This window comes from Bubalus kerabau, chromosome 1, assembly GCF_029407905.1.
Source record: "Bubalus kerabau isolate K-KA32 ecotype Philippines breed swamp buffalo chromosome 1, PCC_UOA_SB_1v2, whole genome shotgun sequence".
Lineage (NCBI taxonomy): Eukaryota > Metazoa > Chordata > Mammalia > Artiodactyla > Bovidae > Bubalus > Bubalus kerabau.
This window is the reverse complement of record NC_073624.1, coordinates 176,881,662-177,024,998: the sequence shown is the minus strand read 5'-3', so window position 1 is coordinate 177,024,998 and position 143,337 is coordinate 176,881,662. Positions and strand designations below refer to the sequence as shown.

The 143,337-nt window shown below is 45.7% G+C and overlaps 3 protein-coding genes, 1 non-coding gene and 1 pseudogene across 5 annotated transcripts; 3 read left to right on the top strand and 2 right to left on the bottom strand.

Annotated features, from left to right (window-relative positions):
• Nucleotides 1–21,295: 21,295 nt before the first annotated feature.
• On the top strand, nt 21,296–43,884 carry LOC129641947 (ultra-long-chain fatty acid omega-hydroxylase). The gene is made up of 12 exons (XM_055566521.1): nt 21,296–21,517; nt 24,771–24,915; nt 30,888–30,941; nt 31,044–31,171; nt 31,749–31,870; nt 35,930–36,197; nt 38,538–38,604; nt 38,716–38,845; nt 40,382–40,515; nt 41,421–41,485; nt 42,856–42,938; nt 43,516–43,884. Exons 1-12 carry the CDS (start codon nt 21,296–21,298, stop codon nt 43,691–43,693), a joined length of 1,596 nt encoding a protein of 531 aa, XP_055422496.1. The 3' UTR covers nt 43,694–43,884.
• Nucleotides 43,885–57,029: 13,145 nt separating this feature from the next.
• Nucleotides 57,030–91,318, top strand: LOC129641946 (cytochrome P450 4F6-like). The gene is made up of 12 exons (XM_055566520.1): nt 57,030–57,251; nt 65,267–65,411; nt 66,031–66,084; nt 66,168–66,295; nt 70,630–70,751; nt 71,721–71,991; nt 72,580–72,646; nt 72,841–72,970; nt 89,483–89,616; nt 89,699–89,763; nt 89,876–89,958; nt 90,170–91,318. Exons 1-12 carry the CDS (start codon nt 57,054–57,056, stop codon nt 90,342–90,344), a joined length of 1,572 nt encoding a protein of 523 aa, XP_055422495.1. The 5' UTR covers nt 57,030–57,053; the 3' UTR covers nt 90,345–91,318.
• A 2,418-nt stretch (nt 91,319–93,736) lies between these two features.
• LOC129641944 (cytochrome P450 4F2-like) lies at nt 93,737–103,958 on the bottom strand (annotated as a pseudogene).
• Nucleotides 103,959–109,734: 5,776 nt separating this feature from the next.
• LOC129641943 (cytochrome P450 4F3-like) lies at nt 109,735–125,214 on the bottom strand. 2 transcript variants are annotated; one of them, XM_055566518.1, is made up of 12 exons: nt 125,017–125,214; nt 122,967–123,111; nt 120,137–120,190; nt 119,917–120,044; nt 116,927–117,048; nt 115,800–116,070; nt 114,271–114,337; nt 113,976–114,105; nt 110,757–110,890; nt 110,597–110,661; nt 110,358–110,440; nt 109,735–109,957 (listed from the first exon to the last, which is right to left on the bottom strand). In XM_055566518.1, exons 1-12 carry the CDS (start codon nt 125,212–125,214, stop codon nt 109,780–109,782), a joined length of 1,575 nt encoding a protein of 524 aa, XP_055422493.1. In that variant the 3' UTR covers nt 109,735–109,779. The 2 variants fall into 2 exon arrangements, with proteins under 2 accessions (XP_055422493.1, XP_055422494.1); XM_055566519.1 differs by lacking the exon at nt 122,967–123,111 and adding an exon at nt 121,249–121,393.
• A 16,910-nt stretch (nt 125,215–142,124) lies between these two features.
• TRNAM-CAU (transfer RNA methionine (anticodon CAU)) lies at nt 142,125–142,196 on the top strand. The gene has a single exon. It is a non-coding gene; the product is annotated as a tRNA-Met (tRNA).
• The last annotated feature ends 1,141 nt before the right edge of the window (nt 142,197–143,337 follow it).

Sequence of the window (143,337 nt, the reverse complement as noted above, 5' to 3'; positions counted from 1 at the left end):
AATGATGGAATTCCAGTTGAGCTATTTAACATCCTAAATGATGATGCTGTTAAAGTGCTGCACTCAATATGTCAGCAAATTTGGAAAACTCAGCAGTGGCCGCAGGACTGGAAAAAGTCAGTTTTCATTCCAATCCCAAAGAAGGGAAATGCCAAAGAATGTTCATACCACCCACAGTCAGTCAGTCAGTACAGTTCAGTCGCTCAGTCGTGTCCGACTCTTTGCGACCCCATGAATCGCAGCACACCAGGCCTCCCTGCCCATCACCAACTTTCAGAGTTCACTCAGACTCACGTCCATCGAGTCAGTGATGCCATCCAGCCATCTCATCCTCTGTCGTCCCCTTCTCCTCCTGCCCCCAATCCCTCCCAGCATTAGAATCTTTTCCAATGAGTCAACTCTTCACATGAGGTGGCCAAAGTACTGGAGTTTCAGCTTTACCATCATTCCTTCCAAAGAAATCCCAGGGCTGATCTCCTTCAGAATGGACTGGTTGGATCTCCTTGCAGTCCTAGGGACTCTCGAGAGTCTTCTCCAACACCACAGTTCAAAAGCATCAATTCTTCTGTGCTCAGCTTTCTTCACAGTCCAACTCTCACATCCATACATGACCACTGGGAAAACCATAGCCTTGACTAGACGGACCTTTGTTGGCAAAGTAATACCACCCACAATTACACTCATTTCACATGCTAGTAAGGTTATGCTCAAAATCCTTCAAGTCAAGCTTCAGCAGTACATAAACTAAGAACTTCCAGAGGTACAAGCTAGGTTTAGAAAAGGCAGAGGAAACACAGATCAAATTGCTAACATTCATTAGATCATAGAGAAAGCAAGGGAATTCCAGAAAAACATCTACTTCTGCTTCATTGATTACACTAAAGCGTTTGACTCTTAAAGAGATGGCAATATCAGACCATCTTACCTGTGTCCTGAGAAACCTGTATGCAGGTCAAGAAGCAACTTACAACTGGACATGGAACTGGCCTGGTTCAAAATTGGGAAAGGAGTATGACAAAGCTATATATTGTCACCCTGGTTATTTAACTTATATGCATCATGGGAAATGCCAAGATCAATGACTCATAAGCTGGAATCAACATTGCCAGGAGAAATACCAACAACCTCAGATATGTGGATGATACCACTCTAATGGCAGAAAGTGAAGAGGAACTAAAGAGCCTCTTAATGAGGGTGAAAGATGAGGGTGAAAAAGCTGGCTTAAAACTCAACATTCAAAAAACTAAGATCATGGCATCCAGTCCCATCACTTCATGGCAAATAGAAGGGGAAAAAGTGGAAACAGTGACAGATTTTATTTTCTTGGGCTCCAAAACCACTGCAAACTGTTACTGCAGCCATGAAAGTAAAAGACACTTGCTCCTTGGAAGAAAAGCTCTGACAAAGCTAGACAGTATATTAAAAAGAAGAGATATCACTTTGCCAACAAAGGTCTGTCTAGTCAAAGCAATGGTTTTCCCAATAGTCATGTACAGATGTGAGAGTTGGACCATAAACAAAGCTGAGTGTCAAAGAATAGATGCTTTCAAATTGTGTTGCAGGAGAAGGCTCTTGAGAGTCTCTTGGACTGCAAGATCAAACCAGACAATCCTAAAGGAAATCAACCCTGAATATTCATTGGAAGGACTGATGCTGAAGCTGCAGCTCCAATACTTTGGCCACCTGATGCCAAGAGCTGACTCACTGGAAAAGACCCTGATGCTGGGAAAGATTGAGGGCAGGAGGAGAAGAGGGAAGAGGAGGAGGAGATGGTTGGATGGCATCACTGACTCAATGAACATGAATTTGAGCAAACTCCAGGACATAATGCAGGACAGGAAAGCCTGGCATGCGGCAGCCTATGGATTCACAAGGAGCTGGACATGATTTAGCTAGTGAACAATAACAATAAAAATTAATCATTTAAAAACTTACAATTCAGTGGCCATAGTATATTCACAAATATTGTGTCACCATCTCTTCACTCTAGTTCCAAAATTTTTCATCACCCCAAAAAGGAGATCTTATATCCATCCCCTGCTTGGTATTGGCTCCTTATTGCCCCTCCATCAAGCCCCCGGTAACCACTAATCAGCTTTCTGTCTCTATGTATTTACCTATTCTTGGACATTTCATATAAGTGGAATCATACAGTGTATGGCCTTTCCTGTCTGACTCCTTTCATTTGGCATAATTGTTTCAAGGTTCATCACACTGTCAATGAATCAATGCTTCTTTATTCTTTTTTAAAAAATTTATTTATTTTTAATTGAAGGATAATCATAATATTGTGTTGGTTTCTGCCATACATCAACATAGGTCTACATATGTCCCCTCCCTCTGGAGCCTCCTTCCTTCTTCCCACCCCATCCCACCCATCTTGGTTGTCACAGAGCCCTTGTTTGTGTTCCCTGAGTCATACAGCAAGTTCCCAGTGGCTATCTATTTCACATATGTTAGTGTATATGTTCCATGCTACTCTCTCCATTTGTCCCACACTCTCCTTCCTAGCTGAGTGATGCTCCATCGTACAGATACTGCATAATTGTTTATCCATTCATCCACTGATGGACACGTGGATTGTTGCCACCTCCCGACTACTGTAAATAATGGTGCTATAAACGTATATATTCATATGTCTGTGTGAGTCCCTGTTTTCAGTTCTTTTGGGCATATATTTTGGAGTGGAATTTGGTTCATATGGTAATTTTATTCCTCTAAAAAGGAATGACCAAACTTTTCCCATGGTGGTTGCACCATCTTCAGTCCATGAGGAAAGCTCTCTTCTTTTAATCTCTGCCCCTTAAAGCCTGCTGTGGGCTTCTGGAGCCCTTCCCCATACTGAGCCACGCTCCACCTTTACTCACTTCCAGGTGTCTTTCTGGTACCATCTCCCTAGTCCGATCATGGCCTCCACTTCCTCCCCTCCTACTCTGACCTCAGTCTGTTGAGCCTGGCTGAGGACTCTGGTGACTTGGTAATCACACAGTCCTGACTCTTGTTAGTGTCTGGGCCTCTTGACCTCTGGCACAGGTGATGCTGCTTCTTACCTGGCTTCCTCCACCTTCCCGACGTGACCTATCTCCACCTCCAGCTCCATGCCTCTGCCTGTCCTCTTTCTAAATGCAGCTGTGATCAACACTTCTTATTCCCATCCTCTTCTCAGTCCAACTGCTGGAATAATATCACTGACACATTATGCTGGCATCTACTGTCTTCCCAGTGCAGGTGAGTCACAGACACACTGCTCATGATAGTTCTAGCTGCCTCCTGGGTGCCTGCATGCATGGCCAAGAGGTCTTTTTCAGATTCAAGGTAAGTCAGGGTGTCTCAGCCTTGGCACTGCTAACATTTGGGGCCAGATCATTCTCTGCTGTGGGGGACATCCTTTGCATCATAGGATGCTGAACAGCGTCCCTGGTCTCCACCCACTAGATTGATCCATGTAGCACCTCCCACTCTGCAGTCTGACAACCCAAAGTGTCTTCAGACGTTGCCAAATGTTCTCTGGGTGAACAATCTGTCCCAGTTGAGAACTGCTAGGATAGCCCAAATCAAACCTGAAACTTGTGCTGACACTTGTCCAGCCCATGCTCTGTACCAAGCATGGGGCACTGCAAACGCAGTCTCATCTCCTGGTCATCGCCTGCATTTTATCTGTCCAGGGATGGAGTCTCACAGGGATCATGTGACTTACCTGAGGTCGCACAGCCAGGAAGCCTACTCTCAGTGATTCCGCATCCCCAGGCCTCTCAGCTTGCTCCTCCTTCCTTGTCTCCATCTCTCAGGGCAGAAAAGCTGGGCTGAAACCCTCTCCTCTCCTCCTCAGTGCCCTAGAAACCCACATCCCGCGAGGCACCAATGAGGACACCCACCAGTGACAGCCTGGAGGGGTGGGATGGGATGGGAATTGGGAGGGAGGCTCAGGAGGGAGGGACATACATGTACCTATGGTTGATTCATGCTGATTTATGGTGGAAACCAACACAATACTGTAAAGTGATTATCCTCCAATTAAAAGTAAAATTAAATTAAAAAAAATTAAGCTCCAATGTGCTTTAAAACAAACCAACTGGGAATTTCCTAGTGGTCCAATGGTTAGGACTCCACACTGTCATTGCCAAGGGCTGAGGTTCAATCCCTGGTCAGGGAGCTAATATCTCACAAGCCACACAGCACAGCCAAAAAAAAAAAAAAAAAAAAAAAAAAAATTAAGATTAAAAACAACCCCACCAATAACCAGGGCTTCCCTGGTGGCTCCCTGGCAAAGAATCTGCCTGCCAGTGCAGTAGACAGAGGAGGAGGTGTTTGATTCCTGATTCGGGAACATCCCACACACCACGGAGCAACTAAGCCTGTGCCACATGACTACTGGGCCATGCTCTGGAGCCCGGGAGCCAGAACTGCTGAAGCCGGAGCGCCTACAGCCTGTGCTCCACAATGGAGAAGACACTGCAATGAGAAGCCTGTATCAAACAGTTAGAGAGGAGCCCCCGGACTGCAACTAGAGAAACACCTGTGGACCCAGCACAGCCAAAATAAATAAATAAACATTAAACAAAACAGAACAACCAATGGGGGGCTTCTTCCCTGTTCCAGTACCATCTACGGCTCCCCACTGCTCACCAGGTCAACCCTCAGGCACTCGGACTGGATGCCTCCAGCCTGCCTGTCTCTCACACCCCAAGGCCAGGGAAACCCACCTGCCCAGCCACCTCCTCGGCTGTCTCTGTGCTGGAGCCCCACCCGCTCCCCCGCACCTGTTGAAATCCAACCTCTCCCTGAAGTCCTGGCTCAGATGTCACATCCCTCAGTTGCCTCCTCTGGCCTCCCTTCTGCCTTCTCCTAGCAGCAAAGCTTCAATTATTTGTATATCCTTTCCTTCACCTCTAAACACTACTCCCTCCCACTCTCGCCACCTACTGAGAACTTCATGAAAATGACAGAGAAAGTAATCACCCACATTTACCACCCATTGGGGCAAGTGGGGCATCTTACATTTGTTCTAGAATTCTCTCCTTCAAGTTTTGAGCCCTCTGCCTCTGTCTGGAATTTGGGAAAGACCAGTGCCCTAATTCTTCCAAAACTCAAATTCAGGGATTTTCAGCCTCCTCCTCTGTCTTTATCTTAATCCAGATGGTTTTGGATTCTGAAATTTCAGCCATTCACAATCACCTGTCACCATTTTTGCCCTGACTAGGTCTTACCTTTCTATTACTTAATAGTTTTCTCTTGGTGCTTTTCCTTTCAAGCCTTATTTATTTCAAGCAAAATTCATATTGCAGTTATTACACCCATGAGACTGGGGATTTAATGTTCAGGCCAAGTGTATTTTTTCTTCTACATATGAAGACAAATCTCTCACATAATATAAATATATAAAATAGAAAATGAATAGAAAATGTTCCTCTGTGTGACATATAAAATTACCAGGCTTGAGTTCAGGTTCTTTTTCAGCATGAGCCACCTGTTCTCCTTGCTTGGCCCTGCAACAAACCTTTCTCTGCCTAAAATAAAATAAAATAAAAATAAGACTAGTAGACTGAATAGCTAAGGATATTTGTATTATGCTTTGGAAACCAGTCAGAGTATTTTCTGTAAGGTTCAGACTTGTAAAAATTCATTCATTCCTGAAAGTGTATTCTTTTCCTAGTTTGATTTAAGTATATTGACAAATAAAACTTGTGTATATTCAGGATGTTCAATGTGATTTGACATTTATTTTCATTATTCAGATTTTAGCTAGAAAACTGATACCTAACTTCATATAGTAGAACCTTTTCTACCTCATGGCAAAACCCTGTGTTATATCCCTTTACTGGTGGAAATATCTGTATCTATTTTCCCCACTTGAATCTCAGTTCCATGAGGACAGGTATTTGGTCTGTTTTTATTCTCTGCCATATTCCCAGCTCTAAAACAATGCTTAGAACACAGTGGGTACTTCACTGTTGTATGGACTAATTCTGAGCCAATGGCTGCTCAGCTCAGCACTGGCTAGTCTTGAGGGGGGAGGTGCACTCTTAGGAAGACCCCATTCTCAAGGGAAGACAGAGCCAAGCTAAAGCGGGACTTGCACGTGGACTGGGTAGGGAAGTCTTGGCTATCTCTGAAACAGGACATGGAATTAGCAATCAGTATTTGCTGGTGAGGGAGAAGGCTGGAAGCTTCCTGGTGGTTAATAATAGCAGTCAGCCCTTACATAGTACTTCAGTTCAGTTCAGTTCAGTCACTCAGTCGTGTCCAACTCTTTGTGACCCCATGAACTGCAGCATGCTAGGCCTCCCTGTCCATCACCAACTCCCGGAGTTCACTCAAACTCATGTCCATCGAGTTGGTGATGTCATCCAGCCATCTCATCTTCTGTCGTCCCCTTCTCCTCCTGCCCCCAATCCCTCCCAGCACCAGAGTCTTTTCCAATGAGTCAACTCTTCACATGAGGTGGCCAAAGTATTGGAGTTTCAGCTTTAGCATCAGTCCTTCCAAAGAACACCCAGGACTGATCTTCTTTAGAATGGACTGGTTGGATCTCCTTGCAGTCCAAGGGAAAAACAAAAGTGCTCCTTACACCTTGAAACAGGGTTTCTCAACCTGGGCCTTGTTGACTTTCTCTGCTGTGAGAGGCTCTCCGGTGTGGGCATCGTAGGGTGTTTAGCAGCATCCCTGGCCTCTACCCACAAGACGCCAGTAGTACCCCAGCTCCCAGATGTGATGATCAAACGTATCTCCAGACATTGCCAAAGGTGTCTAGGGAGCAGGGATGGGGGGTGGGGGTGGGCAGCAGAATTGCCTTAGGTGAGAACAGCTTCCCTAAAGCATTCTGACAACCTTCTGAGGTGGACATATAGTAAGTGAAGAAGCCATTTGAACTCTTCAGAGTTCACAGTCTACCACTGTGCTATACAGCTTTGCATTTGACCTTGATCCCTGGCTCTGTCTTCTGAGAGTCCAGTGCTGCTCTGGGCCTGCTCCATCTCTTGGCCCTTCCATCAGGCTAACCAGACCTCCTGCCTCATCAGCCCCCTGAGCCAGGACTGGTTCACCTGCCCCTCACTAAGTCTGTAGCTGCATCCAGAACTTATTTTTTTTTTTTGATAAATCAAAAGGCTTCGGAATGGTGGTCCTCCGGGGGAGGAAATCTGAACATCTTTGCCCTTTCTTCAATTTCTTTATGGTTTACTATAGTTTTAACTCTGGAGCTCATTAAGAGGGGACCATTATTTTCTCATAGCTTCAGGCTTCTCTGTTTGACCTGGCCCTTGCCTGAATCTGGACAGTCTTGAGGGGAGATGTCTCCCCTCAAGCCTGCAGCCTGTACTTCAGGTTCCCTAGATGGCCTTGAAATAAGAGCTTGGGCCTTTGCTCTCCAGGGTTTTTTCTCCCCCCTTTGACAGATAGTTTTGGGGATCCAGTATGTGCAAGGTCATTTGCTTTGCTCTGGGAAGACCATGGGGAGCTGGAGGCCAGCTGTGAGTCCTCCTACCTGCCTGCCCTCTTTCCCAGGTCAGACCAGGCAATGGTATGTGCCTCATGTCTGGAGGCTGCCTGACTGTATCCGGGCACTTCTGGAGCAGGTGAGCTGGCCAAGGACAACTTCCTAGCTGGAGGAGTCAAGGTGGCTAGCAGGAGATGGGTGGAGTGGGAGGAGCAGAAAAAGAGTCTGTGGTGCCTGTTGAATCTGGAAATCTTCCTGGTTGCAGAGCCCCAGGGGGGTGGGTTGGACCTGAGATCCAGAGGGAGCAGGAGAGCTGGCTCCCAAGGGCTGTTGGAGTTTGAGGATTTCTGGGGATCCCAGAGGAGGCTCCTGGGGCCCTGCTGGTGCTGGCTTACGGACCCCTGTTCCAGCTTGGGAGCAGGCCCTGGACTGGGGGCCATGAGGGGTGCTGGTATGGGAGGTGGGTCCTAGACAGTGGTCCAGAGGGGGATAAAGGCGCCAAAGGCAGTCAGGGCGGCAGGAAGCCTAATGGTCTGGGACCTCTGGGTATCTTAAGTCTGTCTCTTCACCTGTCTCTATCTCAGCATCTTGTTCTCCATCTTTCCACCTGTCACTCTCTCTCACTGAGGCCTCCGGTGTCTTTCTCTTTCTGCTCCTGTCCACACCTCCAAGTCTCCAAGTCTCTCATTTTCTCCCGTCTCTGGGGGCCGCGCCTCAGTCACCGCCCAGAGGCTGTTGAGATCGGGGGCGTGCCCGGGGCGGGCCTCCCGTCCCGGCCGGCCGGCTGGGCGGCTTAAAGGGCTGGGTTGCCTGACTGTGCGGTCAGAGCCGAGGTTGCGGTTCAGGCAGATCTGGATCGAGGGCGGGAGGCCGAGACCCGCAGGGTGAGTGCGTGTGGGGAAGGGCGGGCTGTAACCTAGAAGGGGCGGCAGCCCAGCGCGGTAACCCGAGGTGCACCAGCTCTCGGGCTGGTACCACGGGTGCGAGCGGCTGAGCGCGGCGGCTGCCGGGGGCACCGTGGGCCCCAGGGATCCCCAGGACCCAAGAGGGGACTGCCTGTAAGGGACTCTGGTGTGTGTGTGTGTGTGTGTGTGTGTGTGTGTGTGTGTGTGTATTCCCGACCGTATCTCCGACCGTCTGTGCATCTGTGCGAAGTTTCTCCTGTTGTAAGCCTAGGAGTCCTGGATACATGCTTCTCTCCGGGTTTCCATGCAGACCCAGATCTTAAGAAGGCACAGGCTCCTCATCAGGTCATTGTAGACGCATCCAAGCCCAGCCCTATGACGCCTCCTTAAGACTGATCGGGGTCACTGGGATTTCACTTCACCTTGTCTGAAAGGGAAGCCTGCATGCCGCTGGTGAACTTTAGGCTTGTGGTCCCGCCTGGGTCACACACCTCGCAGGCATAGAGCCTCCAAGAGCCCCTTTATGAAAAGAGGATGCCTGCCTAGGTCCCCACAGTTGGCTGGGAGGATTGTGTGAGGTCCTGCTGTTGTTCCCAGCTGATGTCTGTCGTATAATAAAGAAATTATGTTCCGTTGTGTCCCAGGGGTCAGAACTGGCCCGCTTGGACCATGGGGTGGCTAGCCAGCTGGGAGCACCACAAGGCAACTGAGGCCCATCAGCTGATAAGTCTCAGGCTGGAGGTAGGAGGGAAACAGTTAGGGAGCTGGGATTTGAACAAACCAGCCCTGGCTGACCCCAAAATCCTGGGTACTTTCCGATGGCTGCTGCCTCTTGGTATAGCCCAGCTTGGGTTTCGGAGCAGTAACATTAGATCCAGACTAGTGTCCTGCCGTGACCTGAGTTTGTATCTGCAGAGGTGCTTGGATGACTCTGGGGACATTCAGAGACTGGGACCTCATTTCTCCTCCCTGGTAAGACGTGGGCATGATTCTTTAAATCCTCGAATGGCAGGGCAACAATAATGAATGTGATGGCAGTACCAACCGCCATGAGAGATACTTTGGATCAAGGACTTCTTGTCCTTGATCAAGCACTGAGCTGAGCCGATTAAAAATCGTGGAAATGTCATCTCAGCCCCAGGAAGTGGGTAATACGGTTCCTGTCTTTTGGATGAGGAAACAGGCTCCAAGAGGTGTATGGACACTGCCCTGAGGTCACACAGCTAAGAGGCAGAGCTTCATGGAGTCCTTTTTGAGGTGCACATCCAAGTGTGGTTACTCTGGATGGACAGAGACAACTGCAGCCCTGGAATGAGCTAGATTACTGGTGTCTTTTAAGCTTCTTTTTCTGTCAGGATTTCCTTTGGGCCAAAGTAACTGCAAGCCAATGCCTACAATATGCCCAAAGCTGTGTTGAGACTCCCCGACTTCACACCCTGAACTGCCAATTTGGCCCTACCCTTGAAACTGCCCCCCTGAATCTCTTTCTCAGAAGCCCAGAAATTTGGGGGTAGGCCCCCTTCTGGCTCATACCATCTGGGGCTTGGCACTTTAGAAAAATAAGAGTTGTGCCTGGGACAGCCCTTTGGCATAGATGGGGGTCACAGGGGCAGACTGTCTTGAAAACAGGCTGTGAGACGGGATGGAGAGCAGGGCTGGGATGTGAGGTATTGGGGCCAGTCAGTGTTGGGTACTTGTTTGTCAGGCCACTTTGTGGGTGGGGGCAGAGGTAGGATGCGTAGTACGTGTGGCTCAAGGAGAGGTAGACATATGGTTTCTGGTGGGTCAGGGTCCACATTGCTGCATTCCTTCTCAGGAGGCCGCACGCCTTGAATGACAAGTCTCCGTTTGCAGGCTGGGCTAACCTGACAAACCAGCGCTCCATGGGCGTGGGCTGGCTTTGGAGCCAGTCGCTGGCATCTCCATCTTCAGATAATGACCGCCCAAGTAGGGTGGGTGGGGTCACCTCTGCCACGGCAGGTCTGCTGAAGGCCTTTCTTGGCTTCTGGAATGAGATTAGGGGCTGGTGCAGAGAGGAACCGGCGTGCCAGCTTCCCACATGGTCTTGAGAGTGCCAGCTTTGAATTTCTCTCACTTCCATAAAATGCTAATAGAAATAGGAATAATGGCTGAAATTTTGCATGCTATGTGCCAAGCCTTATCTCACTGAAGTGTTCCAAACATCCTTAAGGGGGAGGTCCTGTTATTATTAACCCATTTTACAGATTGGAAAATGGAAGCCGAGGATGGGGACTGGGCCCACTCCAGGCTGCTTACTTGGGGAGGGGCAGATCTGTGATTTGAATCCAAAATGCATTTTGAAGGATAATGCAACCCCCTAACACCTCTTCATTTTATTTTTAATTTTTTTTAGTTGAAGTACAATATATATACCAGAAAGTGCACATTCTAGAACTGGTGTTTCCTCACAGTGATCCCCCACATGTCACCAGCACCCATATTAAGAAAAGGAATAGCTGCCTGAATCCCCAAATATGCTTCTCTGCTCTTTTTTTATATTCTTTTTGATTATGGTTTATCATAGTATATTGAATATAGTTCACTGTGCTATCAATTAATTAATTTTTCTTAAAAAATAGAGAATTATATTTTTATTTGTTTAAAAAAATTCAACTTTATTTCTTTTTAAATGGAGGATAATTGCTTTACAATGTTGTGTTGGTTTCTGTGATACAGCATCATGAATCAGCCAAAGGTATACATATATCCCTTCCATCTTGAACATCCCTCCCACCTCACACCTCATCCCTACCATCTAGGTTGTCACAGAGCACCAGGTTGAACACCCTGTTATACAGCAATTTCCCATTAGCTCTCTGTTTTACATTTGGTAATATATGTATTTCAATGCTCCCCACCCAATTCTAGACTTTACCTTTTAGAGCAGTGTTAGGTTTAAAGAAAAATTACCCAGAAAGTACAGAGCTCCAACACCTGCCCCCCACAACTCCCTTGTTATTAACATCTCCCATCAGCATGGTGCATTTGTTATAATTGGTGAACCAATATAGAACATTATTACTAATCAAAGTCCACAGTTTAAAGTAGAGTTCATTCTTTGGGTTGCACAATTCACTAATTTTCACAGTTAAAACAATTTTGAGTGGTCAATATGTGCTTAGTTCAGTTCAGTTGCTCAGTCATGTCTTACTCTTTGCAACACCATGTACTGCAGCACGCCAGGCCTCCCTGTCCATCACCAACTCCTGGAGTTTACCCAAATTCATGTCCATTGAGTCGGTGATGCCACCCAACCATCTCATCCTTTGTCGTCCCCTTTTCCTTCCACCTTCAATCTTTCTCAGCATCAGGGTCTTTTCAAATGAGTCAGCTTTTTGCATCAGGTGACCAAAGTATTGGAGTTTCAGCTTCAGCATCAGTCCTTCCAATAAATATTCAGGACTGATCTCCTTTAGGATGGACTGGTTGGATCTCCTTGAAGTCCAAGGGACTCTCAAGAGTCTTCTCCAACACCACAGTTTAAAAGTGTCAATTCTTAATGCTCAGCTTTCTTTATAGTCCAACTCTCACATCTGTACATGACTACTGGAAAAATCATAGCTTTGACTAGAAGGATGTTTTTTGGTAAATTTATTTCTCTGCTTTTTAATATGCTGTCTAGGTTGGTCATAACTTTTATTTCAAGGAACGAGCATCTTTTAATTTCATGGCTGCAGTCACCATCTGCAGTGATTTTGAAGCCCCCCAAAAGCTCTGTCATTGTTTCTCCATCTATTTGCCATGAAGTGATGGGACCGGATACCATGATCTTAGTTTTCTGAAAGCTGAGTTTTAAGCCAACTTTTTCACTCTCCTCTTTCACTTTCATCAAGAGGTTCTTAAGTTCTTCTTCGCTTTCGGCCATAAGGGTGGCGTCATCTGCATATCTGAGGTTATTGATATTTCTCACGGCAATCTTGATTGTGCCTCCTCCAGCCCTCCTCCAGCTTGTGCTTCCTCCAGCCCAGTGTTTCTCATGATGTACTCTGCATATAAGTTAAATAAGCAGGGTGACAATATACAGCCTTGATGTACCCCTTTCACAATTTGGAACCAGTCTGTTGTTCCGTGTCTAGTTCCAACTGTTGCTTCCTGACCTGCATACAGGTTTCTCAAGAGGCAGGTCAGGTGGTCTGGTGTTCCCATCTCTTTCAGAATTTTCCACAGTTTGTTGTGATCCACACAGTCAAAGGCTTTGGCATAAAGCCTCTCAATAAATCAGAAGTAGATGTTTGCTTCTACTACTGCTACTTCGGAGAAGGCAATGGCAACCGACTCCGGTACTCTTGCCTGGCAAATCCCATGGACGGAGGGGCCTGGTGAGCTGCAGTCCATGGGGTCGCTATGAGTCGGACACAACTGAGCGACTTCACTTTCACTTTTCACTTTCATGCATTGGGGAAGGAAATGGCAACCCACTCCAGTGTTCTTGCCTGGAGAATCCCAGGGATGGGGGACCCTGGTGGGCTGTCGTCTCTGGGGTTGCACAGAGTCGGACATGACTGAAGTGACTTAGCAACTGCTACTTCAATATGTGCTCAAGGTATAGAAAGTCAGAAAGTCCCCCAAGGTTGGAGAGGGAAAGGTGGGTCTCTCTTTCAGTCCTGCTCCCAGTTCTGCCAGTTTCCTTCCAGAGGCAGCCACCAGGATGAATTTCCCATGGGTCCTCAAACTTTGTATTGCACTTAAAAAATTGAGGCAAAATTCATCTAATATAAAATAACTAAAAATACTTTTGTGTTTAGTTATTCATTTATTTGGCTGTGCTGGGTCTTAGTTGCTGGACGCAGGATCTTCGATCTTCATTGCAACATGCAGGATGTTTTAGCTGCAGCATATGGAATCTAGTTCCCCAACTGGGGATCGAACCTGGGGCCCCTAGCACTGGGAGCTGGGCGTCTTAGCCACTGGACCACCAGGAAAGTCCCTAAAATAACTATTTTAAAGGGAACAATCCAGTGGCATTTAGTATCAATACATTCACAATGTGTGCAATCATTGCATGTATCTATTTCCAAAACATTTTCATCAGCCTGAAAGGAGACCCCATACCTATTAGCAGTCTTTTCCCCTTCCCCACCCCCAGCCCCTGGCAACCACGAATCTGCTTTCTGTCTCTATGGATTTACCTACTCTGGATATCTCATATAAATCGGATTATACAATACATGGGCTTTTGTGTCTTGCTTCTTTCACTCAGCATGATATTTCTGAGGTTCATCCATGTTGTAGCATGTGTCAATGCTTCATTCCTTTATGTGGCTGAATAATATTCCACTGTATAGATACACTATGTGATATTTATCCACCATCAATTGATGGACATTTGGGTTGCTCCCATCTTTTGGTGGTTGTGAACAGTGTTGCTATGAATATTTGTACACAAGTATCTAAGTCACTGTTTTCAATTCTTTTGGCTATACACCTCAGGCTTCCCTGATAGCTCAGTTGGTAAAGAATCTGCCTGCAATGCCGGAGACCCTGGTTCGATTCCTGGGTTGTGAAGCTCTGCTGGAGAAGGAATTGGCTACCCACTCCAGTATTCTTGGGCTTCCCCTGTGGCTCAGCTGGTAAAGAATCCACCTGCAGTGCAGGAGACCTGGGTTCAAATCCTGGGTTGGGAAGATCCCCTGAAGAAGGGAAAGGCTACCCACTTCAGTATTCTGGCCTGGAGAATTCCATGGATTCTATAGTCCATGGGGTCACAAAGAGTCAGACACAACTGAATGACTTTCACCTCACTAGGAGTGGAATTGCTGGGTCATCGGGTGATTCTGTATTTAACTTTTTGTGAGACCACCGAACTGTTTCCTACAGCAGTTGCAGCACCTCAAAACTTTTTGTAGCACCTTCTTTTGGGGGAGGGGCATTGGACAGAAGTGCTCTTGTTTGAGGAACCCAGATGAAAAAAGTAAAGGAACTCCTCAATGCACCCATTTGTTGAACTCTTCCCATTAGCATCAGATGGACCTCTTTCTTTTATTCCCATTATGTGGATGAGAAAATTGAGGCTCCCAGGGTGAGAACCAGTTGGGGATCCACAGCATGTGTGTTTTCTTCTGCAAGGAGTAGAGCTGATATCTGCCCTGGGAAAGACTGCAGCCTGTACCTGGCCTGGGGGATGATGAGGTGGGAACAGGGTTTCTCTGGTCCTCCCTTTCCAGCAACCCACCTGGAGCAGGGACCACTTTTCCAGAGATCATGCTTTATCTTGTTCCAATTTCTTCCCATTTCAATTCAGGAAGACATTTCGTTGGTTGGGATATCAGCTGGGATTTTCCTGGGTGGAGGAGGGGGCTTTTGCTGCAACTCCACTAAAGAACCCCTCAATTTCCTCTGAGGGTTACTAGAAAAATGAAAGACATGCCTGACTGTGAAAGCCACTGCATACAGCAGGTACTCAACAATTCTGTCAAGAACAAAGGAGGGGAGGTGGATGATTGCAGTAAAATGAACCGTTAGGGGCAGAGCTGGGCCTGGAGGATGAGGGGAAGTCAGCATGGGCAGAGCTGGGGGAAAGACATGCCAGGTGGAGGCAACAGCATGTGCAAAGGCTCAGAGGTAGGAATGAACTTGGCCTGTGGCTGCAGTGGCCAGAGTTGAGTGAGTCACAGGGGAAGTGGTGGGAGACACAATTGGAGCGGGTCAGTAGGGACAGGCTATACAGGGCATTGGGATCCATGGAATTAGCCTGAATTGTTTTCAGAGTAAAATAGGGGGAGCATAGGAGGAAGGGGAAAGTCATGTCTGATTTAATTTTAGAAAGAGCCTTCTGGCTGCTGTGTGGAGAATAGACTGCTGGCAGACAAGGATGGAGCTCAGGGGACCAATGGGAGGAGGCTACCACAGTGGTGACATAGGTTGGAAAGATGGAGATGGAGAAAAATGAATGGAAGTGAAGGATGTTTAGGATGGAGCTGACAACAGATTGGATGGAGGAAGAAGGAGGGAGGTAGGAGGTGAGGTGAATCTGAGGGTCTGGGGGGTACCTTTGGGGGAATATCCAGGAGTTGGCTGGACCTACTGCGGGGCACTGAGACACGGGAGGGACCTCAGAGATGGGTCTTGGCGGCCAGGGGAGGGGTTGAGAGTCTCAGGAGGCATGCAGAGAAGGTGAGGAGAGGACCACCCAGGCCCAAACTCTAAGGAGCACCAGCATTTACAAACCAAGTGACGAAAGCAGGGGCCAGGTCCAAAACAGACTGACAAAGGGGATCTTTGTGGCTGAGGTGGAGAATGGGCAGGGTTCACCTCCCAAAGGGCTTTGGACGCCAGGGTTGGGGAGTGGGGAGCCATGGATAGAGTGAGACCAAGGGCATGACAAGCCTTTAGAAAGGTTGTGTGTATGGTGGCTGGGATGGGAGGCAGACTGCAACCAGGTGTTAGATGTGGCCCAGGTGGCCTGTTTATATATATATATATATAAACATTTTATTGAAATATAGTTACTTTAAGGCTTCCCAGGTGGCACAGCAGTAAAGAATCTGCATGCCAAGCAGAAGATGCAAGAGATGAGGGTTTGATCCCTGGGTGGGGAAGATTCCCCTGGAGAAGGAACTGGCAACCCACCCCAGTATTCTTGCCTGGAAAATCTATGGACAGAGGAGTCTGGTGGGCTACAGTCCATGGTGTTGCAGAGAGTCGGACACGACTTAGTGACTAAACCACCACCATAGTTACTTTACAATGTTGCATTTGCTTCTGCTGTACAGCAAAGTGAATCAGCTATATTGATACATATATGTAAATCCACTCTTTTAAAAATTCTTTTCCCATATAGGTCATTATAGAGCACTGAGTAGAGTTCCCTGTGATATACAGTAGGTCCTTCTAAGTTATTTATTTTATATGTAATAGAGTGCATGCTGCTGCTGCTAAGTTGCTTCAGTCATGTCCGACTCTATGCGACCCCATAGACTGGCAGACCAACAGGCTCCTCCGTCCCTGGGATTCTCCAGGCAAGAATACTGGACTGGGTTGCCATTTCCTTCTCCAATGCATGAAAGGGAAAAGTGAAAGTGAAGTCGCTCAGTTGTGTCCGACTCTTAGCGACCCCATGGACTGCAGCCTACCAGGCTCCTCCATCCATGGGATTTTCCAGGCAAGAGTACTGGAGTGGGGTGCCATCGCCTTCTCCAAATAGTGTGTATATGTCAATTCTAATCTTTCAATTTATCCCATCCCCCTTCCCTCTGGTGTCCATCATTGTTCTTGTTCAATCATGATGTCGTATCTGACTCTTTGCGACCTCATAGACAGTAGCATGCTAGGCTTCCTTGTCTTTCACTATCTCCTGGAATTTGCTCAGACTCATGTCCGTTGAGTCGGTGATGCCATCCAACCATCTCATCCTCTGTTGCTCCCTCCTCTTCCTGCCCTCAATCTTTCTCAGCATCAGAGTTTTTTCCCAATGAGTTGGCTCTTCACACCAAGTTGCCAAAGTATTGGAGTATAGTACTGGAGCTTCAGCTGATGTCCATAGGTGAATATATTGAATCCACACCCCACCCCCAGGAGTCTTGGACCTGCCAGGATGGTGACCTTGACCCCAGCATTCCACTCAAGACTACACACAGGAGTGGTCAAACCTAATGGACTCAGAGATCATCTCTTACAGCCACCTCCATTTCCAGATGGGGGAACTTGGGGTGACAGTTAAAGCCAGGCAGTGGAAAAGTCAGGACTAGAACCCAGCTGCTTACAGTGTGTGTGTGTGTGAGTGTGTGTGTGAGTGTGTGTGTGAGTGTGTGTGTGTGAGTGTGTGTGCGTGCACGCACATGTTTAGTAAGAAAGCCCCCTTTGTCCCCCTAGGTTCCACTTTTCAATCTGGTCTTTGTGAAAGCCTCTCAGATATTCCTCCTCTAAAAGGCCTTCCTGGACCACTGCTAGACATGACTGAAGCAACTTAGCATGCATGTACTCAACCACTAGCTGGCTTCCTGGTATCACTGGGAAAAATCATTAGCCAGTGAAATCAGTAAAGAAATAAATACCCATGGCTACTTCCTGCAGAGCAAGTCATGGGAGTCGTCCATGGGAGAGGTGGCCCACAGTAGTGGCCCTAATTTAGAGCTTGTGCCTGGGACTTGTGATTTGGAGCTCTCTGTGTTTCATTAGGGAGTGTTGCTTACTCCCCACCCTTTCCTCTTTCCCTTCTTCTCTACCTCCTCAGCCTTCCAGAGGACATATTGCCTACATCAGTCTGTCTGTATTTTTAAAACAAAAAATTTTTGATGCTGACCATTTTTAAAGTCTTTATTGAATTTGTTACAAAATTGCATGCGTGTGTGCATGCTCAATTGTGTCTGACTCTTTGCAACCCTTTGGACTGTAGCCCACCAGGCTCCTCTGTCCATGGGATTTTCCAGACAAAAATATTGGAGCGGGTTGCCATGCCCTCCTCCAGGGGATCTTCCCAACACAGGGATCAAGCCCACATCTCCTGTGTCTCCTGCATTACAGGTGGATTCTTTACCTACCGAGCCATTGGGGAAGCCCCTGTTACAACATTGCTTCTGTTTCATGTTTTGGCTTTTTGACTATGAGGCATGTGAGATCTTAGGCCCCTGACCAGGGATTGAACCTACACCCCCTGTGTTGGAAGACAAAGTCTTAACCACTGGACTTCCAGGGAAGTCCTTGTCTGTATTTTTGAAAGGAATTTTAATTGTGGTAAAATACACAAAACATTTACCATCTTAATCATTTTAAGTGTATAGTTCAGTGGCATTAAGTACATTCACATCGTAGTACATTCAATATTAAGTACAATCAATTAAGTACATTCAATCGTCATCACCAACCATCTCCTGAACTTTTACATCTTCCCTAGTTAAAACCCTGGATCTGTTAAACACTAACTTCCTGTTCCCTCCCCAAGGCTCTGGCAACTATCATCCTACTTTCTGTGTCTATGAATTTGACCCCTACAGGGACCTCATTTGAGGATATCATACATTATTTGCCCTCCTGTGTCTTGCTTATTTCCTTTAGCATAATGTCATCAAGGCTCATTGATGTTATAGCATGTGTGACAATTTCCTTCCTTTTAAAGGCTGCATAATATTCTACTGTGAGGTTTCCAGGTGGTGCTAGAGGTAAAGAACCTGTCTGCCAATGCAGGAGACGTAAATGATTAAGGTTTGATCCCTGGGTTGGGAAGATCCTCTGGAGAAGGGCATGGCAACCCACTTCAGTATTCTTGCCTGGAGAATTCCATGGACAGAGGAGCCTGGCGGGCTACGGTCCGTGGAGTCACAAAGAGTGGGACATGACTAAAGAGACAGCACACACACATGTATTGGGATCCATGGAATTAGCCTGAATTGTTTTCAGAGTAAAATAGGGGGAGCATAGGAGGAAGGGGAAAGTCATGTCTGATTTAATTTTAGAAAGAGCCTTCTGGCTGCTGTGTGGAGAACAGACTGCTGGCAGACAAGGATGGAGCTCAGGGGACCAATGGGAGGAGGCTACCACAGTGGTGACATAGGTTGGAAAGATGGTGATGGAGAAAAATGAATGGAAGTATTTATATTCCATTTATATATAAGTATTCATTTATAATGAAGAACAGTATTCTGCGGTATGAATGGACAACATTAAAAAAAAACCAGTTTATTTTGTGTTTGGGTGTAGCCAATTAACAATGTTGTGACAGTTTCAGGTGAACAGGGAAGGGATTCAGTCATACATACCATGTAGCCTTCTCTCCCAACTCCCCTCCCATCCAGGGTGCCACATAACATTATGAGCAGAGTTCCATGTACTACCCAGTAGGTCCCTGTTGGTTGTCCATTTTAAATACAGCAGAGTGTACATGTGAATGGACCACATTTTATTTATCCATTCTTTCATCGACAGATGCTTGGGTTGCTTCCACTTTTTGCCTATTGTGAGTAGTTCCTTCATGAACATGAGTGTACATATATCTATCTGAGTCTCTGCTTTCACTTCTTTTGAGGATCTACCCAGAAGTGGGATTGCTAGAACATATGGTAATTCTATGTTTAATTTTTTTTTGAGGAACAACCATAATGTTCTCCATTTTCCATTCCCTCCGGCAATGCATAGGTTTCCAATTTCTTCACATCCTTGCAAACACTCTGGCTGGTGGAAGAGCCAGTCAGTCAGAGCCCCTAGTGGGGGGCACCCCTGGCAGAGGTGGGGGAGGTGGAGGGAACAGGTGAGAACTTGCACTGCAAGGTTCCTTTAGCTGTGCTGTCCAAGGAGGTAGGGGCACAGAGGGAACCCTTGGCTCATAGGACAGAGTGGAAGAGACCGATGAGAGCAGGACTTGAGCATTTTCAGCAATCGCCTTGATGTTGTCTGACATCCATGGGCCCTCAAACGTGAGTGAAGCTGGCCTTGGTGGGGGATTCAGGGGGCCTCTGCCTGCTCCCTGTCTCCCTTGAATTAGAGGCACTGAGCTTGAATTGTCTTGACAATGGAAAGAATGGCAGGGCCTGCCTCCAAGGATTGCGTTAAGGTTCCAAGAAATGAGGCGCCACCCAGATGGCATGTAGTACGTGCTCCATACCGGCTCACTGTGTTACTAATATTACTGCTACCCACCCCACGCTGCTTTGGTTTCTTCAGGGCAAGGATTTGAGTGCAAGTAGTTTATTTGAGAAGTGATCACAGAAAAGACCAGTAAGCGGGGAGGAAGTGAACCCCAAAGAATTGCAAACAGGGACTCAAACAAATACATATACATCCATGGTCATAGCAGCACATATCACAGTAGCCAAAAAGGTGGAAACAGGGACTTCCCTGATGGTCCAGTGGTTAAGAGTCTGCTTCCAATATAGGGGGCAAGTGTTCGATCCCTGGTGGGGGAACTAAGATTCTACATGTGTGGCCAAAATAAAATAAAACAAAAACCATCCTAAATCTCCAACAGTTGAATGGATAAACAGAATGTGCTACATTCTTACAAAGAACTATTACTAGCAGTACAAGAAATGAACCACCGATACATGTTACAAGCTAATGAACTTTGAAAACGTGCTGAGTGAAGGAAGCTACAAAAGATGTAAACGGTTGCAGTGTTTAATTCCATTTATATGAAATGTCCAGAACAGACAAAAAGATTAGTGATTGCCAGGGGTGGGTGGAGGGGAGAGTGGACTGCTGATGGGGACGGGGTCTCCTTTTGGGCTGATGTGAGTCTGAGTGAACTCCGGGAGTTGGTGATGGACAGGGAGGCCTGGCGTGCTGCGACTCATGGGGTCGAAAAGAGTCGGACACGACTGAGCGACTGAACTGAACTGAACTGAAGTGTTTCGGAACTAGGTTAGAAGTGGTGGTTGCACAGCGCTGTGAATGCCAGTGACTTGCTCACTAAAAAAAAAAAAAAAAAGGTTCATTTTATATCATGTGGATTTCACCTCAATTAAAAGTTGAAGAGGGAAGTAAGACAGGGGAAAGAAGGCAACTTATAAAGAAAGTCTCTCTCGTGGGCAGCTGGAGTCCTGCTGGAGAACCTTAGTAACACATGTAGAACCACATATCGGTCATTGCACCAGAAAGAAAGAGCGGAGCTCATCAGTCATTGGTTAAAACTCATCAGCAAAGCTCATCAGTCATTGGTTGAGACTCATCAGCACTGCTCATCAGTCATTGGTTGAGAGCTCCTTTCAGAAGGGAGGAGGGGAGGGAGTTTGTTTTAATTTTCTAACACTCTGGCCAGCTGTGCATTGGCAGAGAAGTCAGGAAGGATGCTCTGCAAAGTCAAGGCTGAGGGCATATGGAGGGGCCAGCTGGGTGGAGCTCCTCCTCCTTGGGGGAGGAAGCGTCCTTGGCGCCTGGGACTTACATGTATTAATATGCCAGGCATATCATGCTTGGCTCCACAGGTCATCGTGTGTATGGCACACCCATGGCTGGAGGGTGGTTCCCACCGTCACTGACCCCCATCCCATGTGTCCCCCCCAGGATGCTGCCCATCACAGAGCAACTGCTGCACCTCCTGGGGTTGGAGAAGACGGCGTTCCGTTTGTATGCTGTGTCCGGGCTCCTTCTCACCCTGCTCTTCTTCCTCTTCCGTCTGCTGCTGCAGTTCCTGAGGCTCTGCTGGGGTTTCTATATCACCTGCCGCCGACTACGCTGCTTTCCCCAGCCACCCCGGCGCAACTGGCTGCTGGGTCACCTGGGCATGGTGGGTGTGGCTGGGCAGGTATGCCGGGCGGGCCAGGGCAGGTACAGGTATTCAGTAAGGATGATGGCCCTGCTGGCTTCCCTTATCCCCTCAAGAATCTGGTTGGAGCCATAAACAGACCCATTTTACAGGATCTGAGTGAGACTGAGGTTCAGAGAGGGCAAACAGTTTACCTAAGGTCACACAGCTTCGACGAGGCAGAGCTGCCTCTCAAGTTCTCTCTATAATTCCGGGCTATTGCTATAGCAGCAGGCATCAGTGCTTATGAAATCCCAGGGAAGGACAGTGGGAGGTATCCTTGTAGACTTCGTTGCTTCACCTGAACCCAGTGTGGTTTCACAAACTTGCTCATTCTCTTTAATGCTGTGGTCCCAGGTGAGGATTTCAGCCCTTTTCTTTCATTTCTTTTCTTATTTCACATATATATTCCAAGTATTAGTTCAGGCACTTTATAAATATTAACTCATTTAGTCCTCTTGACAGTCCTAGAAGGTAGGTCCAGCAACTATCTCCTTCTTTTTTTTTCTTCTGGAGAATACAGTGGCACAGAGAGGTTAGGTTAAGTAGCTGGCCCTCGGCCACACAGCTTGTAAGTGGCAGAGTCTGGGTTCAAACCCGTGCTGTCTAGTCCCCGTACGCCTGATCTTAGCTCTCTACCCTTGCCCGTCTGGCTTCTGGATGAGAAAGGCTGGACTTTTCTAAATGCGCTTCAGAGGTTGTAAGAGAGAAATTCAGACTCCCGAGGGTGCCAAGACTGTGGGGGGCCTCAGAGTCCAGCCCCTATTTCCCTGCTGGACTCACCTGGTTCCCCTTCCAGCCCTAAATGAAGCTGAGGGACAGCTTCATTGTGGAGACCTTCCGAGTTAAAGCCTTATGCTGAACTTGGAGGACTTTGGGGAGGCAGTTTGGGGCGGTGGTCATCAGCATGGACTTGCCTCTCTTGACCATGAGCTGCCTGTGTGACCTTGAGAAGCTTCTTCACCTCCCTGTACTTCATCTGCATTGTGGAAATAGGATAATGCCTGAAAACCCCATGAGAGTGTTCCAACGATTCTTGAAGTCATTTCTGTGGCATGCTTGGTTCTGGGCCTGCTACACAGAGGTGGATGTCTGCTCTTCACTCCAGGGTCCTGCAGAGACTGAAAGGAGCAAGTGATTCTAGATGTCTTTTAGATACTGCTTGGAGTGAGTGTCTCAGGAGAAGGAAGGAGGAAACACATGTCCATTCAATAGTGCAAAATACATTCATTTTACTTAGTTTTGGGAATTACCTTCCTGGAGCCAGCACTCACCAAGTTTTGCCTCTTTGTACCTGAATCATCTCCCTCTCTTCTGTTCTCTGAGCCTTGCTCAGGCCTCCTTTCTCCTCTTCTGCCGTTCCATGGTCCAGACTCCTTCCTGGGCTCCTGCCTTCCTTCTCACCCCTCTGGTTCATCCCTCATCCAGGCTCCAGAAAGATTCCTGAATCCCACCGTGTTCCTCCCCTGCTCACACACCCTCCAAGGCTCCCCACTGCTGTCCTGAGAAACTCCTAACTCCTCAGCTGGAGTTCAAGTCCCTTTAGACTCTCACCCTCACCCTCCTCACCTGTTCCATGGTCTCCCTCTAGTCTAATAGAATGACTTCCTGTTCCATGAACAAGCTCTGCCTTTCCATCTCCACGACTTTTGCCAAAACTGCCCTCTGCCCAGAATATCTTTTCCTGTCAGATGAACTTCTGCTCATTTGCCATGCCCCATATCCAGCCTTACTCCAGGAAGCCCTCTGGCATGATGGTGGTCCTGAAAGTGGTGGCCAGGCCCTGCTGCCACGGGTGGTAGGCCAGGGCCAGCTCTGAAGTTCAACCTCGATCCCATGGGCCCATCCTGGAGCCAAGAGATCTGGATGATGCCGTAGTCTCCCTTGGGTGTGGACAGGCTCAGGGCTGAACTTGACCCAGAAGGAGAGGCAGAAACCAGAGAAGAGTCATTCATTCATTCATTCTACAATAGCTGGGCCCTGCCATTCACCAGGCACTGGGTTAGGTCTTTTGTATTTGAGCTCTCCCAGTTCTCATAGCTTATGAAATAGGGATAGACCTGCCCTACATTTTGGATTTGATCTTTGGGGCTCAAAGAGGTTGAGTGACTTGCCCAAGGTCACGCAGCTGCTGAGGATGGGTTTGAGCTCAGATCCACCTGATACTGAGCCTGAAGAGCTCTGCCTCATAGAGCATGTTGGTTAAGAGCAGGTGTTTTGGAGCTTGGGGTGCCTGGGTTCAAATCCTGCCTTCACCACTGTGGCAGGTGATGCCACTGTCTGTTCACATCCTCTTTGCCCATTTCTGGCTGCAAGGAGCTGACTTGCCTGTGTTCTAGGGCTTTCTCTAGCTGTAACCCACTTTGTCTGGGTGGATTGTTAGCTTGTGAATTAATGCCCCAGGATAGCCCTCAGTCAGTGACTATGGGACTAAAGGAGCTGGTATAAAACATCCCTGCCCCCTCACCCTCAAATGGCTGGTGGGTTGACCCTGAGATGGATGTCCCCCAAGAGGTCCCCAGTGGGAATGAGCCCCAGTTGCCCATGGGGATAATTCCCTTGCTGATTCTTTACTGGCTGCCTTTTCTGTCTATCTCACTCCCCCTCTCCTTACCCATGTTTTGGGGGATTACCCTCCCAAGTAAACTGCTTGCCCTAGAACCCTTGTCTTTCTGCTTCTAGGGGAGCCCAAATGAAGACAGTCCCTTACTCACCTGTAACTTAACACAAGTCATTTGACCCTACTGACTAAAGTAAAATGGGGAAAATAGTAGCAACCACGTCGTAAGGTTTTTGTGTGGGTTGAACATACGAATATATGAAAAATGCCCATGGCAGTGCCCAACACTGCAAGCGTGTGTATGTGTTAGAACAATACCAGTGATATTTTATTACAAACAAAAATACTCAATAAATGCTAATCATTATCATTATTGTGTTTGCTGTTACTGGTTTTATTTCTTGAGCACCAGCTGTGTGTAAAGCCCTGTGCTAGGACTCTTTCATGTTGCTGTTTCATAAATTGTCTCAACTGTCCTCAGAAGGGGAGTTGATTCCCCCCCCCCCCCCCCGTTTTAAGCTGAGGGAATGGAGGCTCATCGAGGTGCAGCAGACTGTCTACAGTCACACAGCCCTTCCTGGTTTCTTTTGAGGGCAGAGGAAGTGGTAGGAGGAAGGGCCAAGGGAAACCAGGGCTGGGTACCATCTCACTACCTTTCTCTACCACCACCTGCAGTATCTCCCAAATGAGAGAGGCCTCCAAGATGAGAAGAAGGTGCTGGACGACATGCACCATGTGATCCTCGTGTGGCTAGGGCCCGTCCTGCCACTGGTGGTTCTGGTGCACCCTGACTACATCAAGCCCCTGGTGGGCGCCTCAGGTAGGTGGGCTGGGCCTCTGATTGATGAGTAAACCCTCAACTCCCACAGCCTACCGGGGTTTCTAAGCAGGTGGGCTATCCAGAGGAAAGGCTGTTTGAGTAGGGCTTTGAAGTATGAATAGGAGTTTACCAGAGCTGACTCACAGATAATGAGAACAGCAAGGGAAAAGAGGTGACAATATCTAAAAGTCCCAGGAACTTTGACAGGATGTTCACTCCTCAAAGTCAGAGCAAACATGTTCAGATAGGCAGTTGTTTTGCCTAAGCTTTTGTTAAATGTTTGTTGCTTAATTTTAAGCCACGGCACTCCCATCACTTGGGTTCTGACACACCCACTGTGGCTATCCAAATCTGCAGCCTGTTCTGTTAACCTAGGCTGACTGGTGGAGAGGGAAAAGTAGAAAGATTGCCTCTCCCCTCTGCATTCCACATCTATCCCAGGGTTAGGATTCCCAAGTGCTCCTGGAGAGCTCTTGCTCAGCCTTCATCATGCAGCTCGAATAACCCCCTCCTCCTGGAAACCTCCTTTGATTCCCCACACAGACCATAGCTCTTTCCTCTGAACTCTTCCATTCTCACTCCTAACCATTTAGGGCTGAGTTATCTGTGTCCAGCATTGTATCTTCCTCATAAGTGAGTCTCTAGGCACCCAGGGTGGCCTCAGATGTACCTGGGCATCTCCAGAGGCATCAGGGGATGTTTGAGAGAAGAGGGATGGGAGATAAAGAGCTCCAGGAATTTTAGGACCTCTGGCTTCAGCCTTGGCCTCTGCAAACACACTTCTGGAGACCACCTTCAGGGTGGCCCCTGGAGCCATGAAGGCGAAAGGGGCTGCCATTCTTCTCAGTTCTGCCCTTCTCCTGCTTCCGTGTCCCCCACTGTTGCATGTGTAAGGGAATGTGCTCAGTCGCTCAGTCGTGTCTGACTCTTTGCAACTCCGTGGACTGTAGCCCGCCAGGGTCCTCTGTCCATGGGGTTTCCCAGGCAAGGATACTGGAGTGGGCTGCCATTTCCTCTTCCAGGGGATTGAACCCACATCTCCTGCATTGGCAGGTGGATTATTTACCACTGTGCCACCTGAGAAGCCTCTTGTAGGGGAATAACCATCCCCATAGAACAAAGAGGGAAAACCAGACTCTGGGGGGAGGGGAGCAGTGACACTTCCAAGGGATGGACACCAAATTGTGGAAAAGAGGCCTGGACCAGGACTTGGGTGGGTTGGGTTTGAATCCAGGCTGGAGCACGTATGCTGTGTGACCCAGTGATTTATTTAGCTTCTCAGGGCTTCAGCTTCTGATCTATTAAATGGGGCAGCTGTGAAGACTCAGTAAGATAGTGTTGGGTAGGTGCTAAATAAGGCTTTCTTCTCTTCTGCCTTAAAAATTTTTTATTTTAATTGGAGGATAATTGCTGTCCAATATTGTGTTGGTTTCTGCCATAAATCAACAAGACTCTGCCTTTTAAATCTTTTTTTTCCTTTCTTTCCCACTCCCCCTCCCTATCACCTCAGAGCATCTGTTTTCTGAATGTCATCCTGCATGATTGTGAGACCCCCTCTGCAAGTAGACCAGGCAGGAGAGCCCCCACCATAAGCTTAGCACTTGATGGGACTTTCCCAGAGGTCCAGCGGTTAAGACTCCACCCCCCGATGCAGAGGGCGTGGTTTCAATCCCTAGTCTGGGAACTAAGGTTCCGCATGCAGTGGAGGGCAGCCAAAAATAAACAAAGGAAAACTTAAGCTTAGCACTTTAGTCCGATGCTCAGGTCTCTTCCCGTCCTCTCCCTTCTGCCCTCTCAGGACTGGCAGGAAATCCTTTGCCTCCCCCACAGGAGGAACCAGATGGGAGACTGCAGCTCAGGGAGGGTGGGGCTGTGAGTCAGGAGAAGCAGCCTGGAGTCGGGTCTCCTGGCCCCAGGAAGTCCAGGCCCCTCTGTGCCTGCCTATCTCATATTAGACAGGCTTGGCCCCAAGTTTCAGATTCCAATGTCTAGGGACCACATCTGGGGGTGGGGGTGGAGAGGGACTTGCTCTTCTGGGCTTAAACCCACACAGCTGATGGACTCTGGGAAAGGCATGGCTCCTCCTTGAACCTCTGTTTCTTTATCTTCCAAGAGACGTTTGTGATAGAGAGAGAAGGTAGGTAAAAATGCTTTCTAGAATGACAAAGCAGGATATATAGCCATATAATTGTAGCTTTGTTTTTATATACTCATTTCTAAAATTGAGCTGTAATCACATACTGTATAATTACTTATTTTAAAGTGGAAGGTATTTAGTGTGTCATAGTTGTGCAATCATCCACCCTCCCTAGTTTCAAAACCTTTTTAATCACCCTATAAAACACCCCATAGCCATGAAGTTGTCATCTCTCATTCCTTTCTCTTTTTGACCAGTGGTACATACTTCCTGTCCCCATGGGCTTTCTTTTCTGGACATATCATAATAAAGGAGTTATACAACATGTGGTCTTTTGCAACTGACTTCTTTTATGCTGAATAATGTTTTTGAGGTTCAGCCACACTGTAGCAATGACCAGGACTTCATTCCTTTTTTAAGGCTGAGTAATATTTCATTTATGGATATATGGATATACCACATTTGTTTATCCATTCATCTGCTGATAAACATCTGGGTTGTTTCTGCCTTTCGACTGTTATGAATAAGAGTGCTAGGAACATGTGTGTACAAGTTTTGGACATATGTTTTCATATGTCTCTTGGGCAGATACCTAGTTGTAGAATTGTGCGGTCATATGGGGCTTTCCAGGTGGCTCAGTGGAGAATCCACCTGCCAATGCAGGAGACACAGAAGACACGAGTTTAATCCCTGAGTCAATAAGGTCCCCTGGAGAAGGAAGTGGCAACCCACTCCAGTATTCTTGGCTGGAAATCCCATGCACAGAGGAGCCTGGGGGGTTACAGACCATGAGGTCACAAAGAGTCAGACACAAGGAAGCAAACATGTATGCTGATGGGAATTCCATGTTTAACTTTTCAGGGAGCCGCCAAACTGTTTTCCATGGTTCCTATGCATTCATATTTCCCTATTAGGGTCCTCCTGTGAGCTGGGGACTGAAATTTTTCATCTCACAAATCCTTGATACCACTGAGCAATAATTATAATCACAGTAGTATCCCAGGTGGCTCAGTGGTAAAGAATCCACCTGCCAATGTAGGAGACACAGGAGACACAGGTTCAAACCCTAGATCAGGAAGATACCCCGAGGGAGGAAATGGCAATCCAAATAGAGAAAATAGAGCAGTCCCGCCTGCCTCATGGCAACCCTACAAAAACTCAATGAATTAGTTCTCCTGGCACTCAGTAGGTGCTTATTAAATATTTCTGCATATAAATGAATTAACCAACTGTCGGCTACTTTTCATGGAGAAGGAAATGGCAACCCACTCCAGTATTCTTGCCTGGGAAATCTCAGGGACAGAGGAGCCTGGCGGGCTATGTCCATGGAGTTGCAAAGAGTCGGACATGACTGAGCAACTGAGCACGCACACACAGCAAAAACAGCCATGCATGCTAAGTTGCTTCAGTCGTGTCTGACTCTTTAAGACCCCATAGACTGTAGCCCACCAGGCTCCTCTGTCCGTGGGATTTCCCAGGCAAGAATACTGGAGTGGGTTGCCATTTCCTTCTCCATGAAAAGTAGCCGACAGTTGGTTAATTCATTTATATGCAGAAATATTTAATGAGCACCTACTGAGTGCCGGGAGCACTAATTCATTGAGTTTTTGTAGGGTTGCCATGAGGCAGGCAGGACTGCTCTATTTTCTTGCCTAAGTTTACACAGCCAGTCAGTGGTAGGCCTGGGATTTGAACCTGGCCATCCCAGAGGCTGAAGTCTCAACCACAGTAATATGCAGCTTCCCACTGGGCAGCTTGGGGGAGCTTTTCTTATATGACCTCCTCCAGGGTAGATGTTACCATCTCCTTGTTACTGGAGGGAAAAGTGATGGGAGAGGCAGACTGGACACAGCCCCTCTGGCCTCAAGTGGTCAGGGTTGGATTTGAGGAAGGGTCTGAGGATGGCAGAGCAAGGGTTCAGGGGGGAGAAGGTCTGGAGAAGGCTTCCTGGAGGAGGCATCAGTGAAAGTGGGCTTTGAAGGGTGCCGAGGAGTTTGCCTGATGAGAGGTCCCAGGTAGAGGGTCCCAAGTGCAAAAGTGCAGATGTGTGAAAGTGTCAGGGAAACTCAGGTGACTTGGGGTGTCTGGAGTGAAGATGATGTGTGGGGAGAAGTAGGAAATGAGACAGGAGCTGGACTCAGAGCACCAGTGTACAAATTGAAGGAGCTTGTGTTTTATCCTGGGGGTGTTAGGAAGCCATGGGAGGTGTTTGAGCAGGACAGCCATTATACAGGTTCATGTGTCAGAAAGAGCCCTAAAGGGCCTAGCCTGGAGTCCAGAGCCCAGAGAGGAGAGATGAGACTTCCACCTCCCCCTCCAAAGTTGCCTCCTCCCAGAAGTCTGCCTTGACTTCTAGCAGCCCTTTCTTTGTGACTCCCTCTGCTCCTGGCATACATTCTACCTGCTTTCTAATTACATGGTGTGCCTCTGCTTCCCTTTTCTACCATACCCAGAGCTCCAGCAGGCAGGGCGTGGAGCTGAGCCATCTCTGGGTCCTCAGCATCACTCATCATGGGTTGGGCACAAAAGGGTGGTGGAAGAGGTGTGTTGAACGGGAGAAAGAGTGGACAGGTGGTTGTGCATACAATTGGCCAATTCCTAGGGAGCATGTGTGTAGGTGGCTGAGTAATATCTCAGGTAAAAGTGACATCACTTGAGTTTCAGGTACTTCCTTCCTGCACCCTGCCCATTCTGTCCCAATTCTATTTAGCACATAGAAAGGGAATTCACTCATTCCATCCACCCATCCATCCACCCATCCATCCACCCACCCATCCATCCACCCATCCATCCAATGATCCATCCATCCATCCATCCACCCACCCATCCATCCACCCATCCATCCAATGATCCATCCATTCATCCATCCAACCATTGATAGTTTTCATTCATTCATCCTTTGATTGGCTAATTCATTCATACAATAAAAATTTATTTAGCACCAATATATTAGTGATCAACTAGGTCTCTCCCCTCAAGGAACTTGTAACTGATAGATACAATCCAGAGTGACTGATGGGAGAGGGAATGGCACCCAAGTGGAGACTGGAAGAATGAGAAAAGAGTTTTTGAGACAGAGAGGGTGCCTGGTGGAAAGACTCAGAACCGAGAGAGAACATAGCTTTTCAAGAAGCTGAGAAAAGTTCTGTGACATTAGCAAGTTGAATGTATGTGGGGCAAGGGATAGTTGAGGTGGAGGGCAGAGGTATTTTGAGAGTGGTGTGGACTGGGATAGGTCACTCAGAGTGTTGAAAATGGGCTGAGCAGCTGTGTTTGAGACTGATGAGTGTGTGGGCAGGAAGGGACATGGTCAGATCTAGAGTCAGATAAGATCTCCCTGGATCTAGGTTGCAGGGCAGACTGGAAAGGGAGAGGCTGGAGACTGTGAGCACAGGAGGTATAATTCAGATGGCCTGAGTTGGCAGAAAAGAAGGGGTGGATTAGGGGAAGAATCAGGTGAAGAAAGCCATTCTGGAGAGAGTGCACAGTCTGGGCAAAAGTTTGGAAGTGAGGGTCAGCATGTGGGGTTATTTGGCATTTGCTGAAGGATGAAAGGGAGAGGAATATGGCAGCCAGATGGGGCTGGGCTTTCAGTGCTAGCCTGAGCTTGAAATGTTTTACAAGGGCAATAGGGAGCCATGGGAGGTGTTTGAGCAGGGGAGGCTCATGTTCAGATCAGGTGTTATAAGAATCTCCCTGGGGCAGGTGTGGAGGATTGCACTGGAGGGGTGAGTTGGGAGGTGAGAGCCCAGAGTGGAGGCCCAAGGAGGTCATAAGCAGAGGTCAAGTGTCAGAACCTTGCTTTGAGGCATCGTCACCTCTTCTCTCCCCACAGCTGCCATTGCCCCCAAGGATGACCTTTTCTATGGCTTCCTGAAACCTTGGCTGGGTGAGCTCGGGACTGGGTAGGCTGGAGCTGGGGCTTCGGGGAAGAGGGGGTGGGGCATGAAGTTTCCTGGAGAGGTCCTTAACCTCGATTTCCTGGGCATAGGAGATGGGCTGCTGCTCAGCAGAGGTGACAAGTGGAGCCGGCACCGCCGCCTGCTGACGCCTGCCTTCCACTTCGACATCCTGAAGCCCTACATGAAGATCTTCAACCAGTGCACTGATACCATGCATGTGAGTCCCAAGGTTTCTTGGGGAGAGGATATCTGGAAGTGGGGCTGGTCCAGACTCCAGCTCGTGGGCAAGTCATGTGACATCAGGAAGCCTACGTCAGGAAGCCTTACTTCCTTTTTTTTTTTTAAACAAACTATTTACTAATTTTTGGCTGTACTGGGTCTTCATTGCTGCGTGGGCTTTTCTCTGTTTGTGGAGAGCAGGGCCTGTTCTCTAGTTGCAGTGCATGGGCTCCTCATCACGGGGGCTTCTCTTGTTTCTGAGGACAGGCTCTGTGGGCTTTGGTAATCGTGGCTCGTGGGTTCAGAAGTTGCATGTCCGACCTTTAGAGCACAGGCTCAATAGTTGTGGTGCACAGGCTTACTTTCTCTGAGGCATGTGGGATCTTCCTGGGCCAGAGATTGAACCCGTATCTCTTGCGTCAGCAGGCGGATTCTTTACCACTGAACCACCAGGGAAGCCCTCACTTCCTTTACTTATGAAGTGGGCTTGTAGTGAGCTTGCAATGGGGTTATTATCAGCCTGGCTGAAAGTCTGTGGTCTCCATGCCCATTTGTCATGTGTCTTTGTCTTCCAGGCTAAATGGCGGGGCCTGGCAGAGGGCTCAGAGGTCTCCCTTGACATGTTTGAGCATGTCAGCCTCATGACCCTGGACTGTCTTCAGAAATGTGTCTTCAGCTACAACAGCAACTGCCAGGAGTGAGTATGGCCTCCCTAGGGAACACAGAGCCAGCTGCTGCAGGGGCAGGGTGATGAGAGGAGAAAGAAATCTCTTAGCTGTTAGGCACTCCTGGGCTGTTGGTGCTCTGCCACTGACAGGCTGTGTGGTTCTGGGAAACTGACATCACCTCTCTGAGCCTGCTTCCTTATCCCCAAAATGCACATCTCCATCTGGTCCTCATAGTCATCGTAGGGGAATTAAATGAGATAATATGAGTCAATGGCTTGGCACACAGTAGATGCTCAGTGAGTGCTAAGTGTAATTCATTCTTCCATGAAAAGTATGTGGTCTTTGGAAAGAGTCCCTCCCCACACTTTCTGAGCCTCAGTTTTTTGTTTGTAAAATGAGTGCCAGTCCCTGACCTGAGAGATGCTTGAAGGTTAAAATGATGTAGCACTGCCCTGGCACACAATAGATGATGAGTGGATGTTTGTTGAGTGAATAAATAAAATATCTATTGCCCTGGTTCATTGATTCATTCATCAAATCTCTGTTGTACAACCACTGCATGCCTGGCACTATGCTAGCTATGGGGGATATGGTGGTGAGCACTCAGTCCCAGTTCCTTGGAGCTTCTAGTCTAAGTGGGGATATAAAGAATAAGGGACATAATGACTGTCAAGTTTATAGCACATAGTAGGTCCTCAGCAACAAGCTGCTGACTCTGTTACTCTGGGCCTTGTGGTGGTATTGTTTCAGTTAGGTAAGGTGGAGATGGCCTTCATAATTAATTCATTAGTTGATCCAAAAAATATATTTTGAGTGCCTGCTATGTCCCAGCTCTAGAGTAGAAAACGGTGGTCAACAACACAGACAAGGAACTTACATTTTAGTGGGAAGAGGGGCAGTAACCACGAACAAATAAGCAAGAAAACAGCAGCTGGTGAGAAAGGCATGAGACAACAAGCACACTTAAGAACTAAGGACAGCTCTTGGCAGCTCTGCCCCTTGCGATTTCATTTTTCTTTTTTTCAAAATAACAACTTTACCAAGATGTAGTCGATATACCATACAATTCACCGGTTTAAATTATACAACCAATGGCTTTTAGTCTGTTCATAGAATTGTGCACCCACCACCATAAATTGATTTTAGAATATTTTCACTGAGAAGAAACCCTGTGTCATTGTATTATTCTTTCATCCCCCACTTCCCACTTGCCCTCCAGATCTAGGCAATTACTGATCTTCCTTATGTCTCTGTAGATTTGTCTTTTATAGAAATTTCATGTAGATTTCCATAAAATTCACATAGACACAGAATTTCATGTCTGGTTTCTTTCAGTCAGTACATTGTTCCCAGATTCACCCATGTTGTAGATGAATTATCAATAATTAATTTTAAAAATTGTTGAATAACATTCCACTTACCATATAATGTGGCTCACCGGTAAAGAATCCATCTTCAGTGCAGGAAATACAGGAGATTGGGTTCAATTTCTGGGTCAGGAAGATCCTCTGGAGAAGGAAATGTCAACCCACTCTAACATTCTTGCCTGGGAAATCCATGGACAGAGAAGCCTGGCGGGGTGCAGTCCATGGGGTCGCAAAGAGTCAGACACGACTGAGAAGTTAAATGGCAGTACCATATAATATCACGTTTCGCTTATCCAAGCATCTGTTGAAAGACATTAGGGTTATTTCCATTTTGGGGCTATTATGAACAATGCTCCTATAAATATTTTTGTACAAGTTTCTGTGTGAACATTTTAAATTCTGTTGGGTACATACCTAATCATAGAATTACTGGTCTTTATGATAATTCTTTGTTTAATCTTTTTTGGAACTGCCTAACTTTTTCCAAAAATTGGTTGCAGCATTGTACATTCCTACCAGCAGTATGTGAGACTCCAATCTCTCTACACCCTCAGCAACACTTGTTATTATCTATCTTTTTGATTATTGCCATCCTAGTTGAGGTTAAGTGGTATTTCATTGTAGTTTTTGTTTGCATTTCCCTAATAGATAATGGTTAATTTCCCTAATGGTTAGATAGCATCACCAACTCAATGGACATGAATTTGAGCAGACTCCAGGAGACAGGGAAGCCTGGCGTGCTGCAGTCCATAGGGTCACAAAGAGTCAGACACAACTTATCAACTGAAAGCAACAATAATGGCTAATACTGTGAAGCATCTTTTCATGTGCTTATGGCCCAGGTGTATGTCTTCTTTGGAGAAATGTCTTTTCATATTCCTTGCCCATTTTAAAGTTGGGTTATTTGTCTTTTTTATTACTGAGTTTTTATCTATCTGTTTGGCTGTGGCAGGTCTTGATTGCAGCACACAGGGCCTTTGGTCTTCATTGTGGCATGCAGAACCTTTTAGTCGTCACATGTGAGCTCTTAGTCATGGCATGTGGGGTCTAGGTCCCCAACCAGAAATCAAACCTGAGCCTCCTGCAGTGGGAGGGCAGAGTCTTAGCCATGAGACCCCAGGGAAGTCCTTATTATTGGCTTTTAAGAGTGCTTTGCATATTTTAGATACAAGCTCCTCATCAGATACACGATTTGCAAATATTTTCTCCCACACTGTGGATTGTAGTCATTTAATTTTAGTGATGCTTCATTGATATGGAAGTCCTCATTTCTCTTTGGGCCTGTTTTAAAATGTACCTAGAATTTAGTTTTATTCAGGTTATGGTGAGGACTACAGATGAGGAAGCAATTACGATAGTTTGTTACTTACCATTTCCAAGATGAGGCGAGGGCGGCGGGGGGCGATATGCCACAAGACACAAGGCTGCCTGGAGAAGCACCAGGAGGGGGCATGGCAGGAACATTTTCAGGGGGTCTTCTATGGGAAGGAATGGGAAAGGCAGGGTATGCAGCCTTAGGACTGGGTAGTTTTTTTTTTAAAGTTTTTTAAGAAGTTTGTTTATAGGTGAGATGAGTCTTTGATGTGGGCTCTTGGTTACTGAGTGTGGGCTTTCTCTAGTTGCCGTGAGCAGAAGCCACTCTCTAGCTGCTGCGGTGTGTGGGCTTCTCATTGAGGCGGGTTTTCTTGTGACAGTGTGTTTTCTCGTTGCAGCTCACAGGCTCTAGACAGCAGGCTCCAGTAGTTGTGGCACATGCCCTTAGTTTCCCTGAGGCATGTAGGATCTTAGTTCCTGGACCGGGGATCCAACCTGTGTCCCCTGCATCGGCAGGCAAATTCTTAACCACTGAACCACCAGGGAACTCCTAGGGTTGGCTACTTTGAATGATTTCAGCTGGCTCTGGGGCAGAGAGGTGCCCCAAGTTATCCAGTGCTTGGCCCTGGGATAATTAAGGTAGGGGTATAGCGGCTCAGCCCAATAATGTTTGGAGTATGGACTCTGGATTGGTTAGTTTGCAAAAGAAAGGCATGCTCCTGGGTGAGTCATTTGCTGCCTCTAAGAAACAGCTATTCCTGGGAGGGGTGGTATCTGTCCAGTGAGGCTCCAGATGGAAGAACATCCAGAATACAAGGAAATGGACCTTCCTGGTGGTCCAGAGGTTAAGAGTCCACCTGCCAATGCAGGGGTTCAATCTCTGGTCTGGAAATTAAGACCCCACAGGCCTTGGAGCAACAAGGCCTCTGTGCTACAACTACTGAGCCGGTGGGCCTAGAGCCTGTTCTCTGCAACAAGAGAAGCCACCACAGTGAGAAGCCTGTGCACTTCAATGAAGAGTAGCTCCCTGCTTGTCACAATTAAAGTCTGCATGCAGCACTTAACACCTAATGCAGCCAAAACAAACAAACAAGGAAATAAGAAAGTAGAGTTAATTCAGGGCTGCTCTTTGTCACCTGGGGGCTTCCCAGATGACTCAGTGGTAAAGAACCCGCCTGCCCATGCAGGAGACATGGGTTCAATCCCTGAGTTGGGAAGATCCCCCAGAGAAGGAAATGGCAACCCACTCCAGTATTCTTGCATGGAGAATCCCATGGACAGATGAGCCCATGGGGTCACAAAAAGTTGGACACAACTTAGCAATTAAACAACAACTCTGTCACGTGCCCATTGAGAGAGGAAGCTTGTCTTAGGGCCTATGCTCATGTCCTTTTTTCTCCCTGGCAGGAAGATGAGCGATTACATCTCGGCCATCATTGAACTCAGTGCCCTGGTGGTCCGGCGCCAGTATCGCCTGCATCACTACCTCGATTTCATCTACTACCGCACAGCTGATGGACGGCGCTTCCGGCAGGCCTGCGACACCGTGCATGGTTTCACCACAGAGGTCATCCAGGAGCGGCGGCGGGCGCTACGCCAACAGGGGGCTGAGGCCTGGTTTAAGGCCAAGCAGGGCAAGACCTTGGACTTCATTGATGTGCTGCTCCTGGCCAAGGTGAGACGGGACCCTAGAGGGTGGAGTCCTGCCTGGGACAGCTTCCTCATGAGTTGCCACAACTGTGGAAAATCCAAACTAAGGTGGATCTCAGGTGGCATTAGTGGTAAAGCATCTGCCTGCAGTGCAGGAAATGCAAGTGACACGGGATCGATTTGAGTAAGGAAGATCCCCTGGAGAAGGAAATGGCAGCTCACTCCAGTAGTCTTGCCTGGGACATCCCATGGACAGAGGAGCCTGGCAGGCTATAGTCCATGGGGTCGCAAAGAGTTGGGCGTGACTGAGTGCACGCACATAGAATGTGGATCTAGAAGGCAAGCAGATGTAGAACACGTGAGACTATTCATTTGCTAGATCTGCAGTGGGGTTTCCCAGGTGGTGCGGACGTAAAGAATCCACCTGCCAGTGCAGGAGATGCAAGAGACGCGGGTTTGATCCCTGGGTTGGGAAGATCCCTTGGAGAAGGGAATAGCTCCCCTCTCCAGTATTCTTGCCTGGAAAATTCCATGGGCAGAGGAGGCCGGTGGGCTACAGTCCATAGGGCTGCAAAGAGTTGGACATGACTGAGCAACTAAGCACAGATTTGCCATAAAAAAAGCCCCATGACACTGGGTGGTTTATTTATTTACTTATAGTGTTTATATTTTTATTTTATTTTTTTTGCCGATCTTTGTTGCTGTGTGTGGGCTTTCTCTAGTTGTGGCGAGTAGGGGCTACTCTTCATTGCCATGCACAGGCTTCTCCTTGCAGTGGCTTCTCTTGCTGCAGAGCACGGGCTCTAAGGGGAGGGCTTCAGTAGTTGCAGCACGTGGGCTCAGTAGTTTTGGCGCACGGGCTTAGTTGATCCACAGCATGTGGGGTCTTCCAGGAACAGGGATTGAATTGCCCCCTGAACTGGCAAGTAGATTCATATCCAATGGACCCCCAGGGAAGTCCCAGCACTGGGAGGATCAAGGGCAGAAATCAGTCTTCTCAGTCTGGAGGTTAGAACCCTGAGATCACAGTGATGGCAGCCCTGGTTTCTCCCGAGGCCTCTCTCCTCAGCTTGCAGCTGGCTGTCCTCACCTGTGTCTTCACGTGGCCTCTCCTCTGTCCGTGTCTGTCCTCATCTCCTCGTCTCATAAGGACACCGGTCACACTGCATTAAGGCCCACACTAATGACCTCACTGTAACTTAATTACCTCTGCAAAAGCCTTATCTCCAGATAAGGTCACATTTTGGGGTTAGGATTTTAACTCATGGGTTCTGGAATGGGGGAGGGGAGGGACACAATTCAGCCCACGACACTAACAAAGATGAAACACAAGATCTGGAAGAAATATGACATTTGCAGAGATAGGTGGTCACCTGTTTGTAATGCGTCTGTGGAGTTTCTGAGCAGCACCTGGGTTTTGGATTCAGACGGTCCTGGATGCTAGTTCTAGCTCTACTATTTCATGCATATTTGACCTTAGTCTTCCCTCTGACCCTCAGTTTCCTCATTTACAACAGGACGATCATAAGATCTGATCATGAGATTTTGTCAGGCGTCCGGCAAGATGCTTGGTGATACGAACTGCCGAAGAAATGCAAACTCCCTTCTCCCTCTCACCTTTGGCTCTCTTTCCCTCTTTCTTTGACAAGTTGCTTACCTCTGTCTGCTTGGGCTTCCCTGGTAGTCAGATGGTAAAGAATCTGCCTGCAATGCAGAAGACGTGGGTTTGATCCCTGGGTCAGGAAGATACCCTGGAGAAGGGAATGGCAACCCACTCCAGTATTTTTGCTTGGAGAATTCCATGGACAGAGGACCCTGGCAGACTACAGTCCATGGGGTGGCAAAGAGTCAAGACATGACTGAGTGACTAACACACACACACACCTGCCTGGAATCCTTTCCCCTGCAGCTTGGCTTAAGAGAAAGAGGTAGGTGTCTTTAAAAAATATATATTCATTTATTTGGCTGTGCTGGGTCTTAGTTGCAGCATGTGAGATCTTTTTAAAAATTTTATTTATTTGTTTTTGGCTGTGCTAGGTCTTTGTTGCTGCTCAGCCTTTCTTGAGTTGCAGCAACTGGGGGTTACTCTTCGTTTGGTGTGTAGGCTTCTCATTGCGGTGGCATCTCTTGTTGCAGAGCATGGGCTCTAGGTGTGTGGGCTCAGTAGTTGTTGTACATGGACTGAGTTGCTCCCCGGCATGTGGGATCTTCCAGGACCAGGGATTGAACCCGTGACACCTGCATTGGCAGGCATATTGTTAATCTCTGGGCCACAGGGATGTCTCCAAAGGGGGTGTCCTAGGAAGAACTCCTAGGTTGTGGTGGGTGAGACAAAATGAGCTGAGCAGTCTATTGCCCATTCTAGGATGAAGATGGAAAGGAACTCTCAGACGAGGACATCCGAGCTGAGGCAGACACCTTCATGTTTGAGGGTGAGGATGTGGGGTGAGGCTAAGGAAGGATGGGAAAGGGCCCCATTGTCTGAGGACAGCGTCTCTGCTACCTTCAGGCAGCCTCTATCTGGGCTCCTCATCTGCCTGCAGGTCATGACACAACTTCCAGTGGGCTGTCATGGGTACTGTTCAACTTGGCCAAGTATCCAGAGTACCAGGAGAAGTGCCGAGAAGAGATCCAGGAAGTCATGAAAGGCCGGGAGCTGGAGGAACTGGAGTGGTCAGTCTTGGGTCCTGGGGATATTGGGGGCAGGTTGAGTTTAGAGCCTTGAGTATTAATCTCTCTACCACTTACTGTCTAACTAACCTTAGACAAGTCACTTAAACTCCTTGAATTTAAGTTTCTTCAACTGTAAAATGGGGATGACAGTAATGCATAGGCATTCTTCATAGTGCAGGAATTCTTAGTTGGGAATGTCTTAGTCAGCAAAGGTTGCAATAATGCTGTGTAACAAACAGTTCCTAAGCTCAGTGGTTTGCAGCAAGCATTTATTTATTGCTCTTGTCTGCACATACTTTTTGCTCTCCTCTGCTTATTTCTCTTATTGCTGCTGGGCTTCACTGAGTTGAATAGGTTTGTTTCCAAGCTGAGGTTTGAATTCAGATCTGTCCTACATGTCTCCTCATTCTCCTTGGACCAGCAGCTGTACTGGACATGGTCCCCTCAAGGCAGACTCCAGAAGCACAAAGAATCACACAATTAAAAACCTCTGCTTGCACTGTAACATTCTATTAGCTAATGCATTTCACCGGGCTGATCCCAACATGAGTGGAGTGGGACATAGACTCCATCCATCCGAGCTGAAGGTACTCAGAATCACATGGCAAAGGGCATGGTGCCTAATTCCAATGTAGTGGGGAAGTGTAAGAATCAGGAATAATAATCTAGTTTACTTCAGATGTGTGCTGTGTAGAGCTGATTCTGGGTGATGCAAAGAAAACACAGCATTATGCAGCATCAAACAACTAGAAAGTCCCTTTTGGTTCATTATCAGTCATTTGGATTATGAACTCAGGGAGACACTTTCAGCTGATGCCATCTTACGTTGATGCCATCTTACGTTGATGCCATTTTACACCTTGCTAATCTGCCTTGTTAAGGAAGGGAGAAGATGCCTCAGACTCTGAGAATTGGCAGGAGGTGGTGTCTAGCCAGAATTCAACACCTCTCTTCTCTTTTCCCAGTGGTGTTTATATTTATGGATCTCTTTATACCAGGCATGCCATTTGCCCTTTGTGGTAGCAGCATAAAATTTCTTTGAAAGACAGCCTGTTAGTGTAAAGAAAACAATCTAGATCATGAACAATTATAATTAATCTAATGTTGGGCACTGAAGTCCAAAGGAAAAAAAATTAATACAGTATAAGGAGATAATCTGTGGGTTTATAAATACTGAAGTTGAACCATTCAGGCTGGTAAATCGCTGCTACTCCAGGTTGCTCTGTTTGTCCTGGCACATCCCCAGGGGTGCCCCCTGACCTCCACACAATTCATCAGTTAGAGAATTAATGCTGGGCTCAAAGACATCCAGCTAGCGCTGCTCGGATTGGTCAGGGGGCAGATATTTTTTCTGTTGAGGATTAGAGGTGTGTGCAGGGCATAACTGCAAATGCCTGAAGTTGGGGGACGTCTGAAATCCTGGACTGGTTTCCTGCGGTTGCTCCTAATAGCCTATGCACGTGTGTGTGTGTGTCTCTAGGGGAGGGGTGGCATCACGGCCTGGCCTCTAGTCACCCACTGTTCCACATTCCCCAGGGACGACCTGACCCAACTGCCCTTCACCACCATGTGCATCAAGGAGAGCCTCCGCCAGTTTCCACCTGTGACCCTGGTCTCCCGCCGCTGCACGGAGGACATCAAGCTCCCAGACGGACGCATCATCCCCAAAGGTGCCCCCTTTGTGCTCCCTGTTGCCTGCTTGCTCTGTTGTCCATGGGGGTCTGGCCATGCCTGCCCCAGGTGCGTTATCCTTGTAGGCAATTTATAGTCTGTTGCTTCTGGGGGTGGTGAGGAGATCCTGTTGTGTGTGTGTGTATCGGGGAGATAGAGGTGGGTGGATCCAAGCAGAAAGAAAAGAGTAGGTATGATAGGGTGGGCTCTGTGAGAGTGCAGGTAGAGAAGGATTGGCTTCATTCTGTTGCCAGATATCCCCTGGAGGCCAGGTCCTGTCCTGGGTGAGGCTGGGCATCTAGTGAAGCCTCATACCCAGGTCCAAGCCTTGAGTACCAGCCAGTCTGGGGAAGATTCAGCAGGGCATGGATGTTCCCAGTCACATGGGGTGAGGGATGGGCTACAGGGAGGGACAGGGACTGGAGCAGCCCCAGATAAGGAGTGATGACTGTATCTGGCATGGAATGCAGGGAGGGCTGCCTGGAAGAGGGAACATGAGAGGTGAGCCTTGGGAAATGAAAGAGAGAACATGTTTATGGAGCAGAGCCTCAGGGTACAGATAGTGAAAGAAGTGGAATGTATGGTTGAGGCACTTGAACTTAATCCTTGGGGTGGTAGCGAGCCATGGGAGGTATTTGAGCTGTGGAGGAGCAATGTCAGATGTGTAAGATCCCTGTGTGGCCAGGATGACAGCTTGGAAGAAGGCTATGGGGACCTCTAATGGAGAAGCAAGGCAGTGGATGGTGAAGCAGAAGTTTTTAAGGAAGGATGGGCAGGAAACGGTGGCAGATGGCTTGTGGGAATTGTGTGGCTCTGGAGAGAGCTGGGGGAGGAGTAGGTCTCCAGAGGAGGTCCTGGTTTCCCTCATTTCCACTGACCCCACTGACCCTCCCCCTCCCCACAGGAATCATCTGCCTGGTTAGCATCTATGGGACCCACTATAACCCTGCAGTGTGGCCTGACTCCAAGGTGAGCTCCTGCCCCAACACTCCCTTCTCTTGGCTTCTTCCTCCTAAGACCTTGGTCAGCAAGGCCGCCCCTCTCCTCCTCCCCAGGGAGCCAGATGGTAGGGCTGAATGCAGGGCTTGAGTACTTCTTCTCACCGTCCCCCCATTCATTCACCCATTCACTGTTAATTCACTATATCTACAAATCTTTTTTTTTTTTTTTTTTAACTGTTTGACTGCACTTTGTGGCATGTGGGCTCTTAGTTTCCTGATCAGGGATTGAACCCATGCTCCCTGTGGAATTGTGGGGTCCTAACCACTGGACCGCCAGGGTTCAGTTCAGTTCAGTCACTCAGTTGCGTCTGACTCTTTGTGACCCCATGGGCTGCAGCATACCAGGCTTCCCTGTCCATCACCAACTCCTGGAGCTTACTCAAACTCATGTCTATCCAGTCAGTGATGCCATCCAACCGTCTCATCTTCTGTCGTCCCCTTCTCCTCCTGCCTTCAATCTATCTCAGCATCGGAGTCTTTTCTAATGAGTCAGCTCTTTGCATCAGGTGGCCAAAGTATTGGAGCTTCAGCATCAGTCCTTCCAATGAATATTCAGGATTGATTTCCTTTAGGATTGATTGGTTGGATCTCCTTGCAGTCCAAGGGACTCAAGAGTTTTCTCCAACACCACAGTTCAAAAGCATCAATTCTTCAGTGCTTAGCTCTCTTTATGGTCCAAGTCTCACTCATCCATACATGACTACTGGAAAAACCATAGCTTTGACTAGATGGACCTTTGTTGGTGAAGTAATATCTCTGCTTTTTAATAGTCTAGTTTGGTCATAGCTTTTCTTCCAAGCAGCAAGCACCTTTTAATCTCAAGGCTGCAGTCACCATCTGCAGTAATTTTGGAGTCCAAGACTGCCAGGGAAACCCCAACAAATCTTTATTGAGCATCTACTGTGTATGGGACACTGAGGGCCCTCTGGGGCACTCTGTCTTTGCTCTCACAGAGCAGACAGTGAAGTGAGGAGGAAGAAAATAAGCAAATAAATAAGATCATTTTGAACTGTGATACGTACACAAAGGAAACAAAAACTGACTGGGTTGGGGGACAGCAGTTTAGCTCACACAGTGGGGAAGGTCCTTACTAAAGAAGAGATGGGTGAGCTAAAACTGAAAATGTTCACACTTTAAAGTGTGAGGAGCAGGGAAAACTGTGTCCCATGTGGAGGCAACTGCCAGTGCAAAGGTCCTGTGGTAGAAATGGAAAGGAGGCAGGTGTGGCTGGACCTCTTGGCCCAGCTGGTCTGGCCCCCAGAGGCTGAGGGAGGGAACCATGCTGGGACGGCCAGAACCAGGCCCCCTTAAACTCACCCACAATCTACTTCTGCCTAGGTGTACAACCCCTATCGGTTTGATCCGGACAACCCACAGCAGCGCTCCCCATTGGCTTACGTGCCCTTTTCTGCAGGACCCAGGTAACTTTTATTTCCCCCAATCCAAGTGAAGTGTAGGAGGAACATCAAGGCCAGTGGAAGGTCAGGAATGTGCCTGATAGGAGCAGAAACCACTAGGGGTGTCCTGTCCACCAACCTGGTACCCTTTTCGTGCCCTCAATATATCAGGAAGCCCCTAAATCAGACCCTACGATATCATCCAGGTTATCAGATATCTACTCTATGCCAAGCCCTGAGTTCTGGGCTCATGTGCTCTTAATGGCTCTATGATGCCTTTGTCCGGGAGTTGAGGCTCCCAGTGTGTGTTAGTTGTTCAGTCATGTCCAACTCTCTGTGACCCCATGCACTGTAGCGCGCCAGGCTCCTCTGTTCATGGGATTCTCCAGGCAAGAGTACTGGAGTGGGTTGCTATACCCTTCTCCAGGGGAACTTCCTAACCCAGGGATCGAACCCAGGTCTCCCGCATTGCAGGCAGATTCTTGACCGTCTGAGCTACCCGGGAAACCCTGAGGCTCCGAGGGGGAGGTCATTTCACCCCATCCCAGGGACCCCTTTCACACAGCGGCTGAGCCTGAGCCCCCTGTCCTCCGTCCACCAGGAACTGCATCGGACAGAGCTTCGCCATGGCTGAGATGCGCGTGGCTGTGGCGCTGACGCTACTGCGCTTCCGCCTGAGCGTGGACCGAACGCGCAAGGTGCGGCGGAAGCCCGAGCTCATTCTGCGCACGGAGAACGGCATCTGGCTCAAGGTGGAGCCGCTGCCTCCGCGGGCCTGAAGGTCGGCGCGCCCCTGAAGGTCGGCGCTCCTGCGGATCCCGGGAGCCCAAGCCCCGCCCTGAGAGGCCTAGGTTCCGCCCCCGAGGGCCCAGGCCCCGCCCCCAAGAGCCTGAGGGCATAGACCACGCCCCCTGGAAGGCTCAGCTCCTGGAGGACCGGACTCCCCCATTAAGTAGCCTGATGCTGCAGGTCACACCCACTCAAGGCAAGGCTCCGCATCTGGACGGTCTGATCCCGCCCCTCGAGGTCGCGAACCCGCCCCGCTAAGTGCCAGTTTCCGCCCTCTTATTTGAGGGACCAGGATTGGCCACGTTCCCTTGGGCTCAGGCCCCGCCCCAGCATCTCTCGGAGGACCAAGGATTGATACCTTAGGCCTCTAGGCTACAAGCCCAGTCTATCTCAGATCTCGGCTGGGTTTTAAATTGAAGACTTGAAAACTGGAGCCTGAGATCAGAACCCTGAACATCACCTTCCTGAAGCCCCCAGCTCACATGGATGAACTCCCGAGGCTGCATCCCAGGGCCCAGGATGTTTGCTGTTGACTTGTAAGCCCAGACTCTCCCTCTCAAGCCCCTTCCTTCTTCCCTTGCTCATAACCCCTTTGGCGAGTGTCATGAATTTTGTAGAATATAAGCAAAGCATGCAGACAGCTCCTATCACCCACTCCCTAGCCAGATCAGATCCTCACACCTGGATTCCAGCAAGGAAATGAGGGGTCCTGGACAGCTGGGAAGTTGTGGGCTAGGAGGCTGGGAAGCCGTTTGTCTTTGGACATAAACTTGGGCTTTTTGGGACAGTTTGTGCATTCGTTTATTTCAACATGTGCATGCTAAGTCTCTTCAGTGGTGTCCGACTCTTTGCAACCCTATGGACTGTAGCCCTCCAGGCTCCTCTGTCTATGGGATTCTCTGCACAAGAATAACTGGAGTGGATTGCCATGCCCTCCTCTAGGGGATCTTCCCAACCCAGGGTTCAAATCCCTTTTGTCCCCTGCATTGGCAGGTGGGTTCTTTACCGTTAGTGCCACCTGGGAAGCCCCTTAATTCAAAATACTGCTTAGTAAGTGTCCAATGGCACTGGGCTGGGAGCACAACAGCAGGTAAATCCCTGCCCTCGGGAGGATGGGGGACATGTCTTGGACAAATAATTCCATGGGTAAATGTATTTAAAACCTGTGACAAGTGCTGCAAAAGAGAAGCTTTGGTGCTGGGCAAGCATAGCAGGGGATGAAGGGTGGCTCAAGGAGAGCTACTCTGATGCTGAACCTGGAGTAGAAGTTGAGGGTTGAGAAGGGAGTGAAGTGCATTCCAGGAAGCAGGAACAGCATCTGTAAATGTCCCGGGGTGAGAGAGTGTGGTGTGCTCATGGAACTCACAAAGGGACTAGAGTGGCTGGATCTGGGGAGTGGGGCTGGAATGGAGGACGGGTGGGAGGAAGGGTGGGTCATGTCACAGTACAGGTTTTATGCAGAGGGTGTGTGTGTGTGTGTGTGCTAAGTTGCTTCAGTTGTGTCTGACTCTTTGGAACCCCATGGACTGGAGCTGACCAGACTCCTCTGTCCATGGGATTCTCCAGGCAAGAATACTGGAGCAGGTTGCCATTTTCTATTCCAGGGGATCTTCCTGGCCCAGGGTTTGAACCCAAGGCTCTTGTACCTCCTGCACTGGCAGGCAGATTCTTTACTACTGCACCACCTCCTATAGAGGTGGGATGACGACAGTGACTACAATAATCATGTTAATTCATCACAGATTTTTCTGAGCATCTGCTGTGAGCCAGGGAGTGTTTGAGTCCTTGCATCACTGACATTCTGGCGCTGGTGGTAGTGGGGGAAACAGATGACAGATGATAAACAAGCAAATAAATAAGTAAATTCACACAGCCTTGGAGGTCACTGGATGGATTTTGAATTTCATTGTGACAGAAATCGAGAGCCATGCAGGGTTCTGAGCAAAAGAGGGACAAGATTTGTCTTACAGGGACTTCCATGGTGGTCTAGTGGCTAAGACTACTCCATGCTCCTAATGCAGGGACATGGGTTTGATGTCTGGTCAGGGAACTAGATAGCATGTGGCACACTAAGAGTTCACAGGTTGCAACTGGCGATTCCGCATGCCACAAAACAGAAATTTGAAGATTCCACGTGCTGCAACTAAGACCCGGAGCAGCCAAATAAATAAACAAATATTAAAAGAATGTTATCTGACAGCTGTGGGTTGCTATGTTGAATAGAGACTGTGGCGAGGATGGGATGAAGGAAATCAGATTGGCTGGGGGTGGGGTGGGGTGGTGAGATGATGGTGGTTCTGCCCAAGCTGGGGGCTGTAGAAGCGACTAGCGGCGGTTGGATTATGATAAGAAATGATTGTCTCATGATTGTTATACTGGCAGGTCTGCAGATAAATGGAATGGGGGGTTTGGGAGAACAGGCCAACACCAGGTTTGGTGGTGGTTTAGTCACTAAGTTGCGTCCAACTCTTTGTGACCCCATGCACTGTAGCCTGCCAGGCTCCTCTGTCCATGGAATTTTTCCAGGCAAGAATACTGGAGTGGGTTGCCATTTCCTTCTCCAGGGGATCTTCCAGACCCAGGAATCGAACCCGGGTCTCCCGCATTGAAGCTGTATTCCTGCATTGCAGGTGGATTCTTTACCAACTGAGCTATGAGGGAAGACCAGGTATGGGTCTGAGCACCTGGAAAGATGGAAATGCTATCAATTGAGATGGAGAATCCCAAATGGAGTGTTTTTTTTTTTTTTTTTTTTGGGAGGGGGGGAAGGGGGAAGTGGTTTGAGATCAGCATGTTTGTTTGGGCCAGGGTAGTTGGAGAAGTCAACCTGGCAGCTGGGTAGATGGGTTCTAAATTTGGCCGAGTCCAGGGCTGGTGACGTACATCTGGGGAGGCTCAGTGTTTAGATGTCTAAAAAGCCTCAGGGCTAGGAGTGATCCCTTGGTGTGTGTGTGCCTGTGTGTGCACGTCTACACACTGGGGAGCTTATGAGTACACGAAGGAGGGGCTCAAGGACCAAGCCCCTGGTGTCTCCAAATTAATAATAAGGTATAAATCGATTGAATACTTCTTGTGTACCCTTCCCAGATATTTTCATTTAATTCTCTAAGGTGCTGTTATTATCTCTTTTGGGGCTTCTAGGTGGCTCAGTGGTAAAGAATCTGCCTGCCAAGCAGGAGACACGGGTTGGATCCCTGGGTTGGGAAAGATTCCCCTAGAGGAGGAAATGGCAACCCACTCCAGTATTCTTGGCTGGGAAATTCCATGGACAGAGGAACCTGGCGGACTATAATCCATGGGGTCACAAAAGAGTCACAGGCGATTTAGCAGCTGAGCACACACGCACTGCCTCATTTCACGGAGGTGGAAACTTGAGTTCCCCAGAATGAAACGACTCACCCCGATCATACAACGATGTCCTTGGGACCTTAGAGGGGGCCTGGAGTCGTTTTCTACCCCATGCTTTGGGCTCCTTGTCCTGGCGGGGTCTCTAGCCCCTTTCTGCCAGGAAAGGAGTGTGCTAGGGAATGGGGTGGGGTTGGGGCCATGGAGAAGCGGAGGCAAACCTGGGAAGCCGATCCTGCGGCGCCCTCAGGTGGCGTAAAGTGGGGGTCATCGCTCGGAATCCCGTGTCAGAGGCTGCTGCTGCTGCTAAGTCACTTCAGTCGTGTCCGACTCTGTGCGACCCCAGAGACGGCAGCCCACCAGGCTCCCCCATCCCTGGGACTCTGCAGGCAAGAACACTGGAGTGGGTTGCCATTTCCTTCTCCAGTGCATGAAAGTGGAAAGTGAAAAGTGAAAGTGAAGTCTCTCAGTCGTGTCCGACTCCTAGCGACCCCATGGACTGCAGCCCACCAGGCTCCTCCATCCATGGGATCTCCCAGGCAAGAGTACTGGAGTGGGGTGCCATTGCCTACTGGCGGTCTAAGTGGGGAACTTGCGATTCCGGGCCCTACAGGCACCACTCGGCTTTGATGATGCTCCGTTTTCCACATCCTTGTTCAGGCTGAGGGTCTCCAGGCGCACACCATTCCCTAAATATCGCAACGACATCTTTCGCCCCACCCTTTCCCTTGCAACCTTGTCCTCCACCGGCAAAAATAACTTGTCCTTGGGAGGCAAGAGGTGTGGGTTCAAACCCCGGCTCTGCCCGCTCCTAGCGGTGGGCTTGGGCGCATGACTGCCCCTCTCTGCTGCTCCGTTCTCCCTTATCGTGTGGATTTTACAGGATCACCATCCTTTTAATTAATGCAGATTGACTTTCCGCTAAGGGCTGTGGGTGGTGAATGAAGGAGACAAGGAGGAGGGGAAAGAGACAAGGTCCCCGAGACGCAGGTGCACCCGTGTGTGTGATTCTTAAGGCCTGGGGCTGTCATTAATTGCTTTTAAATCTTTCCTCTCCTGAGTGTGTCGGAGGCTCCATCTGCTGGACGGTTTGGGAACAACAGGCTCTAAAGCGTCTGGTCTCCACTAGTTTAATGTGTGAGCGTGAGTGCACACGAGGTCGTGTGTAACTTGGTATGTTAGGGTGCATTTGAGTGAATATGCGAGCATCCATGTGACTGTGTGCAAGTATGTGAGTGTGTGTATGTGTGTAAGAGTCAAAATGTGTGCACAGTGTGTGATTGTGTGCTGTGTGAGATGGTGAGTGCATGCATCCGTGTGTGCATGTGTGTGAATGGGTGTGTTGGGAAGAGCGAAGAGGAGAATTGCACTCACTGAATGACTGCAAGTGTTCACATCAGGCTGGGCTTATCGCAGGAGCTGCTGTTCAAACTTCCCTCAGGCAGGACATTCTGGAGATATAATGCCTTTGGAAGCAGCCCTAAGTAAGGACTGGAGAGGGGGACGGGTACATGTTCTCTGCTGTCTCCCAGAGGGACTGAGCCCCAGGTACTCGTAGTGTAAATTTCCTTGATAAAGCATCCTTTACCTGCTGCCTTCTCTTTTCTGTCTCACTTTCCCATTGTCTTACTGGCATTTTCTACAATCACCTCCCAAAGAAACAGCTTACAGTTGAATTTTTGTCTCAAGGTCACTTCCAAATAAGATATTTTCACTTGAATCTTTACATTAGTGTTAAATTCTGGAGAACCCAAACTAAGACACATATATGGGTTTACTTCTCTAATTCCCATGTGAGTGTTAGTTGCTCAGTTGTGTCCGACTCTTTGAGACCCCATGGACTGTAGCCCACCAGCTTCCTCAGTCCTTGGGATTCTCCAGGCAAGAATACTGGAGTGGGTTGCCATTCCCTTCAACAGAGGATCTTCCTGATCCAGGAATGGAACCCGGATCTCCCTCACTGCAGGTGGAGTCTTTACCATCTGTAGACCTAATCTTATGCCTCTTCTTACCAAGAAGGAAGTGAGGCTCAGAGAAGGCAGCTGTTCAAGGTCACACAGCTGGAGATCAGGCAAAGGTGGGCATTGACCATGGGCTGTCTGACCCCAGGCCCAGGGCTTTCTCCCCTCTGGGAGTCTCCTCCTTGCTAAGGTCTCAGGGAATAAATGGGGTGAGGGGTGTAAACAGCTGGTGGGTCACTGATATGTATACCGGATGGACCCAAAGCTCTTGCCTTGTGCTCATGTCCTCATTCTGTCATAAAATAAGAGGAATAACGGCAAACACCATGCTTGGTGCTGACTGTGTGTCAAGGAACATTGTTGTAAGCACTTTATTATTTATCTCCTCTCTCCTCTCTCTCTTCCCCTTCTTTCTCTCCACGTATTACATGGGAAACATTTTCACTCTGTTCCTGCTCCCCAACCACTAGCCCCGCAGTGTGGTGTGATTTTTTTTTCATTTTACAAAACTGCATATAAGAACATTTTCAATGTACACATTTGTGCACACATAACTATTTTTTGAAGACTCTAAACATGTTGGGAAATATATCTGTTTGTTAACTTTTATTGTATAATAAACCTCCAGGAAGTTTAGTAATTTAAAATGATAAACTTTAGCTCCCTGGCAAACTTAAAAAAACATTTTCTCAGCAACACCTTGGGAGAAGGCAATGGCACCCCACTCCAGTACTGTTGCCCAGAAAATCCCATGGATGGAGGAGCCTGGTAGGCTGCAGTCTGTGGGGTCGCTAAGAGTCAGACACTACTGAATGACTTCACTTTCACTTTCCACTTTCATGCATTGGAGAAGGAAATGGCAACCCATTCCAGTGTTCTTGCCTGGAGAATCCCATGGATAGAGGAGCCTGGTAGGCTGCAGTCCATGGGGTTGCACAGAGTTGGACACGACTGAAGCGACTTGGCGGCAGCAGCAGCACCACCTTGATAATGAGTGTTTAATAACTGGGTCCTATACTTTGGCCGGAGAAGGCAATGGCACCCCACTCCAGTACTCTTGCCTGGAAAATCCCATGGACGGAGGAGCCTGATAGGCTGCAGTCCATGTGGTTGCTAAGAGTCCGACACGACTGAGTGACTTCACTTTCACTTTTCACTTTTATGCATTGGAGAAGGCAATGGCAACCCACTCCAGTGTTCTTGCCTGGAGAATCCCAGGGACGGGGGAGCCTGGTGGGCTGCCGTATATGGGGTCACACAGAGTCGGACACGACTGAAGCGACTTAGCAGCAGCAGCAGCAGCAGCATACTTTGGCCACCTGATGCAAAGAGCTGACTCATTGGAAAAGACCCTACTGCTGGGAAAGACTGATGGCAGGAGGAGATGAGGGTGGCAGAGGATGAGATGGTTGGATGGCATCACCGACTGAATGGACTTGAATCTGAGCAAGCCCTGGGAGATGCTGAGGGACAGGGAATTACTGTGCTGTAGTCCCCAGGGTCACAAAGAGTCAGAAACAACTTAGTGACTGAATAACAATGACAACTGGCCTAGTCTAGCTGACGCACAAAATAAAATCATCATAATCTCTTAAGGGGAAGGATGGCAAAGAGTTTACGGCTAACTTTAATTTACTACTAGGGGAGTTAGAAGGGGACAAATGATCTCTTTTTATAGCATTACACTTCCCAAGGGGCATTTCTCCAAGCTTCCCTTCTGTGGCTTGGGGTGGTCCTTGGTGGTCAGGCTAGTTTTTGTGAACAATCATTACCCAGTAAGCAGACAGGGCAGATGATGGTGATGAAGAAGGAGGAGGAGGAAGGGGAGGAGGAAGGATGTGGGGAGGAAGGAGACTATTCATGACTATATTGACAAAAATAATACTCCCTAGGAGTTTTTCCTCACTGTGTGTGTTCTCTGTATTTTTCCAAAGTTTTCCTCCAGGCTTTCTGGCTCCCAAGCCAGTTTATTGGATCTTCTGCCACCTGGGCCAGAAAGCTGGCAGCTCTGCCATCTGGTTCTCCCTTCAGTGTGGCCTCAGGGACCTGTTGGTTTTTGATCTCAAACCTGCTTCAGGGCTGGGGGTGTTGAGTCAGATTGCATCAGCTCCACTGTGGGTCTCCAGCATGGCTGGTTCTGGATGCTCCCACCAGCCTTGATTATCTTAGCCCATTTGAAGACAGAAGCAAGAATGAACATGTGTGTCCCACCCTGTGCCAGATCTTTATAGTCCTGGTATGGCTTCAGGGGGTGGTTCTTATTCATGGCCCACTTTTCCATGTCATTCAGGTTTCTGCTCGAAAGCCACCTCAGGGAGGCCCTCCCTGACTGCCCCGTCCAGAGCAGTGCTCTTGGTCACTTTCTAGTGCATCTCACTCTGTTAATTTCCCTAATTCCTGCCACCATCCGACTTGGTCTTATTTCCTGTGGACTTCCTCCACTAGATGTGAGCTCAATGATCCAGAGAACTTGTTCATCCCGTGTGCTGGGTCCCAGCCCTGTGCCTGCTATAGAGTGGATGGGCAAGTATAGCTGGTTGTTGAGGAATGAGCCACGTGGGAGACATAAATCCTCTCTTCATCTGCAGAGGAGGACATGAAGGTTAGAGAGGGCAATTGACTTGCCCAAGGTCACACAGCCCGCGAGTAGCAGAGCTGAGACTTGAACTCTGTCAGTGCTTCTGAGTCCAGAATTTGTTCCTTCCTAATAGCTGATGGAGAAGAGGTGAAATGCCAGCCAGCAGGCAGCCGGCAGGCTTGTTCTAGAGAGACTCCAGGCTGGTTCTTGAGAGGTGTGTCTTTATTATGACAACAAATAAAAACTCCTCATCTGTTTTGTGTGGCCAGCTATGTGCCGTTCATTGTGCTAAATCCTTATTTCTTTTTAAAATTGTGTTTTGTTGATAAACGTTCTAGCAGCTCAATCATTCACAGGCTTTGTTTATAATCTCACCTTTGTGCTGTGCCCAGTCACTCAGTTGTGTCTGACTCTTAGCAGCCCCATGGACCATAGTCTGCCAGGCTCCTCTGTCCACCGAATTCTCCAGGCGAGAATCCCAGAGTGGGTAGCTATTTTCTTCTCCAGGAGATCTTCCCGACCAAGGGATTGAACACATGCCTCCTGCATTTCCTGCATTGGCACCTGCAAACTGTTTTGAAACATACTTTTTCCTGTTCTTTCTGCCTGTGTCTAATGGGATGCTTGCAACTCTCTGTGAGGTTCTATCAACATATTTAACAGATGTGAAAAGTGAGGTTCAGAGGGGTGATGGACTGTGCCAGTGGCTGGTGATTCCAAGCAACCACCACAGCTGGTCTGGCACAGGCTTCCCACTGCCTGACTCTGGGTAGGGGTGGAAGGACCCCTGGCAAAGGGACAGAGGGAGAGTGGCTCCTTTCTTCAACACTGGCTGGGGACATTCCGTAAGCCAGGCTTGTGTGATTTGGCAGCTGAGATGTTCTTTGATGAGAAACCACTGGAGACGCTCCAGTCTCCTCAGGCACAGAACAGAAGGTCCCCATCTGAGGCTTCCTGTCCTCCTGTGCTGGGTCCCTTTATTCTCCTACCATCTGATCCAGGAAGCTGGGTGGTGGATCCTGCCCCTCCTGTAGACCCTAGGCCAGCTGGATTTTGAGTTCTTGGCCACACAGTGAAGCAGTCTTTAATCCTGGCTTCTGGAGAGAATGCTGGACCAAAATTTTCACCTTAACTGGTTCCCCCAAGGACTTGGCAACTGCCATCACAGTGCGGGTGCTGAAATGACAAGGACAGGCTTGCTTGTGCCTACTCTGTGATTGTGGGGCCCTTTTAACCACGCAGTCCACTCCCCCTCTTCATTTGGGTCCCGCTCCAAGGTCACCTCCTCCTGGAAGCCCTCGTGTCCCTGTCACTGTCTGGTAATTCTTGATCATTTATCTGATCATCGCCCTTCTCCCCGTTAGAGGAGTCCTTTGACAGAAGAGACAATGTCTGCTGTGCTTATAGCTACGTCCTACCCTCTAGAATTGTTTCTAGAACATAGTAGACACTCAGTAAATACACAGCCACCCAGGCCTGGCAAGGACAGATTTTTCTCCTGATTTTACAGATTAAAAAAAGTGAAAGACAAACCGGGTATGGTTCCCTGACATATATTGCAGAGCCTGACTCAGGTCTCTTAAAACAGTGACTCTCAAACTTTAACAAGCACAAAAATCCCTGGAATCTGGTTAAAACATAAATTCTGATTAGGTAAGTACAATCCGACAGTAATGATCTGTACTGTGTAATGAACACCCCCAAAATCTTTTTTCTAATTATTTTAAATTAATAACTTTTAAATGTTGTTTTGGGGTGTAGCTGATTAACAATGTGGTGATAGTTTCAGACAGACAGCTAAGGGATTCAGTCAGGCATCTACATGTATCCATTCTCCCCCAAACTCCCATCCAGGCTTCCACATAACACTAAGCAGTTGCCTGTAGGTCCATTTGGTTATCTGTGGCTCAGCTGGTAAAGAATCCAGCTATCTTGTGACTCAGCTGGTAAAGGATCCACTTGCAATGCAAGACCTGGGTTCGATCCCTGGGTTGGGAAGATCCCCTGGAGAAGGGAAAGACTACCCACTCCAGCATTCTGGCTTGGAGAATTCCATGGACTGTATAGTTCATGGGGTCACAAAGAGTCGGACACGACTGAGTGGCTTTCACTTTCACTTCACTTTTAAATATAGCAGTGTGTACGTGTCCACCCCAAACTCCCTTACTATCCCTCCCCCTCATCCTCACTGATCCCTCCCACCAGCAACCATAAATTTATTCTCTAAGTCTGTGAGTCTCTTTCAGCTTTGTAAGTAGGTTCATTTGTATCATCTCTTTTTAGATTCCACATGTAAGGGATGTCATACGACATTTGTCCTTCTCTGTCTGATTTACTTCACTCGATATGACAGTCTCTAGGTCCATCCATGTTGCTGAAAATGACATTATGTCGTTCTTTTTAATCAGCCCCCAAACCTTTGTGGCTTAAAACAATGGCTACTTTATTTTCTCTTATGATTCTGCAAGGCAACTGGGAACCCTGCGCTGTCACCCAAGGCTGTGATCATCTGGAGGCTCAGCTGGTTGGACCATGCAGATGGCTCCCTCTTGTGGCCCGCAGGTGACACTGTCGGCTGGGAGGTAATCCAAGGCTGCTGATCAGAGCTTCTCCAACTGGCTTGGGCTTCTCCATCGTATGGTGACTGAGTTCCAAGGGATTGTGTTTCTAGAACAGCACGTAGGGCTTCCCTGGTGGCTCAGTGGTAAAGAATCTGCCTGCCAATGTAGTAGACACAGGTTTGATCCCTGGTCTGGGAAGATCCCACATGCTGCAGAGCATAAGCCCCTGCATCACAACTACTGAGCCTTTGCTCTAGAGCCTGGGAGCCACAAGAGAAAAGCCCATGCAGCAACGAAGACCAAGCACAGCCAAAAATAATAAATAAATAAAATTATAGACATAAAAAAACTTATAAATTTAAGCTGCCAAACCAGTCTAAGGCTCATAAGGCATGGTACTACCTGACCACACAATGTTAGTTAAACACTGTCAGGCCTGATTCAAGGAGAAGACAAAATAATTCCTCCTCTCACTGGGGACAATGCCAGAAATTTTGCAGCCATTACCATCACCTTGGTGTGTTAGAGTCCAAAGTTCTGCATTTCCTAGATGTTGCTGCTATTGCTGGTGCTGCTGGTCTGAGGACCCCATTTTGGGTGGCCAGGTTTTACAGCTTGTAGCTATAAAGGTCCCTTTCTTCCCTAAACAGTTAATGAGTTCTGAATATATGCTAAGATTCGCTTTCACTAGTCCTGTCTTATTGAATTACTTCTCTGTGTGGCTGGAGAGAGTTATTGCACCTCTCTGGACCCCTGTTTCCTCTTCTTTCTTCTTGCTTCTCCCCACCCCTCTCTGGCTAGCCCTGCTGCTTCTCACCTGCTCCCTCCTTGCTCCTGGCTCTTTTCTGGATGGAACTGTCAGTGGCTGGATCCACCCCAGCAGAGAAGAAGAGTCTAGGATGGTGCACCCAAACTTGCTGGGGGCTCCAGGCTTCCCAGGTGGCTCAGTGGTAAAGAATCTGCCTGCCAATGTAGGAGATGCATGTTCGATCCCTGCATTGGGAAGATCCCCTGGAGGAGGGCATGGCAACCCATTCCAGTATCCTTGCCTGGAGAATCCCATGGACAGAAGGGCCTGGCTGGCTACATAGTCCATGGGGTCACAAAGAGTTGACTTAGTGACTAAACAACAACAAGGACCAGGCACCTGAAGCCGGATGAAACCTCCTGAAGCCACCCGAAGCCGGATCAGGTAGACCTGGAAGAAGTAGGGGGTAGCAGAGGTGGGAGAAGAAATCTGGGCATCTCTCCAGCTTTCTGAGATGCAGGAAGAATGTCTGAGCTTCTTTCATTCAGCAGCTGCATCCTTCAAACCCACCCTCATCTTTTAGCCTGACCATGAGGAGAGCTCATGGGGGGCTGAGACCACTTTACAGGGAAATTTGGGAATGGGATCTGGAAGAATTTGTGTCCCCTTTAACGCTTACATCCCATGTTCCAGAAGGGAAGGCTGAGCCCAGAGAAAGTGAAAGTGTTAGTCACTCAGTCGTGTCTGACTCTGTAACCCCAGGACTGTAGCCGGCCAAGCTCCTCTCTCCATGGGATTTTCCAGGCAAGAATACTGGAGTGGGTTGCCATGTCCACCTCCAGGGGATCTTCCTGACCCAGGCATCGAACCTGGGTCTCCTGCATTGCAGGCAGATTCTTTACCGTCTGAGCCACCAGGGAAGCCCAGAGAAAGTGGGCACAAACCACAGTGAGAGTGAGGCTCCCCACTCGGGATCTCCCTGCTCTGCCCTCCCCTGTGTGAACCCTGCTCTCTACGAGTGCCTCACAAGCCTTGCACCTCATGCTTCCAGATGCTCTCTTCGACTGAGACATTTTTCCTCTGAATCTAACGTGGGTAATTCCCAGTCAGGCTGGATTCTCTGTTCCTGCTTGCTACAGTCATGGCTCAACACACACCCTGGGCTGTTGGGAGGAAGGACTTGAACTCCTGCCAGGCTGTGTGCCCTAAAGGGCAGAGGCTTCAGATCTCTGAGCTTCCTGATTGTGTGCTGAAAAATGATGCATGATGCCTTCCTGGCACACGCATGGAGAGGAGCCGCAGAGATGTTTTGGAACAAGGCTGGGCCAGGCCCTGCTCACCTGGCACCTGAATGTTCATGCTTTGAGTGCCACACCCTAGCCTTGGAAGGGCAAGGGGGTTGTAAACTTGGGGTTGTAAACTTGGGGTGCAGAGTCACCTTTGCTTGCACCCCAACAAACCCATGCGGGAGGTGCTGAGTCCTGAGAGTTCAGGGTTTGTGCCATGTGACCCTGAGCTGGTCTCTCTGGCCAGATACCTCCAGTTTGAAGTCTTGGGCTGGACGCCAGCTTGGGGAGGAGGCACGCAGGGATTGGCTGTCAGGCAAGCCCAGCCTCCCTGCCGTTCAGAGGTTGGGCCAGAGGGAAAGAGACCTCCCAGAAGGAGGACGGAGGAAGTTGTGTGGGACAAGCCGCTCCTGACCGAAGGTGCTGGGCTGATGTTGCTGGGGCCGAGGGTCTGGTCTGGGGCAGGAAGTGGGTGCTGCCCTAGACAGGGTAGCTCCAGAGAGAGAGACGCACACCCCCGCCTTCCCCCTCCCCGGGGATGGTGGTTTCCTTGCAACTGGAGCTCCTGGCAACCTTCCACTAATTCGTTTCTTCATCTGTCTTTTTCTTTCTCTCTTCTCTCTCTTCCTTTCATTTCCCTTCCCTTTCTCTTTCTTTATTTTCCTCTGTCTCTCTTTCTCTCTCCCTCTTCCTCTGAATTTCTGTTTCTCCCTCCCCTTTCCCAGTCCCTGTCTGTCTCTGAGCCCTTCTTGCCCATCCCTGCCCCTCACTCACTTGCTCCTCTCCCTCTTTCCATCTCTGCCTCACAGCTGACCATCACTGTCTCTTCCTTCATCCTCAGGACTCACCCTCCACCCCATCTGACCACAGGATGCTGGAGCTGAGCCTGTCCTGGCTGGGACTCGGGCCGGTGGCAGCCTCCCCGTGGCTGCTGCTGCTGCTGGTCGGGGCCTCCTGGGTCCTGGCCCGCGTCCTGGCCTGGATCTACGCCTTCTATGACAACTGCTGTCGCCTCCGGTGTTTCCCGCAGCCCCCCAAACGGAGCTGGTTTTGGGGTCACCTCGGCCTGGTGAGTGGGGGCAGCAGGATAGGTCTGGGGGATCAGGGCAGATAGACTTCCTGAGGGTCAGGAATGGGGCTCAGAGAGCTGGGAGTCTGGGATTAGGCTGGGGTCTGTGGTAGCAAGGGAAACCTCTTGCCTCACCTCCCACCCACTGGGTCCAGTCCTCTCTTCTCTGTCCATCCTATGCTCCAATGCCTTCCTTCTTCTTCTTTTTTAAATTTACTTATTTCACTCACCAGATCTTAGTTGCGGCACGCAGGATCTTCAACCTTTGCTGTATGTGGGAGCTTTAATTGCAGAATGCAGGATCTAGTTCCCTGACCAAGGATTGAACCTGGGCCTTCTGCACGGGGAGCATGGAGTCTTAGCTACTGGGCCACCAGGGAAGTCCCCCCTGTGCCTTTCTTGTTCCCCAATGCCGTCCTCACCCCAAGCCTGTTTTGGGTCATGTTCCTGCTTGTCTTCCCCACATTTGTGCACATTTGAGGGGCTCTCAGGGTGGGCTGCAGAGAGCTGGGCCCCGTGGTGTCCCCACAGACTGTAAGGCTGGTCTTGAGGCCTCCTCAGAGCCACTGTCCAGGATCTGTTCCAGTTGGGCCTTGGGCCAGCATCTACTCCTCTGTGGGCTTCTGGTTCCCAATAGGAATTAACTATGAGCCCCACCCCATCTTCCGCCATGGGGTCAGAGGAATGTGTGGACAGTCTCTCCTTCTCCCTTTCCTCAGGCACCTTCATTTACCTATCTTGCCTTCCACCCCCAAGACGTATCAGTGAGCCCTGTTGCCCAACTTGGATAAAAGTGGACCACTCTCTTTTTCAGAATCACTCTGCTCTAATGGTCAAACTTCCTGCAAGGAGGCTTCTGGCCCACCTTCCTAGCCTTATCCTCAGAGGCCTTTCCTCTGTGTTCAGTCGGCCCCTTTTTGCCACAATCACACTTAGGATTTTGTCATCACCCGTAAGGGCGCCACCTCCAAAACCATTGATCTGAGGATTGCATTCTCTGATCACAACCCGTCTTCCTTTGAGCTTCTGTTTTCTTCATCTCCCATCCTAGATCCTGCCAGGATATCCAGTCCCTTCTACACCGCAGTCCAATGGCTTCCTTTCCATTCTACTGCCTTGGACACCTTTAGCTTAGATTCCCATCCTTTGTACTTGGGCTGTGGTGTCTGGCCAATTGGGCTTTCCTTCATAACTCTTTGAATAAGAGCTAAACCCTCCAAGCGCTCTGATCTTTTCTCCACGATGATGCTAGAGGTCACAAAACAGGACAAAGAGGTGACATGAACATCCCCACCTGCCCATTCCCAGTGGGCTTTCTTCTGAATAAAACCTCTGATCTGCTGTCTCAGAGCTGTTTTCACTCACTGCCTCCATTTCTCTGTTTGCTTTCTCCTGCTCCAGTCTGGTCCCTACCTCCATCTGGCATCTGCTTCTGCCAGATGGCTGTGATCTCTAGGTCTCTACATCCCATGGACTCCATCCAGCCCCATCTCATCCAACTCCCAGCAGCTCTCTGAGCTTGTGGACCACCCTGTCCTCCTGAAACCTGCTTTTCCTCTTGGTTCCAGCACACACCCTCCTCTGGTCTCTCCCCTAATCCCCATAGCTCCTCTGTCTCCTCTTGGCTCCTCCTTTGCTCCATCTTTCCATGTGAGGAACCCCCACCCCCAGCATTCTAACCCTTTCTCCTTCTTCTGTTTCTTCTGAGGATATTTCCTTACCTAGGACTCCAACTCGTAAGGCGACCATCAGTTTCCTCCATAAGTGAATTTCAAGTTCACATCTCTCCTGATCCCAAGGTCATCCAGCTCCTTCCTCCTCTTCTCACGTGAAGGGGGAGGGTCTCATAAACACCCCATTCTTTGGTCAGAATCTGAACTCATGGCTCCCTCCCCAATCCTGCCCCTGCCCTCAGTCTAGTTCATCCTTATAGCTGTCCACATCCCATTCTCTGGGGCCCCTGAGCCTGCCCATTTCCCTCACCCATGTACCCAGTCCTAATGTGCTGCCTCCACAATCTGTCCCCCGTCTGTCCCCTCTCTGCATCTCCTATCACCCATGGCCCCATCCACCATCATGTTTCTCCAGGAATCCTTGCCAGGCCTACTCTCTGGTCTCCTTATTGCCACTGGCATCCCCTCCATCCTCTTTCTCTTTTTAGCCCTGGATAGACTTTTCTGAAATTCCATTTAGGTCATGCCGTTTCTTGGCTGAAAACTGTTCAATGACTGCCTATCACTCTGAAGATAAAGACTAAATGTTTCCAGGCCGGCACCTGCAGTTCTCCTTAGCCTTGTGCATGTCATGGTCACTCTGAGCTTCTGCTTTATCTCTTCAGTGAACCAAGCTCTTCCCACTGCAGGGTTTTTGCTTGTGATGCAGGAAGCACTCCCCTTCCTGTGTTTACCCCCTGGATTCCTCCTTATCCTTCCATTTTTGGCTCAAGTATAACTATCTTCTCTAAGCTTCCTTTGACTCCCCCAGACTCTGCTCTCTGACTTTGCTCATTTATTGTTGTTCAGTCTCTAAGTCACGTCTGATTCTTTGCAACCCCACGGACTGCAGCACAGCAGGCTGCCCTGCCCTTCGTTATCTCCTGGGGTTTGCTCAAACTCAGGTCCATTTAGTCGATGATGCCATCTCGTCCTCTGTCGTCCCCTTCTCCTGCCTTCAATCTTTCCCAGCATCAGGGTCTTTTCCAATGAGCCAGTTCTTCATATCAGGTGGCCAAAGTATTGGAGCTTCAAAATTTCAGCATCAGTCCTTCCAACGAACATTCAGGGTTGATTTCCTTCAGGATTGACTGGTTTGATCTTCTTGCAGCCCAGAGGACTCTCAAAAGTCTTCAACATGACAGTTCAAAAGTGTCAGTTCTTTGGCACTCAACCTTCATGGTCCACCTCTCACATCTGTGCGTGACTACTGGAAAAACCATATCTTTGACTATATGGATCTTTGTTGGCAAAGTAATGTCTTTGCTTTTTAATATGCTTTCTAGGTCTGTCATAGCTTTTCTTCCAAGTAGCAAGTATCTTTCAATTTTATGGCTGCAGTCATCATCTGCAGTGATTTTGGAGCCCAAGAAAACAGAGTTTGTCACTGTTTCCATTTTTCCCACATCTCTTTGTGATGAAGAGATGGGACCAGAATTCACGATCTTAATTTTTTGAGTGTTGAGTTTTAAGCCATTTTTTTTTCAGTCTTCTCTTTCCCCCTCATCAAGAGGCTCTTTAGTTCCTCTTTGCTTTCTGCCATTAGGATAGTATCCTCTGCACATCTGGGGTTATTGCTATTTCTCGGGGCAGTCTTGATTCCAACTTGTGATTCATTCAGCCTGGCATTTCTCATGATGTACTCTGCATGAAAGTTAAAAAGCAGGGTGATAATATATAGCCTTGTGGTACTCCTTTCCGAATTTTGAACCAGTCTTCTGTTCATGTCCGGTTCTAACTGTTGCTTCTTGACCTGCACACAGGTTTCTCAGGAAACAGGTAAAGTGGTCTGGTATTTCCATATCTTTAAGAATTTTATACAGTTAGCTGAGAGCCACACAGTCAAAGGCTTTAGTGTAGAAGCAGCAGTAGATGTTTTTCTGGAATCCTGTTGCTTTTTCTATGATCCAGCTGATGTTGGCAATTTCATCTCTGGTTTATCTGCCTTTTCTAAATCCAGCTTGTACATTTGGAAGTTCTTGGTTCATGTATTGTTGAAGCCTAACTTAAAGGATTTTGAGTATTATCTTGCTAGAATGTGAAATGAACACAGTTTTATGGACTTGGCCCTGCTCATGATTAAATAGTTAACTGTCCAGTTACTTATTTATTATCCATCTCTGGATAACCCTAGATGTTTGCTCTGGGGACAAACATGATATATACATGGCCCAGCCTGTTTAATAAATGTTTGGAAATACTGTGGTGGAGGCCTGGGTAACTTGCCATCACTTCACATTCTCATCCAAGGCCAAAGGCACAAGTGTCCAGCTCCTCTCTCCCCCTCCCCCAGACCAGCATCTCACAGAACAGTATGTCCCAAGCACATTGTAAAGCTTGCCTGAGATTACAGGGCTTGTGAAAGGTTGTTGCTGAACCATGAAAAGACACTAGGATTCTTGGCCTCCAGAGAAGAAGAATTCAATCCGGGGCCAGAGACAAGGCTTGATCGCTCAAAGCTTTTGTGTAATAAAGTTTTATTAAAGTATAAAGGAGATAGAGAGAGCTTCTGACATAGACATCAGAAGGGGGCAGAAAGAATATCCCCATGCTAGTTTTTAGCTGGATGTTATATATAGTTACTGCTGCTGCTGCTGCTAAGTCACTTCAGTCGTGTCCGACTCTGTGTGACCCCACAGACGGCAGCCCACCAGGCTCCCCCATCCCTGGGATTCTCCAGGCAAGAACACTGGAGTGGGTTGCCATTTCCTTCTCCACTGCATGAAAGTGAAGAGTGAAAGTGAAGTCGCTCAGACGTGTTTTACTAGCAGTCTGTTAATGAAAGGAAGGGTTGTCTTAAAACTCAGAATGGCACCAGGCCCCTCATCCATAAGATGTATTTTGGAATAATCTCGGCACCAGATGAGTAGACTGACTTGAATTTCTTGTAGAAGGGCAGATTACCATACAAATAGTTTTGTTTACATAGATCAGGGGAACAATGTCTGGGTATAACATATGGTTTGTCAAGTAGGTTCTGAGCCATTAGGTGGAACCGACTTTAAGACAGAATCTGGGATAAATGCATAGTACATTAACATAGCTTAAGACAAACATTTCCATAAGAAAAGTGCATTGGTTAACTCAAGGTTTGAGAATAGTTACCTTCAGGTGAAACCAGGTGTCATTATGGCAACACAGTATTTTAAGAGAAACCTTTTAAATTTCTATAGAGAAGGAAAAAAAATATCACTAGTTTGTTTCCTCCTGCTGCTTAAGAGAGATAAAAATGTCTGACACTTGCAGCCTATTTCCTCCATTTGGAGACCCCTGGCCTTCCTGCCTGTTACCCTCTCACTTGGAATGTTCTCAGAGAGCCCTAAAGTTACCCTTCTGACTCCCCATCCAAGGGCTTGGCTGTGGAGGCTGGTCTTAATCATGCTTTTCTCCTCCAGTATCTCCTGCTGTGTGACTTTGGCTAAGTTTCTCTCCCTCTCTGAGCTGAACTTATCAGATGCCTCAGGGTCCTTAGGAAGCAGAGCGTGTGTGTTCTCGGTCATTCAGTCATGCCCAACTCTGCAACCCCATGGACTATAGTCCACCAAGCTTCTTTGTCCATGGGATTCTCCAGGAAAGCATACTTGAGTGGGATTTTCCAGACCTAGGGGTTGGACCTGTGTCTCCCGCATTTGCAAGTAGATTCTTTACCACTAGTGCCACCTGGGAAGTCCCCAGTGAGCAAGGAGCAGTCACAAAGGTAAAAAAGACTTATGTTCACCTACCTGGAGCACCTGGGGGCTTGAATGGGGTGTCCTGAGGGACCGGAGAGGGTGCCTCACCAGAAAGCAACTCTCCCTTCTTCTTCTTTTGGGGGATATGGCTTCGGTTTCTTCATTTGTAATTGGCATGATTTATGGGAGTGTCCAAGAAGCAGGTTCTATCTCTGCTTCTTGGGAAGATCTTTGGTTGGGAAGATTGCCTGGAGAAGGAAATGACAACCCACTCTAGTCTTGCCTGGAAAATTCTATGGAGTGAGGAGTCTGGTGGGCTATAGTCCACCAAATGGGATTATAAAGAGTTGGACACCACTGAGAGACTAAAGAGCAATAGTAGCAGCATGGGAGTGTCCATAGGTTCAGGAAAGAGATAGATAGCTAGGATGTACTGTGAGAAATAGATAGACAGGATGTACCAGATAGATATCTATACCTAGATAGATATTTGGTTGTCCAAAAAGTTCATTCAAACCTTCCATACGATGCTATGGAAAACCTGAATGCACTTCTTGGCCAACCCAGTAGCTAGCTAGCTAGCAGACAGAGAGGATGCACTGTGCATAAAGCCTCATCAGCAGAAGGAGTTCAGAGGTGAGACGGGCTGTCTTGATTGATGGGCAGAATTAACCTGTGTCCCTTAGGGTCAACCAGGGCTGGAAAGTCCCAGGACTGTAGACCATTAACCATGGAAGGAATTTGAGGCTATGTGGATGGGCCAGAACATGAAAAGATGTAGACTTAAAACCCAGGGATAAGTCCTAAGTCCACCCTGCTACTGACAAACCTCCTCCATAGGGATCTTCTCATGTGTCCACCCCTGGGGCTGGCACCACTCCCAGGATGAGAAAAATGATTTATTTGAGCTAAGGTCATCCTCCCTGTAGGCAGAGAATGTCTTCTCCCTTGCCCTGGGATGCCCCCTTGGGACTTGGAAAGCCTCTGAGTCCCTCCCATCTCTGGCATGAAGAAGCATGGGAAGCAGAGATTCCCTCCATCTGTGCAGGTTCCCTCACACTGTTCACTGCAGCAGCTTCTTCTGGGGAGTGATGACTATTGCCTTGCTTGCATGTCCTCCTAACAGTGCAGGGCTTGAGGGACTTCGCTCCACTTCACTCACCTGCCCCCAGGGACTTACGATCTGGCTGGGCTCCATCATCTTCCTCATCATTTTCTGCCACCATGACATTGCCTGATCTGTCACCAATACCACGGGTGTCCACCTGGGACAGGTGGTAGTGGGTGCCATGGCAGTTTCTGAGGGCGGTGAGCCCCTCACTGGCAAACTTCTGTTCACTTCCCACAGGTCCCAGGGCCCCTCCTGCTCTTAGACACTTTTGGTTGTCTTTTTTCCCCCCTTTCATTTATTTGCCAACCCCGTTCTGGTGTTCTGAACATTGCTTGGGGATCCTTGCGGAGACTGAGCTCTGGGCTCTGCTGTGGTGGACCCTCCAATCTTGGTCACACAAGATTAGAGATATCCCTGATCTTGTGTGGTCTGGGTGGGTCTGAGGGAGAGACATGGGCTGGTGGACCCCAGAGAGGAAGCAGGGCTTTTGCTATTGGGGCAGGCCGAAGGACTTCTTGGAGTAATAGTTGTTGGAAGTGGGTCGGGAACAATTAATAGGCTTTTTTTTTTTTTTAAGAAAACAAGTGAAAGTATATTCTGTGGAGAGGACTAGTGCACTCAGAGGCCTGTAAGTGAAAGAGTGAGCACCTGGGTTTTGAGCCATAGGGAGGGGTTCAGGGCAGCTAGGGTGATGCAGGTGAGAGGCAGAGAAAAGGTGGAGAGGAGAGTAGGGAGACAAGGGCTTTGAGACCAGGTAGGAGCAGGGGATTGATTCTGAGAGCAGTGGGGAGCCAGGGATGGTGTGGAGATGAGGAGAAACAAGGATGGGGAGTCGGAGAGATGGACAAAGAAATAGGGGCAGCAAAAGAGAGATACAGAGAAAGAGTGAGGGAGAGAGACTGAGAGAAGGACACACAGAGACATAAATGGAGCAAAAGAAAATACATATACACAGATACAAACATATCTATCTTCTACCTATTTATCAATCCATCTACCCACTTTCTATCACGTCTGTCATATCTGCATATTTATCTATATATTTTCCATTTATCCATACATCCATAATCTGTCACCTACCATCTATCTATACCTATCCATCATTTATCCAACCATCACCTAGTCATCCATCCATCCATCTTTCTATCCATCCATCTATCCACCCATCATCTAATGACTAGTGGATTAGTAGATTATCTATCTATCTCTCCATCCATCCACCCATTATCTCCTCCCACCTCTCGCCCTTGCCCTCTTTCTCTCTCTCCTGCATCATTCCCCCCTCTCTCTCAAAATACAGAGATGAAGAGAATAAGGGGACAGAGAGAGGCACATAGAGAGACATGAAAAAAGACAAAGAGCAAGAGAGAAAAGCTGACTCAGATGGAGAGAGTATAGGTCAACAATGCAGGTAGAAGAGGATAAGGGGGTGAGTGGGTGTGGTGGGTAGGGGGATGAAGCAGGAGGGTGTAGCTTCTGGTGCTTCCTGTCAAGCCTGGTCTCAACCCCACCTGTTCCCAGGCGCAAAGCAATGAGGAGGGCATGCGGCTGGTGGAGGAGCTGGGCCACTACTTTCGCGACGTCCACCTCTGGTGGATGGGGCCCTTCTTCCCCATCCTGCGGCTTGTTCACCCTAACTTCGTTGCCCCTCTGCTCCAGGCATCAGGTATCTCTCCCAGGAGCACCCCCTCCCAGCCTCTTCCCTGGCCCCTGCTCCCAAGCCCTTCCCACTCCTGGACAGACCAGGTTGAGCAGGAGAACGGACAGCATTGACAGAGACCTGCTGAATGACTCTGGGAAAGTCTCCAGTTCTCTCTGGTTGCCGAAGTCTTTTTTCAGTTTTGGGTGGTGGAAGATCAACACTATTGGTCCACCATGTCAGATGTTCCAGGAGAGGTCAGAGAGTGCTGGGGCAAGCATGATGTCCTTGGTGCTTAAAAGTGCATTTTGTAGAGTGCTGTGCTGTGCTTGGGGATTTAGGATATGCTGAACCATGTAGGAGCCATGTCCAGGTGTGCTGGGACGTGCTGTGTCACGTTGGAGTGTGTCTAAGCACATAGGGTTGTGTTGATGGGGTCCACTCTGTGCTGCAGCCTGGTCTGGTCCCCCTTCTCCCCCACCCCCACCTCCTACCTCCTCCAAGCTTCCTCTACTCTTGGCCCCATTCCTGCTATGCTGAGCTTGGAAAATTCAGACCCCTTCCTGGGAGCCTCCAGCCCCCACCAAATGTTATTACTCCCCCCCACCATCCACCATGGTCCCTGATGTTCTATTTCTTGTGTCAGCCACCATCATACCCAAGGATATGTTTTTCTACAGCTTCCTGAAGCCCTGGCTGGGTGAGTAACTGTGAGTGAAGGGGATGATCTTGGGGGCCCTGGGAAAGGTTCCTTTGCTCACTCCCTGTGGCTGTCTCTGCTAGGGGATGGGCTCCTGCTGAGTGCTGGTGACAAGTGGAGCAGCCACCGTCGCCTGCTGACACCTGCCTTCCACTTCGAGATTTTGAAGCCCTATATGAAGATTTTCAACAAGAGCACAGACATCATGCACGTGAGTCTCTTGAACCCAGGGTCCCAGCTGGAGCATTGGGAAAGGGGGAATGGGCTTAAACACATATGGTCTGGAATCCTGATTCAGCTGGATGGCTTTGGGGGGTCACTGATTTTCCTCTCTAAGCCTCAATTTCCTCATCTGTAAAACTGGGATGAAAGTGAAAGTGAAAGTCGCTTAGTCGTGTCCTACTCTTTGCGACCCCATGGACTATACAGTCCATGGAATTCTGCAGGACAGAATTCTGGAGTAGGTAGCCTTTCCCTTCTCCAAAGGATCTTCCCAACCCAGGGATCAAACCCAGGTCTCCCACATTGAAGGCAGATTCTTTGCCAGCTGAGCCACTAGAGAAGCCCAAGAATACTGGAGTGGGTAGCCTATCCTTTCTCCAGGGGATCTTCCCAACCCAGGAATCGAACCAGGGTCTCTTGCATTGCAAGCAGATTTTTACCATTTAAGCTACCCCTTTTTAAAGATTGTGATGCTGGGAAAGATTGAAGGCAAAAGGAGATAAAGGTGGCAGAGGATGAGATGGTGAGATAGCATCACTGAGTCAATGGACATGAATTTGAGCAAACTCCAGGAGGTAGTGAAGGACAGGGAATCCTGGTGTGCTGCAGTCCATGGGGTTGCAAAGAGTCAGACACGACTTAGCAACTGAACAACAACAACAAAAGGGTGGTCAAGATGACGTAATGGAATCAGGTTCCTGGCACACATTAGGTACTCAGAAAGTTTTAGATGCTAGTGTGCTTCATGGAAGCTCTGTAAATTCAGGACAGAAATGATGAACATTGCATAGTAGTTCTTTCTGCACCACCTTAAAACTTTCTGCATACCACCTTAAAACCCATGGACTTGAAAGAATTAGTGTTTATATTGTTCATGAGATGATATATCAGTTGAGTCATTCTCATCCTGGTTGGAATCATGCCATGCATTTGTGGTCATGGGTGGGTTATGTAGATAGCTCTGCTGTTCTGGATTTAGCTTTGGCATGTATTTGGAGCTTGGCTAGCTGTCAGCTGGTTTAGGATAGCCTTGGTGGGACAATGGACTCCTGCATTTGTCTCTCATCTTCTGGTAGCTCTCATTACCTGAGCTTGACTGCATGATGGAGGCTGGGCTCCAAGAGAATGAGCAGAAACATGCAATATCTCTTGAAACCTAGTTTGGAAACTAGCACACCACCTCCTGTTAACTGAAGCAAGTCCCAGCTCAGTCCAGATTCAACAGGTGGAGAAAGAGGTTGCTCCTCTTAATGAAAGAGCTGTGAAATCTCATTGCAAAGAGTGAAGGTGAAGGGAAGGATGAAGAAATGGGACCCGTTTGCAGTTGCCTTTCACTATGATAGTGAAGAAGATGATGATGATAGTTAAAAGTTATTTAACACTTATTGTGTATCAGAAGGGCCTTCCTTAGTGGCTCAGAGGGTAAACAGTCTGCCTGCAATACGGAAGGCATGTGTTCAATTCTTGGGTCAGGGAGATCCCCTGGAGAAGGAAATGGAACAGTGAGCCAGGTCCATGGCATGTGTTGTCTAATTTATTTTCACAATCCTATGAGGTAGAGATGATTATAATTGCCACTTTAAGGATAATGAAATGGAAGGTTAGAGAGGTTAGGGAGATTGCCCAAGATAGCTCATTAGTAAGTGAGCTATGTGTAGTGAGGCAGGTATTCTAACTTGGTTTGTGCAACACCAATACAGGTCATCTTTGTTGTTGTTCAGTCGATAAGTTGGGTCTGACTCTTTCTAGCCTCATGGGTTGCAGCATACCAGGCTGTCCTGTCCTTTCCTATCTCCTGGAGTTTGCTCAAACTCATGTCCATTGAGTCAGTGAGGCCATCCTACCATCTTATCCTCTGTCAATCCCTTCTCCTCTTGCCCACAATCTTTCCCAGCATCAGGGTCTTTTCCAATGAGTCAGCTATTCACATCAGGTGGCCAAAGTTTTGGAGCTTCAGCTTCAGCATCAGTCCTTCCAATAAATATTCAGGTTGATTTCCTTTAAGATTGATGAGTTTGATCTCCTTGCAGTCTAAGGGACTCTCAAGAGTCTTCTCCAGCACCACAATTTGAAAGCATCAGTTCTTTGGCCCTCAGACTTCTTTATGGTACAATTCTCAAATTTGTACATGACTACTTGAGAAACCTATATGCAGGTCAGGAAGCAACAGTTAGAACTGGAGATGGAACAACAGACTGGTTCCAAATAGGAAAAAGAGTACGTCAAGGCTGTATATTGTCACTCTGCTTATTTAACTTATATGCAGAGTACATCATGAGAAACGCTGGGCTGGATGAAGCACAGGTTGGAATCAAGACTGCCAGGAGCAATATCAATAATCTCAGATACGCAGGTGACACCACCCTTATGGCAGAAAGTGAAGAAGAACTAAAGAGCCTCTTAATGAAAGTGAAAGAGGAGAGTGAAAAAGTTGGCTTAAAGCTCAACATTCAGAAAACTAAGATCATGGCATCTGGTCCCATCACTTCATGGCAAATAGATGGGGAAACAGTGGATGACTTTATTTTTTTTTTGGACTCCAAAATCACTGCAGATGGTGATTGCAGCCTCCATCTGCAAATTAAATTAAATTTGCAGAAATTAAAAGACGCTTACTCCTTGGAAGGAAAGTTATGACCAACCTAGATAGCATATTAAAAAGCAGAGACATTACTTTGCCAACAAAGGTCCGTCTAGTCAAGGCTATGGTTTTTTCCAGTGGTCATGTATAGATGTGAGAGTTGGACTATAAAGAAAGCTGAACACAGAAGAATTGATGCTTTTGAACTGTGGTGTTGGAGAAGACTCTTGAGAGTACCTTGGACTGCAAGGAGATCCAATCAGTCCATCCTAAAGGAAATCAGTCCTGGGTGTTCATTGGAAGGACTGATATTGAAGCTGAAACTCCAATATTTTGGCCACCTGATGCAAAGAGCTGACTCATTTGAAAAGACCCTGATGTTGGGAAAGATTGAAGACAGGAGGAAAAGGGGACGACAGAGGATGAGATGGTTGGGTGGCATCACCGACTCAATGGAGATGAGTTTGGGTAAACTCCGGGAGTTGGTGATGGACAGGGAGGCCTGGCATGCTGCGGTTCATGGGGTCACAAAGAGTCAGACACGACTGAGCGGCTGAACTGAATTGACAGGAAAAAACATAGCTCTGACTATACGGGCTTTTGTCAGCAAAGTGATGTCTCTGCTTCTTGACACACTGTCTAGGTTTGTCAGAGCTTTTCTTCCAAGGAGCAAGTGTCTTTTAATTTCACCGCTGCAGTCACCATCCACAATGATTTTGGTGTCCAGGAAAATAAAATTTGTCACTATTTTGACCTTTTTCCCATCTATTTGCCATGAAGTCATGGGACTGAATGTCATGATCTTAGTTTTTTGAATGTTGAGTTTCAAGACAGCTTTTCACTCTCCTCTTCCACCTTCATCAAGAGGCTCTTTAGTTCCTCTTTGCTTTCTGCCATTAGAGTGGTATCATCTGCATATCTGAGATTGTTGATATTTCTCCTGTCAATCTTGATTCTAGCTAGTGATTCATCCAGCCTGGTATTTTGCATGATGTACTCTGTATATAAATTAAATAAATAGTGTGACAATATGCAGCCTGTTGTACTCCTTTGCCAATTTTGAACCAGTCCATTGTTCCATGTCCAGTTCTATTGCTTCTTAACCTGCATACAGGTTTTTCAAGCATCAGGTAAGGTAGTCTGGCATTCCCATCTCTTTAAGAGTTTTCCAGTTTGTCATGATCCACCTGGTCAAAGGCTTTCGTGTAGTCAATGGAGCAGAATTAGACGTTTTTCTGGAATCCTTTTGCTTTCTCTATGATCCAACGAATGTTGGCAATTTGACCTCTGGTTCCTTTGCCTTTTCTAAATCCAACTTGTACTTTTGGAAGTTCATATACTGGTTCATATACTGTTGGAACCTAGCTTGAATTTTGAGCATAACCTTGCTAGCATGTGAAATGAGTGTAATTGCAAGGTAGTTTGAACAGGTCATCCTAACTGCTACTAAAAATTGGGTAGTGGAAAAGCAAAATGGAAAGCAATGAGTTAACCGAGGGCACACAGAACAGAAGAGGCAGAGCTGGACCTTGAGCCCAGGTCTCCTGACTCCCAGCCGTAGGGTCTTCATGTCTTGATAGTAGGGGATTCCACTCTCACTCAAGCCTGGTCTTCCCTGGGGATGGGTGTTTGGAGCACAGGACCAAAAGGCTGGGTCTCAGGGAATTCAGCCAGGTGGTTGGGATCGGGCAGGGACTCGAGTGGGAAGTCCCAGCCCTAACCTTGCTCTCTTTTGTGTCCAGGCCAAGTGGCAACGCCTGGCCTTGGAGGGCAGCACTCGTCTGGACATGTTTGAACACATCAGCCTCATGACCCTGGACAGTCTGCAGAAATGTGTCTTCAGTTATGACGGCAATTGCCAGGAGTGAGTCTCAGCCCAGGGCCTGGGGAGCATGAGGCATAGATCCATGGGAGTAGATGGGTCAGGGAGGACTGACCAAGGTAAACAGAAGGGATCTTCTTGGGGGAAGTAGGTCAGAGCTGGACACTGAAGGACAGGGAAGGGAAAGAGAAGGAGCGATTCTTGCAGGTAGGCAGAAATGTTTGATAAAGGCCATGAGGCCAGGATGAACAGAGCCTGTGTAGCTTGGGGGAGACATCTTGAGGTTGGAGGAATGGGCAGAGTTCTATCTTCAGGACATTCTGAAGCCAGACAAAGAGGATATGAACTTCATCCTGAGGTTTCCTGGGAGCCATGGAAGATGTTTGGGTACATGAGGATCTTGGTCAAAGTTGACTTGGACATATGACTGGAGAGAAGACTGATTATTGTGTAGACACGGGATATAAGGAGACCACAGAGGGGAGGAAGTTTGAGCTTGGTGGAGAAAATGGGGCAGATTTGGGGGAAACTGAGAAAGACATTGGCAGGCCCAGATATTGTGTGGGAGGGAGGGGAGCTGAGGGTGATTCCCATGCCCTGCCCTGATGTCCAGGACATGAGGAGCTCACAGAGATGGGGGTCAGAAAGAGAAATGTGATTGAATGGGATGTGGTCCTGGGTAACTGACCAGAAGTGCTCCTGCAGTATGAGATCATGAAAGGAGGCAATAGCTTAAAACATCTGAAATCCAGAAGCACACAGCTATTGATATCTCCTATCAGGGTTCCCAAGACTCCCTATTAGGAATCGGAGTTTCTAAGAAGAGATGGCCCACAGATATACAGTACTTCTTTTTTTTGGCCATGCCATGTAGCTTGTGGGATCTTAGTTCCTCAACCGGGGATCCAACCTGTGCCCCTTGCAGTGGAAGCATTAAAGCCCTAGCCACTGGACCACCAGGGAAGTCCCACAGTACTGCTTCTTAAGGCTTTCTCTGGTCTGACCCTGTAGGAAACCCAGCGAATATATTGCCGCCATCTTAGAGCTCAGTGCCCTGGTGACGAAACGAATTCAGCACATCTTCCTGCACGTGGACTTCCTGTACTACCTCACCCCCAATGGGCAGCGCTTCTACAGGGCCTGCCGCCTGGTGCACGACTTCACAGATGCTGTCATCCAGAAGAGGCGTCGTACTCTAATCAGTCAGGGTTCCCAAGAATTCCTCAAAACCAAGACTAAGGCCAAGACTTTGGACTTCATCGATGTGCTCCTTCTGGCCAAGGTAGGCTTCCTGTGTGCGTGCGTGCATGCTAAATCACTTCAGTCATGTACAACTCTTTGTGACCCTATCGACTGTAGCCCACCAGGTTCTTCTGTCCATGGGATACTCCAGGCAAGAACGCTGGAGTGGGTTGCCATGCCCTCCTATAGGGGATCTTCCCAACCCAGAAATCAATCCATGTCTCTGCAGCTTCTGCACTGCAGGCAGATTCTTTACTGCTAAGCCACCCAGAAAGCCTCAAGGTGGGCTTCTCTGGGATTTCAATTCAAGAGGTAGACTGGATCTTGGTTTCAAAGGTCTGATTAAAGAACTTGGACTTGATCCAGAGAGTGCTAGGGAGTCATAGAGGATGCTTGAGGAAGGGAGGGGCAGGTCAGAGAGAAGTTTCAGGTGTGACTGTGTAGAAGGCTGCCTGGAAGGAGTAAAGAGGAGGCAGGAGACCAGGGAGGAGTCCCCTGGAGTGGAGTGGGCTATGGAGTTGAAGAGGGAAGGATCCTGCTTGGATAATGGAGCTTCAGGGACAATCTCAGGTTAGGCTCAGGTGTCTTCAGAGCTGGTGTGACTCTGGGGATCTTGCTTTCTGTTCAGGATGAAGATGGGAAGGGATTGTCGGACGAAGATATCCGAGCTGAAGCTGACACCTTCATGTTTGAGGGTGAGGGTCCCAGTGTGGGGCTAGAGAATGGGCAGGGGTCTCTTCATCCCAGGGACTTGGCGGGTGCTGGATCACCCCATCTTGCCTATCCTTCCCATCTTCTTTGTGGGGAGGTGGGGAAGGGTGGCTTGGCATGGTCCACCCTTTGGTGCTGAAGTATCCCAGAGACCCAAGCCTGTCTGGCTGCCCCTCAGGCCATGACACCACAGCCAGTGGCCTCTCCTGGATCCTGTACAACCTGGCAAAGTACCCAGAATACCAGGAGCGCTGCCGTCAGGAGGTACAAGAGCTCCTGAGGGACCGCGAGCCTAAAGAGATTGAATGGTGAGTGCAAGTCCTCATGGTGTGCTCTTGAACCCTTCCCACTGTCTCTGCTCTCCAGGTGGGAACCAGGAAAGACCTTTTTTTGTTGATTCTATAATTATTGCTCAGTGGGAATAGGAGCAGAGCCCAGAGGCAGGGCCTGATACCTAGTCTGAACAGCAGGTGAAAGTTTATAGGCCTTTGGGGCAGAAAGATCTGATCATCCACATTAATGTCCCTACTAACTTGCTATGTCACTTTAATAGAATCAATTTCCTTTTATGAATATCATTTTTCTCCTCTATAAATTGGGGATGGGATGGGGAATCTCCTCCCCACAGTGCTATTTGGAGTACTTTGATAATATGTGTAGAACAGATGCCACCCAATATATACTCAGTATATGAACTCTTTTTCCTCTCTCTTACTTTTCTGCCTGAAGTTGCATTTTTCCTGAAAAGACTCTAATTTCTCTCTTTTCTTCTTTTCTCTGATTCCCATGTAAGAGTCTATTCCAGGGATTTTTCTTTAAAAAATTTTTTTAAAATTTTAATTGTAGGCTAATTACAATATTGTAGTGGGTTTTGCCATACATCGACATGAATTAGCCATGGGTATACATGTCTTCCCCATCCTGAACCCCCCCACCCCTCCCTCCTCATCCAATCCCTCAGGGTCATCCCAGTGCACCAGCCCTGAGCACCTTGTCTCATGCATTGAACCTGGACTGGTGATCTGTTTCACATATTATAATATACATGTTTCAATGCTATTCTCTCAAATCATCCCACCCTCACCTTCTCCCACAGAGTCCAAAAGTCTGTTCTATACATCTGTGTCTCTTTGCTGTCTTGCATATAGTGTAATTGTTACCATCTTTCTAAATTCCATATATATATATGCATTAGTATACTGTATTGGTGTTTTTCATTCTGACTTACTTCACTCTGTATAATAGGCTCCAGTTTCATCCACCTCATTAGAACTGATTCAAATGTATTCTTTTTAATGGCTGAGTAATACGCCATTGTGTATATGTACCACAGCTTTCTTATCCATTTGTCTGCCGATGGACATCTAGGTTGCTTCCACATCTTGGCTATTATAAACAGTGCTGTGATGAACATTGGGGTACACGTGTCTCTTTCAATTCTGGTTTCCTCGGTGTGTATGCCCAGCAGTGGGATTGCTGGGTCATATGGCAGTTCTATTTCCAGTTTTTTAAGGAATCTCCACATTGCTCTCCATAGTGGCTGCACTAGTTTGCATTCCCACCAACAGTGTAAGAGGGTTCTCTTTTCTCCACACCCTCTCCAGCATTTATTGTTTGTAGACTTTTTGATAGCTGCCACTCTGACCGGCATGAGATGGTGCCTCATTGTGGTTTTGATTTGCATTTTTCTGATAATGAGTGATGCTGAGCATCTTTTCATGTGTTTGTTAGCCATCTGTATGTCTTCTTTGGAAAAATGTCTGTTCAGTTCTTTGGCCCTATTTCGATTGGGTCGTTTATTTTTCTGGAATTGAGCTGTAGGAGTTGCTTGTATATTTTTGAGATTAATTCGTTACTTGCTTCATTTGCTATTATTTTCTCCCATAATAGGCTGAAGGCTGTCTTTTCACCATGCTTATAGTTTCCTTCATTGTGCAAAAGCTTTTAAGTTTAATTAAGTCAGGAAGCAACAGTTAGAACTGGACATGGAACAACAGACTGGTTCCAAATAGGAAAAGGAGTATGTCAAGGCTGTATATTGTCACCCTGCTTATTTAACTTACATGCAAAGGACATCATGAGAAACGCTGGGCTGGAAGAAGCACAAGCTGGAATCAAGATAGCCGGGAGAAATATCAATAACCTCAGATATGCAAATGACACCACCCTTATGGCAGAAAGTGAAAAGGAACTAAAAAGTCTCTTGATGAAGGTCAAAGAGGACAGTGAAAAAGTTGGCTTAAAGCTCAACATTCAGAAAACGAAGATCATGGCATCTGGTCCCATCGGTTCATGGGAAATAGATGGGGAAACAGTGTCAGACTTTATTTCTCTTGGCTCCAAAATCACTGCAGCCATGGTGATTGCAGCCATGAAATTAAAAGACGCTTACTTCTTGGAAGGAAAGTTATGACCAACCTAGATAGCATATTGAAAAGCAGAGACATTGCTTTGCCAACAAAGGTTCGTCTAGTCAAGGCTATGGTTTTTCTAGTGGTCATATATGGATGTGAGAGTTGGACTGTGAAGAAAGCTGAGCACCGAAGAATTGATGCTTTTGAACTGTGGTGTTGGAGAAGACTCTTGCGGGTCCCTTGGACTGCAAGGAGATCCAACCAGTCCATTCTCAAGGAGATCAGCCCTGGGATTTCTTTGGAAGGAATGATGCTAAAGCTGCAACTCCAGTACTTTGGCCACCTCATGTGAAGAGTTGACTCATTGGAAAAGACTCTGATGCTGGGAGGGATTGGGGGCAGGAGGAGAAGGGGACGACAGAGGATGAGATGGCTGGATGGCATTGCTGACTCGATGGACGTGAGTTTGAGTGAACTCCGGAGTTGGTGATGGACAGGGAGGCCTGACGTGGTGCAATTCATGGGGTCGCAGAGAGTCAGACATGACTGAGCGACTGAACTGAACTGAACTGAACTGAGGTCCCATTTGTTTATTTTTGCTTTTATTTCCAATATTCTGGGAGGTGGGTCATAGAGGATCCTGCTGTGATTTATGTCAGAGAGTGTTTTGCCTATGTTTTCCTCTGGGAGTTTTATAGTTTCTGGTCTTATGTCTAGATCTTTAATCCATTTTGAATTTATTTTCGTGTATGGTGTTAGAAAGTGTTCTAGTTTCATTCTTTTACAAGTGGTTGACCAGTTTTCCCAGCAACACTTGTTAAAGAGATTGTCTTTTATCCATTGTATATTCTTGCCTCCTTTGTCAAAGATAAGGTGTCCGTAGGAATGTGTATTTATCTCTGGGCTTTCTATTTTGGTCCATTGATCTATATTTCTGTCTGTGCCAGTACCATACTGTCTTAATGACTGCAGCTTTGTAGTATAGCCTGAAGTCAGGCAGGTTGATTCCTCCAGTTCCATTCTTTCTCAAGATTGCTTTGGCTATTCGAGGTTTTTTGTATTTCCATACAAATTGTGAAATTATTTGTTCTAGCTCTGTGAAAAATACCATTGGTAGCTTGATAGGGATTGCATTGAATCTATAGATTGCTTTGAGTAGTGTACTCAATTTTCACTATACTAATTCTTCCTATCCATGAATATGGTATATTTCTCCATCTATTTGTGTCCTCTTTGATTTCTTTCACCAGTGTTTTATAGTTTTCTATACATAGGTCTTTTGTTTCTTTAGGTAGATTTATTCCTAAGTATGTTATTCTTTTCATTGCAATGGTGAATGGAATTGTTTCCTTAATTTCTCTTTCTGTTTTCTCATTGTTAGTGTATAGGAATGCAAGAGACTTCTCTGTGTTAATTTTATATCCTGAAACTTTACTATATTCATTGATTGGTTCTAGTAATTTTATGGTGGAGTCTTTAGGGTTTTCTATATAGAGGATCATGTCATCTGCCAACAGTGAGTTTTACTTCTTTTCCAATCTGGATTCCTTTTATTTATTTTTCTTCTCTGATTGCTGGGGCTAAAACTTCTAAAACTATGTTGAATAGTTGTGGTGAGAGTGGGCACCCCTGTCTTGTTCCTGACTTTAGGGGAAATGGTTTCAATTTTTCGCCATTGAGGATAATGTTTGCTGAGGGTTTGTCATATATAGCTTTTATTATGTTGAGGTATGTTCCTTCTATTCCTGCTCTGGAGGGTTTTTATCATAAATGGATGTTGAATTTTGTCAAAGGCTTTCTCTGCATCTATTGAGATAATCATATGGTTTTTTTAAAATTTTATTTTATTTTTAAACTTTACAATATTGTATTAGTTTTGCCCAATATCGAAATGAATCCGCCACAGGTATACCTGTGTTCCCCATCCTGAACCCTCCTCCCTCCTCCCTCCCCATACCCTCCCTCTGGGTCATCCCAGTGCACCAGCCCCAAGCAGAGATAATCATATGGTTTTTATCTTTCAATTTGTTAATGTGGTGTATTACATTGATTGATTTGTGGATATTAAAGAGTCCTTGCATCCCTGGGATAAAGAACACTTGGTCATGATGTATGATCTTTTTAATGTGTTGTTGGATTTTGTTTGCTAGGATTTTGTTAAGGATATTTGCATCTATGTTCATCAGTGATATTGGCCTGTAGTTTTCTTTTTTTGTGGCGTATTTGTCTGGTTTTGGTATTAAGGTGATGATGATGATAGAATGAGTTTGGCAGCTTTCTCTGCAATTTTCTGGAAGAGTTTGAGTAGGATAGGTGTTAGCTCTTCTCTAAATTTTTGGTAGAATTTAGCTGTGAAGCCGTCTGGTCCTGGGCTTTTGTTTGCTGGAAGTTTTCTGATTACAGTTTTGATTTCCATACTTGTGATGGGTCTGCTAAGATTTTCTATTTCATCCTGGTTCAGTTTTGGAAACTTATGCTTTTCCAAGAAATTGTCCACTTCTTCTAAGCTGTCCATTTTATTGGCATATAGTTGCTGATAGTAGTCTCTTATGATCCTTTGTATTTCTGTGCTGCTTGTTGTGATTTCTCCATTTTTATTTCTAATTTTGTTGATTTGATTCTTCTCCCTTGTTTCTTGATGAGTCTGGCTAATGGTTTGTCAATTTTATTTATCTTCTCAAAGAACAAGTTTTTAGCTGTGTTGATTTTTGCTATGGTAACTTTTGTTTCTTTTGCATTTATTTCTGCCCTAATTTTTAAGATTTATTTCCTTCTACTAGCCCTGAGGTTCTTCATTTCTTCCTTTTCTAGTTGCTTTAGGTGTAGAGTTAGCTTATTTATTTGACTTTTTTCTTGTTTCTTGAGGTATTGCTATGAACCTTCCCTTTAGCATGCTTTGACAGTGTCCCATAGGTTTTGGGTTGTTGTGCTTTCATTTTTATTCGTTTCTATGCATATTTTGATTTCTTCTGTGATTTGTTGGTTGTTCAGGAGCATGTTGTTTAGCCTCTGTATGTTGGAATTTTTAATAGTTTTTTCCCCTGTAATTGACATCTAATCTTACTGCATTGTGATTAGAAAAGATGCTTGTGGAATGGTTTCAAGTTTTTTGAATTTATCAAGGCTAGATATATGGCCCAGGATGTGATTTATCCTGGAGAAGTTCCATGTGCACTTGAGAAAAAGGTGAAATTCATTGTTTTGGGGTGAAATGTCCTATAGATATCAATTAGGTCTAACTGGTCCATTGTATCATTTACAATTTGTGTTTCCTTGCTAATTTTCTGTTTAGTTGATCTATCCATAGGTGTGAGTGGGGTATTAAAGTCTCCCACTATTATTGTGTTACTGTTAATTTCCCCTTTCATACTTGTTAGCATTTGCCTTACATATTGCGGTGCTCTTATGTTGGGTGCATATATATTTATAATTGTTATATCTTTTTCTTGGATTGATCCTTTGATCATTATGTAGTGTTCTTCTTTGTCTCTTTTCACAGCCTTTATTTCAAAGTCTATTTTATCTGATATGAGTATTGCTATTCCTGCTTTCTTTTGGTCTCTGTTTGCATGGAATATCTTTTTCCAGCCCTTCACTTTCAGTCTGTATGTGTCCCTTGTTCGAGGTAGGTCTCTTTTAGACAACATATATAGGGGTCTTGTTTTTGTATCCATTCAGCCAGTCTTTGTCTTTTGGTTGGGGCATTCAACCCATTTACATTTAAGGTAATTATTGATAAGTATGATCCCATTGCCATTTACTTTGTCATTTTGGGTTTGAGTTTATACACCTTTTCTGTGTTTCCTGTCTAGAGAAGATCCTTTAGCATTTGTTGAAGAGCTGGTTTGGTGGTGCTGAATTCCCTCAGCTTTTGCTTGTCTGTAAGGCTTCTGATTTCTCCTTCATATTTGAATGAGATCCTTGCTGGATACAGTAATCTGGGTTGTGGGTTTTTCCCTCTTTCATCACTTTAAGTATGTCCTGCCAATCCCTTCTGGCCTGAAGAGTTTCTATTGAAAGGTCAGCTGTTATCCTTATGGGAATCCCCTTGTGTGTTATTTGTTGCTTTTCCCTTGCTGCTTTTAATATTTGTTCTTTGTGTTTGATCTTTGGTAATTTGATTAATATGTGTCTTGGGGTGTTTTGCCTTGGGTTCATCCTGTTTGGGACTCTCTGGGTTCTTGGACTTGTGTGACTATTTCCTTCCCCATTTTAGGGAAGTTTTCAACTATTATCTCCTCAAGTATTTTCTCATGGCCTTTCTTTTTGTCTTCTGGGACTTCTATGATTTGAATGTTGGGGTGTTTGACATTGTCCCAGAGGTCTCTGAGGTTGTTCTCCTTTCTTTTCATTCTTTTTTCTTTTTTCCTCTCTGCTTCATTTATTTCCACCATTCTATCTTCTACCTCACTTATCCTATTTTCTGCCTCAGTTATTCTACTGTTGGTTCCCTCCAGAGTGTTTTTGATCTCATTTATTGCATTATTCATTATATATTGACTCTTTTTTATTTCTTCTAGGTCCTTGTTAAACATTTCTTGCATCTTCTCAATCCTTGTCTCTAGGCTATTTATCTGTAACTCCATTTTGTTTTCAAGATTTTGGATCATTTTTGCTATCATTATTCTGAATTCTTTTTCAGGTAGACTCCCTATCTCCTCCTCTTTTGTTTGGTTTGGTGGGCATTCATCCTGTTCCTTTACCTGATGAATATTTCTCTGCCTTTCCATCTTGTTTAGATTGCTGTGTTTGGGGTGGCCTTTCTGTATTCTGGCAGTTTGTGGTTCCTCTTTATTGTGGAGGTTCCTCCCTGTGGGTGGGGTTGGATGTCCTGGTTAGGGAAGCTTGCGTCGGTGTTCTGGCTGGTAGAACTGGATTTCTTCTCTGTGGAGTGGAATGAAGTGTCCAGTAGTGAGTTTTGAGGTGTCTATGGGTTTGGTGTGACTTTGGGCAGCCTGTATATTAAAGCTCAGGGTTATATTCCTGCTTTGCTGGAGAATTGGAGTGGTATGTCTTGCTCTGGAACTTGTTTGCTCTTGAGTGGAGCTTGGTTTCAATGTAGGTATGGAGGCTTTTGGATGAGCTCTTATTGATTAATGTTCCCTGGAGTCAGGAGTTCTCTGGTTTTGGATTTAAGCCTCCTGTCTGGTTTTCAGTCTTATTCTTATAGTAGCCTCAAGAATTCTCCATCCATACAGCACTGTATGGTGATAACAACTGTAAATGATGTAACTGTACATCATTTGTACATGGATAATAACTGTAAATGGATATGGATATCCATTTACATATCCAAATGTATATGGATAATAATGATGATAATAATGATTATAATAATAATAAATGATGATAAAACATTTAGTTTAATGGAGAAAAGATTCTGCACAATGAGGGACACCGAGAAAGGTTCACTGGGTTACATGGAGAAGAGAAGAGGGAGGAGGGAGATAGAGGTGACCAGGAGGAGAAGAGGGGGAATCAAAAGAGGGAGAGAGCAATCTAGCCAGTAATCAAATCTCTATGTGCTCTCCACAGCCTGGAATAGCCAGAGAGGTTCATGGAGATACATAGAGAAGAGAAGAGGGAGGAAGGATATAGAGATGATCAGGAGGAGAAGAGGGGGGTCAAAAGGAGAGAGATAGATCTCACCAGTAATCAGTTACCTAAGTGTTCTCCACAGCACGGAATACCCAAAGAGATTCACAGAGTTGAGTAGAGAAGAGAAGGGGGAGGGAGGAGATAGAGGTGACCTAGGGGAATCAAAGGAGAGTCAAAATGGGGAGAGGGCAATCAAGCCAGTAATCACACTCCTAAGTAAAAATGGGTACTGAAGATTGGATTCTTAAAGGTACAAAATTGATAACAAATGCCAAAAATCAAAGTTTAAAAATCTAGAGAGGTTAGATTGTCAAAAATACAATATTAAAAAAACAAACAAAACAAAATAACAAAGATTATAAAAAATATATATGAAGTTTGCTTTAAAAATAGGGTCTTTTTTTTTTGCAAGGTAATAGTAGGTTACTCCAGTACTCTTGCCTGGAAAATCCCATGGGCGGAGGAGCCTGGAAGGCTGCAGTCCATGGGGTCGCTGAGGGTCAGACACGACTGAGCGACTTCACTTTCACTTTTCACTTTCATGCATTGGAGAAGGAAATGGCAACCCACTCCAGTGTTCTTGCCTGGAGAATCCCAGGGATGGGGGAGCCTGGTGGGCTGCTGTCTATGGGGTTGCACAGAGTTGGACATGACTGAAGTGACTTAGCTGTAGCAGTAGGTTATAAAAATGAAAATTAAACGAGTAATAGAGGACTTAAAAATAAAAAAAATTTAAAAATGATAATAGTAAAAATATATCTAGGAATTTCTCTGGAGTTGGGCAGTGTAGGGTCAGTTCAGTTTCAGACAGTTCCTGGTTCCCGCTTATACTTCTCAACATATGTAGGCCCCTTCCAATGTAGTTGGTGCTAACTACAGGGTTTTAATCTGTTACACCTGTCACTTCCAAAGCGGTTCCCTCTGTTTATTTTGGCTTCTTCTGTTTGCAAGTCTCTTTAGTGTCTAACTTCTGCCCTGACACAAGGGGGCGAAGGTGGTCACTTATTTAGGCTCACTAGTTCAGTCGTGCTGTGGGGAGGGAGGAACACTGCAAACAAATATCACTGGCGTGTGTGGGGCATGCTCACAGTATCTGAGCCACACTGGGTTTGCCCCTGCTCATGGCGTGTGTGCCCTCCCAGTCTATACTGCTCAGGCTCCAGGTTGCTCTGTAGTTCAATTCAGTCCCTCAGTCATGTCCGACTCTTTGCGACCCCATGAATTGCAGCATGCCAGGCCTCCCTGTCCATCACCATCTCCCGGACTTCACTCAAACTCGTGTCCATTGAGTCAGTGATGCCATCCAGCCATCTCATCCTCTGTCGTCCCCTTCTCCTCCTGCCCCCAATCCCTCCCAGCATCAGAGCCTTTTCCAATGAGTCAATTCTTCACATGAGGTGGCCAAAGTACTGGAGTTGCAGCTTTAGCATCATTCCTTCCAAAGAACACCCAGGACCAATCTCCTTTAGAATGGACTGGTTGCATCTCCTTGCAGTCCAAGGGACTCTCAAGAGTTTTCTCCAACACCACAGTTTAAAAGCATCAATTCTTTGGCATTCAACTTTCTTCACAGTCCAACTCTCACATCCATACATGACCACTGGAAAAGCCATAGCCTTAACTAGACAGACCTTTGTTGGCAAAGTAATGTCTCTGCTTTTCAATATGCTATGTAGGTTGGTCACAACTTTCCTTCCAAGGATTAAGCGTCTTTTAATTTCATGGCTGAAGTCACCATCTGCAGTAATTTTGGGGCCCCCCAAAATAAAGTCTGACACTGTTTCCACTGTTTCCCCATCTATTTCCCATGAACCGATGGGACCAGATGCCATGATCTTTGTTTTCTGAATGTTGAGTTTTAAGCCAACTTTTTCACTCTACTCTTTCACTTTCATCAAGAGGCTTTTTAGTTCCTCTTCACTTTCTGCCATAAGGGTGGTGTCATCTGCATATCTGAGGTTATTGATATTTCTCCCAGCAATCTTGATTCCAGCTTGTGCTTCTTCCAGCCCAGAGTTTCTCATGATGTACTCTGCATATAAGTTAAATAAGCAGGGTGACAGTCTACAGCCTTGACGTACTCCTTTTCCTATTTGGAACCAGTCTGTTGTTCCATGTCCAGTTCTAACTGTTGCTTCCTGACCTGCATATAAGTTTCTCAAGAGGCAGCTCAGGTGGTCTGGTATTCCCATCTCTTTCAGAATTTTCCACAGTTTATTGTGATCCACACAGTCAAAGGCTTTGGCATAGTCAATAAAGCAGAAATCGATGTTTTTCTGGAACTCTCTTGCTTTTTCCTTGATCCAGTGGATGTTGGCAATTGGATCTCTGGTTCCTCTGCCTTTTCTAAAAGCAGCTTGAACATCTGGAAGTTCACGGTTCACATATTGCTGAAGCCTGGCTTGGAGAATTTTGAGCATTACTTTTCTAGAGTGTGAGATGAGTGCAATTGTGCGGTAGTTTGAGCATTCTTTGGCATTGCCTTTCTTTGGGATTGGAATGAAAACTGACCTTATCCAGTCCTGTGGCCACTGCTGAGTTTTCCAAATTTGCTGGCATATTGAGTGCAGCACTTTCACAGCATCATCTTTCAGGATTTGGAATAGCTCAACTGGAATGCCATCACCTCCACTAGCTTTGTTCATAGTGATGCTTTAAAAGGCTCACTTGACTTCACATTCCAGGATGTCTGGCTCTAGGTGAGTGATCACACCATTGTGATTATCTTGATCGTGAAGATCTTTTTTGTACAGTTCTTCTGTGTATTCTTGCCACCTCTTCTTAATATCTTCTGCTTCTGTTAGGTCCATACCATTTCTGTCCTTTATTGAGGCCATCTTTGCATGAAATGTTCCTTTGGTATTGCTAATTTTCTTGAAGAGATCTCTAGTCTTTCCTATTCTGTTGTTTTCCTCTATTTCTTTGCATTGATCGCTGAGGAAGGCTTTCTTATCTCTTCTTGCTATTCTTTGGAACTCTGCATTCAGATGCTCTGAAGGGGAACTGACTAAAGCAGGCGCTGGGTTGCGTGCAGTTCCCAGGTCTAAGCCTCTCAGGTTCAGGTTCTTGAGTACTCGGCAAAGACACAGACTTGGTTGGTCCTGCATTTTGTGCCCTTCCTAGGTCGGAGCAGCTTGGGCGACCAGGTGCTTGGCGAGCGCACTCTCCTTAGGTGGGTGGTGTGTCTTATCACCTCCCCCGTCCCAGCCACCTGGTTTCCCGGATACGCAGCGGGAGAGCCCTCTCAGGTGTGCTGTGTATCTCTTCTGGGGCACTGATCTCTGGCTGCGACCCTCCTGATGGATGTCAACTGTCCAGCATCCCAGGAAGACTTGGTTGGCAACTGGGAGCCTGTTTGCAGTTTGGTAGGTGATGCCTCCTCTGGGGCTGAGTTTGCCCCTTTCCGGCTCTGGCTGCCGCCTGGCTGCCTCCCTGCCTCTAGTAGGGGATGGGCCTTTCCGCTGCTGGCTAGCTGTACTCTGGTATTTGCTCAGACCTGTGTTGTGTGAGCGGCCTGGCAGTGCCTTAGGTTAGGGCTTTTCACGGGAAATTCTCTCTCTCTCTGGCTATTTCACAGTTTGGGTTGCTATCTCACGTTAGCTCCCTCAGATTGCCCTCAGGGCATTCAGGCCTGGTCCTTACCCTAAGCAATGCAGCCCGTGCCTCCCTGTTCAGCCCCCGCTTGCTGGTGGCAGATGCGAGAGTCTGGGCTACTTCTCTGCTGGGAGTTGCCGTTAGGCACATAATCTGTGGGTTTATTTATTTATTTTTCCTCCCAGTTATGTTGCCCTCTGAGATTCCAAAACTCCCCACAGACCCACTAGTGAGAGGGTTTCTTGGTGTTTGGAAACTTTTCCTCTTTTATGACTCCCTCCCTGGGATGGATCTCCGTCCCTAACCCTTTTGTCTCTCTTTTTATCTTCTATATTTTGCCCTACCTCCTTTTGAAGACAATTGGGCTGCCTTTCTGGGTGCCTGGTGTCCTCTGTCAGCGTTCAGAAGTTGTTTTGTGGAATTTGCTCAGCGTTCAAATGTTCTTTCAATGAATTTGTGGCGGAGAAAGTGGTCTCCCTGTCCTATTCCTCTGCCATCTTAGTCCAGGGATTTTTCTGCTGGGGCAGAGAGGAAAGTAGATAAGGCTTGATAGTAAAACAGTGAATATGAATTCACCACTCTGGGTGTAGGTAGTGGACAGTGCCCAGGCCAAGGGGATATCTCGTGCAAAAGCCAGGAGTGAGCCTGAGTTTGGAATTAAAAGTGCTTGATAGTTGTGAAATATACAGTGTGAGTATCAAAGGGGCTCCCAGTAAGGCTGGAACTTGTAATGGAAGCTCTTCTTTAAATGTTTTGAAAGTCATGTTAAGAATTTTTAAAGGTATCAGTTCAAGTCCTTTAGGGAGCCAATATTGGATAAAAGATAGAAATGGGCAGGTATGCCACAATTAAGGAAAAATCAAGTTGGGCAGAAATTGTCAGTCAGGCAGTAGTATGCTCAGTCATTGACTGTGAGCTGCCTAGGAAAGTGGGGACTTGGCTTGAATGCTACAGCAGAGCCCAGAGACCCTATAGCTGGAGGCTGTCAGCTGACAGCTCTCCTTATAGCTCTCCAGCAGATTCTTTCTTGAAGGGAGAGCCATGACTAATGCAGGAGGGCAACGGGGAGCCTTGGGAGATATTTGAGCAGGGGAGGGGCAGGTCAGATATGAGTATTAGAAATATCTCTTAGCAGGGATTTTCCTGGTGGTCCTGTGGTTAAGAATCCACCTTCTAATGCAAGGGACGTGGGTTTGATCCCTGGTCAGGAACTAAGATCCCACGTGCCATGAGGCCAATGCAGCCAAAAATAATTTTTTTTTTTTAAAGAAAGAAATATCTCTTTGCAGCTACGGGAGCAAACTGGAGAGTGTGAGCTGTAGTCTGGGGTTCCAGGGGAAGATTCTGGGCCAAGGACTGAAGGATGGAGAGGAAGTATAGGACTAGAGAAAGGAGGTCATGCCCTCAACTTCAAGGTTTTGCTCAGCATAGCAGTCCTGTAAGGTGGAAAAATGTTTTTGTGCTTCCCCCAACTTCAAAAAATTCTTCACTTGGTTAAAACCCAAACAGCAGGCATGAAAGGATTTACAATGAACTTAAGCCTCCCATCAGCCCCACCCCTAGCTTTGTTGAGACATAATCAATGTATAACATTATGTACATTTTAGGAGCACAACATGACCTGATGTATGTATATATTGCAAAATGATTACAGTAAGGGTAGTTAACACATCCACCACTTCATATAAACCTCTGTCATATGTCAATGTCCCAATTCTATTCCATCCTTCAATGGTTTCCTGTGTCCTTCCGGACATTGTTCAGTTTGTCCCTACGTTTATTTGTTTTTCTTTTTCCTCTGCTAATGACTTTATTTATGAATCTATAATGGAACTCAAAATAGCAAAGAACATGAAAAGCTTCAGATTAATATTCATCAACCAAATACATCAAAGAATACATTTATTTTTTTATATAACTAAAAAAATCTCTAAAATGCACATGTGAGAATACAAATGTTCCTCGCTTTGTGGAATTTCGAAGTAATGAAGATCTGGTTAACACAGTTGGCCAGAATAGCCCTTTGTACTTCCCTCTCCAATCCCTTAGTACTGCATATCCAGGATGCTCCCATCACATCACTCAATGAACATCTTTGTGTGTGTGTCTTTATTTACCTGTCTTAGAAGCTCTCTGAATCTACCCAGGAGCCAGCTTGCTGGGCTGTAAAAGACACATTGCCTTTCCTTGACAACGCTGATGCCCTCTGCTTGGTGGTCCCTGTCCACACCTCCACATTTCAGTGCCCAGCACTCTACTTGCACAACCTCAGCTACTCCTTACCATTACCCACCCTGTGAATTCTTGCCTCAAATAGATGTGAAGTTTGACATCAAAAGATGCTTGCTCCTTGGAAGAAAAGTTATGACCAACCTAGACAGCATATTAAAAAGCAGAGACATTACTTTGCCAAAAAATGTCTAGTCAAAGCTATGGTTTTTCCAGTAGTCATGTATGGATGTGAGAGTTGGACTATAAAGAAAGCTGAGCACCAAAGAATTGATGCTTTTGAACTGTGGGATTGGATAAGACTCTTGAGAGCCCCTTGGACAGCAAGGAGATCCAACCAGTCCATCCTAAAGGAAATCAGTCCTGAATATTCATTGGAAGGACTGATGCTGAAGCTGAAACTCCAAAACTTTGGCCACCTGATGCAAAGAACTGACTCATTTGAAAAGACCCTGTTGCTAGGAAAGATTGAAGGCAGGAGAAGTGGATGACAGAGGATGAGATGGTTGGATGGCATCACTGACTCGATGGACATGAGTTTGAGTAAACTCCAGGAGTTGGTGCTGGACAGGGAAGCCTGTTGTGTTGCAGTCCATGGGGTCACAAAGAGTCACACACAACTGAGTGACTGAACTGAACTGAACATCTAGTTGCTATGTAATTGCCCTTTTTCTGATACCAGTTATTCTGAGCATCTCTTCATGTTTGAAATCTCAGTGTTTCAAATTCCATGAATTGCTAGATCATATCCTCTGCTTACTTTTCTCCCAGAGCCCTGCCACCTCTCTTGTCGATTTGTGGGAATTCCGTGTATATTCAAGATATTTTTCTAGACCTATATATTTATTGCAGATATCTCATCTGTAATAAATGTTAATTTGGTCTCCTGGTATCTTTTATTAACTAGAAGAGCTCCTTAATTCTGTACATATTTATCCATTTCTTTTTGTCTTCCAGTTTGTACTTCTGGGATTTTAAGAATTCTTTCCTATGCCTAGATCACAAAGATACCTCCTTTATTGTCTTCTAATATTATGGCTTTACCTTTCACATATAAGAGGAGATTATACTCTGTGTATATGTATATACTGAAAATTTTATTTATTTATTTGGCTATGTTGAGTCTTAGTTTTAGCACACAGAATCTTAGTTCTCCAATTAGGGATTGAACCCACATTCCCTGCATTGCAAAGTGGATTCTTAACCACTGGACCACCAGGGAAGTCCCCACTCTGTATATTGAGTAGATGAGGATTTAGTTCTTTAAAAAAATTTTTTTTTTTGGTAGAGCCACAGGGCTTGTCCCACAAGGGCTTGTCTCAGTTACTGGACCGGGGTTTGAACTCAGGCCCCTGCAGTGCAAGTGCAGAGTCCTAACCACTACACTGCCAGGAAGTTCCCGAGGATTTAGCTCTGTTTCTACATCACCACTTGTTTGAATACCTTCTACCAATGATCCATCCACTGCTCAGGGGTTTACAGGGCCTCCTTTCCAGATGCGGTTTTCACCAACTCATGTTTGATCTCCAAGTTCTCTATTCTGTTCCATGAGTCTGTTTTACTGTTCTTGCAACAATACCATGCCTTTTAAAAATTACTACATTTTTGTAATAGTTCTTAATATCTGGTAGGCTGGGTTGTTCTTCTGCGTGTGTTCAGTTGCTTCAGTCATGTCTGACTGTTTGCGACTCTAGCCCACCAACTTCCCATGTCCATGAGATTCTTCAGGGAGGAATACTGAAGTGGTTTGCCACATCTGCCTCTAGGGGATCTTCCCAACCTAGGGAATGAACCCACGTCTCTTAGGTTTCCTTTATTGGTAGACAGGTTCTTTACCACTAGCACCTGGGAAACCTTAGGTTCTTCTATTATCTTTTATTTTCTTCTCAAAAAAATTTTTTTAAATTGGAGGATAGTTGCTTTACAATGTTGTGTTCATTTCTGCCATACAACAATGTGAATCAGCTATATATATGTATACAGGTATATGTGTACAGGTATATATACAGGTATATACGTATCCCCTCCCTCCCATCCCCCCATCCCACCCCTCCTAGGTCATCACAGAGCACCAGGCTGGGCTCCTTGTGTTATACAGCAGCTTCCCACTGGCTATCTATTTTATCCATGGTACTGTATACGTGTCAGTGCTACTCTCTCAATTCTTCCTAGCCTCTCCTTGCCCCACTGTGTCTACAAGTCCATCCCCTATATCTGCATCTTTATTCCAGCCCTGCAAATAGGCTCATCAGCACCATTTTTCTAGACCCCATGCATGCGTGCATGCTAAGTTACTTCGGTCGTGTCTGGCTCTTTGAGACCCTTTGGACTGTAGCCCACTAGGCTCCTCTGTCCATGGGATTCTCCAGGCAAGAATACTGGAGTGGGTTGCCATGCCCTCCTCCAGAGGATCTTCCAGACCCAGGGACTGAACCTGAGTCTCTTATGTCTCCTGCATTGGCAGGAGGGTTCTTTATCACTAGCACCACCTGGGAAGCCCCCTAGATCCCATATCGATCTTCTGTTTTCAAACTGACCTAGATCTTGATGAACTCCAATTCTTTCAAATTGAAGATTACCAAGTGCCCCCCCCCCAACTAACTAGATTTTTTATTTAATTACATTGAATATGCTGATTAATTTAGAAAGATTTGACACCTTAATAATATTAGGTTGCCTCACTATACAGTGTGGAGTAGAACTTACTCAAATAAACTTATAAGTCCATTATAGAGACTTTTTTTACATTGTAAGCTAATTATACAATTAAAAAAGCTTTAACATGCAAATACATTAACACTTTAAAGGGTATGCTGGGAGTGTTGTGCTTTGCTCAGAAATTCTTCTAAAAATACCAGGCTGTTTTCTTCTATTAATAGTAACTTGAGATATTGATATCCTAATTCTTAAATCTTTGGTTCATCTGGAATTTTGTTATAGCAGTGAGAGTCAGAGGAAGGTAGAAAGAGGGTCTTTAGGGCAGTAAGACGGCTGGGGGTGTGTCTCTGTTTTTACTCCGTGGATAATTGTCTGGGGGTTACTTAGGGACGACCTGGCCCAGTTGCCCTTCCTGACCATGTGCATCAAGGAGAGTCTGCGTTTGCATCCCCCAGTAGCGGTCATCTCCCGCCTCTGTACCCAAGACGTTGTGCTCCCAGACGGCCGAGTCATCCCCAAAGGTGCTCAAAACAATGGGTGTGAGGGAGGCTGGTGGTCCCATCAGCTGAGACTTTGACCTGACCACTTTCTCCTCTGCCGTAGGGAACATCTGTGTCATCAGCATCTTCGGGATTCATCACAACCCATCAGTCTGGCCAGACCCTGAGGTGCTGCCTTCCACTGGGAAAATCAAACACTCCTCCACTCTGTTCACATCTGGGGTTGTCCAGGTATCCTGCGATGTCCCACCCAGTAGCCCTGCCTCTCTCTGCCCTCCAGGTATTCAATCCCTTCCGCTTTGATCCAGAAGCCCCCCAGAAGAGATCACCTCTGGCTTTCATTCCTTTTTCGGCAGGGCCCAGGTAAGGCCAACTGGTGTGTGAGGTGGGGATGGTTTGAGGTTGGTGCTGGGGCTCAGGGAACATGCAAGCCCATGTGGAGGGGGTGTCTCAGACACCATTAGCCTCCCTGTCCATCCTTGAAGAGGGCAGGGGTGTCCCAGTTAGTTTCTGGGCATGATGGAACATGATAGGGTTTCCCAGCACAGTCGGAGCCTTCACTTAATGCCCACAGGAACTGCATCGGGCAGACGTTTGCCATGAACGAGATGAAGGTGGCACTGGCGCTCACCCTACTGCGGTTCCGCATCCTGCCGGATGAGGAGGAGCCACGCAGGAAGCCAGAGCTGATCCTGCGCGCGGAGGGCGGACTGTGGCTGCAGGTGGAGCCACTGAACACAGGCCAGTAATGACCCACCACCTTCTATCCTGGGACCCACCCTGACCACAGACACTTCACTGCAGATTCCCAGGAATAAAATTGTGCTGTCAAGTCTGTCCCAGTCTCGTCGAGAGCCAGCAGGGGGCGCTTGGGCCCTGGGAGGACCCAGGCGCTTGGGCTGTGAACGTGGGAGGCAGGATGGAAGGTGAGGGAGGGGGCTTGGAGGCGGATATTGGTATGATACCTGGAGCTCCATCTTGGATCGTGAGGACAAGACTACCCTTTAGCGAAGGGTGGAGCAGAGAGATAGATGCAATCAGGGTCGGATGACCCACTGATCCACCACTCTCCCACTGCAAAGGTCGCCATCCTAGTATGCTATTTACTAGTTGTTTGGTTTGGGGAAAATCGTTTATTTTCCTTTATTACATAATAGTAGCCTCTTAATTGCGATGTTGAGATTTGTAAGCGAGCATATGTGAAATGACTGACGATATTTGGTAAGCATCAGTACTCAGTAAGGGTTCATTTCCTCTCTTCTTTTTGCATCACTTTCTCAAATTTAAAATGTTTTAAAATCATAAAAGGTATATTTAAGATTTGAGACACATGGAAATACTGCTGAAGAAAACTGTCATTAAAATATTCAGTAAATTCAAAGTCTCCATAGTTACATCTATTACGTAATTACAAGGGGCTCTGTTGTTAAGCTGGTCTGAAGCTGCTACTTCTAAGTCACTTCAGTCGAGTCCGACTCTGTGTGACCCCATAGACGGCAGCCCACCAGGCTCCCCCGTCCCTGGGATTCTCCAGGCAAGAACACTGGAGTGGGTTTCCATTTCCTTCTCCAATGCATGAAAGTGAAAAGTGAAAGTGAAGTCGCTCAGTCGTGTCCGACCCTCAGCGAACCCAAGGACTGCAGCCTTCCAGGCTCCTCCATCCATGGGATTTTTCCAGGCAAGAGTACTGGAGTGGGGTGCCATTGCCTTCTCCAGGTCTGAAGCTAGGAACCAAAAAAAAATTTTTTTTTCCCCTCTAAGAGGTATGATCTAGGACTTCATTTTCACCTAAATGTTCTAGGAAATGGAGATCAAGAGGGTGCTCAATAATAAGATGAGGTGGAGGGGGCAGGAGTGGGGGGGCCATTTGATTCAGCACCTGGGACAGTGGCTGCCGCAGACTTTCCCCACTGAGGCTGCAGGGGTTTCTGGGATAGAGTCCTACTCTCAGAGTCTTTCAGGGACCATACGACTTACTGGTGGCAAAATAAGAAAGAAATCCTGTAACATGGAATGAATAAATATTTAATATATTCTAAGCTGAAAATTGCATACGTTTTTCTTTGCCTTCAGAGTTCTTATTTAAAATGTTTTTCTTTCCCCCCCAAATGATACCTTGTCATTGAAGAAAATAAAAAATAAGAATTAAAAATCTTATCTATAATTCAAACAATTCCAAGTAATCACCATTTATATTCTCTCACATATACTGCCAAATTTAGTTTTATATGTAATAATTATACAAGTAAAATTTGATTTTACATATAAGTGTATTACATTTACATGTAATATCCTTTTAAAATGCTATTTTACTAATAAGCACATGGAAATATGTTAAACATCATTAGTCGTTAGGAAAATGCAAGTCAGTGCTACAATGGGATACCACCTCACACCCAATAGAATGGTGAAAGTAAAAGCATTAGTCACTCAGTCATGTGTGACTCTTTGTGACCCCATGGACTGTAACCTCTGTTCATGGAATTTCCCAGGCAAGAATACTGGAGTGGGTTGCCATAACCTTTCCCAGAGGATCTTCCTGGTCCAGGGATCGAACCAGGGTCTCATGCCTTGCAGGCAGATCCTTTACCATCTGAGCTACCAGACAAGTCCTAATAGGATGGTAAGAATATAAAAAAATGGAGGACAAGTGTTGGTGAAGATGTGGGGTAATTGGAATCCTCATTCATTGTTGCTGAGAATGTAAAATGGTGCAACCACTGTGGAAAACAGCGTGGTATTTCCTCAGTAAATTAAACCTACAATTATCACATGATTCAGCCATCTCATGCCTAGGTATGCACAAAGACTTGAAAATATGTGTTCAGACAAAAAACTTCTACATGACTCTCTGTAGTGGCACTGTCCACAATTGCCAAAAGTTGGATATTTGGGAAACAACTCAAGTATCCATTAACAGATGAATGAATAAATAAAATGAGGTATATCCATAACAAGGAATATTATTGGGTCATAAAAAGGAATGAAGCACTGATACATGCTACACCATGAATGAACTTTGAAAACATTATGCTAAATGAAAGGAACTGGATACAAAATGTCATATATTGTATAATTCCATGTATACATAATGTGAAGAATGGGTAAATCCATAGAGATAGATCCAGGAGCTGGAGGGTGGAGGAGAAAATGGAGAGTGATTGCTACTAGGTATAAAATTTCTTTTTAGATGATGAAAATATCTTGGAACTAGGAGAAGTGTTGACTGCACAACATTGTGAATGTACTAGATGCATGGAATCAAACACTTTATAATGGTCACAATGGTAAATTTTATGCTGTGTGAATTTTGCCACAAGAAAAAAATGCTATTTTACCATACATTTCTTTTGTTAATCTGGACTTTTCATATAATAATACATTGTGAACATCCTTCCACAACATACAGTCATCATCTTAGGATTCCTTAGAATCTTTAAGTGTTAAGTGTTCAAGCCACTGTTTATTTTTGTAAATGGCATTATGTTAGAAAATAGTTTAGTTTGTCTCACTTTATAAGAATTCTCTTTATGCACCTCGATGATTTGAAATATCACTACCAATTACATATTGAGTTACTCTTAATCACAAAATTTTGAGTGTAGAAATTTTATTTTTTAGCAATAGATACACATACATTTATGTTGGTGTGGTTAAACACTTTTTATGCAACACATAGGTCTTCATAACGCTACAGACACGGATGTTTTTGGTCCTATTAACAGAGGTAGACCACTGGAAGGAAGAAGGTGATGACACTCAGCTCCCCCAGGTAAACACTGATTTCATCCTCACATCAGTCTTATGGATTGGAGAAATTAACTCACTTGCTCAAGGTCACTCGACTGATGAGTCGTGGAGTGAGGGTAAATTTTATGAGCTTGGCTTCAGTGGTCATGCCTAACCTTCTAAGGAAGTGAAGTGATTTTTACTGGGTGTCTCTGCCCCGGTTGTGTCATATTACCTGGAGAACCTGTGCAGGCTTACAAGATGAGACTCTTTGATGAGTGGTGTCTAAATTTTTAAATTTAATATTTTTGACAGGGAATTCATTCACTCGTGTAGAAAATAAGATGCTCAATGAAAAATATTGGTCTCCCTATATCCTTTGTTGGATACCAGGCCAGAAGAGGGTGGGTCACTACTGGCTTGTGCTCAGTGGCTCCACCCACAGCCAAAGTCCACCCTCAGCAGGCAGGATCAGCTCTGGTTTCCTAAGTGACTCTTTGTCCGGCAGGACATGCAAGCTCAGCAGGGTGAGCTCCAGGGCCACCCTCATCTCGGTCATGGTGAATGTCTGCCTGATGCAGTTCCTGTGGGTGAGAGTGGGGGCTCTGACTGCACTGTCATTCTGGCCTCATTGCACCTGGAATCTGGCCTGCAACACCCATCCATGACTGCAGAGGTAGAGGCTAATTGTGCCTGCGATCCCTCCGTGGGCTTGAATATGAACCTGGCCCCCGCTCCGGTCCTGAACTCAGACCAGCAAACAGGGAAATGGGGCTCTCAGCACACAACACACCCCCTTTGGGCCCACCACTATTCCCAGACTCTTACCCATTATGTCCAGGGGAGTGGAAGGGGGAGAGCCAGAACTCTATCTTTGTTTTCCCCACTCCTCTGCCCCACAGTTATGCCAGGAATCTAAGTCCCAGATCCTCCCCACGCCCCCAGTCCCTACTTCAGATGCCTACTACCCTCACCTGGGCCCTGAAAAGAAGGGACCAAAGGCCAGAGGTGACCTCCCCTTGGTGTTTTCTGGCATGAAGCAGAAGGGGTCATAGACCTGGGGACAAGACAAGACAGGGCTACTGTGTGGGATCTCCCAGGCTGTCCATCCTTAGAGAGGCAGATGTGTGTATAATGGAGGGAGGTGATGTCTGCTATGCAAGTCAGAACTCTTTGCCCTTCCTTGCATCCCCCAAGGGGAGGGGGTGGGCAGCACCTCAGGGTCTGGCCACACAGGTGGGTTATGGTGGGTCCTGAAAATATTGATGAAACAGATAACACCTGTGGAAGAAGAGGGGCCAGTTAGGACTAAGTCCAACCTGATGATGAGCCCCTCTTTCTCACCAGGAACCTCTTCCCCTAGTCATTATGGGTACCTTTGGGGATGACCCGGCCATCTGGAAGCACAATGTCCTGGGTATAGCTGCAGGAGATGACCATGACTGGGGGATGCAGCTGCAGACTCTCCTTGATGCACATGGTCAGGAAGGGCAACTGGGTAAGGTCATCCCTAAGGAAACCATATGACATCCAGGGAGCAAAAACAGAGACCCTCCAACCCTCCAACTGCCCTATAAGATCCCCTCTGCCTATAACAAAATCACAGATGGATCAAATAGCTCCAAACTCATTATGTTGTATATGTTAAATATGTACAGCCTTTTCTTTGTGTATCACGCTTCAATAAAATGGTCCTTAAAAAGAAAGAAAAGTAGTGCCACAGAAGTACCAGACAAAATTTACTCACATGTTTTTAGAAGCCTTTCTGAGAAAAACTACAAAAATCTAACAAAATATTTACAAAATTGTATAAAATCAAAACACTCTTTGTGGCAAGACTGCAAAATCAAAAGGCAAATGCGTAAGAAACAAAAGAAGCAGATTCAAAATTTACTCTTATTTTTTATGGCACTGGAGATACTAGCTAATGCAATTAGACAGGGAAAAAGAGTAATACCATTTGAAACATGGGGGAAAATGTGTCATTTTTTGCACATAGTGATGTTATACTTAGAAAAGAAGAGAAATCACTGGAAAACTTTCATAAACATTGAGGGTAAGATCCAGTAACGGGGTTGAATTCTTTTTTTTTTTAATTTCTTTCTTTTTGTGTGGTGATTTAAACAGATGATACAGTTAACATAGTTCAAAGTTGGAACAATGCAAAACATCACCCCTATGGGCCAACAGCACTCATTTCTCCTCACAGTTTGCCTAGTGTTATTTTTATGTATCTTCCTAGAGGCATTTTTTTAAAAAACTTTTTATTTTGTATTGGGGTATAGCTGTGAACAATGTTGTGGTAGTTTCAGGTGCACAGCAAAGGAACTCAGCCATACATATTCATGCATCAATTCTCCCCCACATTCCCCTCCCATCCAGGCTGCCACATAACACTGAGGAGAGTTCCATGTGCTCTACAGTAGATCCTTGTGTATTGTCCATTTTAAATATGGTAGTATGTACATGTCCATCTTAAACTCCCTAACTATCCTTCTCCCCCATCCTTCCCCCTGGCAACCATAAGTTCATCCTTTAAGTCTGTGAGTCTGTTTTTGTTTTGTAATTAAATTCACTTGTATAATTTATTTTTAGATTCCACATATAAAGGATGTCATATATTTCTCCTTCTGTTTGACTTACTTCACTCAGTATGACAATTTCTAGGTCCATCCATGTTGCTGCAAATGGCATTTTTTTACTCTTTTTAATGGCTGAGTAATACTCCACTGTATATATCAAAGGTTTTGTTTCATTAAAAATTATATAGTAGCATAGTCTATACTATACCTACTGCTCTGTATTTATTTCATGTAATAGCATATCAATGTCTTATTGTACACCCGCTGGGATTTAGGTCATGATACAGCCTTCTTACTGTAGAGCTGTAATATAACTTCCCATAGTTTCCTCTAGAGCCTTTCAGTTCAGTTCAGTTGCTCAGTCATGTCCGACTCTCCATGACCCCATGAACTGCAGCACGCCAGGCCTTCCTGTCCATCACCAACTCTCAGAGTTCACCCAAACTCATGTCCATTGAGTCTGTGATGCCATCCAGCCATCTCATCCTCTGTTATCCCCTTCTCCTCCTGCCCCCAATCCCTCCCAGCATCAGGGTCTTTTCCAACGAGTCAACTCTTTGCATGAGGTGGCCAAAGTATTGGAATTTCAGCTTCAACATCAGTCCTTCCAATGAACATCGAGGACTGATCTCCTTCAGAATGGACTGGTTGGATCTCCTTGCAGTCCAAGGGACCCGCAAGAGTCTTCTCCAACACCACAGTTCAAAAGCTTCAATTCTTTGGTGCTCTGCTTTCTTCACAGTCCAACTCTCACATCCATACATGACCACTGGAAAAACCATAGCCTTGACTAGACGGACTGTTGTTGGCAAAGTAATGTCTCTGCTTTTGAATATGCTATCTAGGTTGGTCATAACTTTCCTTCCAAGGAGTAAGCGTCTTTTAATTTCATGGCTACAATCACCATCTTCAGTGATTTTGGAGCCCCCCAAAATAGAGCCTTTAAGTCTCCCTTATTATATATTTTAAATCTTTGATTTGTGTAGATGTTATTTTCTTGCCAGACATGAGAAGCAGGTTGAATTAACTTTTTTCCATGTAATTTCCCTGTTGTTGCAAAAGCTTATATTATTACAATGATCTTTATTTCTCCTATTGATATGGGACTCCATATTTAGCAGTTACTAAGTTCATTGAGCAAGAAGTTGATATCCATAAATTATTAATTTTTCTATTAGAAAAAATAGAAAAGATGATGATATAAAATACATGGATTAAATTTAACAAGAAATGTGAATGTCTGTATTCAAAATGAACTTGTAAATGTTTCTCAATCCAGATAGACTATATTATTCACCATAGCAGCAAGAGTACCTAAGGGTTTATTTAGCAAAAGTTGCCCAAGATCTCTATGCTAGAATTGTAGACTCTACTAAAAGACCAAGTATAATTTTACTATCCAGAATTGGATATCTGCTTCACACTCTGGGACAGTGTATTAACATTATGAAGTAATCTATGCTCCACAGGTCAATCATATATCAACCCCCTCCTTTCCTCCTTTATCTCTCCGTTTCTCTCCCTCTCTGCCTCCACCTCTTCATTTTGACCAGCTACCTTGTTGACTTTACCTCAAATGCACCCACTTCTCTACTGATCAACTTTCAGGGTCTGAGATGAGGCACTTTTTTCCTACCCTCTACTTTGTCTGTCTTACTCTAAACTGAAGCTTTGTCCATGTATACAGGGAGTTTCTTGACTGTAGCTCTGCCCATTTATACAGGGAACTTCTTGACTATTCCTCCATGAGACTAGGAGATCCTGGAAGGCAAAGGCCAGGTCTAGGTTCTTTCTGAGTCTCTAGGACACAGAATGGCTGAGAAGAATTGGAGATGTCATAGAACTGAGAAGAGGGAAGAAGTGTGCTAGTGTTTGTTGAATGGGGACTGGATGGAGGAAGATGCAGGTATTCCTGGACAGGAACTCTTTAGTTCCTAAGAGTTCCATGTGAAACCTGGACTAAATAATATGAGGAATTAAGGAGCAGGATATTAAGAAACACTCAGGAAGTGGAGATGTTTGAAAACATGTAATTTTAGAGAGAAAAGTAAGAGAGTAGAGGGAAATTTCACTTACTGAATATGCGCTAAGTGGTATCATCTCCCCTCACACATTGTCACTGATTATTTCAGAAATCCAGGTCTTTCTGTCTCAAAAGCCTGCAAACTTCCTCCTACTATACATGCTGTGTACCAGACCTTGTCTCTGGGTCTTCCCACTAAGAAATAATGACAAAGTCCACAAAAAGATTTTTTCTCTTCCCCAGCCAGGGAGAAGAGCCAGTGAGAGGGACTCAGAAAAATGCTGTGAGGACTTGAATTCACCATTCAATCTCTTTAGGATCATGGTCCTTCAGGAGCTCTTGCACCTCCTGCCAGCAATGCTTCTGATGTTCTGGGCACTTTACAAGGTTGTACAGGATTCAGGAGAGGCCGCTGGCTATGGTGTCATGGCCTGAGGGGTAGCCAGACATGCTTGGGTCACTGGGCTACTTCAGCACCAGAGGGTGGACAGCACTCTAACAGAAAGGACCATGGGGAGGATGGAGAGGCATTGGGGATGGTTCAGGGTCTACACACCTAGTCCCTGCAATGGAGGGACCCATGCTCCCCTCTGTAGTCCCACACTAGGACCCTCTCTCTAAAATATGAAGGTGTCAGCTTCAGCTCAGATATCTTCATCTGACAGACCTTTCCCATCTTCATCCTGGAGAGAAAGCAAGATCCCCAGATTCACACTAGCTCTGAGGGCCCCTAAGCCTAAACTGAGACAATCTCTGAAACTCCATTATCCATCCAGCAATTCAAGCCCAGTCTGAAATGCTAGACCTCCCATGCACTCTATCACCAGAGGCCCCATCCAGAGATCTCCTCCTTGACCTCCTTGCCTCCTATGTCATCCATGGTAAAGAGAATCAAAGATTCATAGAAATTTTCATATTTATACACGATGAAACCTAGGTTACAGGATGATTAAATGACAAGTTGCCACGGAAGCTAGAATTTAAACATTGCCCCAAAGCCATTTCCTCACAGGCTAGGATAGTAAATCCAGAGATTCTTTAGTCTCCTGAAGATAAGGGATGGATTAGAAACCTATAGAACCTATAAATTTTGCCTTCTTACTGATAAGGATTTGTTTAAGTTCCAGAACAACCTCCCTCCCTCCCTTTCTCCCCTCTATTCTTCTCTCTCCATCTCTCTCTCCCCTTTCTCTATTTCCTTTCCCCTCACTCCTTAAAGTGAAAGTGAAAGTCTCTCAGTCGTGTCCAACTCTTTGCGACCCCATGGACTATACAGTCCATGGAATTCTCTAGGCTAGAATATCGGAGTGGGTAGCCTTTCCCTTCTCCAGGGGAACTTCCCAACCCAGGGATCAAACCCAGGTCTCCTGCATTGCAGGCAGATTCTTTACACAAGGGAAGCCCCTCACTGGCTAGGGTGAAGGGAAAGGGGAAGAAGGGAAGAAGGAGAAGATATATCAGCTGTCCTATATAAGTTCCAAATTTCAAAATCCAGAGGTACCTGTTCTGTGATGCAACCATGGTTGTATGTACAGGTAAAAGCATCATGGTGCCCTCAAAGGAATTTGGGGATGGGGAACCAGAGCTACAACTCTACTCTGACTACTGTTTCAATTATGAGAAATAAATGTGCTGCTCTGATCCAGGCTTCCTTCTGTGTGTGTGTGTGTGTGTGTGTGTGTGTGTATGTGTGTGTACACACACCCATATATGTGTATATATATGTATGCATGCATGCTCAGTCACACAGTCATGTTCAACTCTTTGTGACCCCATGCACTGTAGCCCACCAGCCTCCTCTGTCCATGGGATTATCCTGGCAAGAATACTGGAGTGGGTTGCCATTTCCTTCTCCAGGGGATCTTCCTGACCCAGGGATTGAACCCACACCTCCTGCAGTTCCTGCATTGCAGGTGGATTCTTTACCACTGAGCCATGTGGGAAGACCATGTATGCATGTATGTGTACATGTATATATACAGTCTGCCTCTGTGGTAGATCACTTACTAGCTTGGGAGTAGAGTAAAATCTCAGACCTTCACAGCTTCAGACTTAGCACTCCCCTGCAGACCAGTTTCACATGGTCATGTCTAAAACTTATCCATGACCCATTTCTCCCTTCCTCAAACACCTCCTTTGGCTCCCCAGTACCCTATGCATCCCATCCAAGATCTCTGATCAGTTCAAAGTTCATTCTACTTCTTGAACTCAGATCCCACAGCAGCCTACCTTGGTCAGCAGGAGCACATCAATGATGTCCAAAGTCTTGGTCTTCACCTTGACCCTAAGGAAGTCATCAATACTCTCACTGAGGAGGGGCCAGCACTGCTCCTGGATGACCACATCTGTGCAGCCATGCACAAGGGCAAGTCCTGCAGAAGCACCACCCATCTGGGGTGAGGAAGCCCAGGAAGTCCATGTGCAGGAAGATCTGACAGTGCAGTTTAGCCACAAGTGCACTGAGCTCCAAGAAGGCGGCAATATATTCACTGGGATTCCTGAAGGATGAGAGCATGAAAGGAAGCCACCACATAAGACACTGGAAGCCCAGAAGCTGGGGGCTAGCTACCTCCCTTCAGGAAGCTGAGGCTCCAGAAATAGATGGTTCACAGATACAGTGTGGGGATGAGCCAGGAGATGTGACTCTTCAGACTCTTCTCAACACACATCCCATCTCCATGAGCTGACTCCATGCCCCAGGCACCTAGAGCATAGCTTAGACATCAGGCTTCTCTCCTTTCTTTCTCTCCTAGTATCTGTCTGCTTCTCCTTCCCCATACTGTCCACTCGGCTCAGACCTTATCCTCTCCCAGCTGGTCAATGAGGATAATGCCTTCCCTAGTCTCCTTACATTCAGTTGTCAACATCATCCAGTGTCTACATTGTGGTCAGTCTTCTGTCCAGTCAGATGTCCAAGCTCAGCTTTGACCTCAACCCTCACCTGCTCACACACCTTCCACAGCTCCTAGGAAAACCTCAGATTAGTTCATATCTTCTGTCTGACTTCAGAATGTCCTTAAGACATTCCTTCCACCCCATACCCAAATTGTCTCCTTACTGTTGCACATACTTTGCTCATTCTAACCTCCTAGTATTTATTAAACAGTTCTGCTTACCTGTAAGGGTTGCTGTTTCTCTTTCCCTTTTCCTGTCTTTCAATGTCCAGTTTGACCCATCTCCTCCAGGAAGGCCTTTCTGATTGTCCACCTCAGTCTCTCTCATTTACTCCTTTGGGTCTAGGGCTCATCTTCCCAGGCCCTGGGCCGAGCATTCACTCCTGGCAATTACCATCGAAACTGAAGACACCTTTCTGCAGACTGTCCAGGGTCATGAGGCTGATGCGTTCAAACATGTCCAGATGGGTGTGGCCCTTTTTAATCAGGTGCTGTCACTTGGGCTGGACAGAGAAGGGGCATGGCTGAGGTTGGAAACTGCCTCCTCCCTAATCCCAAACACCAAGAAGCACTCCCCAGACCCTGCCTCCTGGTCCTAGGCACCAATCTTCACAGATGACCAGGCTTGAGTGGGAGTGGAAATTGTTACATTAAGCCATGAAGTCCCCAGCCTGGGAGTCAGGAGACCTGCTATTAATATAGCTTTGGTTCCTTCCGGTACATTTTGTGCACTGTTGGTCAGCTTACTGCATAAAGTAACTGCACAGCAAATGTCAGATCTCATCATCTTCATTGTTAGAAATTGTTGAGGGAAAGGTGCCCTATGTTGAGAGAGGTAGTCCTCCATGGTTCCTGTGTACCTTTGTACTTTCTTGCTTCATATGCCAAAAAAAAAAAAAAAAAAAAAAGCAATACTCTGATATTCTTTCAGTTCAGTTCAGTTCAGTCTCTCAGTCATGTCCAACTCTTTGTGACCCATGAATTGCAGCACGCCAGGCCTCCCTGTCCATCACCAACTCCCGGAGTTCACTCAGACTCATGTCCATCGAGTCAGTGATGCCAGCCAGCATTCTCATCCTCTGTCTTCCCCTTCTCCTGCCCCCAATCCCTCCCAGCATCAGAGTCTTTTCCAATGAGTCAACTCTGCACATGAGGTGGCCAAAGTACTGGAGTTGCAGCTTTAGCATCAGTCCTTCCAAAGAAATCCCAGGGCTGATCTCCTTCAGAATGGACTGGTTGGATCTCCTTGCAGTCCAAGGGACTCTCAAGAGTCTTCTCCAACACCACAGTTCAAAAGCATCAATTCTTCGGCGCTCAGCTTTCTTCACAGTCCAACTCTCACATCCATACATTACCACAGGAAAAACCATAGCCTTGACTAGACGGACCTTAGTTGGCAAAGTAATGTCTCTGCTTTTCAATATGCTATGTAGGTTGGTCATAACTTTCCTTCCAAGGAGTAAGCGTCTTTTAATTTCATTACCTGGGCCATTTCTCAGAGTTGTGTTTTTAGCAAACAACCTTGAGGAGTGAGGTAATGTCTCTTCCTCGACAGGTATTAGGGGCAATTGCTTCTAATTGCTATAAAGGTCACAGAATCTCTTAACCTCCCCCTGCCCAACCATAATACAGTAGCAGGCATATACATCAGCATACTACATGAGCAGGCATATTTCAAAGCCCACCTCTGTCACCCTCATGAGATTTAGTGACTTGGAAGAAGAATGCAAACCAACAAGAAGCTCATGTTGTTGCCTTCTGAGGGTAATAAATTGTCCTTTGTCTCTCACCCAGGAGTTTCACGTCTCCTGGAAGAATCCATGAAACAGTAATAAGCTCTCTTGTCAGCTTGCAGGTATGGAAAAAATCCCAGGCACTTCCCAAAAGCCTGACCTCCAGTTCTTCATTCCCACATATATATCTAAACCCTTTGCAGTGTAATTTTTCAGTAACTTCTCTTAGGAGGTGGGGGTCTCTTTCACTATCCTTTGATTCTAAGCTGGTTCTGGAACTGTTTTGGCCAATAGGCTGGTGAAAATGATGAAGTGGTCATCCCAAATCTAGACCCCAAGGAGAATTGCAGCTTCCTTTCAGTCTGTTGGAACCTTGCTTCTGCCATGTGAACAAGCCTGAGATGCCTTCTAAAGGGAGAGAATCTAATGTCTAAAGGACATCCAGTTGTTTCAGCTGAGGTCATCCGAGATCAACCTGCGGTCAGCCAAGCCACAAAGATGAGAGAGGACTGACCTCAGATCAGTAAGTCTTCCTATCTGACCTCCAGCAGACCACCTGATCACCCCAGCTGATCACAGATACATGAGTGGCCCCATCCATGTCCAGAAGAACCAGCCTGCTGCTGCTGCTGCTGCTAAGTCGCTTCAGTCGTGTCCGACTCTGTGCGACCCCATAGACGGCAGCCCACCAGGCTCCCCCGTCCCTGGGATCCTCCAGGCAAGAGTACTGGAGTGAGTTGCCATTGCCTTCTCCAGAAGAACCAGCCTACTGACTCACAAACTTGTTAATACTAAGCACTTATTGTTTTCAAGTGATTTTTACTCTGGAATAATGACTACATGATATTCATCATTATCATCAACCATGTCTCAAGCCTTCTGTGAGGGAAATGTAGAAACTAACACCTCCTGAGCACCTACTGTGTGCCAGGAACATGACTCCGTTATATCATCTTGGCCACCCAAAAATGAGGGATCACATAGTCCTCATTTTTCAATTGTGGAAACCAAGGCTCAGAAAGAAAGAGCCATGGCCTTAAAGTCACCAAGAGTCAGATTCCAGACAAGACATTGTTGAATCCCCGTTATCCCCAAGACTCCAGCTGGAACCCTGGGTTCAAAAGACTCACGTGCATGATGTCTGTGCTCTTGGTGAAAATCTTCATATAGGGCTTCAGGATGTTGAAGTGGAAGGCGGGTGTCAGCATGCGATGGTGTCTGCTCCACTTGTCACCAGCACTCGGCAGGAGCCCATCCCCTAGCAGAGACAACCACAGGAAGTGAGCAAAGGAGGACCTTCTCCTGGGTCCCCAGGGTCATCCCCAACCCCCTTCACTCACAATTACTCACCCAGCCAGGGCTTCAGAGTGTTGTAGAAAAGCATGTCCTTTGGTGTGATGGCAGCTGACATGAATGAAGACAATCAAGGGCCAGAGAGAGGGGGAGGGGAGGGAATTTTGGTGCGGGTTGGAGGCTCCCAGCCAGGAATCTGCATTCCCCCTCCAAGCCCAGCATGGCAGGAATGGGGTTAAGAGCACAGGAAGCTAGAAGGAAGGGTAAAGGGAGGAGGGAGGACCAGACCAGGCTGCAAGACAGAATAAAGCAAAGGCAGAGCCCACAGATACCACCTTATGAGCCTAGACACATCCCAACATGACACAATATGCCCCAACATGACTGGACATGGCTCCTAGATTGCCCTACATATTTGGCAGGAGTTTGGGTGAAAAGATTTTTAACCATATATATGGTGGTTACAGGACTCTAGACATTTCAAAGCTCAGAACTGTACACCAAATAGAGCAAACTTTACTTTTTGTAAATTTTGTAAATTTACATACAATTTTAAGAGAAGCTGAGGGTAACTAAGCATATATATTATTTGCATAAATATACTGTGAAATGATGGGCTTTCCAGGTGGCTCAATGGGTAAAGAATCTGCTCGCCAATGCAGGAGACTGGAGTTCAACCCCTGGGTTCGGAAGATGCCCTGGAGGAGGAAATGGCAACCCATTCTTGCCCGGAAAATCCCAGGGACAGAGGAACCTGGTGGCTACAGTCCTTGGGGTTGGAAAGAATCGGACATGACTAAAGCGACTGAGCATGCATGCACACACTACGAAATGATATATAAAAAGTATAGATGAAAAAACTGGGAAAAGAACATCATATGGAAGACCAATATATTTTACTGAGCATCTTATTTTCTACACAAGTGAATGAATTCCCTGTCATTAATATTGCATTAAAAAAGTTAGGCACCACCCAGCAAAGAGACTCATCTGATAAGCCTACAGGTGTTCTCCAGGTGACCTGACACATGTGGAGCTGAGACACACCTTGAAAATCACTTCCTTGGGAGGTGAGGCATGACATTTGAAGCCAAGGGACTGAACTTACCCTTTACTTACAAGGTCACCCATCAACTGAATGACCTTGAGCTAATGATTTAATCTCTCCAATCCATAAGATTGATGTGAGGTGAAATTGGTGTTTACCTGGGGGAGTTGAAGTACTGTTGCCTTCTGCCTTCCAGTGGTCTACTTCTTTAATAGGACCCAAAACATCAATGTCTGTGGAGTCACCAAGCCTTACATGCTGTATAAAAAGTGCTGAAACACATCCACATCCTACATGAATATGTGTGCAAATATTGCTATAGAAATAAAATTTCTACACCAAAAGCTATGTGATTAAGAGTAACTCAATGTACAATTGGTAATGATATGTCAAGCCATCAAAGTACATAAAAAGAATTCATAAAAAGATCAAAAATAAAGAATGGTTTGAATATTTAACATTTAAAGATTTTAAAGACCACCAATATGATGACTATATATTGTGGAAAGATGTTCATGATACATTAGTATATTAAAAATCCAGATTACAAGAAAAATGGAAGATAAAATAATATTTTTGGTTGAGGTAAACATACATAAAATTCATACATTCACAAAATTCATAATATTCAGTTCAGTTTAGTTCAGTTCAGTCACTCAGTTGTGTCCGACTCTTTGCGACCCCATGAATCACAGCACGCCAGGCCTCCCTGTCCATCACCAACTCCTGGAGTTCACCTAAACTCATGTCCATCGAGTCAGTGATGCCATCCAGCCATCTCATCCTCTGTCATCCCCTTCTCCTCCTGCCCCCAATCCATCCCAGCATCAGGGTCTTTTCCAATGAGTCAGCTCTTCCCATGAGGTGGCCAAAGTATTGGAGCTTCAGTTTCAGCATCAGTCCTTTCAATGAACACCCAGGACTGGTCTCCTTTAGGATGGACTGGTTGGATCTCCTTGCAGTCCAAGGGACTCTCAAGAGTCTTCTCCAACACCACAGTTCAAAAGCATCAATTCTTTGACACTCAGCTTTCCTCACAGCCCAACTCTCACATCCATACATGATCACCAGAAAAACCATAGCCTTGACTAGAAGGACTTTTGTTCGCAAAGTAATGTCTCTGCTTTTGAATATGCTATCTAGGTTGGTCATAACTTTCCTTCCAAGGAGTAAGTGTCTTTTAATTTCATGGCTACAATCACCATCTGCTGTGATTTTGGAGCCCCCAAAAATGAAGTCTGACACTGTTTCCCCATCTATTTGTCATGAAGTGATGGGACCAGAGGTCATGATCTTCGTTTTCTGAATGTTGAGCTTTAAGCCAACTTTTTCACTCTCATCTTTCACTTTCATCAAGAGGCTTTTTAGTTCCTCTTCACTTTCTGCCATAAAGGTGATGTCATCTGCTAATCTGAGGTTATTGATATTTCTCCCGGCAATCTTGATTCCAGCTTGTGCTTCTTCCAGCCCAGAGTTTCTCATGATGTACTCTGCGTATAAGTTAAATAAGCAGGGTGACAATATACAGCCTTGACATACTCCTTTTCCTATTTGGAACCAGTCTGTTGTTCCATGTCCGGTTCTAAGTGTTGCTTCCTGACCTGCATATAGGTTTCCCAAGAAGCAGGTCAGGTGGTCTGGTATTCCCATCTCTTTCAGAATTTTCCACAGTTTTTTGTGATCCACACAGTCAAAGGCTTTGGCATAGTCAATAAAGCAGAAATCGATGTTTTTCTGGAACTCTCTTGCTTTTTCCATGATCCAGTGGATGTTGGCAATTGGATCTCTGGTTCCTCTGCCTTTTCTAAAAGCAGCTTGAACATCTGGAAGTTCATGGTTCACGTATTGCTGAAGCCTGGCTTGGAGAATTTTGAGCATTACTTTACTAGTGTGTGAGATGAGTGCAACTGTGTGGTAGTTTGAGCATTCTTTGGCATTGCTTTTCTTTGGGATTGGAATGAAAACTGACCTTATCCAGTCCTGTGGCCACTGCTGAGTTTTCCAAATTTGCTGGCATATTGAGTGCAGCACTTTCACAGCATCATCTTTCAGGATTTGGAATAGCTCAACTGGAATTCCATCACCTCCACTAGCTTTGTTCATAGTGATGCTTTCTAAGGCCCACTTGACTTCACATTCCAGGATGTCTGGCTCTAGGTGAGTGATCACACCATCGTGATTATCTGGGTCATGAAGATCTTTTTTGTACAATTCTTCTGTGTATTCATAACATTAAAAGTGTTCAAATCCATGCCTCTAGTACATTCACAGTGTTGTGCAACCACCACCTCTCCTCTATCTAGTTCCAAGGTATTTTTGTCATCTGAAAATGAGACCTGTACCCATTAGCAGTCACGCTGTGTTTCCTCCTCCAGCTCCTAGATCTATCTCTATGAATTTACCTATTCTGTACATTTCATATAAATGGAATCATACAATATGTGACCTTTGTGCCCAACTCCTTTCACTTAGCCTGTTTTCAAAGTTCATTCACGTTGTAGTGTTTCATTCCTTTTTTAAAATATTTTTTTTTTGGCCATGGCACATGGTTTAGTTTCCCAACCAGGGATCAATCTCACACGCCCTGCATTCGAAGCACAGAGTCTTAACCACTGGGCTGCCAAGGAAGTCTCTGCTTCATTTCTTTTTATGACTCAATACTATTTCATGTTATGGATATACCTAATTTTATTTATTCATTTTTCTTTTAATGGAAATTTGAATTGCTTCCCAAAGTTGAACTTTCAGCAACTGTGGATGGTGCCACTGTGAAGAGTTGTGTACAACATTTTGTTTAAACACCTGTTTTCAATTCTTTGAGGGTACATTCCTAGGTGTATGATGGCAGGGTCAATTGGTAATTCTAGGTTTAATTTGAGGTCTTCCATGTAGCTTAGTCAGTAAAGAGTAAGCCTGCAATGCAGGATACCTGAGTTCAATCCCTGGGTCAGAAAGATCCCCTGGAGAAGGAAATTGCAACCCATTCCAGTATTCTTGCCTGGAGAATTCCATGGACAGAAGACCTTGGTGAGATATAGTCCATGGGGTCACAAAGAGTTGGACAAGAGGTTTAATTTATTGAGGAAAAACACCAGACAATTTTCCACAGTTGCTGCACCATTTTACATTCTCAACAACAATGTATGAGGATTCCAACGACCACATTCTCACCAACACTTGTTATTTTCCATTGTTTTATATTCTTGTCATCTTAGTGAGTGTGACCTGATATCACATTGTTGCACTGATTTGCATTTCCCTAACAATTAATGATGTTGGGTATATTTCCATGTGCTTCTTAGTGCTGCGCCATGCTCAGTTGCTTCAGTCATATCTGACTTTTTGAGACCCTCAGGGACTTAATCTGCCAGGCTCCTCCGTCCATGGGATTTTTCATGCAAGAATACTAGAGTGGGTTGCCACGCCCTCCTCCAGGGATCACACCTGTGTCTCCTGCATTGGCAGGTGGATTCTTTACTGCTGAGCCACTGGAGAAACCCTCTTAGTCAGTAAAATAGCATTATTAAGAAGAAGTTTAAAAAAGAAGGAGATTATATGTAAATGTAATACATTTAGATACAAGTTAAAATTTTTACTGATATAAGGATTACACGTGCTGCAGTCCATGGGGTCACAAAGAATTGGACACAACTGGACAACTGAACAGCAACAACAAGGATTACCTTGAATTTTAAATTTAGCAGATTATGTGAGATAATATGAATGGAGATTACTTTGATATGTTTAGATTATGGATATGATTTTTATTTCTTACTTTTTCTTATCTATAGTTTCTTCTATGACAGGGTATCATCTGTGGGAAAAGAAAAACATTTTAAAGAACCAAAGGAAAAGAAAAATATATGCAATTTTCAGCTTAGAATATATTAAATATTTACTTATATCATTTTACAAGATTTCTTTCTTATTTTGCACCAACGAATCTTCTAGCCCCTGAAAGGGTCTGAGACTGACTATCCCAGGACACCTCACCGCCTGAGTGGGGCTAGTCCTGGAGCAGCCGCTGTCTCAGGTGCTGAAGGAAATGGCCCACTCCTGCCCTCTTCACCACCTCTCACTGTTGTGCTGTTGTGGACCCTCTTGACCCCCCACTTCCTAGAACATCTAGACGAACACGAAATCCTGGGTCAGGCTTCCCTGAGGGGAAATTTTTTTTCGGCTCCTAGCTTCAGACTAGCGTCACATCAAAGCAGCTTTTAACTATGTAACAGATGTAATAATGGACATTCTGAATTTACTGAATCTTCGAATGACAGTTTTCTTCAATGGAGGTTCTCATAAGTCCTAAAACTTAAATGTGTAACTTTAAAACTTTTAAGTTTGAGAGAATGATGCAGAACGAAGGGAGGAAATGAACACTTATTGAAGGTGCTTACCAGATATTATCAGTCATTTACACACGCTTGCTTATAAATCTTCACAACATGGCAATGAAGTGGCTACTGTTATGTAATAAAGACACTGAGGCTTAGAGAGTGATATGATTTTCCCCAAACCAAACAGCTAGTAAATGGCAGACTGGAATGCTGACTTTTGTAGGGATGGAATGGTGGATCCAGGGACATCTGATCCTGACTGCATCTAGCTCTCTGCTCCACCTTCCCTAAAGAGTAGTCTTGTCCTCATGATCCAAGATGTAGCTCCAGCTGTTATAACTATACCTGCCCCCATTCCCCTCCCCTCCCTCCTTCCCCCTACCTCCCAGGTTCATAGCCACGCCCACCCGCCTAGATCCTCCCAGGCCCCAAGCGCCCCGGCTGGCTCTCGATGTGACTGGAACGGAAATGAGAAGCATAGTTTTATTCCTGGGAATCTTGAGATGTCTAGGGTTACTATGTATCCCAGGCAAGAAGGTAATGGGTCATTGCTGCCCTGTGCTCAGCGGTTCCACCCGCAGCCAAAGTCCGCCCTCCGCGCGCAGGATCAGCTCTGGCTTCCTGCGAGGCTCCTCCTTGTCTGGCAGGACGCGGAACCGCAGTAGCGTCAGCGCCAGGACCACCTTCATCTCAGTCATGGCGAATGTCTGCCCGATACAGTTCCTGTGGGTGGGAGTGGGGGTTTTGACTGCACCCGGAACCCTCACCCGGACCCCAAAGCACCTGGTATCTGCCCCACAACCCCCATTCCCACCCACAGTATAGAGAAAGAGGCTAACCATGCCTGGAACCGTATGTGGGCTTGCATATCTCCAGACCCTAGTCCACTCTCCACTGCTGAACTCAGACCAGTAGACAGGGGAGCGGGTCCCCTCAGCACACTATGAACCCCTCCTTGAACCCACCACCATTCCCCAGACTCTTACCATAATGTCTGAGGGTAGGGGAGAGAAAGTGACCATCTTAAAGTTTTCCCCCTTCCTGGCCCCACACTTAACCTGGAATTTCACCAGCCCCCTACCCCCACCTCTCCACCCCCATCTCAGATGGCCGCTGTCTTCACCTGGGCCCCGCGGAGAAGGGAATAAAAGCGACAGGTGACCTCCCTTTGATGTTTTCTGGGTCGAAGCGGAAGGGATCAAAGACCTGGGGGCAAGACAAGACAGGGCTACTTGGCAGATGTTTGTATAGTAGGGGGAGGTGATGGCTGATTTGCCAGAAGTCAGAACCCTGCACCCTCCCCTGGGTCCCCTGAGGGGAATGGATAAGGATAAGGGGGGTGGGGGGTGGGGGAGGTATCACCTCAGGATCTGGCCACACAGATGGGTTGTGGTGGGTCCCGAAAATGCTGATGAGGCAGATAACACCTGTGGAAGAGGAGGGGCAGTCAGGTCTAGGTTCCACCTGCCCGATTGGCCCCTTTTTCTCACCAGGAACCTCCTCTCCTAGTCATTGTGGGCACCTTTGGGGATGACCCGGCCATCTGGAAGTACAGTGTCCTGGGTACAGCGGCGGGAGATGACCGTGACTGGGGGGTGCAATCGCAGACTCTCCTTGATGCACATGGTCAGGAAGGGCAACTGGGCCAGGTCGTCCCTGAGGAAACCCCGTGACAATTATCCAGTGAGCAAAAATAGAGCCCTCCTTGTGCCCCATAAGACCCTCTCTGCCTAGAACAAAATTGGATTGTTGGTTGAAATATCTCCAAACACATTAGGTTGTATACATTATTTATGTACAGCTTTTTCTTTGTCCATCATACATCAAAAAAAGTGGTTCTTAAAAATAAAGAAAAAAAAAAGCAATGTCTTAGAAGTACCAGAAGAAGCTTAGTGAGATATTTTTAGAACTTTTTAAAGCAAAACATGGAAAAGCCAGCTATAAGTTTACAAATTTGTGTAAAAATAAAATATTATTTATGGCAAGACAGAAAAGTCAAAAGGCAAATGAATAAAAGATCAGATTCAATGTTTACTCTTATTTATTACAGCACTAGAGACACTAGCTAATGCAATTAGATGTGAAAAAGGAGCATAATGCCATTCAAAATGTGAATATGTAATTTTTGGCAGACAGTGATTTTATACTTAGTAAAGAAGAGAATTCACTGGAAAATTTTATAGACCTTGAAGATCCAGTAAGGGGACTGAATTATTTTTCTTTAATCTCCTTCATTTGGGTGGTGATTTAAATTCCTTTGTAAAAAGCTTTTATTGGAGTATAGTTGGTTTACAACATTTTATTTATTTCTACTGTACAGGAAAGTGAATCAGCTACATGTATCTCCTCATTTTTTATTTTCTCCCCATTCTGTCACCACAGAGCATTGAGTAGAGTTTCCCTATGCTATACAGTATGTTCTTATTAGTTATCTATTTTATACATAGTATCAATAGTGTATATTAAATTCTTAACATAGACTCAAGGGATTAGATCTGATAGACAGAGTGCCTGAAGAACTATGGACAGAGGTTCATGACATTGTACAGGAGGCAGTGATCAAGACCATCCCCAAGAAAAAGAAATCCAAAAAGGCAAAATGGTTGTTTGAGGAAGCCTTACAAATAGCTGAGAAAAGAAGAGAAGCTAAAGGCAAAGGAGAAAAGGAAAGATATAAGCATCTGAATGCAGAGTTCCAAAGAATAGCACAGAGAGATAAGAAAGCCTTCCTCAGTGATCAATGCAAAGAAATAGATGAAAACAATAGATTAGAGATCTCTTCAGGAAAATGAGAGATAGCAAGGGAACATTTCATGAAAAGATGGACACAATAAAGGACAGAAATGGTATGGACCTAACAGAAGCAGAAGATATTAAGAAGAGGTGGCAAGAATACACAGAAAAACTATACCAAACAGATGTCCATGACCCAGGTACCATGATGGTGTGATCACTGGACTAGAGCCAGACATCCTGGAATGCGAAGTCAGGTGGGCCTTAGGAAGCATCACGACAAACAAAGCTAGTGGAGGTGATGGAATTCCAGTTGAGCTATTTCAAACCCTAAAAGATGATGCTATGAAAGTGCTACACTCAATAGGCCAGCAAATTTGGAAAACTCAGCAATGGCCAAAGGACTGCAAAAGGTCAGTTTTCATTCTAATTCCCAAGAAAGGCAATGCCAAAGAATGTTCAAACTACCGCACAATTACACTCATTTCACATGCTAGTAAAGTAATGCTCAAAATTCTCCAAGCCAGGCTTCAACAATACATGAACTGAGAACTTCCAGATGTTCAAGCTGGATTTAGAAAAGGCAGAGAAACCAGAGAGCAAATTGCCAACATTGGTTGAATCATCAAGAAAGCCAGAGAGTTCCAGAAAAACATCTATTTCTTTTTTATTGACTATGCCAAAGCCTTTGACTGTGTGGATCACAACAAACTGTGGAAAATTCTGAAAGAGATGGGAATACCAGACCACCTGACCTGCTTCTTGGGAAACCTATATGTGGGTCAAGAAGCAACAGTTAGAACCAGACATGGAACAACAGACTGGTTCCAAATTGGGAAAGGAGTATGTCAAGGCTGTATATTGTCATTCTGCGTATTTAACTCATATGCAGAGTACATCATGAGAAACGCTGGACTGGAAGAAGCACAAGCTGGAATCAGGATTGCCCAGAGAAATATCAATAACCTCAGATATGCAGATGACATCACCCTTATGACAGAAAGTGAAGAAGAACTAAAAAGCCCCTTGTTGAAAGTGAAAGAGGAGAGTGAAAAAGTTGGCTTAAAACTCAACATTCAGAAAACAAAGATCATGGCCTCTGGTCCCATCATTTCATGGCAAATAGATAGAAAAACAATGGAAACAGTGAGAGACTATTTTTTTGGGCTCCAAAATCACTGCAGATGGTGACTATAGCCATGAAATTAAAAGATGCTTGCTCCTTGGAAAAAAAAGCTATGACTAATCTAGGCAGCACATTAAAAAGCAGAGACATTATTTCACCAACAATTGTCCATCTAGTCAATGCTATGGTTTTTCCAGTAGTCAAGTATGGATGTGAGAGTTGGACTATAAAGAAAGCAGAGGGCCAAAAAATCGATGCTTTTGAACTGTAATGTTGGAGAAAACTCTTGAGAGTCCCTTGGACTGAAAGGAGATCCAACCAGTCAATCCTAAAGGAAATCAGTCCTAATATTCATTAGAGGGACTGATACTAAAGCTGAAACTCCAATACTTGGCCTACTGATGTGAAGAACTGACTCATTGGAAAAGACCCTGATGCTGGGCAAGATTGAAGGCAGGAGGAGAAGGGGAGGACAGAGGATGATATGGTTGGATGGCATCACCGACTCAATGGGTGTGAGTTTGAGCAAATTCTGTCAGTTGGTTCTGGACAGGAAAGCCTGGTGTGCTGCAATCCATGGGGTCACAAAGAGTAGGACATGACTGAGTGACTGAACTGAACTGAATTAAAATTCTTAGCAGGTGATACAGTTAACTTATTCAAAATTGGATAACCACAAAACACAACAGCTATGGCCCAATAGCACTCATTTCCCTTCCTCACAGTTTGCCTAATAGTTATTTTTTAAGTATTCTAGTACTAGATCCTGCCAAGTCTCTGATTATATTCCTACTAAGCAATAATGCCAGAACTAACCAACCCTGTCTTCTCAACAGAACCAATGAGAGGGGCTCAGAAATAGACCAGGAGACTTGGACTTACCATTCAATGTTTTTAGGCTCACGATCCTTCAGGAGCTCTTGCACCTCCTGCCGGCAGCGCTCCTGATATTCTTGGTGCTTGGCAAGGTTGTACAGAATCCAGGAGAGACCACTGGCTGTGGTATCATGGCCTGAGAAGCATTCAGAAAGGCTTGGGTCTCTGGGCTACTTCAGCACCAGAGCATGGACAGCTCCCTCGCATTAAGGCCCATGGAGAGGAGGGGGAGGGATAGGGTGGCCCAGGGTCCATTCAGCAAGTTCTTTCTCCTCCTGTAGTCCTACACTGGGACCCTCACCTTCAAACATGAAGGTGTCAGCTTCAGCTCGGATATCTTCATCTGACAATCCCTTCCCATCTTCATCCTGGAGAGAAAGCAAGATCCCCAGAATCACACCAGCTTTGAAGGCACCTGAGTCTAACCTGAGACAATCTTTGAACATCTCCATCATCCATCTAGAAACCCAAGGCCACCCTGAACTCCTGGACACTATCACTAGAGGACCCACCACACAGACTTCCTCTTGACCACTTTTCCTCTTAAATTGTCCCTGGTGAATGGAATCAAAGATCCATAAATATTTTCATGTTTCTACATGATGCAACCTGGGTTAAAGAATGACTGAATGGAAACTTAGAAACTAGAGATTGAGCATTGCCCCAATGCCATTTGCTCACTTTGTATGATAGTATTGGGTTGGACAGAAATCTTGTTTGGGTTTTTGGCAACCCAATAAATTCAGAGATTCCTTTTCTCTCCTAAAGATAAGGAATGGGTTATAAACCTGTAGATCTATAGACTTCAATTTCTTTCCAGTGAGAATTTGTTTAAACTCCAGAACATTGTCTGTCTTTTCTACTCTTGTCTCATATTGTTTCATATCTTCTCCTCTTCTCTCCCCTCCTCCCCTCCTCACTGCTCCCTTCTTCTTTTCTTTCTTTCTTTCCCTCTCCCTCACCACCCCTGTAGGGAAGAAGGGAGCATATATCTTGCATAAGTTCTAAAATTCAGAATGTCAGTGGCAGTCTGATGGTTAAGACTCCACACTTTCACTGCAGGGGACACAGGTTCCATTTCTGGTTGGGGAACTAAGATCCAGCATGCCAAAAGGGGTGGTCAAAAAAAAAAAAAAAAAGAGTTCTAGAATTCAACACTTGGCAGTACTTCCCCTCCATGCAACATGGCTGCATGTAAAGATAGAAGCATCATGGTGCCCTCAAAGGAATTTGGGAATGGGGAACCAGGGCTACAATTCTACTCTGACTACTGTTACTGCTATAAATAATACATAGGTTGCTCTTATCTAGGGTTCTGTATATATAGATACATGTATATATATGTATGCAAATATACAGACATGTGAGACTTCCCAGGTGGCTCAGTGGTAAAGAATCTGCTTGTCAATGCAGGAGATACAAGGAAACATGGGTTTGATCCCTGGCTCAGGAAGGTCCCCTAGAGGAAGAAATGGCAAGCCAAGCATTCCTGCCTGTAAAATCCCATGGACAGAGCAATCTGGTGGGCTACAATCCACGAGGTCACAGAGTCAGACATGATTGAGCTCACACATGTATATGCACATATCCTGTCTTATTAACTTGGAAGTAGAGTGAAATCTCAGGCCCCTCACAATTTCAGATTTAGCAGCCCTCCTGCAGGCAGTATTCCATATTGGTCATTTTAAAAACTTATCCTAACCCACCCCTCCCTTCCATGAGCATCTCACATGGCTCCCCAGTGCCCTCTGCATCCAGTCCAAATTCTTTGATCAAATCAAGTTCCCAAGGTCCATTCTACTTCTTGAACAAGAAACCAGAGGAGCCCACCTTGGTCAACAGGAGCACATCAATGAAATCTAAAGTCTTGGTCTTCGCTTTGGCCTTGAGGAAGTCATCAATACCCTCACTGGGGAGGGTGCGGTGCCGTTCCTGAATGACGGCATCTGTGAAGTCGTGCACCAGGTGGCAGGCCCTGCGGAAGCGCCGCCCTTCTGGGGTGAGGTAGTACAGGAAGTCCATGTGCAAAAAAATCTCCTGGTGTCGTTTTGCAACAAGGGCACTGAGCTCCAAGATGGCAGCAATATATTCACTGGGCTTCCTGTAGAATGAGAGCATGAAGGGATGCAACAACTTAAAACACCTGAAACTCAGAAACCGAAGGCTACCTCCCTTCAGGAAACTGAGGCTCCAAGAACAGGTGGGCCCATAGATCCAGTATGGTGATGAGCCAGGAGAGTGATGCTCCAGACTCTCTCAATCCACTTCCCATCTCTGTGAGCTGCCTCCATACCCCAGGCAGCCAGAGCACAGCTTCTTCTCTCTCTCTTACCCAGTATCTGCCCTTTTTCTCCAAAACTGTCTACTCAGCTTAGATCTTCTGCTAGCAGGTCAATTGGAGAAGGAAATGGCAACCCACTCCAGTACTCTTGCCTGGAAAATCCCATGGACAGAGGAGTCCATGGGGTCACAGAGAGCCGGACACGACTGAGCGACTTCACTTTCACTTTCATTCACTTCCCTATTCTCCTTAGATCCATTGTCAACACCATCCAGGGTCTACATTATGGTCAGTCTTCTCTTGAGTCAGATGTTAGAGTTCGGATTTGACCATGACTCTCATCTTCTGAAACACTTTTCATAGCTCCCTGAAAACCTCAGGATAAAGTTCATATCCTCTTTGTCTGGCTTCAAATGCCCTTAAGATATAACCTGCCCACTCCTCCAACCTTATTTCCGAAGTGTCTCATCACTATTGCACACACTTTGTTCATTATAACCTCCTGCCCTTTATCAAACAGTTCTACCTACTTGCAGGAATCGCTCCTTCTCTTTCCCTTCCCTGTCCTTCAATGTCCAGCTCTGACCCACCTCCTCTGGGAAGACTCTTCTGATTACCCTCCCTCCCTCATCTACTCTAGTGGGTCTGCATTCCCAGGCGCTGGGCTGAGACTCACTCCTGGCAATTGCTGTCGTAACTGAAGACGCATTTCTGCAGACTGTCCAGGGTCATGAGGCTGATGTGTTCAAACATGTCCAGATGGGTGTGGCCCTCTTTGATCATGCGCTGCCACTTGGCCTGAACAGAGAAGAGGACACAGCTGAGGCTGAGAATTGCCTCTCTGGTGCCCCTCCCTAATCCCAAACACCAAGATGCACTCCCCCAGACTCTGTCTCCTGGTCCCAGGCACCCAGCCCCAGGGAGGACTGGACTTATGTTGCTATTAGTATATAAACTCCATGGCTGGGAGCCAGGAGATCTGGGTTTGTGAATCCTGGCTCTGTGCTCTATACTTATGTATCATTGGTCAACTTTAAATAAAGTTAAGTGCTAACAATTGTTATTCAGTGACAGCAGCCATGAAATTAAAAGACACATCTTGAAAGAAAAGCTATGGCAAACCTAGACAGTATATTAAAAAGCAGAGACATTGCCTTGCCTACAAAGGTGCTTATAGTCAAAGCTATAGCTTTTCCAGTAGTCATGTATGGCTGTGAGAGTTGGACCATAAAGAAGGCTGAGCACTGAAGAACTGATGCTTCAAATTTTGGTGCTGGAGAAGACTCTTGAGAATCACTTGGACAGCAAGGATATCAAACCAACCAATCCTATAGGAAATCAACTCTGAATATTCATTGGAAGGACTGATGCTGAAGCTGAAGCTCCAATACTTTGGCCACCTGATGTGAAGAGCGGACTCATTGGAAAAGTCCCTGATGCTTGGAGAGATTGAGGGCATGAGCAGAAGGGCGTGACAGAGAATGAGATGGTTAGATGTCATCACTGACTCAATGGACATGAGTTTGAGCAAACTCTGGGAACTAGCAAAGGACAGGGAAGCCTGGTGTGTTGTAATCCACGGGATTGCAAAGAGTCAGACAGGACTTAATGACTGACCAACCAACAATAACAAATGTTAGGTTTTATCATCTTCATTGTTATAAATCGATTAGGAAAATGTTCCTTATGTTAGAAGAGTTAATCCTTTGTGGGCCCAGAGTACCCATGCACTTTTTTGCTGGGTAGGCCAAAAAATTGGAAGGCCCTAATATTCTTTACTTGGCCCATTTCTCAGAGTTGTGTTTGTAGCAGACAGCCTTGAAAAGTGAGGTAGTGACTCATCCTGGACAAATATTAGGATTGCTTCTAATTGCTATAAAAGTCGCAGAGTCCCTAAACCTAGTACTCCCTCCCCTGTGATAAAACATACTACATGAGCAGGCATCTATAGAAGCCCACCTGTGTCACTTGCATGCGATTCGGTGACTTGGATGAAGGATGCAAACCAACAAGAAGCACATGTTGTTTGATGGGCTAACCTTTGTCTATGACCCAGGAGTCTCACGTATTCCAGCAGAATCCATAAAACAGTAATAAGCTCACTTGTCAGCTTGCAAGCATGGAAAAATTACAGGCACTTCACAAAAGCCTGACCTCTAATTCTTCACTTCCCTATGTATGTATCCAAACTTTTTGCAATGTAATTTTTCAGTAACTCTACTTGGAGGTGGAGCCTGTTTCAGCATCTTTTGATCCTGAGCTGGCCTTGGACTTGCTTTGGCCAATAGACTGTGGTGAAAATGATGAGGTGACCAACCCAAACCTAGACCCCAAGGCACATTACAGCTTCCTCTCAGTCTTCTCAAATCCTGCCTCTGCCATTTGAACCAGTCTGAGATGCCCTTTGAAGGGAGAGAATCACATGAAAGGAAATCTAGTTACCGCAGCTGAGATCATCCTAGATCAGCTTGTAGCCAACAAAGCTTCAAACCTGTGACAGGACTGACCCAGACCAGCAAGGCTTCCTATCTGTATGGCCAGGCCACCCAAGACAGCTGTCTTCTTGTTCTCTGTACATCAAATGCTTGACCAGTCCCTGCTTCACCTACACCCTATTCACATGAGAGACCTTCCTCTTAATCATAGAGCCTAATGAGCAAGTTCTACATACTTGTCTTCAGCCTCAGATGGTGATTGTTCTCATCTTTATATCAAAGCATCTCCATCATAATAGTTTATTAAAGCGGTAGTGAGGGGGTGGGCTCCTCTACTAGTTTTCTTGGTAACTTATGAAAAAACCTGACATCAATTCCCCCACAACTGGTTACATCCCACTCCCCACCTTGGTAGGGAAGACTTCTGCCTTGCCCTTCCTGCTGTCTGCTGCACATGGTGGGATATCACTCCAGGACCTTGCTTCAGACATGCAAGATCCCTGTATCCATTAAAACACGGATGTCTCTGTTTCTTACTCCAGCTCCTTATTCAGTTCTGTGGCTTGCAGGCCCACAGGGTGCAGCGCAACACTATCAGACCCATAGCTGATCACAGATACATGAGTGACCCCATCTCCATCTAGAAGAACCAAGCAACTGACTCATAGATTTGCTGTTAGTGTGCCTGTGTGCACAGTCATGTACAACTCTCTGTGACCCCAGGCTCCTCCATCTAAGGGATTATCCCCAAAAGAATATGGGAGTGGGTTGCCCTTTCCTCCTCCAGGGGATCTTCCTAGGGATCAAACCTGTGTCTCCTGTGGCTACTGCACCGGCAGGAGGATTCTTTACTGCTGAGCCACCTGGGCTGACCTTTGTTGTCAATACTAAAATCCTTCTTGTTTTCAAGTGATTTATTACTTAGAAAGAACTAGTCCAATATTCATTATTATTATGAAACATGTCTCAAGATTCCAAGGCTTCTGTCAAGGTAGAATAGAAACTAATGCCTTCTGAGCACCTACTGTGTGCCAGAGATCTCAATATGTTAGCTCTACTGACTGAAAGCAGGGATCACATTATGCTAATTTTATAGCCAAAGCAACTGAGGCTCAGAAAGGAAGAACAATGGACTCAAAGCCACTTAGAACAGCCAGAATTATAAATAAGATGTCTATGAGTCTCCATGTCCCCCAGACTCCAGCTGGAACCCTGGGTTCAAGAGACTCACGTGCATGATGTCTGTGCTCTTGGTGAAAATCTTCATATAGGGCTTCAGGATGTTAAAGTGGAAGGCAGGTGTCAGCATGCGACGGTGTCTGCTCCACTTGTCACCAGCACTCAGCAGGAGCCCATCCCCTAGCAGAGACAGCCACAGGGAGTGAGCAAAGGAAGACCTTCCCCTGGGTCCCCAGGGATGTCCCCAGCCCCCTTTGTGAACAGTTACTCACCCAGCCAGGGCTTAAGAACTTCATAGAAGATCACGTCCTTTGGTGCGATGGCAGCTGACATGAATGAGGACCGTTAGGGTCCTCTCCCCAAGGAGAGAGGGGAGGGAAGGGGCTTTTGGTGGGGAGTGGAGAATCCTAACCAGGAATCTGCATTCGCCCTCCAAGCCAGCCATAGCAGAATGTGGCCAAGAGCACAGGAAATGTGGAAGGGGTGTGAGGGGAGGGGGGGAACCAGACTAGGCTACAGCACAGAATAGAGCAAAGGCAGAGCCCACAGACACGACTCTATGTGCTTAGATACATCCCAACATGACACAACATGCCCAGCATTCCTTGACATGGCATCTTCTGAACACCCAAGCATAACCCAGCACTCTACAAAACATCATTATGGGGACCAAGGACACCACACTTGCCCCAGCAGTGAATGCCCCCCGCCGAGACGTCTGACATGGCCCCATGTGTTAACATGCACTGACGTGGCCCCAACCTGTGTGACGCAACCTGATAGGACACAACAGCTCTGCCACGGACCTGAAGACCATCTGACCTGACCTGAGTGTGGCCCAGGCAGGCTCCAGACAGAACCTGAATACACTGATGATACAGACCTGAACCAGGCGAGACCCAGACCCACCCTAAGACCTGCATCAGACAAGACTCACATAAGGTCTCAGGCATTCCTCAGAGTGGCTTTGAGTCCCAGACTACAGATAAATCCAAAATGTACCCCAGGAGTGACCAGCTGGAGAACCAGAGAGTCTCTAATGGCACCACAGACAAGAACCAGAGAGACTCCAAGATGCCTCAAATGTCTTTGGCCATAGCTGAGCCCCAGAGGTGACTGAGACCATCTCTGAGCTCAGTTATAAAATACAGCAGGTGCCACCAGGTATAACACATATCAGCTGCAACCCGGATCAAGGTAGAAATATAAACATGACCAGATGTGGCCAGTCAGCAGACATAGCACAGACATGCCCGGAGGTCAGGCAGGTGGGATTCTGCAATGGGAGACAGTGGCATCTTTGCCATGCCCCCTTGCCTGCATCCTGGTCACTTGCACACAGAGCCTATAACAGGGGGCAAGCTGTGGTCAAGGGCATGTCTACCTGGAGCAAAGTGTACAGGCTTGATGCAGGTGGGGTGGAAGATGTGGATGATTGCGTGCCAGGGCCCCACCCACCAGCAGGACATATCCCCATAGGTGCTGGCCAGGCCCTGTGTGTACAGGAGAACGTCCTCTGAGCTCTGAATCTGGAGAGGAACAAATAGGACCCAATTCACACTCTTCTAGGCTGCCAGAGGGAAGAACTTGTAGGAAAGTGATCCCAACTTGAGCCTATGCACCGCCTTTAACAGCAACTCCTTAGTCCTCAGCCTCCTGCAAGGCTCCTTCCCCTTATCCTCCATATATGACAGTTGGGGTCCCTTGGGTGTGGGGAAAGAAATGGCCTTTCCCTGTTTGGACCCCAAACACCATGTGCCCCTGATTTATCTTCCATTCCCTTATTCCAGATAAGAACTGAGGCTCTGAGTGATGGAGTCACTTACATTCTTACAGATAAGAAATCTGAGACACTAGTCCAGGACTGTTTAATCCAGGGCCTTCATTCTTAGCTCCAAAACAATAGCTCAGAGGACCCTGTGCCCCCAAGACGGAATTCAGAGTTTCAGGGAAGCAGGAATTGGTCCTATGACCCAGGCAAAAGAAATTAAAGGGAACCCTGTATCTTTTCCTGGAAGTGTTGTGAATGAGCTCACTGTTCCATGAAGGTTGAGCTTCAGGGGTTCATCTGTACCAGGATGAGAGTGATACTGTCACAGATGAACACAGCACTAAACGATGGAGACAGATTTCTTTGTCTTCAGATTGTCTATCTCTGATGCACTGTTTAAGCCCTGTGTCCACCTGGGCTTGAAGACACCCACCTGGGATTTTACAACCAGTTGATTCTCTTTCTCTTGGTAGATCATGTAGAGTTGCATTTCCATCATTACCAGCTAAAGGAGACTTTAGCAGGCAGAAAGAGGATGGGCCCTTCCCAGGTTCACCCAGCATTCTGGTGTCTGAACCCAGGTCTCTGACACATGCTGCTTGTTGCCCTGCTTGCCTGATCTGTGTATGGGAGGGGCAGAAGGCAAGGGAAGGAAGCAAGGGTTGGGTGGTTTCCTCAGGAAGATTCCTGGGGACTGGAGAAGGAGGACACTGAACTAGAAGTGTTCAAGAACAAAGAACAGGCTCAAAGAAACCGACCCACCAGAGAGGTAAATAGCCATGGAAATAGCAACCCAGATCTTCCACTGGCCACAGGTCTTCATTGCTCTTGATCTGGGGATGGGTGGGACTGAGGACATGCCTGGCAGGGGGCCTGGAATGTTATGGATGCCCACTGCATAATTCGATCCTCTGCTTTAAAATTTTTAAAAATTTTCCAGATCCAGTTTCAGCAACTCCTCCTCCAGGAAGTCTTCCAGCATCCCCCAGCAGAGAACCTTGCTTCTTCTCTGCGTTTGCATAGCTCATCTCCCTCTGGCCAATTTCTGACCACACCAGGTCACAGATCTCTCTGCCCTAATCTGAGGCTTTATGTTTGGGGGTGTCTTTCACCCGGGACACCAGGGTGGGGTGTAAATGGCAATGGGAGAAGGGAGGAGGGAGGAGGCTATGAGATTGGGATGATGAATACATGAAGGAAAGAAGAAGATGGCAGAGAGAGGAGGGGAGGGGGTTGGGGTCCTGTAGGGGTTACATGGAAGCTTGGCAGGGAGGGGCTGGAAGCCCTGAAGTGTGTCATGGCACCCACCACCACAAGCTCTGCCTGAGTACCTGAAGCATTGGCGACGATCCGGATCAAGTCAGGGTGGCAGAAAACGATGATGGGGGTGATGGGACCCATCCAGATCCTAAATCCTTGGGAGTATTTGGCCACCAGCTCAGTTAATTTGCTCATGCCCTGCTCCGTGGGGGGGACCTGTAAGCAAGGTAAGGGCCATCACTCTGCAGAAGGAGAGTCCACTGCAGTGGACAAAGTGTGGGATCCTGCACAGATGGAGGGAATCTCTGCTTCCTCCTTCCCTCTGGGGGAGGGAGGGACCTGGAGGCTCTCCAAGACCCAAAGGTCTATCCCAGGGCACAGAGAGAAGGCAGGCTCTGTGCCCACAGGGAGGTGGACCTTGGCTTGAGAAGGCAAATTTTTCTGGTCCTCCTGGGAGTTGTCCACCAGGGGTGGCCACAGGAGGAAATCCTTATGGGGGAGGTTTGTGGATGTCAGGGTGGCCTCAGACTTCTCCCTGGGTTTTGGTCCCACATCCTTTTATCTCTGGGCCAGTCCACATGGCCTCTGCTTCCTTGCATAGGAAAGGATCCGCAGACCTGGGACCTTCTAGCCCTGGCTGACCCCAGGGACAGACATGAACTCTGCCTATTAATCAGTGAGGAACTGTGACCTAGGAACTCCCGCCCTGGTCAGTCTCTGTGTAGAGTGCATCCAGTCTATTTCTATGGACAATGCTTTCAACTGTGCCACTAACAAATGAAGAAATGGTTGCCATATCCCCTCAAAGAGGAAGAAGTACGGATTTTCTCCTGGTGAAGCACCCGTTCCCTCACAATGCTCCATTCAAACCTGACAAATACCCCAGGTGCTCTAGGCAGGTGACATCATTTTCATTTTTGTGCATTGCTCCCGTCTCCCCAAGCACCTAAGCTGAGGATTCAAAGCACTAGATGAGATTGGTCCAGAGAGGGAGTGTGACTCAGCCAAGGTTGCATATCAAGAGGGGCTGGAGGGAGGAAGTATAAACAAGAATGGCCCCCACGGCCAAGCCCTGTGGAGAAGGCAGAACTGTGGTCACTTTGTAACATTCCTGCTGCCTCCAGGACCCACTGAGACCATTTTAAGACCCGGAATCTCAGCAAATCTTCACAATGAGCCTTGGACACCACTATTGTGGTGGATTTTGCCTTAATGAACAGTAGTTGTTATAAGTCCTTCCCAAGTTTAGTTCTTGTCCCAGGCAGGAGAGGGAAGCTGCCTGGGAAATGGGGGGAGCTGGATGCCCATCCATTTGACCTTGACTGAGGGAGGTGATGTCACATTCATCACCAGGGTCATCAAATATTTATTTTGAGTGCTTACTTTGTGCCAGCCCTGGACAGGGCACTGTAGTGTCTCCTCCCCAGAACGATCATCAAACTGGGCTGTGTTAATAAGTACTCGGGTGATTAACTGTTTAATTAATTGTAACTAGGACCAAGTCAAAGGTCCAAGTCTAGTGCACAAGATAGGTGGGTGTGGAGGAGGGGTAAGTCTAAGAAGGCTCTGAAAGAGGAAGTGAGTAGCTAAGTTTATCCAGATGGGGGGAGGGGCCTAATGGGACATCTTGGGGAAGGGTAGGGTGTAAGATTAGAGGAAGGGGTCCTGGGAATGGGAGAGGGTGGGAGCTTTTCTCCTGTAGGTGGGAATAGGGAAGTGATAGCTATTTCCTGTGAGGAAGCTGTGACCCAGAGTGAAAAGACACAGGAAAGGGGCCACATGCAGAGCAGACCCTGGACAGCACCCTTGAGGACCTCCAGGCCACCATGGAGACTGGAGAGGCCAGGGAACCAGGTTCTGTGCAGCCAGGCCTCAGAGATTCATAATGTGTGCAAGGCATGCAGCAGATGAACCCTAAAGCAGGCTAGGGTTGGAAGGACAGGATGTGGGGAAGGTCCTGATGGCAGAGCAGGGAAATGAATGAGTGAGGGAAGAGGGGCTCCCCAGCCTCCCTGGCTTCTCTGCTGTCCTAGATCCCAGTCCAAACTTGAACCCCATTCCTGACCCTCAGGAAGTCCATCCACCCTGATCCCCCAGACCCATGCTCCTGCCCACACTCACCAGGCCTAGGTGACCCAAGAACCAGTTGCATTTTGGGGGCTGCGGGAAACACTGGAGGTGACGAGAGTTGTTGTAGAAGGTGTAGGTCCAGGTCAGGATGCGGGCCAGGAGCCAGGAGGCCCCAGTGAACAGCAGCAGCAGCCATGGGGAGGCTGCCACTGGCCCGAGTCCCAGCCAGGACAGGCTCGGCTCCAGCATCCTGTGGGGCAGTCAGAATGGAGGCTGAATCCTGAGGATGAAGGAAGAGGCAGTGATGGTGAGTTGTGAGGCAAAGACAAATAGAGGGAGAGGAGCAAGGGAGTGAAGGACAGGGATGGGGAGTGCTGGGACAGGCAAGAAGGGCTCAGAGACAGGCAGACAGGGACTGGGAGAGGGGAGGGAGAAACACAGAAATTCAGAGGAATAGGGAAATATAGACAGAAAGACACATACAAACACGCACAAAGAATGTGTGTTAGTTACCCACTGGTATTCCCTCATCTCCCAGGCCAGTTCTTTCCCTGGAGCCACCCTGCCTTGGGTAGCAGCCTCCCCACCCTGGGCCAGGACCCCCAGCCTTTTGACCCCTAGCCTGGCACCTTTTGTCAAGAGCGGCTTGTCTCACACAAATTCCTCTCCTCTCCTCCTGGGATGGCTTTATTTGGCCCCTGAACCTATGGGAAGCTGCCAGGGGCCAGGCTAAGCCAGCCAATCCCTGGAGCCTACTTACTTCCTCCCTACCTGGTTGCTACCCACATAGAAGGTAGGGGGAGGGGGAGCACAGTGCTATTGAAAGCAGCTTGTGAAACAGCTCAGAATCACACATTGTTGACACTGAGTCCTCAGGACTCAGTATGTCCTATGTGGGCACACTGGGGCAAAGGTGACTCTTGGCTTTCCAGTTTACAACCAGCCCTGCCCTTCCAGGGTCAAGGTACAGCAGGTAGAAGAATGTATATTCAGGTGCCAGGTAAGTAGGACCTGGCCCTAGCCTTATCCCAAAACATGTCTGGGGCTCTGCTCCATGCACGGGCCAGAAGGGCTTCATGCACCATGTCTCAGCACAGAATCAATAAGCTCAGAGACATAAAGTTTTTACCATCTGGGTCACAGCCTGGAAAGGTATTCAAGCCCTTTCTCCAGACAGCCTGAAGCCTTGTTTGAGAGATGATTTCTGGGAGCAGGAGCAGAGAAACCAGCCTGGAAGAGCATTACCTGCACTGGACTCATGGGATAAAAAGCCCGCAGCCAGAAGAGGGCACTTGGAGGCTTGAGGGTAAGGCTGCAAGGGGCTTATAGAGAACAAGACCCGCTCAGGGCAGGACAGAGTTGGGAGATTCTGAGTGGGCAGCCTCACTCTGACTGTGGGCTGTGCTGACCTTCCCTGGGCTCAGTCTTCCCATGTGGCAAAGTGGGATGTTGGATGAGAGCCTGAGAGGAACCAAGGAGAGTCTCACAATAAGATGGGAAGATCAGGATCCCCCCAAAAAGATGAAATGAAGGAAAAGGCCTGTCACCTAGTACTCACGCTTCTCTGTGCCAATATTCCACACAGATATTCCTCTTCTGTGTAGAGAACTGTATGTAAAAACTGTGTGCCAGGTACCTCAGAAAGCATGCCTGTAGTGTGCCAGGAACTCTATATAAAGCACATCTACTATGTATCAGGTGCTTACATAAAACGCATCTTGCTGTTGTTCAGTCGTCAAGTTGTGTCCAACTCTCTGCAACCCCATCAACTGCAACACACCAGGCTTCCCTGTCCTTCACTATCTCCCTGAGTTTGCTCAAACTAATGTCCACTAAGTCAGTGATGCCATCCAACCATCTTATCCTCTGTTGCCCCCTTCTCCTCTTGCTGTCAATCTTTCCCAGTATCAGGGTCTTTTCCAGTGAATCGGCTTTTCACATCAGGTGGCCAAAGTATTGGAGCTTTAGCTTCAGCATCAGTCCTCCCAATGAATATTCAGGGTTGATTTCCTTTAGGACTGATTTTATCCCCTCCCTATCTACTGCATGCCAAGTACTCTTCACAAATCTGGTTCACTCTGTGCCAGCTGTTGCAAATGGAGCATGCCTACTGTGTATTGGATGCTCTCAAGAAGGCTTCCTACTCAGTGCCAGGTGCTCTATATAAAGCATCCTTACTACGTGCAAAGTACTCTGTGTTAAGAGCACCAACTGTGTGCTTCGTGCTTTATGTAAATATGCCTACTGTGTGTCAGGTACTCTACATAAAGTGTGCCTACTGTACGCTGGATACTCTAAACAAATCCTTTCTCCTGTATCCCAGGTGTTCTCCATAAAGCACGCCTACTGAGTTGCCAACATATTGCACAAAGAGCATATACTGTGTCCTGGGTATTCATGAAGCATGCCTACTGTGTGCCAGGTGCTATACATAAAATACAGTACAGTACTGTATTCTCTCTGTGAGAGAGGTGTTCTATATAAAGTATACCTATTGTGCATCAGATGTTCTGCAACAAGATAATATTTCCTCCTTCCCTCAGTGCTCCTGGGCGACACATTGCAATCAGGCAGGAGACCCAAGGGATAGCAGGAGGGACAATACCTATTTAAAGGAAGAGCAAACTGAGGCTCAAAGAAGGCAAGCCTCTAGCCTAAGTTGTTGAGCTGGAAGGAATCTGTTTGCCCTATCCCCAAGCCTAAGCCTTTCCCCTCTGCTATGCTGCTCTACTCCCATTTATAAGGGACAATGCTCGGTTAATCTAGGGACATTTATAGTGGTGGAATCTCAGGCAATATGGTGACCCCTGTGGGGAGATATCTTGAGGTCTGTGTATCACCACATTGATGGATCATACAACCATATTCAGAATGCACCACCCAGTGGATCTCCAATGGATATACCATCTCCTCCTGGCCCTCTCTTGATCCTGTCCAGAATTGCTCTGAGGTGTGGTCTCAGGCAGACAGAAAACTTGAAGGATGGGACTCCTAGAGGAGCCTCTGTGCCTTGTATTCCTCCTCAGCAAAATGGGAATAATAATAAGCCGTTGTGTTTGAAGGAGTAAGCTTATGTGTGTGTGTTAGTTTGCATTCTCTGGAAGTAGATCCTGATGAAAGGATTCAAGTGTAAATACTTTGTTTTGAGGTGATGCTGAGGCAAGGCTTCTAATGCAAGTTGCTTCTTTAGGAAGTGATCCCAGGAAATGCCAGTAGGGCACTGTGGAAGAGAGACTGTGAAGGGAAGGCAGCAGGTAAAGGGTGCTTCAGCGAGAAAGCTCACATGTGGGCACCTGGGTCTCAGTCCATGGGGGACAGAAGAGAACATGCACCCACCAGTCCTTATTCAGGGTTGCTTTTAAGGGTGTTATTTCTCCATAATGTCCTTCCAGTACTGCATGGGTGAGATCTGGGGACAGAGGTAGGGGCCTCCCACAGCTGTTGATGTGAGGAACACAAAGTGGTGTGGACTGTTAGAGTGGTTCAGGACTTCAAGATACATATACTCACATCCTTACACACATATACACATGTACACAGTTACATAAACAATCACATATGCATACATACTGTCTGCACATAGACACATACAAACACAGTGACATGTACCCACATGTGCTTGCATTTACATACACACTCTTATACACATGTGCACACACATGTGCAAAGCACATGGCACTCATGCATGTACCCATGCACACAATTACATACATACAGTCACACACACACCATCAGCCAGTGACACCTAGGCATACACACAGTCCCACACATAGTCACAGAGTTACACACACACTCATGGAGACTGAATGTCTTAGAGCTTGTTGTCTCTGAATCTTCTAGCATGAGTCTCCAACACACTCAGGAGAGGAATGTGTACCCCACAGCAGCCAGTCACTGGACCAGGACTGAGTGTGTCTTGAGAATTAAACAGGAGGCTTATGACCCCATGCCTCCCTTCCTCCTCTCTCTCATTCATTCACCATCACAGCCCTTAGTGGAAAGTCACAATCCATTTGTAGCAGGAGAGGAAATATTTGAAACTTATGTACAGAAACTCTTCGAAGGGGTTCGCTCCATGTTGGGGAAAAAAAACTCTGTGCTAACTGGTAGGAAAGTGGGCTGAAGCAAAGTGTTTTTTTTAAGATTGAGGTAATAACTTATTTGTATTCCACTGGGAATGATGCAATAGACTTCAGGATATATGGTCAATATAAAAATTAAATTTAGAGAAGAGCTAACACCTATCCTGCTCAAACTCTTCCAGAAAATTGCAGAGGAGGGTAAACTTCCAAACTCATTCTATGAGGCCACCATCACCCTAATACCAAAACCTGACAAAGATCCCACAAAAAAAGAAAACTACAGGCCAATATCACTGATGAACATAGATGCAAAAATCCTTAACAAAATTCTAGCAATCAGAATCCAACAACACATTAAAAAGATCATACACCATGACCAAGTGGGCTTTATCCCAGGGATGCAAGGGTTCTTCAATATCCGCAAATCAATCAATGTAATACACCACATTAACAAATTGAAAAATAAAAACCATATGATTATCTCAATAGATACAGAGAAAGCCTTTGACAAAATTCAACATCCATTTACGATCAAAACTCTCCAGAAAGCAGGAATAGAAGGAACATACCTCAACATAATAAAAGCTATATATGACAAACCCACAGCAAACATTATCCACAATGGTGAAAAATTGAAAGCATTTCCTCTAAAGTCAGGAACAAGACAAGGGTGCCCACTTTCACCATTACTATACAACATAGTTTTGGAAGTTTTGGCCACAGCAATCAGAGCAGAAAAAGAAATAAAAGGAATCCAAATTGGAAAAGAAGTAAAACTCTCACTATTTGCAGATGACATGATCCTCTACATAGAAAACCCTAAAGACTCCACCAGAAAATTACTAGAACTAATCAATGACTATAGTAAAGTTGCAGGATATAAAATCAACACACAGAAATCCCTTGCATTCCTATACACTAATAATGAGAAAACAGAAAGAGAAATTAAGGAAACAATTCCATTCACCATTGCAACGGAAAGAATAAAATACTTAGGAATATATCTACCTAAAGAAACTAAAGACCTATATATAGAAAACTATAAAACACTGGTGAAAGAAATCAAAGAGGACACTAACAGATGGAGAAATATACCATGTTCATGGATTGGAAGAATCAATATAGTGAAAATGAGTATACTACCCAAAGCAGTCTATAGGTTCAATGCAATCCCTATCAAGCTACCAACAGCATTCTTCACAGAGCTAGAACAAATAATTTCACAATTTGTATGGAAATACAAAAAACCTCGAATAGCCAAAGCTATCTTGAGAAAGAAGAATGGAACTGGAGGAATCAACCTACCTGACTTCAGGCTCTACTACAAAGCCACAGTTATCAAGACAGTATGGTACTGGCACAAAGACAGAAATATAGATCAATGGAACAAAATAGAAAGCCCAGAGATAAATCCACGCACATATGGACACCTTATCTTTGACAAAGGAGGCAAGAATATATAATGGATTAAAGACAATCTCTTTAACAAGTGGTGCTGGGAAATCTGGTCAACCACTTGTAAAAGACTGAAACTAGAACACTTTCTAACACCATACACAAAAATAAACTCAAACTGGATTAAAGATCTAAACGTAAGACCAGAAACTATAAAACTCCTAGAGGAGAACATAGGCAAAACACTCTCTGACATACATCACAGCAGGATCCTCTATGACCCACCTCCCAGAATATTGGAAATAAAAGCAAAAATAAACAAATGGGACCTAATTAACCTTAAAAGCTTCTGCACATCAAAGGAAACTATTAGCAAGGTGAAAAGACAGCCTTCAGAATGGGAGAAGATAATAGCAAATGAAGCAACTGACAAACAACTAATCTCGAGAATATACAAGCAACTCCTACAGCTCAACCCCAGAAAAATAAATGACCCAATCAAAAAATGGGCCAAAGAACTAAATAGACATTTCTCCAAAGAAGACATACAGATGGCTAACAAACACATGAAAAGATGCTCAACATCACTCATTATCAGAGAAATGCAAATCAAAACCACTATGAGGTACCATTTCACACCAGTCAGAATGGCTGTGATCCAAAAGTCTACAAGTAATAAGTGCTGGAGAGGGAGTGGAGAAAAGGGAACCCTCTTACACTGTTGGTGGGAATGCAAACTAGTACAGCCACTATGGAGAACAGTGTGGAGATTCCTTAAAAAACTGGAAGTAGAACTGCCTTATGATCCAGCAATCCCACTGCTGGGCATACACACTGAGGAAACCAGAAGGGAAAGAGACACGTGTACCCCAATGTTCATCGCAGCACTGTTTATAATAGCCAGGACATGGAAGCAACCTAGATGTCCATCAGCAGATGAATGGATAAGAAAGCAGTGGTACATATACACAATGGAGTATTACTCAGCCATTAAAAAGAATACATTTGAATCAGTTCTAATGAGGTGGATGAAACTGGAGCCTATTATACAGAGTGAAGTAAGCCAGAAAGAAAAACACCAATACAGCATACTAACGCATATATATGGAATTTAGAAAGATGGTAACAATAACCCTGTGTACGAGACAGCAAAAGAGACACTGATGTATAGAACAGTCTTATGGACTCTGTGAGAGAGGGAGAGGGTGGGAAGATTTGGGAGAATGGCATTGAAACGTAAAATATCATGTATGAAATGAGTTGCCAGTCCAGGTTCAATGCACGATACTGGATGCTTGGGGCTGGTGCACTGGGACGACCCAGAGGGATGGAATGGGGAGGGAGGAGGGAGGAGGGTTCAGGATGGGGAACACATGTATACCTGTGGTGGATTCATTTTGATATTTGGCAAAACTAATACAATTATGTAAAGTTTAAAAATAAAATAAAATTTAAAAAAATGTAAAAAAAATATATAAAAAATTAATTTTATTTTTATATTCCAGGGGTTAGCAAACTATGGTCTATGGACCATATCTCACCTGTGGCCTGTTTTTGTAAGATATACAAGCAAAGAATCATTTTATATTTTAAAAGAATTGTAAAAGGAGGGGAGGAAGGGGAGGAGGAGTAACTGAATATGGCCTGCAAGCACTAAAATATTTACTATATGGGTCCCTACAGAAAAAATTTGTCAACTCTGCTGTACACTAGCAATAAACAATTGGAAAATGTTTTCAAGTGCCATTTTTCTCAAGTATCATTAACTGGAAAAAGTGGAATACTCAGGTATAAATCTGACAAAATACGTGCATGAATTCCAGGATGAAAACTTCAAGACGCTGATAAAAGAAATCCAAGAAGACCAAAATTAGTGGAGATATACAATGTTCATGCACTGGAAGACTCAATATTGGTAATATCTTAAGTCTCCTAAAAGTGATCTACAAATTCTGAGAAATCACAGTCTCAGGAGGAATTTTTGTAGAAATAAGATGATTATAAAATTTTCATGAAAATGCAAAGGACCTAGAATAGCCAAAATTATTCTGAAAAAGAAAAATAAAGTTGAAGGATTTACGAAACCCCTTTCAAGACATATTATAAAACAGCAGTAATCATGACTGGGTGATGATACTGGCCAAAGACTAGACACATAAATCAATTGAATGGAACAGAGTCCATAACTTAAAAAAAAAAAAAAAAAAGGCAAGGCAAGTCAAAGCGCAAAAGACAGTCTTTGCAATAAGTGGTACCGGAAAAACTGAACATTCACATGAAAAAAGTCAACTTATATGTCATACCTTATGTAAAATTCAATTTAATATGAATCATGGAATTAAATAATGTAAAAATATAAAATTTTTAGAAGAAAAAACTAGAAGAGAATCTTTGGGCCAATAAGTTAAACAAAACATTCTTATATATAACATCATCAGCATACATTATAAAAAGAAAGAAATGGTAAGTTGCACTTTATAAACATTTAAAAATTTTGCTTTGTGAAAGAAATATAAGATAAAGACCAGGCACACACTTGGGAAAAAAAGACATGCAAATCATATATCCGATAAAAGACTTATGTAAAATCCAATAATCGGAAGGTAGATAATTCAAGGAAAATTAATGGGCAAAAGATTTGAAAAGATGCTTTACCACAGAAGGTATTTGGATGGCAAATAGGTACATGGAAAAATGCTCACCATCATTAATTATTTTGTGTGTGTGTGTGTGTGGGCACTCAGTTGTGTCTGATTCTTTTCGACCCCATGGTCTATAGCTCGCCAGGCTCCTCTATATGGAATTTTCTAGGCAAGAATACTGGAGTTAGTTGCTGTTTTCTACTCCAGGGGATCTTCCAGACCCTGGGATCCATCCCATGTGTCTTGCGTCTCCTGCACTGGCAGCCAGATTCACTGTGATATATCGTTACATACCCGTAAGAATGGCTGGGGAGAAACTGACACCTTCAGGTGACAGTGAGTATGGGGAACAACCAGAACGCTCAGACATTAATGATAAGAATTTTCAATGACATGGACACCTATGGAAAATGGTATAGAGGTTCCTCAAAAAATTAAAAATAAAGCTACCATATGGTTCAGCAAAATTGAAATCAGGATTTCCTAGAAATATCTGCATTCTGATCTTCATTGCAGCATTACTCACAATATCAGTGGATGAATGGATAATAAACAATGGAATATAATTCAGCCAGGAGAAAGAAGGAAAATCTGTTTGTGACGACATGGTTGAAACTCGGCAGCCTTATGCCAAGTGAGATAAGTTAGAGAAAGACAAATATAGCTAGCCTTCCGTATCTGGGGATTCTGCATTTGCAGATTCAGCCAATCCCAATCCAAAAAGGTTCAGGGGGAGGAGGGGAAGTTCAAAAAGTTCCAAAAAGCAGAACTTGAATCTGCTGTGCACCAGCAAATATTTACATATTGTTTACATTGTGTTAGGCATCAAAGGGGCTTCCCTGGCAGCTCAGTGGTAAAGAACCAGCCTACTAATGCTGGAGACAAGGATTCAACCCCTGGGTTGGGATGGTCCCCTGGAGTAGGAAATGGAAATCCACTCCAGTATTCTCGCCTGGAGGATCCCATGGACAGAGGAGCCTGGTGGGCTACAGTCCATGGGGTCACAAAAGAGTTGGACATGACTCAGCAACTAAACAACAACAACAAGAAGAAGGCATTATAAGGAGGGCTTTCCTGGTGGCTCAGAGGATAAAGCGTCTGCCTGCAATGCAGGAGACCCAGGTTCGATCCTTGGGTTGGGAAGATGCCCTGGAGAAGGAAATGGCAACCCACTCCAGTATTCTTGCCTGGAGAATCCCATGGACAGAGGAGCCTGGCGGGCTACAGTCCACGGGGTTGCAAAGAGTCGGAAACGACTGAGCAACTTCACTCACTCACTCAGAGATAATTTCAAGTATACAGGAGGTTATGTGTGAGTTATATGCAAATACTACACCATTTTACATCAAGGGCTTGAGCATGCCCAGATTTGGATGTCACAAGGAGTCTTGGAACCAATCCCTCCATTCCCCGCGCCACCCCCCACCCCTCGCCAAGTACTGAGGGATAATTGTAGTATGATAATACTTATATGTATTATAAATCTAAAAAAATCTAAAAAAGACAAGCTCAAGGAAACTATGAGTAGAGTAGTGGTAACCGGGAGTTTGAGAAATGAAGAGATACTGATCAAAGGATGCAACCTTTCAGTTATAAGTTAGCTAGTCTGGGGATATAATGTATAGTATGGTGACTACATGGTACTGAGTCACAAGCTTGAATGTCCCTGAGAGAGGGGATCTTAAATATTCTGGTCAGAAAAAAATAAATGTAAGTATGTGATGGGGTAAGAGGTAGTAACTAACATCATGTGGTCATCACTTTAAAGTTATATATCTATTATATCACTGTGTTGTACAGCTTAAAGTGACAAAATGTTATGTGTCAATTATATCATAATAAGGCTGGGAATTTTAGTTAAAATTTTTATTTATTTATTTTTTAATATAAATTTATTTATTTTAATTGGATGCTAATTACTTTACAATATTGTATTGGTTTTGCCATACATTGACATGAATCTGCCATGGGTGTACATGTGTTCCCCATCCTGAACCCCTTTCCCACCTCCCTCCCCATCCCATCCCTCTGAGTCATCCCAGTGCACCAGCCCCGAGCACCCTGTATCATGCATCAAACCTGGACTGGGGACTCATTTCATATATGATATTATACATGTTTCAATGCCATTCTCCCAAATCATCCCACCCTTGCTCTCTCCCACAGAGTCCAAAAGACTTTTCTATACATCTGTGTCTCTTTTGCTCTCTCGCATACAGGGTTATCATTACCATCTTTCTAAATTCCATATATATGCATCAGTATACTGTATTGGTGTTTTTCTTTCTGGCTTACTTCACTCTGTATAATAGGCTCCAGTTTCATCCACCTCATTAGAACTGATTCAAATGTATTCTTTTTAATGGCTGAGTAATACTCCATTGTGTATATGTACCACAGCTTTCTTATCCATTCATCTGCTGAGGGACATCTAGGTTGCTTCCATGTCCTGGCTATTATGAACAGTGCTGTGATGAATATTGGGGTACACGTGTCTCTTTCAATTCTGGTTTCCTCGGTGTGTATGCCCAGCAGTGGGATTGCTGGGTCATATGGCAGTTTTTTTTTTTTTTAATTTTCTTTTCTTTTTAAACTTTACATAATTGTATTAGTTTTGCCAAATATCAAAATGAATCTGCCACAGGTATGCATGTGTGCCCCACCCTGAACCCTCCTCCATCCTCCCTCCCCATACCATCCCTCTGGGTCGTCCCAGTGCACTAGCCCCAAGCATCCAGTATCGTGCATTGAACCTGGACTGGCAACTCGACTCTTCTCCATAGTGGCTGTACCAGTTTGCATTCCCACCAACAGTGTAAGAGGGTTTGCTTCTCTTCACACCCTTTCCAGCATTTATTGCTTGTAGACTTTTGGATAACAGCCATTCTGACTGGCGTGAAATGGTACCTCATTGTGGTTTTGATTTGCATTTCTCTGATGCAAATAATGAGTGATAATGAGTGATGTTGAGCATCTTTTCATGTGTTTGTTAGCCATCTGTATGTCTTCTTTGGAGAAATGTCTATTTAGTTCTTTGGCCCATTTTTTGATTGGGTCATTTATTTTTCTGGAGTTGAGCTGTAGGAGTTGCTTGTATATTTTTGAGATTAATTCTTTGTCAGTTGCTTCATTTGCTATTATTTTCTCCCATTCTGAAGTCTGTCTTTTCACCTTACTTATGATTTCCTTCATTGTGCAGAAGCTTTTATTTTTAATTAGATCCAATTTGTTTATTTTTGCTTTTATTTCCAATATTCCAGAAGGTGGGTCATAGAGGATCCTGCTGTGATTTATGTCGGAGAGTGTTTTGCCTATGTTCTCCTCTAGGAATTTTATAGTTTCTGGTCTTATGTTTAGATCTTTAATCCATTTTGAGTTTATTTTTGTGTATGGTGTTAGAAAGTGTTCTAGTTTCATTCTTTTACAAGTGGTTGACCAGTTTTCCCAGCACCACTTGTTAAAGAGATTGTCTTTTCTCCATTGTATATTCTTGCCTCCTTTGTCAAAGATAAGGTGTCCATAGGTGTGTGGATTTATCTCTGGGCTTTCTATTTTGTTCCATTGATCTATATTTCTGTCTTTGTTCCAGCACCATACTGTCTTGATGACTGTGGCTTTGTAGTAGAGCCTGAGGTCAGGCAGGTTGATTCCTCCAGTTCCATTCTTCTTTCTCAAGATAGCTTTGGCTATTCGAGGTTTTTTGTATTTCCATACAAACTGTGAAATTATTTGTTCTAGTTCTCTGAAAAATACTATTGTTAGCTTGATAGGCATTGCTTTGAATCTATAGATTGCTTTGGGTAGTGTATTCATTTTCACTATATTGATTCTACCAATCCATGAACACAGTATATTTCTCCATCTATTAGTGCCCTCTTTGATTTTTTTCACCAGTGTTTTATAGTTTTCTATATATAGGTCTTTTGTTTCTTTAGGTAGATTTATTCCTAAGTATTTTATTCTTTTTGTTGCAATGGTGAATGGAATTGTTTCCTTAATTTCTCTTTCTGTTTTCTCTTTGTTAGTGTATAGGAATGCAAGGGATTTCTCCATGTTAATTTTATATCCTGCAACTTTACTATATTCATTGGTTAGCTCTAGTAACTTTCTGGTGGAGTCTTTAGGGTTTTCTATGAAGAGGATCATGTCATCTGCCAACAGTGAGAGTTTTGCTTTTTCTTTTCCTATTTGGATTCCTTTTATTTCCTTTTCTGCTCTGATTGCTGTGGCCAAAACTTCCAAAACTATTTTGAGTAGTAGTGGTGAGAGTGGGCATCCTTGTCTTGTTCCTGAGTTAAGGGAAATGCTTTCAATTTTTCACCATTGAGGATAATGTTTGCTGTGGGTTTGTCATATATAGCTTTTATTATGTTGAGGTATGTTCCTTCTATTCCTGCTTTCTGGAGGGTCTTTACCATAAATGGATGTTGAATTTTGTCAAAGGCTTTCTCTGTATCTATTGAGATAGTCATATGGTTTTTATTTTTCAATTTGTTAATGTGGTGTATTACATTGATTGATTTGCGGATATTGAAGAATCCTTGCATCCCTGGGATAAAGCCCACTTGGTCATGATGTATGATCTTTTTAATGTGTTGTTGGATTCTGTTTGCTAGGATTTGGTTAAGGATTTTTGCATCTATGTTCATCAGTGATATTGGCCTGTAGTTTTCTTTTTTTGTAGCATCTTTGTCTGGTTTTGATATTAGGGTGATGGTGGCCTCATAGAATGAGTTTGGAAATTTACCTTCCTCTGCAATTTTCTGGAAGAGTTTGAGCAGGATAGGTGTTAGCTCTTCTCTAAATTTTTGGTAGAATTCAGCTGTGAAGCTCTCTGGTCCTGGGCTTTTGTTTGCTGGAAGATTTCTGATTACAGTTTAGATTTCTGTGCTTGTGATGGGTTGTTAAGATTTTCTATTTCTTCCTGGTTCAATTTTGGAAAATTATTTTAAATGGTGCACTTTGAAATATAGTTTGGCTGTTTCATCTAATGTTAAACATACACATATAATATGACCCAGCCATCCCACTCCAAGACCAATGAACACTTATACACAAATATCCACAGTAGCTTTATTTATAATAGGACAAAATTGAAAACAACCCACATGTTTTCCAACTGTGGAAGAAAATGTGGCTCATCATACTATGCAATATTACTTAGCAATAAAATACCAAAGTACTGAATAATGCAACATGAATGAATCATAAATGCATTGTTAAGTGAAAGATGGCAGATGATAAGGATGGAGAATAGGTCACTGTTTGGCAGGAGCTGGGATGAAAATGTTTTGATTATCAAGGGTGACTGCGGTAGTCGTGGTTACACCACTCTAGACACTTAGAAACTTAGAAACTTAGTACACCAAATAGAGCAATCTTTACTTTTTATAAATTTGATAAACTTACATACTTGTTTAAGATGAGGCTGAAGGTATTAAGCACATATATTATCGGCATAAATATATTATGAAATGACATACAAAAAGTAAGAGAGTGAAAGTGGCTCAAATGTGTCCAACTATTTGTGACCCCATGGACTGTGCAATCCATGGAATTCTCCAGGCCAGAATACTGGAGTGGGTAGCCTTTCCCTTCTCCATCGGATCTTCCCAACCCAGGGATTGAACTCAGGTCTCCTACATTGCAGGCAGATTCTTTACCAGCTGAGCCACAAGGGAAGCCCTATACAAAAAGTAAAGCATTTACCTAAAGATGAAAATAAAGGGAAAATGAAGTACATATGGAGAAGCAATGCTTTTCACTGAACATCTTATTTTCTACATGAGTGAATGTATTCTCTGTCAAAAATATTACATTTAAAAAGTTAAGCATCACTCTTCAAAGAGTCTCATCTACTAAACCGTGAGGGGGTCTCCACTGATCTAATGCACTTGGGACTGAGCTACATCTTGAAAATTATTTCCTTGGGAGATGAGGCATGACCTTTGAAGCCAAGCTAACCAAACTTACATCCACTCCACCACTCATCAACTAATTGACCTTGAGCAAGTGAGTTAATCACTCCAATCTTAAAGACTGAGGTGAGGATGAAATCAGGGTTTATCTGGGGAATCTGAAGTGTTCTCACCTTCTCCCTTCCAGTGATCTACTTCTGTTAATAGGACCAAAAGCATCAAGGTCTGTGGAGTCATCAAGTCTTATGTGTTGTATGAAAAGTGTTTAATACACCCACATCTTACATGAATGCATGTAAGATGCTCCTGCTATAGAAATAAAATTTCTGCACCAAAGGTTATGTGATTAAGAGTAACTCAATAAGTAATTGATAATGATATCTCCAATTGTCAAGGTACATAAAGAGATTATTTTTTGTAAGGTGAAGACAAACTAAATTGTTTTCTATCATAATATCATTTATGAAAATAAAGAGTGCATTGAAGACTTAACACTTAAAGATTTTAAAGATCTTCAAGATGATGATTGCACATTGTGGAGGGATATTCCCGATTTTCATTTAATGCAAAAGTCTAGATTAATGATATATTTATTATTTAATGAAAAATCCAGATTAACAAGAAAAATATAAGATAAAATAGCATTTTTTGTTGAGGTAAAACTCCCATAAAATAAAATTTATTCAATTATAGGGCTTCCCTGATAGCTCAGTTGGTAAAGAATCCGCCTGCAGTGCAGGAGACCCTGGTTCAATTCCTGGGTTGGGAAGATCCACTGGAGAAGCAATAGGCTACCCACTCCAGTATTCTTGGACTTCCTTTTGATAATGCAGTTGGTAAAGAATCTGCCTTTACCACCTGAGAATTCCATGGACTGTACAGTCCATGTGGAGTCCATTGTGGAGGGATGTTCATGATATATTGTTTAATGAAAAATCCAGATTAACAAGAAAAATGTAAAATAAAATAGCATTTTTTTATTGAGGTAAAAGTCACATAAAATAAAATTTATTCAGTTATAGAATTCATAACATTAAAAAATGTTCAATTTCATGCATCTAGTACATTCACAGTGTTGTGAACCACCGTCTCTCCTCTATCTAGCTCCAAGATATTTCTATCACCTGAAGAGGAGACCTGTACCCATTAGCAGTCACCATCTGTTTTGTCCCCCAGCTCCTAGATCTATCTATATGGATTTGCTTATTCTGCACATTTCATATCAATAGAATCATACAATATGTGACCTTTTGTGTCCAGTTCCTTTCTTTTATCATAATGTTTTCAAAGTTCATTCATATTGAAGCATGTGTCAGCGCTTCACTCCTTAAAAAAAATTTTTTTTGGCCATGCAACATGGTATGTGGGATCTTAGTTCCCTAACCAGAGATTGAACCTGCGCCTCTTGTATTGGAAGTGCAGAGTCTTAACCACTGGCCTGCAGGGAACTCTTCTATTTCATTTCTTTTTATGACCCAATAAAATGTTTTGTTCTGCTTCATTGACTATGCTAAAACCTTTGACTGTGTGGATCACAACAAACTATGGAAAATTCTTAAAGAGGTGGGAGTATCAGGTCACCTCACCTGACTCCTGAGAATTCTGTATGTGGGCTAAGAAGCAACAATTAGAACCGGACATGGAATAATGGACTGGTTCAAAATTGGGAAAGGAATACGGTAAGGCTGTATATTGTCACCCTGCTTATTTAACTCATATGCAAAGTACATCATGTGAAATGCTAGGCTGGATGAATCACAAGCTGGAATCAAGATTGTCAGGAGAAATGTCAACAACCTGAGATATGTAGATGATATCACTCAAATAGCAGAAAGCAAAAAGCTTCTTGATGAGAGTGAAAGAGTAGAGTGAAAAAGCTGGCTTAAAACTCAACATTAGAAAAATTAAGATCATGACATCTGGTTCCATCACTTCATGGCAAATAGAAGGAGGAAAAGTGGAAGCAGTGACAGATTTTATTTTCTTGGGCTTAAAAATCACTGCAGATGGTAACTACAGCCGTGAAATTAAAAGACACTTGCTCCTTGGGAAGAAAAGCTGTGACAAACCTAGACAGCACGTTAAAAAGCAGGGACATTGCTTTACTGACAAGGGTCTGTACTGTCAAAGCTATGCTTTATTCAGTAGTCATGTATGGCTGTGAGAGTTGGACCATAAAGAAGGCTGAATGCTGAAGAATTGATGCTTTTGAATTGTGGTGCCGGAGAAGACCCTTGAGAATCTCTTGGACAGCAAGGAGATCAAACCAGTCAATCCTAAAGGAAATCAACCCTTGACATTCATTGAAAGGACTGATACTGAAACTGAATTTCAAATACTCTGACCATCCGATGAGAAGAGCTGACTCATTGAAAAAGACCCTAATGCTGGGAAAGACTGAGGGCAGGAGGAGAAGGGGGTGGCAGAGGATGAGATGTTTGGATGGCATCATTGATGCAATGGACATGAATTCAAGCTAACTCCAGGAGACAATGGAGGACAGAGGAGTCTGGGGTGCTGCAGTCCATGTGGTTGCAAAGAGTTGGATATGACTTAGTAATTAAACAACAACATTTCTTGTTATGGATATAACTTATTTTATTTATTCACTCATCTGTTAATGGATATTCGAATTGTTTCCCAAATATTCAACTTTAGGCAACTGTGGATGTGCCACTACTGAAGGGCTGTATACAACTTTTTGAAAACTTCTGTTTTCAATTCTTTTGGATACATGTCCAGGCATAGGATGGTATGGTCACAGAGCAATTTTAGGCTTAATTTGTTGAGAAAATACCAAGCTGTTTCATTAGTGGCTGCACTCTTACATTCACAACAGCAATATATTAGGGTTCCAATTACCGCTGCATCCTCACCTACACTTGTGATCTTCCATTTTTATGATTTTGTTATCCTAGTGGGTGTGAAATGATATCACCTTGTGGCATTGACTTGCATTTCCCTAATGACTCATGATGTTCAGTATCTTTCAGTATCTTACTGCTTTTAGCCCTTAAAATAAAAATTTAAAAGGGAGATTATATGTAAATGTAATACATTCAGAAGTAAAGTCAAATTTTTACTGTTAAAGACTATATAGAAATTTAAAGTTAAAAAGTCAGAGCAGAGTGGCGCAGCGGAAGCGTGCTGGGCCCATAACCCAGAGGTCGATGGATCGAAACCATCCTCTGCTAAAGATTTTGTAGACTCTTGAGTACACGTGGCCTCTGAGAACGTGTATTTCATAGGCTTCTCTGGTGGCTCAGTCAGTAAAGAATCTGCCTGCAATGTGTGAGAGTTAGGTTCAATCCCTGGGTCAGTAAGATCCCCTGGAGAAGGGAACAGCTACCCACTCCAGTAGTCTTGCTAGGAGAATTTCATGGGCAGAGGAGCATGGCAGGCTGCAGTTCATGGAGTCGCAAAGAGCTGGGTGTGACTGATACTTTCACTTTAAAATTTGGCAGTATATGTGAGAGAATATGAAGTGATTACTTTGGCATGTTTGGATTATAGATATGATTTTTATTTCTTACTTTTTCTTCACTGTGGTTTTTTCTATGACAAGGTATAATTTGTGGGAAAAGAAAAACATTAATAAATATTTACTTATTTATCTGCCTGTTCTGGGTCTTGGTCGCAGCATGCAGAATCTTTATTTACAGAATGCAAACTCTTAGTTGCAGCATGTGGAATATCGTTGGTGGGCCAGATATTGAAGCTGGGCTACCTGCATTTCGAGCTCTGAGTCTAAGCTACTGGACCACCAGGGCAGTTCCTCCCACTTTTCTGTTTTGTTTTTAGAGAAAAACATTTTAATAAGAACTCTGAAGGCAAAGAAAAACATATGCAATTTTCAGCTTAGAATACATGAAATATTTACTAATTTCATGTTATAGGATTTATTTCTTTTTATTCAACCATTAAGTCTTCTGATCCCAGCTTGTAGAACCCCCAAAGGGTCTGATACTAAGACTATCCCAGGACTCCCTGCCACCTCAGTGGGGCTAGTCCTGGAGCAGCCACTGTCCCAGGTGCTGAAGGAAGTGGCCCCCATTCCTGCCCCCTCCACCTTCTCTCACTATTGAGGACTCGCTTCACCTCCACTTCCTAGAACATCCTGATGAAAATGAAGTCCTGGGTCATGCTTCTCTGAGGGAAAAAATTTCTTCTTGGTCCTTAGCTTCAGGTCTGTTTCACAGCAGAGCAGCTTGTAACTGTGTAACAGATCTAACTATGGAGATTTTGAATTTGCTGAATCTTCTAATGGCAATTTTCTTCAACGGCAGGTTTCCGCATGTCCCCAAACTTCAGTATAATTTTATGACTTTAAAGCAT

Bases quoted from the DNA above. Each gene is read 5' to 3' on its own strand.
- LOC129641943 (XM_055566518.1), bottom strand. From the start codon at position 125,214: ATGCTGGAGCCGAGCCTGTCCTGGCTGGGACTCGGGCCAGTGGCAGCC. The intron at 123,112-125,016 runs GTGAGTGTGGGC...CCTTGCTTACAG, and splicing joins TCTTGGGTCACCTAGGCCTG to GTCCCCCCCACGGAGCAGGG. The intron at 120,191-122,966 runs GTACTCAGGCAG...CATTCATGTCAG, and splicing joins GATCGTCGCCAATGCTTCAG to CTGCCATCGCACCAAAGGAC.
- LOC129641946 (XM_055566520.1), top strand. From the start codon at position 57,054: ATGCTGGAGCTGAGCCTGTCCTGGCTGGGACTCGGGCCGGTGGCAGCC. The intron at 72,647-72,840 runs GTGAGGGTCCCA...GCTGCCCCTCAG, and splicing joins TGACACCTTCATGTTTGAGG to GCCATGACACCACAGCCAGT. The intron at 89,959-90,169 runs GTAAGGCCAACT...TAATGCCCACAG, and splicing joins CCTTTTTCGGCAGGGCCCAG to GAACTGCATCGGGCAGACGT.
- LOC129641947 (XM_055566521.1), top strand. From the start codon at position 21,296: ATGCTGCCCATCACAGAGCAACTGCTGCACCTCCTGGGGTTGGAGAAG. The intron at 21,518-24,770 runs GTGGGTGTGGCT...CACCACCTGCAG, and splicing joins TGCTGGGTCACCTGGGCATG to TATCTCCCAAATGAGAGAGG. The intron at 38,605-38,715 runs GTGAGGATGTGG...ATCTGCCTGCAG, and splicing joins AGACACCTTCATGTTTGAGG to GTCATGACACAACTTCCAGT.